General features: G+C 44.9%; 2 protein-coding genes across 3 annotated transcripts; both read left to right on the forward strand.

Moving 5' to 3' along the window:
* The first annotated feature begins 14252 nt into the window (after nucleotides 1-14252).
* On the forward strand, nucleotides 14253-99608 carry TSPAN7 (tetraspanin 7). The gene is made up of 8 exons (XM_056482546.1): nucleotides 14253-14727; nucleotides 81697-81885; nucleotides 84591-84665; nucleotides 86002-86097; nucleotides 87833-87988; nucleotides 92684-92767; nucleotides 98115-98187; nucleotides 98491-99608. The coding sequence occupies exons 1-7, from the start codon at nucleotides 14647-14649 to the stop codon at nucleotides 98181-98183; spliced, it is 750 nt and encodes a 249-aa protein (XP_056338521.1). The 5' UTR covers nucleotides 14253-14646; the 3' UTR covers nucleotides 98184-98187; nucleotides 98491-99608.
* A 29590-nt stretch (nucleotides 99609-129198) lies between these two features.
* On the forward strand, nucleotides 129199-133034 carry MID1IP1 (MID1 interacting protein 1). Of its 2 annotated transcripts, none has more exons than XR_008839677.1 (2): nucleotides 129199-131457; nucleotides 131817-131944. XR_008839677.1 is itself a non-coding variant. In XM_056482563.1 (2 exons), exon 2 carries the CDS (start codon nucleotides 131946-131948, stop codon nucleotides 132438-132440), a length of 495 nt encoding a protein of 164 aa, XP_056338538.1. In that variant the 5' UTR covers nucleotides 131164-131457; nucleotides 131820-131945; the 3' UTR covers nucleotides 132441-133034. The 2 variants fall into 2 exon arrangements, 1 of the variants encoding a protein (XP_056338538.1); XM_056482563.1 differs by having other exon boundaries at nucleotides 131164-131457; nucleotides 131820-133034.
* Nucleotides 133035-143321: the final 10287 nt, after the last annotated feature.

Genomic DNA, 143321 nt, shown 5'->3' on the forward strand with positions numbered 1-143321 from the left:
ACTCCCCTATTCATAAAGCACAGCTGGCTCCTCCAAATGCACCACAGTTCTATTTTCTGATGTGTGAGCCAGATTTTTGCAGCTGCATTAACCAACCTTTGCCAATGCCCCTCTAAGCCAGTACCAGCCTGAAAACACACTTCAGTGTTTCTAGATGGAGTTCTTCTCCCATTCACCCACAGGAACTGCTCATATATATGCACATACAGCCCTATAAATTAGGGCAACCTGAATTCATAAAATCAGGCAAGCTGGTGGTGTTTTGGGCTGTTTTTAGCACCACTGCTCAGCTGAAGCAGGAAAAATAGATGCAGGCTAGGCATTTAACTTGCTGCTCTCCAAACACAAAGCACTTTTCACCATTGCCAAGGTGTTCACTTCCAATCTCAGATTCTAGGAGAATCTGACACCTGTTGTACAGCAATACCTTTTGTGATAAATTTGCTTTTTATGGGTCTCAAAAGAGGAGATGCCATGAAAGCTATAGTGTTGAGTGCTGCTTCATAAACTGCCCTAAATTTAGGTTTTGTTATTTACAGCTAGAGCAGCAATGTATTTCAAAGCACTGGTTGGATTGTAGCTAGGAAATTGAAGATGAGACATCTGACCTTTAAAAATGTGACCTCTTTGTCTAATGAAAGTATAGCCACCTATTCCTCCCTCCTGTGAAGGCCAACCTTCACCCTCTGGGCTTTCCAACATCATTATCCTCAGTGTGGCCTGGGAGAATGAAATAAACTTCCCTCTTGAGAATATCAGTGTTTGCTGATCATGAACACTGACAGTGAGTCATCAATTAGATAATCAGTTAAGTATAAAGCTGGAAATTAGCTGGGAAAATGATGGAGAAAGATCCCATCAAATATTTGTGCCCAAGCAGACAGAGATCCTGCTCAGCCAGGCTTAAATCCATTTGTGTTTATGCAAACATTTGAATGGCCACTGCTTGTTCACAGGGGAATGTGGAAGGAGCCATTCATCAGGGCTTGTACATGGACAAATCCATGCTGCAGGAATTGGTACCAACATGGTTTAACCCTCACTGTGGGCAGGAGAGATCAGGGAACAAAGCAGGCAACACTGTTAGTCCAGACCCATGTGCCAGATGCCTGGTGGTGGTGAGGAAGAGCAGGAATCCTTGAGAAGTGGTGGAGTCCTTGACCAGAATCAAAGTTCTGGTGGTGCTGAGCAGGGGCACAGGATGAGAGGCCTGAGCAGGAGCAGAAGGCTGCAGCTAAGAAAAACCACTGCCCCAGTCTAGCTTTGACATTAAAGATCACTGAGATGGACTTGTTTGCTTGGGAGAGGGAGACACTGATAACTATTTAGTATATGGTTCAAAACCTGACTCCTGTCTGGATGGAAAGGACAGCTACCAGCCCTGCTGTCCTGAGATAAGTGTGGAAAGAGAACTGGGTGTCTTGGCAAGATTTCTGCTGGAGCTGAATTCAAACTGCAAACTAATACATCACTTGCAACTCTTCAATCCCTATTACCCTCTTTGTTATCTTGAATCAAAGTCCTCTGTCTTCTGGAGTTCAGTGCTTATTTGAACTGAGACATTTTTCCTGAAGAGCAACTCTCCAATTTAGGGGCAGGTAATAAATTAATAAAAAGATAGGTATAAATCATCACTGGTGACTTGGAATAGCTCTGCAATTATTCAGGTCTATAAGGCTTAGCTAATGTTTCTAATGTAATACTCTGCCATGAGATTTAATTTGCCTCATACCAGTCATTTAGTAACCTGAGCATAGATGTAGAACTGACAAATATCTATTAAACCACTATGTCCAGATACAATGAGGAGGATTTGTCCATCACTAGGTATTATGGCAACACTGAGCAGATGATTTTGGATAGATAGCCTCAGCTGTAAACTCTATTTAATTATGTGTTTGTTATTCTCTTATTGTTATCAGTCTTCCATGGAGCCATGTGCATCAAGAGCTCTCTCACATGAGATTTCTGGGCACAAACAACTAATTTACATTAAGTGGTTTTCTTAGTCATCTGCCTGTTATGTTCCCATCTGGATATAATGCCACACCACGGACTGGGCTCACAACTGAGGTACCATTGAGGTCACAAAAACCACAGAAAGTTATAGCAACAATTACCACACCTCCACTTACTTTAATTGAATTGTCCATGACATTCCCAACACACCTCCATGTGCTGTTGTTTGCATGTACTAGAAATGATACTGCACTTTTCATAAGCTAATAGCAGAACTGTGGTTGGTGGTTATTTCAGGCAGCATTGTCTCTGATGTTAGACCTCAGTTTTCTTCTCAGCAGTTGTCATGGTGGACCTGAACATGATATTCTTCTTGGTCACAAGGTCCTTGGCTATGAAACTGGTTAAAGCTGGCTTCAGTCCAAAGTAACTTGTCATAAAAAAAGCTCTTTTAAGCAAAATCAATGGGAAAGCACATACAGGTTAAAGAGAAAAATGTAAACTGAATTGAAAAGCAAAAGCTAAGAGGAGAGGGTATTCAGTCAAGACCTGACACACTCTGTGCCTGATCTGTGCTTTTCTTCACCACCTTTCTCTGCATAGGAAAAAGTGATGCACTTCTTGCTGTACCACCTGCACGTTACCCAGGGAGATAAAATTCCTCAATAAAAAATAAAATGCAAGGCTGTACACTTTCAGAGCTAAGCCTCATTTTTAAAATTTAAACTCCTCACATCTTCAGGCAAAATAGCATGCAGCATTTAATCTACAGACTTCTTATTCCCGTGTTTTGAATTAATATACCATGAACAATTTGACTGGAAGAAAAGACTGAACACCAGTGTTGCAGAATACACTCCTGGATGTGTACAGGTTTCTGAAGAGACTATCAGCATTTCCTTTTCTTGTTTTATTGTGCCTAACTAGAGGAAACCCCCCAAAATCAGATAAGCCTGGCACCATACAGCCCTAAACTTCCCTTGTCACCTACCTTCCAGATTTAATTTCTCTCTGCCCTCTTTCTACTGTCCTTTGGAACAAAACAGGGCTTTAATAAGTGTTGATTACAAAATGCCCTGATCCCATCCTGCTTAGATTGCATGAATGGCCTATTGCTAGACTGTTCCAAACTTGACCCTCATTCTGCATCCAAATTCAGTGATACAGTCATTCATCAGCTTGATTTTGGCAGTGTTATACATGCCCTCTGAAACATTATTTTTGGCAGGCTCTCAAAGCATGAGTGACTTTCAGCATACAAATCTCATTTGCTGCATCGTCTCCTTCATGATCCTTGATCAGCAGGAGCTCAGGACCTCGGCTGACTAGCACAAAGCCAAAAATAGGGTGTTTGTCAGTGCAAGTCTGAATAGCCATGAGTATGTCACCTCAGTGACAACAGTTGGTGTGTGCATCTGTGCTGCTGGTTGTTGGTATGTGCTCTGTGGTGCTTTTCTCCACCTGTGTTCATGTGAGCTGGTCAGCAGGAGGAAGGTGCCCTAAAAGCACTTGCATCTGGTCCCTAAATTAAGCAAATGTTGCAGTAAGTTGATTTGTTCCATCAAGGATTGTCTGGAGATGGTAACTACAATCAGGCCCCTAAATTAAGGCCTTTTCTTTTTTTTTTTTTTTTTTTTTTTTGGTTAGTAGTAATGACTCTGTGTATTTTTTTTAAGCTTTGGAAAATTTTAGGAGCATTTCTATTGTTTTTGATGGCCTGGAGTTGAATGTTAGTTACCCCTGTGCTAGCTACAGGAAAAAGGCAGCACAAAACAACAAAACAAGCCTGGGGATCTCCTTGCCACTCAGGTTTTCTTCTTGCAGGGCCAGTTCTCAGGCTTTTTCTAAGATTGCTGGATCTCACCTCTTTAAGTTCTTAAAGCCTCCAGCAAAAAGCACAAGGTGCCCTGGGTTCAATGTGTGGAAGGTGTGAGTGTCCCTGCAGCAGCTCTTTGGGAAAGCAGTAGGAAGTATTTGATTGCTGCAGTGCCTTATATAACCCAGCAATACTCACACACAAAGGCACCTGATCCTCCTTAAGTGAAGAAATGGGGGGATCTGCTCAAGTCCACTGAGGCACAAGAGACACCACTGCACCCAAACACCCCTCTTCAGACCCTCCTGCAGGGAAAAACCTGGAGGAGCTGCCTGGACACTGGCACTGTCCTTCACTCCCCCAGAGGGAAACCTCAGGACAAGAAGTGATTCAGCAGAAGAGGATGCAGTGCAGGAGAGATTTGCTTGGCAGAGACCCCACTGCAGGTCTGAAGCTGCTGTTCTACAGCACCTCTTCCACTGAAAATGAGCAAAACCAAAACTTCTGCCTCTCACAGAAGGCAGATACCAAACACAAAGCCACACAGCATTGCTTGCTCTTAGATAATATCCCAGCCTAGCAAGCAGGAGTCAGATTTCACAGCAGTAGTCACAGCTTTGCTCTTTCAGCCAGGCTCACTGGAGTCCTGGTGCTCCTCAGTGCTCTGAGAGCTGAACCCAGCCTTGCCAGAGCAGGTCTTTGTGCCCTTTTAATGACAGAAAAAAGAAGCACTCAGACTGCAAGTGTGATTCTTCATGCCAGTAAATAACTGTAGTAAAATCTATGTTCTAAGCCAGTAAAATCTATTTTGTGATGATGAGGGATGATGCTCAGTAAAACGTATCCAGAAATTAAACAAGTAAAACAGAGCAAACAGCTCTGCCCTATCAAGTAATTTATATCCTGTTAACCACAAGAAAAAAAAAAAAAAAAAAAAAACAACCAACATGCACAAGAGACATCTGGAAATGAAAATTAACTAAAACCAGACTAACGACATAAACAAGAGAGAAATACAGCCTCCAGATCTGTGTAGCTGAGCCTGATGTATATCAAAACCTAGATTGCTTGGGGTTTCTGTTTTTACAAGAACACAACAAATCAGAGAGGAAATTTTCCATTTAAAGCCATAACTTCTCAATTCAGACATTTGTGAGGGCATAAAAGACAGAAGCACAGAGGAAAAAAATCATCTGCCAAGAGCTCTACAAGCATGTTGGTCCCAGAACTAATTGAATAACAATAACCATTATTTGAGAATCATTTTGGTTGCCAAAATTCACAAATAATATTATTTACAATCTGGTATATTATGTATGTAAACCTGCAGATTTAACTGAATTTTAAAAATACATACTAGCACATACACACATAAATTTGGAATAATAGTTTTAATTTCAATTTTAATTTAAAAAATGACAGTTAAGCAAGCACAATGTTTCTCTGTTGCAATATTGTCTTACACTAAGGGCATTTGCCCCTCATTGTGAAAAAATTTCTGGGTTTGGTGCATTTCCTCTAAATGTGTGAGAAGGCTGTACATGCTCCTAGCTGAAGAAAATCTGGGCATGGTTTTCACCTCAACACTGACCTTGACTATTCTCTTGCCTATCTAGCTATGAAATCTTCATCCAAGCTGCAGTGGGATCTGCCATCTGTTTGATTCCCCTGCAGATCTGGGCAGAGCAGTTTTATGATCTGTTTCCATGCCTATGATAGAATTTTTTATAAAGATGGCAAATGCTACTGGTTAAAAATCTAGGGGGATGTTGGCTTATTTTTTTTATTTTCAGCATTGGAACAAACATCATTATGGAACTTTCATTTGCTCAAATTACCCCCAAGATCCCACCAAAACCAAACATTTGCTAAAATAATGGTAAACTCAGCAAAGCAGAAAGGTTCAGGTTTTGAATTATATACCATTACATCTTAAACAATGCTGCCTGCCAACTCCAGAGTCCACATCATTTTCAAGCATACAAGTAATTTTCAAATACCAGGCTAGTTTTGCAGTGCTGACAGACTAAAATGATCTGCTTTACTTAGAAGTTGACCCAGTTTGACTGAAAAATCTTCAGGAGAAAGCAAATGTAAAATTTTGTATTTTATTTGATACTACTTTACCGACTACAGAAAAGCTCTGAAGGTCAGTAATGATATCCAGGCACTAAATAGCAATTCCTACATCAAAACACATCCCAGAAAGGTGTGCCTGGTTCTTTTATTCCTGCCTGGAAATGGTGAAGTCTTTCCTTATGGTACCCCATCCATGGTGCACCCACCTCATGTCTTTATTGTTGTGCTCCTGCACAGAAATAAAACCATGTCAACAATTCATAAGGATTATAGGGGCCCTTGCTGTGCTTGTGAAGCACCAGAACCCAGAAAAAGGCAGTTTACAACCCAGTTTGGCTTTGTGTGACTTGTGCAGACCTCACGGCTCCTTTACTTATGTACATGATGGAACTGCCACATGAAACCTTCCCAAAGGTGCTCTGCAGGATAAAAGATCCTGTGCAGGTCTGCAGGCTGGGCTGGGGCTTGGAGAGCACTGTAAAATGCAAGGTGGAAGGAAAACACTGAAATGGAAAAAGAGGAGAGTCAGAGAGACATCATTTTCTAAAGTCTGTAAGTTCTGAGGCACCACAGTGATGAGTGAGAGACTTGCTGAGCTCTTCTTCCCCACAGGGGACATTCCAAGTGTCACTGGGATGTCTGCAGTGACCCCCAGGGACTGAGGGCACCCTTTGTATCCCTCATCCATGAGGCCACCATGACAGCAAGAAGATATGGGATGTTCTGGTACTGACTGGTGATTCTTGGGTCAGAAGCTCCAGGAAGAGCTGGAAAACATAAGAAGTTCTTCAGAGATTGTTCCCACAGTGTCTTGTTGTGGTGAGGTTTATGCAGCCCTGTTTTTATGTTCCCTTTTGCTACATGAAATTGAGTATTGAATACAAGTGACATAATTAAAAATATTTCAAATGAGTCAATAAGCTACTTATCTCAGTTCCTAATACAGGTATATTTCTGGGGGTTGTCCAGAAAAAGAAGAAATTTTAACAAATACATACAATTCAGGACAAATGTGGACACCACACATTTGAAAGGCAAAAAACTAATAAAAATTTTATCAGCCTGCATGCTTAAAAAGGAAAGCCCTAGTTGATTCCCTGTTAATTAAAAACCTGTGTATGCCCAGTCTGAGCCTGGATGCAGCAGGGCCATTGACAGGCCAGCAATGCAGGCACCCTTTGTGCCTTTCTGTCAGTGACAGTGGCACCAGGGTTTGCCAGCCCTGCTCGGAGAGGAGAGGAGAGGAGAGGAGAGGAGAGGAGAGGAGAGGAGAGGAGAGGAGAGGAGAGGAGAGGAGAGGAGAGGAGAGGAGAGGAGAGGAGAGGAGAGGAGAGGAGAGGAGCGGAATCACTGAATTATCCACTGGTGCCCATAAGGAGGGGGGCAGCATGAAGAAGTTGTCCTGGAGATTTCCCTGTGCACCTCCCTTGCCCTTCTGCTCTCAGCTCCCCGTGCCTTGGGCTCGTCCTTTTGCTCCGGCTGCTCGAGCATATGTGCTGAGCTCCCAGTGCCAGGGAGGCTTTGTGAACAAGCTGTGTGTGTTCTTGCATTCCCTGACCTGAGTCCATCTCGGTTAGGTGACCAGCCTGGAGCACAGCATGGCTGCAATGTGGCTGCAGCACTACAGGGAGAGTGCCCAGCCCTAACAGCACCTCCAGAGACAAGGGCAGCCCTTCCACCTCCACCAAGGCTTCTCACAGTGTTTCCCAAACGCCTGATTCAAGATGTGACACCAGCATCCCTCACCAAAGCTGGCCCTGAGCCCCAGCAGCCAAGACCCCAGGAGGAGCAGAGATGCTGAGGGTCAGACAGGTGGTGCTTGGCAGGCTGACACAAACTGAGACTCTTTGCTGCTCTGTAATGGGGCAGTGTTTTGCACCACTTAATGAGAGGTTTGTCTGATGTTTTTTCTGCCTTCACTCAGAGCTAGGATTAAAAAACACGAAGGAGACAAATTTTCCTGTCTTCGGGCTTGGTTGTTTATTAAATTTTGTCTAAAGTACAGAGAGTTCAGCAACACTGCTCACTACCAGCTAGAAGTGAGCAAAATGGAGAGCCCAGCTGCTACAAGGTCTCTTAAAGCTAAACAGTCCAATAGAGAAATAACACCTATATTATTTATACTTTTGACCCAATAACCAAACTCCTGTAACCCCCAGTGCAGCACTAACTGTCCAACCAGAAACTACCACCTGAAAGCATGAAGAAGAAAGAAGCAGAGCACTGAAAGGAGACAGCACCAAAGTCCTCCACCTTGTCCCATACCTATTACTATATTATAAATACCTCAAATTAAAAACCCTTCACCATGTGAAAGCACACACTTCTGTTTAACTACACACCCATTATTTTAACTCCACCAAATTTGGAAGCCTTCTCCAAGGCCTCAGGTCAAAAGCAGTGCTCTCCAGGGGTCAGTGCCAGAAAGCACAGAAAGCTCAAAAAACCCCAGGTTTCTGGGATCCAACCCTGCTCCTCTGCTTCCAGGAACAGAGCTCCTCACCCAATGGCTTAGGGACCTGCTGGATGGCTGTGGAGGAAAGAGGCTGCTCACTGAGGGACCCTGACAGGGACAAGCAGTGGGTGTCTCCAGGGATCAGACTGCTCCTCCAGAGGGAAGGGATGTGGGCACAAAGCAAGAAAATCCTCCACAGGGGAGGAAGAGCTGCTCTCGTCCACCTTCCAGCTCATCTGAGAAAAAAGCAGGATCTGAGTGAGCAGTTCATGTCTGCTGCATTCCCAGCACCACAGGGAAGGAGTCTGCTCCACAATGAGTAGCTGGCCTCTAAGCTGAAGCCAGAGCTTTTGTGTGTTCATGTAAGAGATACCTGTATGCAACATGCAACAGGCTGTTCTTGAAAAACAAGGACTTTGCCTACACTGGCAAAAGTGGGCACAAGATGTGCTCTAAGCATCAGTCTTGTTTCTTTGTTTTTTAAGATTTGTTGTCATACACTTTACCTGTAAGGAATTGTTTTTTAAAATGTTATTGCTTTATATGTTGTAATTCTATTTGCTAAAACATGCTAATATTTTGTTGTCATTTTTTCTCTTTTCATCACTAGCATATTGTTGTAAGATACATGGCAGCTTTAAAAATCAGTTATCTTGTCTTCTGATGACAAAAAGAGGAGCCATTGTTTAGAGGAGGAGAAGGAAAACTACTCACCATATAAAGAGAAAACACATTGGATCAAAATCCATGCAATGTACCTCAAATTCTTTCCATTATGATCTAATTTTACCTTGAGCATGTGTTACCTTTAGCATCTTTTACTAAAGAGCTCTTGGTGTTCCCATAGCCTGTGTGGTGCTCTTCACACTGTCCCTTGGAATACCACATTCCACACCTTAACCTCCCTCAGCAGCATCCATGGTCCATCACACCTGAGCTTTCCCCATCCTGCTGTCCACAAGCTGAGGACATCCAGATTTCCCTTTCTGCTCAAACAGCTGCACAAGACTTAGGTTATGGTTATCTCTCCTCTGGAACTAGACCTGAGAGGCATACAAGGAAAAGCAAGGCTCGGGGAAAAATGCCGTTTTCTCAAACCTGTTCGCAAACTGTATCTGGAGTGGTCTCTGCTGGAAAAATGTGAACACTCTTGCTGCAGGGCTCTCATGGCTGACACAAAAAATCCAGAGTCTGCAGCTGGGGCAACAAGAGCAGGAGCACCCCAGGCAAGAGTGAGGGTCCCCTCCATGCACGTGTGATTGCTGTCAGAGCCAAGGGCCAGGGCCTGGCAGGTCCTGGCAGGTGGCCAGGCTGACCAGTGTCTTACCCAGCCCAGAAAATACAATATGCAGGCAGACACTGCCATGTCAGCCAGGAGCCTGATCTGTCACACTGGGGATTGCTGCAGAACAGAAAAGCTGGGATTTGCTCTCCTGCCCCTATTCCTTACACAAACACTCACAGACAGCAGTTACAATGGGAAACTTCTGCCAGCACTGGAGAGGAGGCTGAGATCCCCAGTTCTGCCTGCATTTGCTTCAGAAGGGCACAAAAACAGAAATCTAGTGGAAACAAATCATGGCACAGAAAGAAAGGAAAAGGAGGAAAATGCAAACAGGACTGAACGCTTCGGTGTTCTCAGTTTAAGGTGCAGCCCAACCACACTTTTTGACAGAAGTTAAATAACAGAAAACCATGGAGGAGGAGAACCTCATAGATGTTTCTTGGTCTCCCACATTGACCTTTCCAGAAGAAGAAATTATCTAATTCCTCCAAGATTATTGATAATTAACTACTGACCTAAAGAAGTACAGGTATTCCATGGACACACAGGACAGAATCTGGTGTTGTTATTAATAATTGCAAGGAGAAAATACAGTGTGGCAAACCAATTTGAGTGACTTGGCAAATGTGCAGGGTTAATTGTCACTTTATTGCTAAAGATGGAGATAATAAAATCGTATGGCTCCATTCTTCTTGCGGTGTGTAAAAACTCTCATCATTTGGAGACGTAATAATGCTTCTCCTGAAATAATACAGACCTGCTCTTTGTATATTTATATGTCCTTCATGTATTTTTCTGCTTTCTGACCTCTTATCTTTTCGAAGTCTCCACCCTCCCTTTGTAAATGCTGGTGGTCTTAATTTATCCTGTTGTGGTAGTTATGCTTAGTCACAAATGTATCTCTGTTCCATTCCCTTCAAGAGGGCACTTTACAAAGCTTTAAAGTAATCAGGAAAGTCATCACAGGCCATGAGAAGTACCTGCCTACAAAACAGCTATAAACTTATTTTTGAAACCACGGCATTTCCTGAGAAATACAAAGGGTAATGAAAAGCGTAATTGTATCAAAGTTACTGACAAGAGCTAGATATTACATGCCTGCTCTGAAGGGAAATGGGATAAAGGACATCTCTTTTTGGCCTAACATAAGAGCATAAACTGAGCATAATTCATCAAGCATGAGGTACTTCCTATAAAGCATCATAAAGACCTTCCTAAAAGGTTTAAGAAAGTTTCCTAGCATTGCTTCTTCTTTCTCTGCAAACATGTACTGCTGCCCATCAGGGTAAGCACTATGACCTCAGTGCTGCAGAGCCATCCCAAGAGCCCTTTATGCTGAATCTGTGCTGAATATGAATTTCATCCTAACTCATACCTGCTGCCAATTACCGAAGCTGATGTTTGTATTTATTCCCTTATGCCTGTGCTGCAGGAGACTGGGCCTTTATTTCCAAGTTGTGGTAAATGGAAATACCTCAGTTGACTTTGTCAACACTATCTTCTTGCAGGATCTTTTCTGGCAAATTGTTCTCTGGCACTGGTTTTGTAAGCTCATGTCTCTTCCTGGGGACCTATAAAGCCTGGGGCATCTTTAGAAGATACATTTGGGGTCTGGGCCTGGCAGCTTGGTCCCCACTGATGCATCTGCCAAAAGCATGCAGCCACCAGCCTTGTGACAAACTGGCTGCTGTGCAAGAGCTCTGCTTTTTAAAAGCTGAATTATGATCAGAGGTGTCAGTGGGACGTGCACGGAGTTACCTGTGACCTGTGAGTGCAGCAAAATTATCAGACACTTGTTTTTCTTCCTCTTTCCTGCATTTCTCCACAAAGCTTGTGGTTACTCTGCAACAGAGTGATGCAGGCTGTGGGCTTTGCCATCTGAGTACAGTGCTGGCAAAATCAGGAAATCCAGGAAAGGCCAGAATGGGCATTAAGAGAACAAAGCACCAGATTTCCCATCTGCTATAACAGCAGAAGGTGTGAGACCTTCATATTTTTCCACCAGAAAGTTGCTATTTAACTATCAAATAGCCAAGATCAGCTTCAGGTAAGGATGGAACTCCTCATTTTTACTTTCCATGGTACAATGCTCTGCCATGGGATGAAGGAGCTCCTTCTAGACTGATGCTTTGCAAACAGCCTTACAAAGACAGAGGATATTCCCTGTGCATTATGAAAAAAATTGGAGCTTACAGATGAAGAAGAATCCCCTGCAAACTGCCAGTGTTTTAAAGAAATATTTTTCAAATGACACATTTAGGCAAAAATGTCCTGTTTTGAATAGCTACAAGAATGTTCTCTCTGTGGGGAGATGTGAAGAGCAATTATGTTCCCAACTTTGCAAACAAGGATTACAGAACTGAAAATGTGTTTTGCTTTAGAAAGGCTCGCTTTGATTTTGTTCAAGTAATACTTGAGGAACTGCCCTCCCAAATCTGCAAAACTATGATAAAAATATTTTTAAAAGGTAGATGTGTTTCAAAGCCACACATAAAGGCTAGCAATTGTTCAGTAATTCCACTTAAGCCTAAAATGTTTGATGGCTCGGTGCTCATGTCATATTTTAATGGTATTTGCAGTAATCAGGCAGATTTTTTGTTCAGCTCTGCTCAGACATTCTCATCTTTAATCCAAAATTTGCATCTACATCAAATAAAGTATATGCTCGACTATATGCTAAAAAGCAACTCAGAGTTCCTCCAAAGACAGCCTCATGAGGAGACTGTAGGTTCAGGTGGAGATATCATGGAGCCCCTGTTTCCCAGTTCTCAGGACACCATTCCCTCCAGGGCCTGACAACTGTGAAGAAAGGAGCTGTATTTCCTGATGTTGACTTTTCTTCTTGCACCTCTGTTTTCTCTCTGGTTCCCTGGTGCTAAATCCTATGAGTTTTACCAGAACTGCCAAGGGAGGCTTTGTGGGCACTCATGCAGTTTAGATCCCCAACACATCCTTCTGAGAAGACTCAGGGGATGCATCTCAAATTAGGCACTATGGGACAGAGTGACCTAAAATCACATGCTATAGGCAGAAAATGTGAGTCTTGTCAAAATTGGCATCTACCAAAATATCCATTCTGATTGATATTATAGTTTGTTTCATGCTTTCTTAAAAACACCTGAAGGGGAGGGGAAGTATAACCATAGCTACTGAAATAAATGGCTGCTGTTCCCTGGGCTGTGACAGCAGCATTTATCTTTTCTACAGCCTGTGTGTGAGGGGAAGGAAGAGAATTCTCCAGCTCGTAGCTATTTTCTGTCAAAAATCTTAGTGTAATTTTTGTACAGTGAATATTTATAACTGTTGTTAGTGTCAATACAATTTTTTGCAGTTAGTGCACTTATTTACATTTTAATGGCCAAGCCAATAAAGATTTATGCACCTGTCATCTGAATTTTCCACAAAAGTGGTGATTGCTTAAAAAAACCCCAACATCTCCTGCAGAATACTCCCTCTCCAAGCATCTTTTATATGCCTTCATTGTTTTGGGAAACAGTAGGCTAACAGCTCTAAAAGTCATAAGTTAAACCCAGCAAAATCCTGCAGCAGTTTTCATGGCAAAACTTCCGCATATTACAAAAGCATTTGCTCAGGAACCATTTTTTCCTCGCTGTTTTTCAAACACTGTCTCTTGAATGACAAAGGCTGTTTCATCACTTTGATGTATCTCAACTGCACAAACTACATTATTTTTGTAGCTTGAGGAGATTCGCTCTTTAGTGTTGACCTTGTTTTGATTTTAATGCAGTTAAAGCCATAGTTCAGATCCCTGCTTCGTGGGGCATGAGGCACACCACTCAGCAGGGACATGCAGTACTCCAGCATCCATCCCCTGCACACAAAACCTCCTCCAAAATGTGAACTACGGAAAAAACCCTGAAGGCTTCCCCCCTGTGCCTGCCCCCAGCAGCTTGGGCTGCCAAGGCACATGTGTGCCCTCATTCTGTTCTCCTGCAGGCAGCCAGCCCACAACACCATTTATTCCCACTCAGAATGCCGGTGAGACCCACAGCAGTGCCTTGCTGCCAGCTCTGCAGGATCCATCCCTGTCCATGCCCAGACTGGCAGGATATTCCCCTGCTGTCCATCCCTTGCTGCATTTCCCACTGCCTGCGGTGACGAGGAGGAGAAGCAGGTTCTGTCTGGAGCTGTGCTGTCACTCCAGGCAGAGCCGAGCCAGGTCTGAAGCTGAGGGTCTCAAAGACAGAAGTATGAGTTCTGATCAGTTTGGTTGGCGTTCAATGTGCAGTTTTAGCAGAGCTCAGATTCGAGGCTGACCCGAAGCCAAGGCCAGAGGCCAGGCCTCAGCAGCACCTCAGCTCCATGACCCGCTCTGGCAAGGCAGCGTTCACAGGTCACAGCTCTGACTCCACAGCCGCCTGCACCAGGGCTGCAGAAGGGGCACGGAGAGCTGCAGGAGCCAAAAGAGGTACGGAGAGCTGAGGGAGCCAAAAGAGGCACGGAGAGCTGCAGGAGCCCCGGTCCCCCAGGAGGTTTCGGTGCAGAGCTCTTGCCCTCAGTACAGCCCGGCTCGGCCGCACTGCGTGTGTACCCACAGCACCGCCAAACCTGTGCTGCTCGCCCTTGCTGTGGTCTCTACACCTTTGCAGCTTGAGCCGGGACACACATTCTAATCGTGACACTGAAAGGTATTTTCTGCCGTACGGGCAATTCCCTCTGCAGCTCCGACCATGCAGCGCCTCCATGCCCGCGACCCTGAGCAGCCCAAGCAACGCCTCCGAGCACCTTCCCGAGAAAAGGGAGCGTGTCTTTCACCCCATCTTTCACAACCTCAAGCTCCCCCTTTCCCGGAGACAGTCCAGTAAATGTGAGCCCGGCCGGTGATGCTGGAGCCCCTGTGCCCGGCCCTGGGCTGGGGTCCCCGGGAGGCAGCGGCAGCAGCAGCAGCAGCATTGGCAGCAGGAGGCGCGGCGAGCCCGGCCGGGCGCTGAGCTCACCTCCCTCCGCCCCCCCGCTCCCTTCTCCCTCCCCCTGCCCTCCCTCCTCCTCCGCCTCCTCCCGCGCCCAGCCTGCAGCCGGGATCTCAGTATTATGGCATCGAGGAGAATGGAGACCAAACCCGTGATAACGTGTCTGAAAACCCTCCTCATCATCTACTCCTTCGTGTTCTGGGTGAGTGCGGCGCGGCGCGGCGCGGGCACACGGGGACCGCTGGGCACCCCCGGTACCCCCGGTACCCCCCGGTACCCCCGGTACCCCCCGGAAACCCCCGGCTGGCACCGCCGGGCGAGCGGCACGGGCACATCCGCCGGCATATGGATCTGCACGCATGCACACATCTATATGAGCTCACATATATATACACACACGTATAAAAAAGGATGGGTTTTGCCTCCTCTCGCGGCGAGCACATCTCCCCGAGCCCCCTCGGGGGAAAGTTGCGGGGGTGTCCCCCAGAGCCTGTCCCCTCCCCGCCCTGGCCGGCCGGCCCGTGTCCCCGCTGCCCGTCCCTCCGCCGAGCCCGCTACCTGCGGGCTGCGCTCGCCCCGCCGCGCTACCCGCGTTTCGTAACCGCGCTCGGGCTCCCGCAAACCATCCTCCTGACCCAGATGCATTAATTGAGCTGCCGCGATTGCCTGCCGGGCTGCCCGGCCGTGTTTTTCGGGCGAGCCCGGGGGCTGGAGGTTTTGGCGGCGCCCCGGCCTGTTGGTCAGCAGATCCCCGCAGGAGGCGCGGATCGCGGCGGCGATGGCAGGTTACGGACCCTTCGGTGGCACACGGTGACAGCGCACGGTGACAGCGCGGCGATGGCCCCGCCGTGTGCCGCGGAGACCTGCTCGCACATCATGGATACAGCGCTCCGGTACAGCGCGTTTGGCGCTTCCCAGCCGGCGGAGCTGGTTGTGCTCCCTCGGTTTGGTGGCTTTGTGCTGGGGAAAGTGTCGGTGAAACACAGTGACTCGAATCTTCATCCCTCTGCTTAAAAAGGCATTCTGAACAAAGAATTGCTTATTCATGGCAATAACGTTTGACATCCTTACAACTGTTTCAACTTCATAGGCTTTCTTTATTTTTTTGTTTAAAAGCATAACCAAAACACATTTTGCTTATCCATACTTATGTCAGTACCTCGGTGTTGTTGGCCCCCCATATTTAACATATCCCCCCCCCCCTTATTTTTAAATGATTTTGACGGCAGCAGATGTGTCTGATGACTGAAACAGATAGAAAGCCGGAATCATCTGTTGGGCTTTTTGTTGGCAAGTAGATCCTTCACATTAGTCTCAAGGAGGTAGGTGGCTAAGTTTATATACTTAACACAGTTTCAAGATTCATCCTTTCCAGTCCTCATTTCTCAGTGGATCTGTAAGAAACCCCTCTTCATCCTGTGATGAGTGAGCAACTGCAGGAGCTCAGGCGAATTCATGGTATCTTTTAAAATTGCTTTTTTTTTTTTCTTTTTAAAGTGATTATTGTATGTGCCGTAGCCCGAATAAACAGAGGACTTAGATCAGCATGCCCGTTGAGCAAGCACATTTCACCAACGCTAATCTCATTTAAAAAGAGAGAATTGTGCACGGAGCCAAGCAGCTGGCTGAGGGCTTTTGTGCCGTAGGCTGTCACGATGCCAGGCCAGGTTGACAGCTGGGACCTTGCAGAGTAAATAAATAAATAACACAGCTGAGCTCTGCTTTGGGCTCCAGCAGCACGGCTGTGCTGGTGGGATGCTCTGCTGCAGATTCTTTTCCTCTGAACTGTGGGTCAGGCTCCTGTGTGTCCTGATCTTCTCCAAGGGCATGGCCCACTCTTCCAGTTATTTAACATTTGATGGTCGCCAGAGTCTGTTTGTCCTGTTCCTTGAGCCTGGAAAAGGAGGAGATCAATGGCTGGGCACAGAATCCTGCAGTCATGATCAAAGGAGAATGAACAATCATGCCTGCTGTTGCATCTGGGTTCTCAGGGAACCAGCCTAGGGACACCTAGGCAGGTCCCAGTGGGAGAAGACAGCAAAGGATTTGCTAAAGGTCCAGAGCATTTGACAGCAGATCCTAAATCTTTATAATTTCTTCTATGCTAAGAGGAAGAACAAAAACTAATTCATATTTTTGTCACCTTTCTGGGTTCTGAATCAATTTAGGATAAATTGGAGCAGGATTCAGCTATTTCCATGAGGAGAGCAAAAACATGGTGTGCTCTGGCTATATGTTCATTTTCTTCTTTCAGGCAAGTTTGAGAGCTGCAGGGTGCATGGACTTGCCTCAAACACCTTTCCCCCCCATTATTTTCTGGGGTGATTTTTGTACTTTTAGAGGCTGCTGGCTCCAGAGTCCATTTAACTCAACTCGAGATCTTGTGAATCTCAGAGCTGAGAATATGGGAAGGATTCTATTGGAGGAACTATTTTAAAAATTTGTTTCTTGGACCGATCTAAATACCAGAAGGAAACCATGCCAGCGCCACAAATGGCTGGTTTGTAAATTTTTATTCTGACGGCTTTCCCACATTTTTTGGAGAGGTTGTAAGCTGATTTCTGAAGGAGAAAGCTCTGTGTTGCTTAGCTGCAGTTTGTATGGGGTTTTTTTCTAGCTGTGGGAATGGAGCTGCAGTACAACACAGGGCAGAAACCCGTCCTGTGGCAGGGTGGTATGTGGTGGCAACCCTTTGCCTGTTGGGTCAGGTGTTTACAGGTATGAGGGAGTGGGGAGAAGATGCTTCTTTGCATCCAGTGAGCTGCTCTGAACCATCATGAAGGACTTCTGTGTGTCTCACATTGTTTATAAAATAAGAAAATCTGTGTACGCAGCTTGTTCCCCCAACAAGTGATTTTTTGTCATGGTTAAATATGAATTGCATTTGTATCTGGGACAGCTGTGTATAGGTGAAGGCTTTTAGCACAAGCATTAAATGAGGCTGCACGGGTTTCATGGGAGCTGTAGGACTGTAATGAGACACAGTTCATTCAATTTTCATATTGCATAGCTTATTCCTTTCCAAATAGGTTTTGTTTAATGTAACTTGTTATTTTGATAGCTTCCTCTCCTCCCCCTCATCATACTTCCCAACTTCTTTCCGTAAATGTATCAACATGGTAAAAAAAAATCCATAAACAGAGATAACAAGCTTTTTGTGTGCTCATATGTATTGTTATTCATAGAACACATTAAATGCCTAAGGTTACCGCTTTTGGTCCTTAAGGGACGTAGTAATAAAAATTCAACAGCCATTTTTTTCCTAATCAGAATTCTGTACTGAATGCATCTGGCTTGGAACTAGTAGATTAAAAAAGGTGATAAAAGCTCTGCTTGGCTGTTAGCTATTTTTATTTTTTCCTTTTGGGTATCATAAATTGCTTGCATAGAAATCCGAGATACAGCCTGTCCTGTTTTTAAGAGAAGAATAATTTTGGATTTGAATTCTAAGTGAATTTTTTATAGGAGAGAGAAACCTTGAAGCACCCCTCACCACCTTGTATTTCTCTAGTACTTAAGCAACCTTTGGTCTTAAAACATGTGTATAATTAATATTTCACTATAGCTTTCTGAATATATTTTGTTTCTAAATTAACTGCCTGCCTCAATATGTTTTTGGAGGGAGCTGTAAGGCTGCATGCACTTGTCCTTAAAGTCGTGTGCCTGAGGAAAATGGGTTTTGCCTTCCATGCAAAGCTTGCTGTTGCCCCAAATAGGCACCGTAGCAAAGTGATTACTTTCTGATCCTGGGCCCTGTGAGACACTTGGCACTCAAATGAGTGCTTTATGTGTGCTGTCCTGCTGGAACTGGGTTTTCTTGCTGTCAGTTAATGTAATGAAAGCGTGTAAGTAGAGTTTCCATTTAGATAATGTTTCGAGGTGGGTCACTGATCTGAAGAGCATCTTCTGAAATTTTTGTGACTACATTAGGTTCTTAGAACTTGGTGTGTCTTTGGCTGTGTGAAAAATCAGAACTAAGGTAGCTACTCATAGTTAGTAGTAGTTTGGTTTTATGAGTTTTTATTGCTTTGAAAATAGACCTGTGCATCCTGGTGTGACCCCTTGGAAGTCAGCAGGTGGCAGGAGAGTGGTGGGGCAGGTAAGTGCTGCTGGGCTGTGAGGCCACACCAGGGCTGTGATTTTAAAAAAAGGTTGAAATTGTGTGTTTTCATATGGTTCCTCTTCTTTTAGCCAGCTCCTCTGGCAGTGTGGTGTCACTGGTGTGGAGGTCAGGGGGTCTGGAGATGGCCCCATGAAGGGTGGTGGTCTCAGTGCCCCTCTGGCATGGGAGGTGTGGACTCCTGGTGAGTGCTTTGAAGTGCCTCCCCCCATTTCCATCTTCTCAGAATTCCCCCAAAAGGAGGTCACCTGTGGTGCTGGGAGTGGCTCTGCTGTTGGGACAGGCAGCTCCTGCTGTGGCAGGGGGATGGAGGGAGAATTCCCCACCATTCTGGGGGCTCACAAAGCTGTTTTCCAGGAAATGATCGAGACAAAGAGCAAGTGTGGCAGCCTGCTCTGGAACACAGATTTATGGCTCAACTCCTGACCCATCCTCAAATGCAGCCATCTGAGCTGTGCATTATAATGTGGGATTAAATTTTTGTGTCCCTTTGAGTTACTAGTGGCATTAGTCATCTCCCCTGTAAGTGTCCAGCTGGGTTGCTGAAATAACTGGTTTTATCCCAAATATTCTTCCCAGTGCTTCTGCATATTTCTGGTCTTTTTAATACCTCTTACCATGGCTCTATTTCTTTTCTTTTAATTCTTTTAAAATACATGTTAGCAGATGGTTTTAAAGGAAATATTTTGAGAAATTTTTAGCTTTCCCATGTGGCTTAGATTGCTCAATCTCTTGGTGGTTCCATTTGATTGCAAAGTCAACATTGCTATACTTTTAGAAAGAAGTGTTATTAGTCTTATGTAGTTACTTGAAATCCAAAAAAACCGACAAAAAACAAGCTCTGAAAAATGCACAGTAACCTCCCCATTACAACAGATTTTAAGTGCTCCATTGTTCAGGCACAAACCTCATGCAGTTGCCTCCTTAAGTCAGTTGTTTCCTGTTCTGTTCTCATAATGTTATACATGAAAGATTAAAGATAATGGTGTTTTATGGTAAGCATAGCCCAAGGTGAATTCTGTTGGCTAAATAAATAGCTGGATATAAGGGGGAAAAAAAAGAAAAAAAAAAAAGGCTAGATGGTGTGTACCCAGCTTGGCTTAGTTTGGTGGGGTTTTCATTGGGATTTTCACATTCTGGAAGTTGTGTGGTTTTGGTACAAATTAGCATTTTACACCTCATTCAGTGGAATAATTGACTTTGCTGTTGGCTAAATGTTCCTTGTTTTCTGTTTGTGGAGCTGTGCTTGCATCTCGGCAAGTGCAGCCCCTTGACCTTGGAGTTTGTATCAGGACAGTTCTGGAGTTTGAGGATGGTGACATTTTCACATTAATGGGTCAGGCCTGGTGAAGGGGGACAGGGATGACTTGGAAGTTGTTTCAGTTGTGTTTGGGATGGCATGGGATGCATTCATACCAAGCAGTGGCAGGAGCCCTTGTTTGTCACAGGGAGGGGGTGAGGCTGTGGGGGAGTGCCACTGTATGTGTAGTAAACACTTGGCTGTTCAGCATTCCCTCCTGCTCTCAGCAACTTGTTGTGTGGCCTAAACAGGGGAAATATAAATTCTAGGGAAAGGTGCTGGGGAGTCTTGTTAGCACTTTTCCATGAAAACAACAGTAGAGTCCTTGGATGCTGGTTCATTCCAGCCTTGCTTGTCAAGGAAATGGAGGCAATTATCATAGGTAAACCAAGGGAATTTAAAATGGATCCAATAATCTGATTTTATCTCTAATTCTGTGACTATTTATCAATTCCCTATGCTGTCAGGGAGAGAAATTAGGTTACCTGGTACCGTTAGTTGTCTCCATCTCTGGATTTTTATCATCATTTCTCCTGTTGTTGCAACTGTTCTACAAATTTACGTGCCAGTGAGTTAATAGATGAATATCTAGAAAGGCTCTTTGTGCATGTGAGCTTGCAGAAACATCTCCTTCAATCTTTCACATGCTGTTTAAGCTCAGTGATGCTTGTTCCAGAGAAGCTGGCTTTGCTGTAGTGCTGAGTCCCTTCTGCAGCCACCAAATTTGCACTTTGCAGCCCTGCTGATCTCAGTGCCTTGCAAACCTCGGTGGATCTTTAGAATAAAATGCAGGATTCCAGAAGTGACTGTGGGGAGCACATGGCCATTTTTATTTGCATAATGTTCTTCTTTGAGCTAATTTCTATTAATTAGCATTTAATAATGTCTCAGGGAAGAGGTTCTTCACACGAGCAGAGCAGGCTTTTTCCATCTTAGCTCTCTCTCACAGGGGTGGGCAGAGGTTGAAATGTTCTGTCTCTATTACAGTTCTGGGTTAGGAGAGGGAAGTGTTTGAATTTCCCTTGCACTGAAGGGACTCCAAAGCATGGCACACTTGTGTCTTACTGGATTATTGTTACTTCATAGCTGAGCTGGTTCTTAGAGCTCTGGGAGGAGGACACAGGTTTTTTAGGAGCTGTAATAAAAGAGGGGAAGTTAATGTTGTTAATACTAATTTTGCTGTGATTTCCACATGGTGTTTTACAAGATGTTTTCCAGATGTGCTTTTTTCATCTCTGTGTTTCTGGGGACTGTATTAAAATCTTTAAAAGAAGCAAGCAGCCCCCCTTCCCTCTCTGTTTCTTGCTTTTCCCATCTTCCTGAATTGCTGTGCTGAGTTCAGTTGGTGGCTAGTCACTGTGTGATGCTGGCAGAGATCCTCTCCCAAAAACCAGGCAGGATTCACCACATTCACCAACAGCCTGGGCTGAGCAGAAGGTTGAAATTTTGTCATGCCATCATTTATTACTGGGAGATATTTGCTGAGAGCTTTGAGGAAAGGTTGGATTTGGTTTGGGCTGAATGTGGATTTGGATGGATCAAAATGAAATGTTATTTTTTTTGTTTTATATTCAAAAAGGGTCTTTTTTAAAAGTTTAATTGCTTGGAGAATGTGATGGGGGGAATAATGATGTGATGGATTTAATCTGCAGAAGCCTTGGATTTTGGGAGCAAAACTAAGGAAAAGGCTGGCATGCTTAAAAGGTGCTGCAGTGAATTCAGAGATGAGAAAAGAGAGTGGAGCCCTCTAAATATCATAGAAAGAGAAGCACTTACATTTCCTTAAAACTGGGAAGAGAAGGAGGCCCCTGGTATCTGACCCACATAACCATTCAGTGCCTTAATGCCTCTGAGCAGAAATATCAGCTCAGACCTGCTGCTGCCACAGGACTGAAGCTACCAGTGAAGCTGACAAATTCCTCAGCAAATTGCACTGAATGCCACCAGCAAAGCATGTCTGCAACTCAGCACACGGGAAACTTGCTGTAAGGACCTGAGTACATCTCCTGCAACTGAAAATTCAGCTGGCCCATGCTGACTTAGTCATTTGATAAGTTTTAAAAACATCATTTGGATGGAGTTTCTCATGGGTTAGCCTCCATCTGGAAGTGACTTTTAAGTGTTTGGAGAACTCCTTTTAGCTTTTTTTGGCAATAGAATATGAAAAACTGCTCATTTTGTATGTCTCTGAAAGTAAATGGGAGCTATATCAAAACCTGACATTTTTGATGGAGGTAGTTTTCTCAATGATAAAAACTTAGTGATTTGGGAAATTCTTAAAAAAAAATGAATTTTTCAAAGAAATTAGAATTTCCTGAATATGCCAGGTAGCACTGAAATTCTTTTTTTTTGTTTTTGTATCTGGACTTGAAACTGAGGCCAGTTTATGGCATTGTAGGTTGTGCCATGGCATGTGTTGTGTCAGTCCAGTTGGGCAGTACCAAGGCTTCCAGGTTGTGTCTGGGGCTTGAATCCCAGCCACAGGTGAGAGTCTGTGGCAGGGATGGGGACCTGGGGTCTGCAGACCCATGCAGCCTGCAGGGATGTGCACTGGACTGGGATTTTTGTCCATGCTTGAAGATAATACAGAGGTGCAGGGCAGTGTGCAGCTTGCTTGGACTGTACAGATACTCTGCTGTGACCTCTACCAAATAAAAGGTGGAGGATATTGTAAACAGATTATGGAAACATGTCCAAGTCAATTCCAAAAGCTATTTGAGATGGAGGATTGCTGCAGATTTCCTGCCATGGAGAACCCATGATTTTTCTGTCTTCCCTAATAGTCTCCTACTCAAAACATTTTTATTATAACTTGTTTTGCTCACCACTGAATCAAAAGACAGTCAACACACCAGAAATGTGTCACACAAGTTATGCCTTTCATTCTTGGGAGAACAAGTTAAGATAGGAGAGAAGACACTTTCCAGGTATGCATTAACAGAAGAACGGATAGAAACTCAATCCTGTTTCACTTCAATAGTACTTAGCATCTAACTGGCTCTAATTAGGCTTGGAATGGGAACATAATTAAGTGCATGTCTGTTTCCCTTTGAAAACAAAGGAAGGAAACAAATACAGATGGGTTACCCTCAGTACCTTGATGCTCTCCCTGATGGCTGTATCTTATGGCTGGGTTCATTTTCACTGGTGCAGCTGCCCTGTGCTGGATGCAGCATTTATTGTTCTGTGGTGTGCACTGATTGCAGACAGAGCATGATTAAATTTACCTGCAAAGTAATGTCTTAGAGGAAACCAGCAGCTGATATTATTGTATGTTTTTGAGATTTTTTTTTTTTTCAAATTTCCTCTGTTTTCAGGTCATTGATGCTATGCTAGAGCTCCTTTTTTGTACAGCTGAATCTTTCAGTCAGTTAAAGCTGATTCACTGTGCAGTTGCTTGTAAATGTTGTGTGTTACCTGGAGTTGAGTTCCTCTTTCCAGTATACTTCAGGAAAACTGCTAAGTTAAATTGTGTGGGTCAAATAATCTAGAGGCTTAAATTGATCTCTCCTGTCCCAGGATAACCTATAAGCCATCTGTGCATCACCTACAGTCTTCAGGGCTTTGGTTTTATTCTATGCAAGTGTGATCTAAAACTGCCTGAAGACAGAACCAGGACCTCAAGATGCTGGAGAGCCAACTTTCAGGAATGTTTCCCTATTATTTCCAGGAACATACAAGCCAACCCTCAGTATATTCCTTGCTTCCTGTTCTCACAAAACAGGAGCTGATGCAAAGGGATTGAATCTGGATTTTCCAACAGAAGGTCGCACCATTTTAAAAGAAAAAAAATGTAGTTCATGGAGATGACCTTATAGGTTTATTTCTGTCATGGCAGGTGGGACTGGGACACATAAGAGCCTTTCTAGGAGGCAGCATGACCTTGCTGCATTTTCTGAATATGTGCAGGATGTCTGTGCAGCTTTCAGAGCACTCGTGCAAACTCTCACTGCAGGATGGGGCAGCTGCTGGTTTTGCCTATGGCCTTGTAGATAAATAGTTCCTTATGAAAAAAACACTCCTTTTTAAACCTTTCCCTGTTGGTCTGCAACTTCCAAGTGATGCTTTCACTGCATCCTCCCAGCATGGAAAGGGCAGCTCAGTGCCCTCTGTGCTCTGCTCAGCACTGGATTCACCCACCCTCAGCTGTGTTTATGGCATTCTCACCAGAGAGACAAGTGGTCACAAGTGGTTATCTCCAGGATAAGGTGGTTGCCTTACTTTTACCCTGCTGCAGACATGAAGAGACAGAGGAAGGTTTTGCTCGTGTGCAGGACAGGGCCATTGGTCCTTGTCCCATCCAAGGAGGTCCCTGCCACAGCCAGGGGACAGCCAGCAGCCTCCTGGCCAGCAGGAGAGCCCTGCCAGGCAGGTGTGGGGTGGGCTCTCCCTCTGTGCTCACCAGCCAGTGAAATTGCAAACTGCAGGAGATGTGCTGGACCAGCCAGTGTGGTAATAAACAGCATTTCATCCAGCACTTGTGTAATTTTCAACCGAAACCAGCAACAAAAATAAAACCTCCCACTCCCAGGACTTTTGTGTTTTGTAAGCAGCAGCTAGTTGCTTTGTGACAAGGTGGTTGTACTCAAAATAGGTATGTCTGTGGTAGAGAGAATTTTCATCTCATGGAATTGATCAGAATGATATGGAAAAGTTGCCTCAGCTTCTGTGAGCTGGCATGGTATGCATGTAATACTCTTTAACACAAAACAAACCTGGTTCCTGTTGTGCAGAAACCTGAGCATGCTGCACCATAGCTGTTTTTTAACAGAAGTATCAGATTTAATGTGTTCATTTCCCTCCTGCTCACTGACCTCAGATTGCTGGGGGACCAGACAGGATTAATCCCTGTGCCATGAAGAATATCCAGTATTAAAGCAAGGAGCTTGGTTGTTTCCTAGAGCAATGCAATCCCCAAATGATAAAGAATACAAGTGAATCACAACCACTTAGTTGATTTCTTCTCTCAATTTCACTTAATTTCCAGTGTCATACCAGGTGTTAGACCAAAATTAATTTCTATTTTTTCCAGCATTATTGAATATGAAAAATATTTGAGATTGCAAACCTCTAAATCTGAAGGATATAGAGAAGAATTTCGTGCTAAATCTTAGCTCTTAGGCAGTCAATCAAGTTATTAATGATATAAGAGCCACCTCATCAGTGAGGAGCAGACAATTACCCAGTTTTTCTTCTAGTACCATTAACCACTTTATCAGTTGTGCCCCAAGCCCAAGTCTGTATGGCACAAAAATTCCCATTTTGAAAACATATTTGCTCTACATCATATGTTGTGCGATACTGGTAAACAAAAGAACATGAAATAAAAAGACTTTTGAAGAAGAATCACATCAGCTCTGGTTGATGGGCACATGTGGGTGGACTCAGCTTGTTCCGTATGAAAGGTATAAAATGTCTTTCAATATAATCTTGCTCTCCTTAAATTCAGTGGGAAACAAACATGACCAAATTGTCTTATGCAGTCAGGCAATGGTTTTTGAAACTCACCTGTGCTTAATATTCATATTGAGTGAAACAGAAAGTTTCTCTAGCTTGGATTCCACAAAATTCTCATGGAGTGTGGTTGGGAATGTTTATCATTCACTCATGTGCTGGATATCTCAGCAGGATAAACTTTCTTCCCCTTCCTCTGTCAAGTTAAATTCTGCCTCTGGTCTCTAGACTTGCTTTGGTTACCCCATGATTTTGCAGCACAACATCATTTTACAAGAAGATTTGTGATCCTCCGGTGTGGTGGTCCCACTGAAGCTTAGATGGACCCTAAAAGAGGTAAAATTGTGTTTGAAATTTTGCAGCTTCTGTGGAAACAAAGCCTAAACTAAAAGAATACAAGAGCAAGAGATTTATCTCTGTGTTGATGAGATGGTGTAGTGTGAGACCACATGAGTCAGCTGGTGGAAGAATAAATGTTGACTATTATGGCTGGCATTAGAGGACAAGGCAGAGTGCATGTTGTTTGGATTAAATTCATAAAAAAACAGACCCTGAATGCACCCTGTATGTTGATAAAATGGGATTTTTTTTCAACATTGATAGCTGTATGTTGTATTTTCTCTGTTTTTAAGAACCATTGTGTATTTACTTATGGCAACACTAAAGCTTTGGATTTATTTACCAGTGGTAGTCCTTAAAAAATAATAGTTGGCATGTCCATTTGATAAAGACACTTGCACTGATGCAAGTCAGGCAATATGTATAAGATGTGGCACAGTTGTGAGTTAGTTATTTTAAGTCCCTAACTGTAATAATTATTATGTTGTAGCATTCACTTTGACATCTTACTTCAATTGCAGGAGTAGCAAGCTGAAATAAAAATTAGGGTTACCTGAGGTTGCTTGTAGAGTATGGGAATGCTTCTGAGAAGTTTAATGAATACTGCTGTGGAGACAGATTAAGATGGAGCAGCTGGCTGTATCTGAGCTATGAAATTGAGACACTGTGATGCTTCTTTATTCTGAAGCTGCATAGACAATACTCTGAAAAAACATTTCAGGCTGCCCAATGTCCTGGGAGAGGGAGTGGAGCTGCTGGTGCATGAGAGCAAGCCTCAAGGTGAATGGGCTGGGAATGATCCACACAACTTCCCTGGCTTCACACATCAGGCAAGCCCTTTTGTGGTGGGGTGAAAAATCCTGTCATACAGGGCATAAGTGGGATAGTTTTTCTTCAGGGAAAGAGCTGCACATTCCTGTAGATGGATATCCACCTTTATTTTGGAAGATGATTGACTGGGGCACAAGCATGTTGCTACACTTCCCCACAGAGAGGAGACTTGGTGTACCTGCTTAGGAATGTCCTCATCCACTTTGTGCTGAGTGCCAGTGATCTGTTATCTCCATGGTATGTTCAAGTGTGGCAAGCAGGATCAGGTTTAAGTGGTGACCTCCAGAAAAAAGGTGGTTGTCTTACTTTTACCCTGCTGCAGACATGAAGAGACAGAGGAAGGTTTTGCTCATTTCTAGATCTTGTTAAAGACCAGTATGCAGAATTTTGTCATTTGTGGGTTCTACCAGGTTTTATGAGTAGGATTGTCAAGTGCTTCTAGGAACTGGACTGAGTTCTTAGCTCAAGAAGGTTTTCTCTCTAGTTTACCCATGCAGTGGATATTATGACATCTGCAAAGAGTTATTGGCAGTTTTGTTTGATAAATTGTAATCAGGCAGCTGAACAGCACTCTGTGTGGGGATGCAGCTCTCAGGACTCTTTTAGCACAGGAAGAGAGCACTAGCACCTGCTGGGGCAGAGGCTGTGCTGTGAAGGACTGTGGGGCTGCCCAAGCTGTCATTTAAGGCTAGAACATGTTATAAGGAAAAGGATATCAGGTAACTTGCTGCTCGGAGGAAACTTTTAATTTGGGGATTTCTTCAAGTAGAAAGGAGTTTGTTCATGCTGAGAGCCTATTTTGTAGCTTGTGCTTTCTCCCACACCTCAGTGAGACCCTTCTGGAAGAAATGAATGCTGGCTGCTCTTGGTTTTGTGTCAGAGTTAAATTAAGGCTTTCCACTAGCCTGGATTAAGGTGTATTTTGGTGTTTGGTGGGTGTAGGCGGTGACAGCTCATGGAAAGATGTGATCATTCATCCTAGCATGCATTTTGGATCTGAGTGGGTGAATGACAGGCTGGGTGTCTTCTGATGGCCCTGTGCAGTTCTGTCTGAAATCCCTTGTAATGGCTATTGCCCAGCTGGTCAGGCTGAGAGCAGAGCAGAATGGCTTAGAGCAGTCACTGCTTTGTTCTTATCCTCTCTATGGCTTGGTGAACAAGAGGGCAAAGGGCTCAGCAGGGACTCAGCAGAAGGTAATTAATTTCTCTGGCATTCCTGGACCATGCTGCTTTTAGGCGGAGAGAATTTTCAGGTTAGCCACAGCATGATTTCTGTTTCCCACTTCTCCTTCCCCCTGAGTGGGTATCATGTAGGGACAGAGATTGCTCTGTGGCTTGGTTCATGCTTTGTTTTCTTTTATCACCTTATGTGGTGCAGTTTAAATTACACTTTTCAAATGGTAAATTGCTTAGGAAAGACTTCTTAATGCCATTTTTCCTGGCAGTTTATTTCATACTTTTCATGCAAGTCGTACCAATCAAGTGTCTGGTGGGGCTGCCTGCTAAGCAGTAACAGATGGCCCGTGCTAGTGAGGACAGGAAGGATCACAGGGTAGGAGCCAGTGTTATCTACATATGTGTTTTGGATTGCATCATGAATGCTTCCCAGGAGGAAGCACAGCTGGCACTGGAATTGCAGAGATCTGATTTTTGATACTCTGTATTCCAAGCATTGGCATATGTGAAAATCATGGGTTTTTTTTTGTTTTTTTTTTTTTGGCTTATCCTGTAATCAAAATACTGTGTGAGAAAATACACAGAAGAGAGCAGCCAGGTCCATGATATAATCTTACTTCCATGTGTGCTCTACCACAGGATGGCCTGAAAATGGAGTAACTAGTGTGAAACTGAAGGAAGAAAACCAGAATTAATCATAGATGGTTTGACCAGTATTTCCCCCTCGAGGTTGCTCTGGCACTGAAATATTTGGGTACCATGATAGGCAAAAGGCCAAAAAGGAGAGGGGATGTGTCAGAAAGTGGCTGCCTTGCAGAGCTCATCTTCTGGGAAAGTCTCTTCCTCCTGGGCTGGCAGCATCCCCTGTGCTTCAACCTGCTTTTCATCTGTAGCAGTGGGCACATCTCCAGGGGGGCAGGGAAAAAGCATGAATGAAGAAAGCTGTGATCTTAAACACAGCCTGTGGAGGCCAAACTCTGATTCTGCTAAGGTGGCCAGGGCTTAGCCACAGCCATCTTGGCTTTGTGTACTGTATTATATTAGATGTTTGTCCAGGTGCCAGCAGGAAAGGGCCAAGAGATCCTAGACATAAGATTTGGCACATAAGGCCTTTCAGAGGAATCTTAGAATCTATATTGGTACCTGTCTTCTCTTCACACTAAAACACAACATGAATAAAAATGTGAGAAACTTCTTACAGAAAAATTCATTGTCAGACAGTCATGGGAAATTCATTATTTTGTGGTTTGTTTTTTTTTTTGCTTTTTGTTGTTTCTGTCCTAGAAGCTTTCAGTTTAGAAGATAATATTTCATTTAGTTCTGACATTTAAATCATTTCCCTTCCCTTGCATGGACAGAGGCTAAGCAGTCCTTGCTTTGTGTAAGGCAGCTAGAGCTTGTGTCAGTCCTGGGATCATGCAGTCATGGAATCACAGAATGGTTTGGATTGGAAGGAGCCTGAAAGATCCTCTGGTTCCAATCCCCTACCAAGGGCAGGGATATCACCTGCTAACCAGGTTGCTCAAAACTCTGCCCAGCCTGGCCTTGAACTCTTCCAGGACTGGGGCAGCCACATTTTCTCCATTTTCTGTGGGCAAACTCTTCCAGTGCCTCACCTCCCTAAGACTTCTTTTCTACAATAACCTGTAGTAGGTAAAACAAATTACAACTGCCCAGAGAATGATGTGGAAGATGTTAGGAAGATAACCTAATGCAATTCTGTCAGGATATGATCTTATCCTTGGGCAGCTGGGCAAGGGGGATATCCAAGGGGAAGATCCTTCTTGTCAGCCTGGCCTGGAAGGATTTGTCTCACAAATCTCTTTGTCTCTTGCTTTATGAATTTTGCACTTTCCTAGTGCTACATCAGTGTTGACCATGGTTCCTGCTGTCTTGATGTGTGTCTTTGGAGCATAACCAGAAAATGTTGGAAATGGGTTGGGAAAAAATCCATGAGAACTGCCTCTAAAATGCTTTGGGAGAGAGGAGAAAACCAAGTAAGGGGGTGAAAATTCCTCCTCTCCCCCTGGCCCATGTACACAAACTTGCTTGGGTCTAGAGTAAATCCAGATTCTGGATTCACTTAAAAGCTGTTCCACCAACAACCCTGTGTGTGGAGGCAGGACTAGAAGCACATTGCTGGTCATTCAAGGGAAGGAAAGATAATTTTATCCCCACTTTCTCCAGGAGATATGGAATACATGGCTGTGCAGAATGGTCAAATAAGTGCATTCATTTACCCTTGATGGAGGTGGCAGCTGGGTATTCCCTGATTCTCCTGTTCCCTGTTAGCTCTGCAGTGGAGTCCCATGGCATTCCTTGTGGAGGACAGCAAAGGAGGGAGCACCTGCTTTTGTACATAAGCTGTTGAAGGGATCAGAATACTTAATGATAACTCTCCCTTGCACTTCCCTCCCTTAAGCTCTGTTCTTGAGAAATAGCTCATTAATTTGTTAGTGGCTTGATGAGAAAGGAGGGGGTGGAAAGCCAGTAACAAAGGCTTTGGTCTAGGTCAGGTCTCTCTTTAGCAGGAGGAACCTGCTCTTTCCCCCCTGGTTCCAGGGGGGAGATCAGGAGCTGGATGGTGATTCCATTATTATTCCATAGACTAGTTTGGCTGCTGCTCATACACAGACTGCTATATATAAAATTTCTTCTTGATGGATATGACAGGTTACCTAAGAAATGATGTAAGGGCTGTAGAACTTCCACAGATTCCAAAGTTAACTGGCACCTTCCTCCCAAAACTTCACACCAGACTTCAAATGTGGAACCTTTCTATCCTTTTCAAAGATCTGTGTGTATGTCACAAGTCAACAGGCAAAAAGATGCTTATTATAATACTTTGGCCTCATAAATCAGTCTTGCAGACAGGTAGAAATTGGCAGGTTCCTTTTGTATGGGATTGGCAGGCTCTGCTAGAGGAAAAGGCAGTTCATTACCTCCTCAGGAAGGAGAATATCCTTGTCATAACACTATCCATTGCTGGCCGTGTCTCTGGCTCACTGTTACAATGAACCATGAATTTTTTACCTGACTTTGAAATTGGCAAGAAAACCACAGAATGACTGTGAAATGTAAATGTTTGTACTTGGTTCCTCTTGTAGGAAGATGTGGATTTTCACATCACATATTTCAGAATGGTCAGAGGTGAGGAGGCCTGTAGAGACAGAAGATTTGACTGTGCTTTCTGTTACAGCAAACAATATGTGAAAGATGATTCATATAGAAAAGTTGGAAGAATTTAGGTAACTTAATCTGATGATGTCAGTATTTGAATGAAGAAAAACTCTAGCATTGTTTGTTTTGAAACTCTCTTTAAGAAGGGACATAGTTGCTCACAAGTATCACACTTCTGAAATTTTATGTCTTTATATGTCAGGCTCCTGACAGACCTGCCAGTGTTTCTACACCACACCTGGGTTGCAGGCTCCCAGCTTTAGGAGTAGAAGAACAAATGGTGAACAGTGTCTTGAAACACTTAATGATAAAATGTATTTGTGTATATATCTAACCCAAATACTAACAACAGGAACAATATTTAACATCCTGGATGTAATCCCAAAGTTCAGAGTTCACTCTGCTTCTGATGCTTCTAGCAGAAACAGTTATCCCATTTTTAATACTTCTCTTTGGCTAACCAGCAGGTTCCCTCTGATTTTATGACCTGCTCCACAGGGAATGCCTCATCCTAAACACTGTGTGCTCTTGCACTTCCCCTTTTCCTTTTTTTTAAAAACTGATGAAATAATCTCTCTCTCTTGTTATTATTCCTCCCCTCCACCCCCCAGTTTAAAGGTTTACCACATGTTTTTGGTTTAGAAAAACTTGTCTTCCCCTTTGAGGTCTCTATTTGAAACCTGCCTATCTTGTCAGAAGTCCAGATGCTGGGACTTTCAGGCTGTGGTACAGTCTGGGGATCCAAGCCCTCACTTGCAGGCTGTTTTCCATTTGCTTTTGTCCTTGTTCAGCGTTCTGGGAGGGATCTGCCTCTTGGGAACTGCTAAAACAAGAGAGGGGGCAGCTGCACTGCAGTGGCAGGGGATTCAGCTTCAGGGCATGGAGGGTTTATACCAGTGCTGAGTAGCACAACCACACTAAATCCATCCTGTGCCAGCTGTATCTGGGATTTTTAATGCTCTCCCAACGAGGCTGCAGTTATTTACTGTGTGCTCAGTGTGGCTGACTGCCCTGCCCTCATCAGCACCTGTGCCCTGAGCAGCACTGCACAACCTGCACACCCTGAGCACCCTCCTGCTCTGCCCTTCAGGGGTGTTGGTTTGATGTTTTGCCTACATTCAGCAGTGTGCAGGGAAAAGAAGGGAAAAAAAAGAAAGGAAGAAAAGGCTGCATTGCACTTGAAAAAAAGGAGGGGAAGGAGTGAGGAGAAGTGAAAAAATGGAGAATAAAAGTGTGAAGTGAGGTGCAAAAGCATACACCTTGGTGCAGTGTGTGCTTACACAGGGGGGAATGGCATCAGGTGAGGCACCAGCACGCACAGAGATGTCAGGAGTGCAAATTGGGCTGCACTCCTGACATGTCTGCATGCTGGTGCCTCTCCTGACATCTCATTCACAGCTAATCCCCCGACAGCACAGTCTCCTGTGCATAATTGAGCTCTCACTCACTGTGTGGTTATTGGCAGCAGCACCCAGGTATTCCCCAGAGGTGCTGGGCAGGCTGCCTGTGGCTCACACCCTGGTGTTTTTTGGCATCCAAGCATCTCCCCCTGTGCCCAAGCAAGGCAAAGCTCATTTTGAAAACAAACAAGTGGAGGCCAGGGCTGCCTCGTGTGCTCCTGTGTTATCCCCCAGCAGGCAGGGGATAGGGAATGCTGCTGGTCTCTCTGCCAGGTGGCTCTGGTGGGGCACCAGCCCTTTGCTTACCCCAGTGCAGGGTGGGAGCCAGGCTGCATCAGGGATCCCTGCCCCTCAACCCCTAATGCCATTTTCAGAGTTTCCATAAGGCCATAATAGCATGTGATGCCTTTGGGGTAGGAATTCCTCCTGTCTTTCCTTTGGGCTTTTCTTCCTTCAGGCAGCTTCTCCTGCCATGAGTGTGGGTGTTGGTGCTGATGGCTGCCTGTCTCTAGCTGTGTGAAATGTGGACTCCAACAAGTGACTAAATTTGGTTGTGCAGGCAAAGATGCCACAGAAGAAAGGGTGTGCTAACAGAAAGAGAGAAGGGGGATGTATGGAGAAGGAAGGCAGAAGTTAATGGAGTAGGGCAAAGGGAAACAGGTAATTGAGGCAACCGACCAGTCAATTGTTGGCCAGTAAAGTAAGTGGCTAGGCAGAATAAATCAGGAAGGTGAAAGAGGAGATAAGGCTGGCAGGGCCTTCTGTTTTTTGGCCCTGTTCACTTTGCTTTCTGGGACATTTCACTTCTATATCATGGGGTTTGGTGCTTCGCTGGGGGCCCTATTCATGCCTCTCTCTGCTCCCCCTGTGCCTCAGGGTGAGGAGCTGCTGCCCCACTGACCCCGCTCTTTGGTGGAGGGAGGAGAAGGGGGAAATGGTGTGGGAGCAGGATAGTTTGTGAGACTGGTACATCTCAGGGGTTGTGTTGGGAGAGAAAAGCCCTGGGAAATGGGTAGGGGAAGACATTCCTGTGCTTCTTTCCAGCTTGCCCTCATGGCATAAAACTCCTTTATGAGGGTTAGTCTGTGCAGCAGAACCAGAGGGGCTGGTGGGAGGGGAGGCAGCATGGCACTGAGGGCAGGGAGGGAAATTCCCAGTTGTGTGGATGCAAAACTCTATCAGTCCCTCTCCCAAACAGCTTCCTAATATTGTCCCACTTGGTGGCATCGAGATTCACAGTGTTTTCACCAACAAATCAATGGTGCCAATGCCACTGGCCATGAACATTGTCACTACAAGGGCACCTGTGCCTTGAATCCAGCCCCACACCTTTGGATATGCTTGTGTGGCTGGATTTTAAAGCTTTTTGTGCAGGAAAAAGGAATTCGTATCAGGGAGACTTAGGAAACATCTCTGGCTGGAAGAACTTAGGTCACCTTCTGGGGGACTCGTCACAAAGCCAGCTACAGCAACATCTTTGTCCATCAGTCACTTTGCTGTTAATGAGTGTGAACACTGAACCCCCCAACGAGCCAAGCACTGCACTGACTGCACCCCATGTGTCTGTTCCATGTGCTGAAGGTGTTTGTGCAGTGGGACTGGGGCCTGCAGTGCAATCCTAAAGCCAAGGGGTTCCACATGTCCAGGCAGCTCTGCAGGAGAGCAAGCTTCAAGGGTCTTACTTTCCATTCCTATCAAAATTCAATTTTCTCCCACTTCCTTTTCTTCTACTGAATTAAAAAGCCAGTATCACTAATAATTCTGTTTTTAAATACAATTTTCAGAAATTCATGGGCTGCCTGGGTGGGACAGAGCATCTCTTTTGTTTACAGGTGCAAATCATTAGATCTTTGCTGGACGATGCCTGATGTGGAGTACCTTAAAAAGACTTTTCTGGTGATATTGAGGCACAGAATATGTTGAGACACCCTACAATAGTGGAGTTGAGCTTATGGTGAGCAAGTCTGTGCTCAGAGAAGAGGACTGCTTCAGAGCATTTGTACTAATGAACTTTCTTTGTGCTCTGCTTGTTTGTCTGCTTTGTTCTCTTAAATGATGGTGCATTACTGGATAATTTCCTCTGCTGGTGAGCTACCCCCATCAAGTTGAAAGTTGTCTATTTTTAAAATGCCAGCTGCCTCTTGGATAAAAAAGCCAGTGCTGATGTACCGTTGCTTGCAATGCATTATTCAAAGTCCTTTTTAGACTCTCTCAAATAAAGAGCTTCATTAATATTTCAGTGGTCGCTGTGATTCTCTCCAAGGGGGCTCCATTCCTTTCTCTCACTTGACACCCCTCTATTTCTCTGTGTAGTGAAGATGATTGGATTTCGAGTTACTTTGGTAGAGCAAACTCATCGTTTTCTGTGAGAAGTGGATCTTAAAAGGAGATTTGACCTTGAGACTGGTGCTAAGCAGATACCTGGCACAGCCAGAATCTTCTCAGAGCCCTCAGGAATTGGAGTGGTTAGGGAATGGAGGGGCTATTTTGTGCACTAAACACCAACTGTTGTGCACCATCATTCTGATAATTCTAGCTGGCTTTGCTAGCTTAGAGGGGAGATAGGGAGGGGGATTGGAAAAGGAGAATCACAACAGGTTGGATGTCTAGGCAAAGATTTACTTAATGAGGTTTTCTTACTTAAATATTAACTGCATTTGCACTGATTTCAAAACCACACTAAGAGTTATTTTCTTTTTTTTCTCCCTGTTAGGTTCAGAACCTGTGATAAAGCTTTTGAGCAAGAACAGAGTGATTTCCTCACTGGAGGTAGTGATGGAAAATTGGTAGCAGGCAGGTCTGGAAAAAGTGGGTTTAGCTCGAAAGAAGAAAGGCTGAGACAGAAAGTACCAACCATTCCAAACTCACTGCAATATGAGCAGTTTTCTTAATTTACAGGGCTCTTACTTCTTTCCTCGTGATGCCACAAATAAAGATTCCTTTGGCTTGATTGTGCATGACGGGTTTTGATCCTGGGAGATGGGGATGTAGTGATACAGAGCTGTGTAATAATTTTAAGAGGTAGTTTCTCAATACATCAAGCAATTAAGTGTCTGAAGGGAAGACAAGCATTCAGAGCTGCTGCTCACATGTGGAACAAGAGCAGGAGAGAGAGCATGGGTGCTGAAAATCAGCACTGCATCCCCTGAGTGCATGGGAGCTGCAGGCTGGGGTCTCCCCAGTGAGTGGAGGCAGGGGAGGAAGGGATGATGAAGAGGTTAATCTAAGTGGGGTGGGGACCATCAGTTATCAAAGAAATAAAGCAACCACAAGCATAGAGGGGATTCACACTGTGGATACCTGGACTCTGTGTTGGCTGCCTGCAGCATGCCTGGCTTGCATGTCAGGAGCTCTTGCACTGTCAGAGCTCTTGTCAGGACGCTGTGCAAGGGGAATCCTGTGGCTTTGCTTGCAAAATACTAAAAATGCTGCAAGCTGCAGTTGCTGAGCACCCAGAAACTTAAATTCTGCTTTGCTGTTGAAGAAAATGACTGTGACCAGGCTGGTTAAGAATAGCTTGATGTTTCTGCCCTGAGTCAGCAGTAAAGTGATATTCTGGACAAGAAATAAGTCTTCAGTTTGGGGGGTTTTGTGTTTGAGTTTTTTTCTGTGGGTGCTGCTGTGCTTTGAAATACAGTCTGTGTTTAGCCACCTTATTCAGCATAAAATTCAATTTCCTTTAGTTTCATGAGGTGAACGACTGTATCTAAAAGTCGAGATTCTGCTTTCCCAAAATGTGCAGAAGGGTTGCTTGTTCCTTTAGGATGCAAATAACAGCTGCTGTTATCAGAAAATAAAGGTTGCCTCACTCCCCCCAAGACACACTTCAGTGGGATCATTCATGACTTTTTTGTGGTGTAATTTGTTTAAGATTTTAAAAAGGATCTTGAAAAGGACCTTGGTTTACAAGTTGTTCAGAAGGTACAGGAGGTACATATTACAGAGTGCCAGGTAGCACTGGTATATTTTGAAATATTGTCTTGCTGGGAAAGAGCTGAGGATGGGGGCTATGAGCAGTGACATAATCTGAAGGTTGTGAGTTCGATCCTCACACAGGGCACCACTGTATTTTGTTGTTGTTTGTTTTTTGTGGTTTTTTTGTTTGTTTTGTTTTTTTTGTTTTGGTTTTTTTGGGGCTTTTTTGCCAGGGTCGGGATTTTAATTAAATGTTTGAAATGGGATTTCTTGTTCAGGCTCAGATGTTTATTAATTCTTATTTCTATTACAGTGAGTTTTATAGCACTTCAAGCTAACGAGCTAAAAATGGAGATGTATCTTTTTCTCTACAAGGCCTTTTAAGGACCAACTGTCCAACTAAGAAAAGCTACTTAAATTATTTTTAACTTAATAAATAATCACCTGTGGCTTGCAATGCAGATTTTTTTTTTATTCAATTAAACAAGATCATTTAGACTTAGAATAAGGAGGTGAAGAAGAAAGGAACGTTTGCCCTAAAATTTAATTTTGCTTTACATATATATTAGTATATTCTAAAACCTTAAATTTTAGGTTTTCTTCTTTGTGATATTACTAACTTGTATATAAACTAAACACCTGTGATTCCAGTTTTAACATTTAATTTTGGAAGCCTTCTCCACAATCTCAGGTCAAATGCAGTGTTTTCTAGGGGGTCAGTGCCTGTCAGCACAGAAATTTTCAGTTTCCAGGGTTTCAACAATCCAGCACCCCATGGAGGTCACACTGGGCAGGATTTGTGCCGTGTCCCTGTCACAGTGTGGTGATGCTGTGGTGCTGTGCAGGATTTGTGCCATGTCCCTGTCACAGTGTGGTGATGCTGTGGTGCAGGACAGGATTTGTGCCGTGTCCCTGGCACAGTGCAGAGATGCTGTGGTGCTGTGCAGGATTTGTGCTGTGTCCCTGGCACAGTGTGGTGATGCTGTGGTACAGGGCAGGATTTGTGCTGTGTCCCTGTCCCAGTGTGGTGATGCTGTGGTGCTGTGCAGGATTTGTGCCGTGTCCCTGTCACAGTGTGGTGATGCTGTGGTACAGGACAGGATTTGTGCCGTGTCCCTGTCACAGTGTGGTGATGCTGTGGTGCTGTGCAGGATTTGTGCCGTGTCCCTGTCACAGTGTGGTGATGCTGTGGTACAGGACAGGATTTGTGCCGTGTCCCTGTCACAGTGTGGTGATGCTGTGGTACAGGACAGGATTTGTGCCGTGTCCCTGTCACAGTGTGGTGATGCTGTGGTGCTGTGCAGGATTTGTGCTGTGTCCCTGTCACAGTGTGGTGATGCTGTGGTACAGGACAGGATTTGTGCCGTGTCCCTGTCACAGTGTGGTGATGCTGTGGTACAGGACAGGATTTGTGCCGTGTCCCTGTCACAGTGTGGTGATGCTGTGGTGCTGTGCAGGATTTGTGCTGTGTCCCAGTCACAGTGTGGTGATGCTGTGGTGCTGTGCAGGATTTGTGCCGTGTCCCTGTGCAGATTATCCTGTCACATGCTCTCAGGTTGACCTTAATCTGCCTAATCCGGGCTCGCTGTCCCTGGGAGGGGCAGTAACCATCCCCCGTGTCCCTGCTGCTGCTGATGCCATAACCAAGCCCGTAGCTCCGGGGAGGAAGCGCTGGCAGAGCGCTGAGACAGAGAGGATGGAAATAATGCCCTGGGGAAAATGGAGGAGAGGTGGGACTGCTTCCTAATTTCCCTCCTGTGTGTCCATCAGGGCTTTTGGAATTAGCACTGGCTGCTGGGAAGTTACTCCTTGTAAGGCTGCTTTTCCTGGGTGAGACTCCCTTTCCTCCCCGAGGTACTTCAGCTGGCTGCTGTTTGCTCTTTTCAATCTCTGGAGATCTCTGCTTCTTGTTCCCTGTCCCAGGAAGGAGGGAGAGCATCTCTTCCCTTTGTGTCCTGGCCCTGCTGCTGCTGCCTTTCCCTCACAAACTGTTAATTACAATTAAATGCCTGTTACCAGTCCCTGTGTAATAATAGGTGATTTACTTCTGCAAGGGCTGCAGAAGGGTCCCAGCCCAAGGGATCTGTCTGAATGGTGTTTGGAGCTGATGCTCCCATCTGGTTGTTAAACATTGGCACTCATTATTTTACCTAAATGGTGGCTGCTGGAGAAATTTGGGCTGGTTTGTTCGAGGACTGGCTGATGGAGGACCAGATGCTCAAAGAGAGAAATGGGTGCTTGGGCCTGCTTCACCTTGCAAATGGCTTATCTTGGGAAACAGGAGCCAAATCTCTTCCAAAAACCCTTAACATTTGCTAATAGTGAATCTTTTTTCCAGCATGGGAAGCAAGCATTGAGTGGGGAAAGGACAGTGACCAGAAAGCAGAGCAGGAGTCCAAATTGTCTGGGCAGATTATTGATCTGCCATTTTTTTTGATCCAGTATCTTAGGGGATCAGGTTAGCACATAAAAATGCCTTTTTGTAGATTTAGCCACTTCTTTTAGTTGTGAGTTTTCTGGAAATGTGCTACAACATTCAATATCAGCTCTGATTAATCAGCTCTGATTAACTCCACATACCACCCAAATTTGGAAGGTTGAGATTTGCATAGAGGAACAAAGGTTTTAAGACTCTTATGGTGACATACATAGTTCTATCTTTTTCCTGTCCATTTTCCTTTCCTTCTTCCAAGCCTGTGCAGAAAAAGGTCTTCAGGATTGTTTTGGGGTTTTTTTGTTGAACCCCCCTCCCAGTAGGAAGAAGACTTTCTGCAAGCCTCCTGACTCCTATTTGCTCAGAGAGAGACCAGGAGATTTAGTCAGAAAAGCTGGTGTGGTTGGAGGGCAGCCAAGCAAACAGACACTCACACAAATCAGTGCTGCTGATAGAGTGAGGCTCTGCTAGAAGTGACTCAGAGGAATTGGCTAATATGTCCTGCAGCTACAAAGAAGTGCTCAGAGCAGAATGTTGTTGTCAGCAGAACGTCTGATGATGCAGTAGGTAAACTTGTTTTTAATGGAAACTGGGAAGTAAGGCTTGGAAAAATGTCAGGGGCAGCCTTGTAGGTAGAAATTGAATGCTGTATTCTTGGATGTTTGCAAGACTGTAATGATTCTTTAAGAGAGTAGAAAGTTAATTTGTTAATTAAATGTTCTGTTATCTTGCTCCTCAGTGCCAGCTTGTCTGAGTCACCACTTATCAGTCCAGCCTTCCTTCCTACAAGTGTCAGAAGCTTCATTTTTTACCACAGCTTGATCTTCATGTACTAGAAACTGCACACTGCTCGTTTAAACAAATATTAATGTTGCCTGTACCATACCCAGTGTGGTTAAAATTACCTCTTTCGTGGGAGACATGTCAAAATTGCCTTGGATTTTCTTCTGGGAAGAACTGCTGATGGCACTGCAGAAACACTGTTGGGTTGTACCAATGGACAAGTAAAAAGGAAAGTGCTGGCAGGGTTTGCTGGGTCTTTGGGAGCACCAGAGAGCCCAACTGCTGCAGTGTGAAGCAGAGAAATGGCACATCACAAGTGCCTGTAGTGCAGTGTCTGCATTTCCTTCTGGTTTTTGCATCCTTGCCCTGGAGCTGGGGGCTTTGCCAGGCATCAGTGCAGCCCCACGCAGCTGCAGCCTCTTCACAGCCAAGTTTTCAGTGGAGATCCCAGCAGGGAAAGCTTATGGGAGGCTCAAACATGTAACTCAGAGCACTGAGAAAATCCATGAAGCATCTGTCATGCAGCCTCTTGCCTGGACAAATGTCTGGTTTTAAATCTCTTTGGGAGGATGTCTGTTTGGAGTGAGCTCTCCCACTCTGGGGTTCTTTTGGGAGGATCTCTGGCTCAAAGTTGCTCCTTGCTTGTGCAGCAGACCAGAAGGGAGAGTTTTTGCTTCTGGAGCTGCATAAGCCAAGAGGCTTTTGCAGAAGGATGCTGAGGAGAGCCTGTCCTTCCACTGGCCATCACAGTGGGAGCTGGGCACCTTGCTGCCCTCCAAAGATGCCATCACCACTGTCAGAATGCTCTTGCTTTGCTGCTCTCAGCAGCTCATGGCCTCTTGCAAAAGCAAAATCCTGCTTGTTTGCCTCTCTGGCATTAGGTGAGGTGTTGGTTAAGTGTGTGCTCTGCTGATTTGCAGCCCCTGCAAGAGCTTCAGTAAATGAGGGCACATAATTTTGCTAAGTTTGTGCATAGCTACCTCAGTCAAAGGCTCACAGGCTGGAAGTTTCTTCCAGACAACAAAGTGAGCCTCCTGTCCTGCAGGCTTTCAGTAATGCCTCCAAGGGCACATTTCATTGGGACAAAATTGCTCTTTGTGATAAGTACAGTGACAGTGCTATTACTGCACAGTAAATTAGTCTTGGGTCTGAAATTAAGCTGTTTGGCCTTCTTAACATTATTAATAGGAGAGATTCAAAGGGCTTTTTCCCTCTTTTCTTTTTCTGCTATTTTCCCCCCTTACTTTCCCATCTTTGCTTTTACATCTGAAATGATTTAAAATTGCCACAGATGGACTTTCTGGGCAAAATTATCCAGATCTGGGCAGCATAAAGAATGACTCCTTGTTCTTGTGCCCATTAATATAATGAGAGTGAGGAGTGAAACTCTTTGCCAGGCTTTGCAAATGTACCTCTGTGCTTGTTTATTATGTGTCCTGTGGAGTCTTTGCCTTCCATGGGTGTCTTCTGCTTATGCAGGGACAGCTCTCTGGCCAGCTGAGGCCTTGTGTGTCCAGACCTGGACTGAGGAAGCTACTCTGCCTTGCAGGGTCACTAAACCAAGTGTTCAGCTCTGAAGGAGCTGTGTTGCAATTTCTTCTCTGCCCACAGTGCCCAGAGTGAGCCAGCTGGGATGCTGGGCAGGGGAAGGCTGGTTTTCTGTGGATGAATCAGAGGCTGGGTTTTATGGTCATTTCTTTGCTCCCACCCTCCTCTGGATGCGTGACTGCTGCTGATTCCCAGTGTGCACAGGCCATTCTCCAGAGCTTTAGCACCCTCTCTTTATGGAAATGCTTGTTGAAATGTGGATCTTGATGAGATTTGCTTAAGTACTAGTACCCCAGCACTAAAATATTGAATTATTTTTAAAATAATTATTGAGTCATTAAAATAAAATCAGAAAAAAATTTCTCTGTAAGATCTATAGGGTAAACAGGTGAGAAATCCAATAGTACAGCTAAAGAGAAGGAAAACATTTAGTTGTTCTGGTTTTCATTGTTCTGTAAGAAATTGCTTCATTTTGCAAAAGATGAATTGCTTCCTAGCAATCCCTGTTGACCTAGAGAACCTCAGACAGTGACTGTGCAACTGCTGATGTGACTGTGTTTTGCTGGTTTTCAGGAGAACCCCTGAATGCAGCAGGTGATTGTCTCAAGGCATTGAAGCCCATCTGTGGAGAGGACACAGCAGTGCCCCTGCATGGGCTCAGCATTAAGTGTTGTTTGGAAAACCTAGCTCCTTGATTGTGGGGAGAGAAGGACTGACTGCCTTAGGAAGCTGCACAAATGTCTAGCTGCAAAGTACAATTTACCATCAGTGCACTTCTCTGCAAAACCATAGTCCAAGGCATAATTTGTCCTTAAATGACTAGTGCCATTAACTTTAATGGTTTGCATAATCAAGCTCTCACATTATCCTACCCCACACTGTATTTTAGTTTAGTTCTCGTTCTCCTGCAAGCCCATGAAGAATGGTACGTGCTGGATGATACAGGTATAAGTGCACAGGCTCCACTTCTCTTTGCCATTTGGACAGCAAAGAAGCAAGGATGATAGGTTTATTAATTTATCCTAGACAACCTCTGGAAGCATGTTTTACACTGGAAGTAATGTCAGGGTTCATATTTCTGTTCTCAGGCACTGTCAGCATCAGTAAGAAACAAGGGTTGAGACCAGTAAAGGATTTGTGTGATGTGCACCCAGCACTGGGGAATAATGGGAGCATTGGCCTTAGTCCAGGAGAAATGTGACCCAGTAAACTTCTTAAAAGACCATTCAATCACTCTCTTTATTATGCTGGAGCATACAGGCTGTGCACAGGATGAATGGCATTTTCATAACTGCTGCCAAAGGAAACATTTTCTGTGCTGTGTATAGTAATTTTCTCTACTTTGGAGTCTGGGCTGGCAGCAAAAGAGGGCTGCTCCTCAGCTCCTCACAGGGTGAGTGGTAATGGTGCACCTTGAACTGAACCAGCCAGTGATTTAATTCCATAAAGCCTAGGCACAGCTTCACTGCTCTGTGTCTTTGCAGAGGAGTCCACTGCCTTTCTGTAGTCATATAGATTAGGAGAGAAATAATAGAGGGAAAAAAGGTTCAATTTGAAGAAAAGCAGTACAGACCATGGATATCTGGTTGGGAGCAGCAGTGGGGTTGCTTGGCTGGAGGTGCAGTGAGGGACCTGAGAACTGTGGGCTGCTCTTGTAGGAGGGCTGGAGCTCATACAGCTCCTGCAGGCTCCTTCCCAAAAAACTCCTCAATAACATCAGAAATAGCACAGCGTCTCCAGGTGGGTTTTTTATGCCTCTAGCCTTTTTTCTAGCCTTTGCCCTTCCCTGTGGTTTATTGCTTTCCCAAAATAGGTTTCCTGGGAAAAAAATTTTCCACTAGATTCACTCTGAAGCCAGAGCGACAAGCTGTTTATTTATTTAATTGGTTTTATGTTCCTACCAATAAATTAATCTCCTCTCTGTTTGATTTTGGAGCAAGCAAAGCTAAAAGAAGGGGGAGTGCATACCAGAGATGTGGGGTTCTCTTTTTCATGTTTTGTCAGCTCTTTCTTTAAATAAAAAGCTTAATTAAGCCAGTGTTTCTCATTACAGTCTGTGTAAATGTGGCACCTAGAGAACGTGAACTGGGCTTTAGGACAGTTTGCTATTCCTGTGCAGCCCATCATTTTTTTTTTTTATGAGAACAGTTCCTGCCTGTAATAATTCTGTTATCCCAGTGTATTTATCTTTTACATCTTCATACATAACTCTTGGAGGTTTTCTTGGCATTGTGACAGCCTGAGATTACCCAGCACTCAGACTGTATATTTCTCACAAGCTTCTGAAACTGCATTAGATTTGATTTTTTTTTCTTACTTTTTACTTATTACATTTGTTTTTTATGCATCATAAGCCACAGTGCTCACAGTTGTGTGTACAATCCATCTGCACACAAAACAAGAATGAAATATGCAGGGTTCATTAGTCAGATGTGGTGAATGGCTTGAAATGTTTAATTAAAGAAAAAACACAAAAGGCCCAGTGAATCAGATGTTCGCAGAGCAATAGAGGTGGGGAAAAAAACTTCATGAATAATTGCTATTTAAATGTAGGCTCTCTTATATGCCCACAGTTAGTTCCCACCCATTTTTTTACAAGGAAATTCAGTCAGTAAAAATATATGACATCAACTTTTTATTTCTTATGGTAATTCTGCGATACTAATTATTTTGCCATGATGTTAGATCTTTTGTCCTTAATCTATTTTAAAGCTAAGCATTGCTGGATTCTACAATGTACCTTTGTTTAAGAATGTAATGCCCATATATTTCCTAGCAATGGCATGGTTGTTTTGTCTTAGAACTGAAGCTTTGGAAAACTCTCTTCCCACTTAGGATGAGTCTTTTCCCACTCAGATCTTATGAACTAGCTTGCAAAACCAAACTGGTGACATCCTTGCTAATCAGCCCTTGCAAGATGTAAAGAAAAAAAAAAAAGCACAAAGAAAAAGCAAGAGCTTTATGTCTCTTGTCATTGCTGTTAAATTTGGGTGTATTTTTAAACCTTTCCTGACGATTCATGCTTTTTGTGAGCTTCATCAGTGGCAAAGCTGAACAGAATAGAGGTTATTTCAGCTAATTACAGGGTGACGTTATAGCTTGAAATGGAGGATGAGGAATGAACAAGCACTCTGAGAGCTCTGCCCATATTCCATTCTGTGCAGGCATGTTAATAGCCCTATCTGTTAGTATATTTTTAAGGCTGTGTTCAGTCTCAATAGGGTGATGTTTGTCTGTGGGCCCCCCTCTCAGTCTGTTTGTGCCCAGTGTATTTGTGACAATGCCTGCACTGTCTGTGTGCCCTGAGCCGAATGGGTGCCTTGTGAAGGGGACTGGGATGTTGGACTGGGCTGTCAGTGATGCTCTTCATTTGTATTCTGCTCAGGGGGCCAAGCCACCGAGGAGGAGACGTGCCAGAGTGCTTTCCTCACAAGAGCCCCTGCCCTCTTTAATTTTCCTTTGCACTTCCTTACCCCAGCAAACCTTTCTCTTTCAAGGTGTGACTGTTTCTGCAGCACGGAGCTTGGCTGTAGGTGATGGAACAGATAGATGTGCAGTACCTACAAACCAGTGAGTTGTTTGGGGCTGGTTTATTTTTGGCTGTGAAATGTTGCATTAGGAAACAGAGAGCTGCATTGAGAGCATCTGGTGCCTGCCCTCTTCCAGCCTGCGAGGAGGGTTTCATGTGGGCAGAGAAATGTGAAGTACATTGTGGGACTATGGCCTGTGCAGGGCTGCCTCTGAAGCAATAGCCAGCTCATCTTTTTAGGGAATGGCACATGGTCTTGAAAACCCATGAATGAGAAGCTCCCAAAGTGCTATTGTTTTAATCCAAAAATTCTGTGTTTGCTCTAAATATAAAAGTCTGCTCATTTAAGACCTGACATGCTAATGCAGTGTTCTTCTCCTAAATGGTGCAGTGATGCATCCTCAGTGCTGGGGAGATTTGCAGAGATTGTAGTGTCCTCACCTGCTCTGCTGCTGAGAAGTGCCAGCCTTTGGGGAGAAGGAAGGATGTTTTAACAATATGAGGTAATTCTGCTACTGAATTCATGAGTACCTTCCTGTTCAAGATCCTCTGAGTTTACTCTGTGGTTTTCTGGGAAGATAAGGGTGCTGCTTTTACATTCTGTCATTTTACATCCTTCCTTGCTTTAATGCAGCAGTTTCCAAGTCTGTTGTGCCATGGTCCTGTTTTTGGGACTGCTGATGCAGCACATCCCCATGGCAGCAGAAACCAGCAGCACCCTTGAGCGATTCCTTATGCTGCACACTGACAGAGCCAGGCTACTCCAGTTCCTCTCCTGGCAGCCAGTGATTAATGCAAAGTTCAACTGCACCAACTTTCCTCTTTGCCACGTGAGCTGTCCCCACCAGCGAGAGAAAGGTCTGACTGTTCTGCTGTGGGCTGCAGTCTGTGTTGCTGTCCACATGCTGGTGTGACTTTTCTCTCCTCTGTCCTTCCTTTTGCCCTCTGCCCTTGGAGACTCCTGTATAAAGGTGAGATCAAACAGTCACCCTGAAGGGAAAAGGCAGAACAGAGAAAAGGCAGTTTTGGTGAGGATTGCAGGTCATATGTCAGGTTAAATCAATCCCTGATGGAGACAGCAAAGAAAATGTAACATTGCAAGAGCAAGTGTGGTTTTGCTGAGGAAAAGGTTCGTGGCTGGTTTTCATTGCTTCAGGGTCATCTGCATGGCTGCCTACAAACCCTCTCTGCATTTAAACTCATGTGGTGCCAAACTCTTTCAAGTGAGGAAAATGAAGATCAGGAGGAGGTTGCTGGACACTGGCCAGGGCGAGTGCCTGACCATTTGTGTGAGCCAAGTTGGGAACAGGATGAAGCAGCTCCTGCCTTGGCATCCCAGGGAGTGCCATGACATGAATGAAGTGCATTTCTTGTACTGTACTATTATTTTCCTCTGAGCCTCCCATTGTCTGCCCACTTGTCCTGAAGACAAAGATCTAATTCTAGATTTAAACATTCACAGGTTGAATCACAGCCAGTTGCCAACTCCTGGGTATATTCCTAAAGAAAACTGCTTTCTCCTTCTCACTTCTCTGGGCTTTTTTGCTTGTTTCTTGAGTTTCACCAGCTTTTGATTTGGTGGGCATTGCAGGAGGCTGGCTATGTTGCTGCCAGTATTAGGAGAAGAAGAAATTCTTCTACTTGAAGAGTATTTTGGATGAAGTTCTGGTAACCAAAAGAAAGTTCAAATAAATTCAGCAAATACTATATCCTGAAACAATGCTAAACCAACACACATGATGGCAGAGCTAGCACTTATCTCCCTGGCCTATGAATGACTAAAAGTGACTCCTAATTTCAAAACAAAGAGAAAACTAACAGAAAACCAGTTATTTGTTGTATTCAAGTGGGAATGTGGATCCTGTACACAGAGCTAGAACATTCACACAGTAAATCCTGTTACCTCATTTCCTTCATCACTGATGGATGCAGGGAAGCAAAATGAAAGGAAGCCACATCACAGCAAGTGAAGCAAGGCAGAAATAGCAGCTGGACCTGTTTGGTGCCTCATGTATTTGGAGCTGAGTATCAGAAGGAGAGGTCCCAGCATCCTGTGAACAGAGTGGGGTGATCTGCTGAAGTCCCAAAGCACTGTTGTTCCCCTGCAGTACACATTTGTTCTTGTTGCAGCAATCACCATGTCAGTAGAATTTCCTTACATAATTAGGAGGAATGTGGTCACCTTCAACCCTTAGAGCAAATGAGCTTCTGCAGCAGCAATTCCCATTCATGTGTGCACTGCATACCAAGGGGAAGAGGAATACAATGGATTTTATGTGTTTAAGCAGAACACAGTCTGCAACTGGAAATGCCACTTCTTGTGAAGCAGTTTTATGTGCTGATGACTGAACATTTTTCATTTGAAATTAAATTCCTCTTGGCCCTGCTGCATATTGGGGTTTGGATTGATGAGTAATTTCTCACAAATCTGTGCATCATCTCTGTTTTGCATCTCCCCTTTCTGCTGCTCCCAACACTGCAAATTGATGGCAAGAAGAGAGGATGACTCAAATTGTTATTTGTTAAGCCTTCTGGTTTTCTCTCATACAGGAATTTTGCTATTTGAAAGTTAATCTTTGAACCATAACTAGACCTGTGCAAAATTGATAAGCAGGAATCAACCTGTCCCAGCAACAGGCCAGAAAATATAGTCTGTGGTACTGCCTGAGCAAAGCCTGTGAATTAATTACATTTTAATCAAGCGAAGTGGGTAGCTTGGGTTTGCTCTGGGACAAGTGTTTGAGTAAGGGATCAGCTTTCTGTTTCCCAGTATTTTCAGCAAGCTTAGGAAGACATTCTGGAATTAAACAGGCAACCTTCCCCAAAATGCTGTCCTGACTGCAAGCTGTCTAGATCCTTAAGCATGATCTCACTGCCTCTTTCTCATACTTCTGCTTCTGACTAGACTGAGCCTCTGATGCAGATGTCAGCATGTTCCCCATTATTTTGGCAATGTCCTTGAATGGAGCCATCTCCAGTCAGAAAAATATGTAGAGTTGAATATAGCAAAGTGCTATTTCAATTCAAGTTTGGCTTTCTTCCAGCTGACATAGCATTTGTTCCCAAAGTCAATTCCAGGACAATTTTTTTCCCTTTTTATCTTTTCTTTCCTTTCTCTGTTCCTTCCCTCCAAAGCCATTTCAGGGAAGAGAAGTCACATAAGTTGTATTGACATCTGAAAGACGCAGCTGAATATGAATTTGTGGTTATTTTTCAGTTGATTTCTGTGCCATTTTTATCAGAAATCTTTTTCACAGACTCATCCATGAGAGGAGGGGGGATATCTGAATGCAATTCATTTGGAATTTTCATATTTAGAAGTTTTCCCTTCTTCCCCCTTAGAGATAGCTGAGTTGTCTGGCTGGCTGTAATGTATCTGTTGGCATAACTGCACTGAAAAACAGAAAAATGTCTCTGTTCTTGCCTGATAATGGCTCTTTTGCTATGAAGAATTTTTGCCAGAATCAACCCATCTCATATTGCCGTGTGAAGTTTCCAGAATAATAATGGATGCTGACTTCCAAATATTTAGAGTTCTCTAATTAGAAGAAATTATCTCTGTGCTCCACAGTAGGGGAATTGTGTATGCCTTCCTCTCCCTCCCAGCCCCAAGGGGGCTGGAATGAATGCTGGGGTGTAAGAAAGCAACTCCTGCTCCCTGCAAAAGGCCCATGAGCTGTGGGACAGCACTGCCCTGGCTTTGTCATGGTTTCCACCAGGAGAAAGGCCAGTGCAAATGGGCAGACCCCAAACCTGAAATGTAATCTGAAGGGTTCTGCTTTGCTTACTTGCAGGAAGCTAAGCCTGATGTTCCAGTGAGGATGTCACATGAGCTGTTCTGTCTGGTAGCTTCCCAGGTTGTATCTTGGAAAAAAAAAAAATAATAAAAAGGCTCTGGATCCAGGACTAATGGTACATCTTTCAAAGAAATGTTTCTCTAAAAATATGCTGACATCCCATATGGAATAACATCAGTAAGAATCCTGAAGCATGTTGGGATGTTCTGTTTCCTTGTGTAGTAAAGGTTATTGACAAAATCTTTCTAGAAGAGAAATGTAAAATCCATCTGAGACCTCACATGCCAGTGCTGTGCAGCACCTTCTCTGGCTGCACTGATCAGGAAGTTTCTGGAGGTGTCAGCACGGGTTTCTGACTGAGGGGCTGGGTGCACAGGGACTGTTTCAGTGCACACAGACAAATCATCCTGTAATGCCTGTACGTGAAATCTCCCAGTTCCAGCCAAGCCCTGAGGGTGCCTGCCCAGCCAGCACAGAGCACACCCCTGACACAGCCTTTATCCCAAAGCAGGTGTTGACCATGGGTACTTCTCTCTGTTTTCTCTGCCAGGGGCTGAGAGGGATATGTGCTGAAATTTCTCTTCTTCTGCTAATCCTCTGTCAGCTGAATCATGCCCTTAGTAAAAGGCACTTCCCTGCCATCACATTGACCAGACAGCTCTTATGGTTATAATATTGTTGTAGCTCTTAGTTGTGCAGCTTGAGACCTGTGGAAAAATGGGAAAAAATGGGGTGGAGGGAGAATGCCACGAGGTTGCCAGGATACTCTTCCTGCTCCTGGGTATGATGAACAGTGCTTCAGTGTTGCCCCACTGCTGTTAATTTACCCTGTGTTTGGAGAACTCTGAATAAAATCTATTCCTGTGCTTTTTTATCATATGTAGTTTTTATAATGTTTGATCTGAGTCATTCTTGTTCTAATTTCAGCCCATTACTCCTTATCTGCCATGGTTATGGAGAACAGATCGTTCTATTGACTTTTGTAGCATGTTTCTATGTACACAGCAGTCCTTTATTACCCTGCTCATAGCATTCTCCTCACTAGATAAAAACAATGCCATTTTCTGTAACACCTCCTGACAAGTCATATTTTCTAGATGTCTTTCCTGGTTTTTGTATTCTCTTCCTTTAGTCTCTCTTTATTTACTTAAAGTACTCAATGTGGGAGATAATACTTCATCCAAGGACTTGGAAAGCTGAGCAGAGCAGAAGAGTGACTTACATTGTGAGTGATGTGGGCTCCTGTATTTATTAATCAGATTTCATAATAGTATGACTTCACCAGGGCATGTTCTCCTTGGAGTCTGCTGCACTCCAAATCTTCCTCTGAAGAGCTGTTGTCTGAACAGACTGAACAGTTTTCCCCAACCTCTCTTTGTTGGTTGCTCCTGAGTGCCTGTATTAACTGTACTTCTGGCCGTGTTGAATTTCAAAGCATGTCTTCAAATGATGAAATAATCTCATATAATCTTGTCCTCTGGTGTAATTGTGTTCCCTCCAGACCTATGTGCTGCAAATTTCAATAAGCATGTCCTCTACTTCCTCCTCTCCTTCACTAATGTTAGTGGAGAATAGAACCAAGAGCAAGAAGGAAAAAAAGGAGGAAACCTACTTGACATCTCTTTTTGCTTTTACAGTGTCCCATTAATGACACCCATGTGAGTCCTCCAATTGTTGCTGGTTTCATCAGGACTCTGCTTCCTTGGTTGCTTATTGGAACATCTGTGAATGCAGCATCCAAGGAAGTGTGGCTATACATGAAGTAAAAACTATATAAATATTTTTGTACAGAGCTATCTGGAGCTCTCCTGCAAAAGTGAAAACTCATGGGCTGCTAATATACCTCTCTTCCTCTTCAGTTTGGTTGTAGTCAAGTTGCAACAGCGAGTGATTGTCCAAAACAATGGGGATGTAAGTGCAGGTTCCTCACATGAGAATCTTCATACGAGATAAAAATCATGCAGAGAAGTGTGAATCAGTCATAAACATAAGGTTTATAGTAGCAGACACTGGATTGGCCATACTCCTGGTTTTAAATGTTCAAAAACAGTAACTAGGTGCTGGCATTCAGGAAGACTGGCATTGAAAGCTCCCGTGTTAATAGGCCTCAGACTTGAAAGCTAAATTATTCCACAGACTGAAGGCAAGTGTAGGTTCAAGTGCTATGTAGGTCCCCAAATTCCTTGCCAGTGTGTGGGTTTTGCAGTGGGTTTTTTTCATAGTACTTTTGCACTTCTCCATTTGTGACAGCTGGGGAAAAAATGGAGATGGGGTGTGTGGCACTGACAAGTGCTCAAACTGAAATAATCCTGAGAAGAGAATCTTTGTGCCACTTTCTCTCTGGGTTTCTGATGAGCACAGCAGATGTCTGCAGGGATGGGAGATGCAGGCTCCTGCTGTGAAAGACTGTAATAATGAGCAGCATTTGATGAGCTGTGTTTCATTCTTCCTGATGAGTTGATACTTTAAGTATACAAATTATTACAGCAACTTCGATCAGATTTAGTTTAGGTGCAACTACAATTGCTTCCAAGAGAGGCAGCTTGCGTGGATAGAAAAGTAACTAAGATGTGCTATCTTGCTGGCTTTATTTTTCATTCCTTCCTCATCCCTGTTTCCCCATCTACTTAGCACTGATTTTATGTTAAGTATCTCTTTAGAATTATCTTGTTCTGCACTCTTTAATGTTTAAGGTTGTGTGGCATCTTTTTGGTTGCCTGGTTATCACAAGTATAGGGAAAACAGACTTCTTGTTAAATGTGAGTTTTACAGAGGTACTCTGGCAGAGTCAAGTTGCAAATCCATGTATGCCTTTTTGCCTGGCTCTGTATGGAAAGGATCTTGAGAGAGCTGTGCAGGGTGAGAAATGCAGAGGCTGGGGCAGTGCTGCCCTTCAGAGCAGTCATTGGGGCTGGTGGACTGGAACACTTCCAGGAAAAGGGTACTGATACCAAAGTATCTTCACACATCGCTGCTAATACTAGGAAGGAAAGTGCCTGAGGGAAGGACAAAACTCTGTAAACAACTCTGAGATGGAAATATGTGCAGCTGCCCTTTTGATTGCTTTGACCAAGGGCAGGCCAGCAGGAAGTCTGTAGCAAGCTGTTGCTTTCTCTAGGTCAAGGAAAACATTTGAGGAATAACCTCCCTGTTTTATTTTTCTTCTCATTCTTGGGAAACAGTGGGGGTTGGAGAATAAATGTGCAGCAGGGCTGGTTTGGTGGGCAGTGCCCAGGGAGGTGGGTGCAGCCAGGTAGCTGTGCTGGTCACCTGCCTTCCTGGGGGAGCTGCTGCAGGCAGCTCCTGCCCTGCCAGCTCTGGCTCCACTTCCTCTGAAAGACTCCCCAGGGCTGGACTGACTGGGAATATATATCCCTTTCCCCATGCCATAAGGTCTTGCCCTGAGCTTTCTTACATCAAGGAGGGCCAGGTGCTCCCTGTCAGTGTAGCACAGCTGTGAGGACATGGGGCTGGAGGAGCTGCCATGGGCCAGCACTCCCAGTGATGCTGATGCCATGGCCCAGCACTCTCAGTGCTGCTGATGCCCCAGCCCAGCACTCCCAGTGATGCTGATGCCCTGGCCCAGTACTCCCAGTGATGCTGATGCCCTAGCCCAGCACTCTCAGCTGCTGATGCCCCAGCCCAGCACTCCCAGTGATGGTGGTGCCACGGCCCAGCACTCTCAGTGATGGTGATGCCCTGGCCCAGCACTCTCAGCTGCTGATGCCATGGCCCAGCACTCCCAGTGATGGTGATGCCCTGGCCCAGCACTCTCAGCTGCTGATGCCCCAGCCCAGCACTCACAGTGATGGTGGTGCCACGGCCCAGCACTCTCAGTGATGGTGATGCCCTGGCCCAGCACTCTCAGTGATGGTGATGCCCTGGCCCAGCACTCTCAGTGCTGCTGATGCCCTGGCCCAGCACTCTCACACTGCTGGTGGCTCCTGCGCCGCTCCCAGCGCAGCTGGAATTAAAGGGTGGCTGTGAGGAGGGGGTGGGACCAGGTCATTTTTGGAGAGCTGCTGGTGAATGTGTCACGGCGCTGCTGCCTGCACACCGCCCCAGCAGCCAGCCCTGCCTGAGCCCATGCTATAATTAGCTGGTGGCAATCATGAGCTGCTTGCTGCTGTCACAGGGATTCAGACTGACTGGAGCGGCAAACGCGCAGAGCTGCGGCGCTGCTGCATTTTCCTGGTGCCAAGGCCAGCTGACTCTTCAGCCTGGATTTTGGACTGATTCGTGGCTTTATTTTTGTAATTCAGGAGTGGATTGGTCTTTGCTTTCCCCAAGTAAATTCTAGGAGATATGCTGAAGCATTAATAGGCCTTACTGACATTTCTGTGCCGCCCTTTGAATTTACAGGAAGCTTTCATCAATTAAAAGACCTCACTGATTGGAATATGTGCAGATCCGTTTCTGGAGACAGCCTCAGTAGATTCCTTTAACCCATGTCCTTACCACAGTAGTCACTCTGCTTGAACCACTTGGGAAGGAGCCCTTCTGGGGTTTGAAGTTCTGTTTTCTAAAGGCATTTCTTTATGTCAGAAGATCCTGTGTCTCTTAGCTAAGATTGCTCTCAGCACTGCTCAATTGGCAAAATTATGGATCCCTCTGACCTTCTGACTTGCATAATCTACCTGAGAAGGAGGATGGAGAAGAGATTGTGACAGTGCACACCACCAAATGTTTCTGTGGGAGCCAAAGCTAGGAAAGGAGGATACTGCATTCTGTTCATTCTATTTTTATTTACAACATGATAAGCCAGTACATCAAGATTGTACTGGCTTTTAATAGATTTTGGGAGTGCAGTGCAGTGCAATTGTTCTCAGTTAAAGTACCTGCCTTCTCTGGCACACTATGCATTTCCATTATTTTGTTCTGTGGTGGTAGGAAATGTTCTTCACCTCTCTGAAAATGATCTCTGTACCTAAGGTTTGGGGTTTTTTGCTGGTAAGTCAATCTACAGCATAAGCACTTCTCAGGCAGTTTTTAAGAGCTTGACTGTGGGAAGGGAGAATGAGGTCTCACATCTTGGTAAGCAGGGTAGGATCCAGAAATCTGCATTACGTCAGACTGAGCAAGACTGATTTTGACCTGATTCTATCAAACTCAAGTGCTGGCAGTAGGAGCTGGAAACATGAACTCCTTTTGGTGCCTGCAGTTGCAGGGTACAATCAGCCTACCCTGTATTTGGCTAGAGAGCTGGAAAACTGTCTGGAAATAAACTGGGCACTAACAAATTTGTGGGCTTCTGTTTTAAAGGTGGAGTTTTTTCCTCAAGCTATCAAATAATTTCAAGTTTGCTTATTGAAGGATTTGTAATGTGCCCTGACAACCCTCCTTTGCAGCTGGATCAGCCTTTGGAGCACAGCTCTCCAGGCTTCACCTTTAATTCAAATTACTGGTTAGCATGGAGTCTCCTCTAATGCCTTCATGCAGCCTCCTGCTCTCCTACACAGGGATAAAACCATTTATGTGAAAAAGCCCACAGCAAACTCAGCAGGTCTGTGCCTGGATCTCTGTGGTGAGGCTCTGAACCACTAATCTCTCCTGTGGTTGCTGATGTGCATTTGGAAGAGTGAAATGACATCATAAGGCTTTCAGACGACTGTGCAGTCTTATCTTTCAAAGTCAAAAGTTTTTTCTTCAAATACATACACGTTAGAACCCTGGGCACCTTGTTTGTACCCATCTCTTCCCTTTTTCTGCCCTCTTCCCTGAATTACTCACTGATTTATAAATAAATAAGGATGCATGTACGTTTTGGGAGATTTTTCAAATGTATTTTTAGAATAAATTTGTTTGGTACAAAAGATAGCTCTGAAAAGCATTTGGCATCACATAACAAGACTGCAATCCTAAGGACCTGCTTCACACCCAAGCTGCTGTAACCTGAAGGAATTTTTAGGAGGCAGTACTGCTTGCAGTGTGTGATACTAGAAGTGTCTGCTCCTGACTGTACTATGGAGCTAAGGCACAGCCTCAGTGGCTGTATTTATAGATGCAACAGCCAGATCCACCACAGCAAGCAGAACTGCTCTTCAGTGTCCTGGGATTTCCTCAGTGTTCTGGCCTAGCAGAAAGATGGGGACATCTCCTTGCTGAGACATGTGGAACTCAGCCCTCTGAAGCAGTTTTCATTAGGCTGTGCCCTGTGCTGAATGCACCGAGTGGTTTTTGCTGAGGCTGGCACAAACCAATTTGTTGATGCACTTTTTTCCTCGTACTCCATGCTGTGCTCCAGAGAGGGAAGGAGAGCATTGTGTGTGCTGCTCTCATCACCTGGGAGCGGGGTTGTGAGGGGAAGCAGAGCACCCAGTGCAGCTGGAGCTGTTGCCCATCCATCTCTCTGCTGCTCTCATAATCCCGTGTTCAGCACCGGAGCAGAGCTGCCCACGCCGCTCCCCGCTGGCACCATCGCTCCTGTTCCCATCTGCTCACAGGTTTGCAGGGCATCAGCTCTGTTCCCAGCTGCTGGCCTCTTCATCTACCAGCCAGCTCCTGGGAGATGCCCACTAATCCAGGCCCTAAGGGCTGGCAGATTACCCCTTCAAAACACAGCTCCTTCCATTTTTTTGTACATGGATGTTGATGTGTATATTCATTGAATGCAATGTATAAAATCATACATACAGAACTCCTACAAAAAATTACTAATTTGCCATATGCTATTGGCTGCTTTGCCAGGCTTCCCTTTCTCCTGATCACTCTCAGCCGTGTTTCAGCCTTGAGTGTTGTAAAGCCTCATATGAGTTTTTCAGTCACTCAGTCTGCCATAGAAATGTTTTTCTCCTCTGGACCTCCAAGTTTCTCTGCCTGAAGTGAGTCAAAGGTGTAATTTAAACAGCTCTATCTTTGAGTGTGTTCTTGGACTGCTCCTCAACAAGATGTGCACTGCAAGAGAAGTCGGAGTTTTCCCCTTCCCTTGGGACTTGTAGCACTTCCATCTTACTTTGGAAAGGACCCAAGATACCAAGTTTTAAAATTCTTACTCTCTTTACAGGAAAATGTAAGTGTTCTACATCATGTAACAGATTTCAGCATGCTCCAAGCCTTCTATCCATCATATTGAAGGGGTACAAAAAAAAGCTGTGGTAGGATTTGAAAAGCTGTCTGATGCATTTCTGGAAAGGTGACATATGGATGACACAGGGTACCTCTTTTTTAACATTTCTATCTTGCCATCCAAGCCCAGTTGTGGCTTCACCACCTGTGAGCAATCCAAACTCTGCAGTCACCTTGTATGCCCTTCCTCCCCATCACAGATTCCAATTCCTGCTCTCAGACTCTGCTACAGAGTGATTTGAAGGGAACTCTTCAATTTTGGCAGGAACAGTGTGGCTGCTATAGAGCCTCTAATGCATCCTTCTGCATTTTATTCATCACTGAAATAGGATTTGGAGAGGGTGGGGATTCTGGATAAAGTGTGTAAAATTTTGCTGCCAACAGCATGATAATTAAAGGGAGAAGATAGCAGTACATGTAAAAATATTGCTACATGTGCTCAAAGCAGGGCTGATCTCAGTGTTGGAAGCTGAGTATTTCTGAGCCATGTGCCTTTAAGACCTACATAATGCTGTTACATTACCTGAGGGTTTTTCTTTTGAATTTCCAGCTTCAGAAAACCAAGCTTAATTTTCCTTTTTTCCTTCCATCCCCTGACAATGCTCTCAAAACCTGGGGGTGTTTATTTGAAAGAAGACTCCCTGCATGTAAGATATTACTGTGTGATAAGGCACATTGCAGTAAATAGGGGTGGGATCATGTGGACATCCCGTCAGAGCTGGGTGATGTTACCTCCCCTTTCCAATGCCAGCTCTGTGATTTAGGGCAGCCAACACTAATTTTTCTCTATTGCTCCCTGACATCTCGTGGCAGCACCAGGTAATGCAGTTAATTGCTTAAAATTTTGCCAAGAGAGTAGCTCCAGCATGAGATTTTGAAGCTTCAGTGGCTTTGCTGGAAAAGAAACCAGCTGAGCTGTTGGTATTGTGTTTTGGAGTGACTTTTGCCCCCCCTGGGGAAGAGCATTTCTCTAAGGAAAGATTTTGAACAGGCCAGAACTTCCAATAAATTGTGGGGATATATATATATATATATATATATATATATATATATGTATATATATGTATAGTGTTAGACATTAAATTAAAAACTTGCACTAACATAGTATATTCTCTTTTAAAATGTTGCTAGTGAAGTTTCACTAAGAGCTGCTTTGATGCTTGGAGAGGAAGAGGGTGGTGCTAGCAAATGCTGCAGAAGAGCTGAATGCCTTTGGCTGGCTCTTTGATATTTTCTTGCTCTAAAGCTTAATTCCCCAAAAGAGTTAGAGTTTGCTGCTTAGCTTGGAGAAATTGCCAAGACTGGGAACAAAATTATGCTACATTCTGAGCTAGAAAGAAACATAATTTTGCTAGAAATAACTGAATCTTTTCTATTTCTTTCCTTTCCTTACTTTCTTAAGTGCTGAGTAAAGACAAAGATGAGGATAAAACAAGCAGAATGGGCAGTAAATGCACTTTTGTGTGGCAGGTGCAACAAAAGAGTAAGACTTGATGATCCTTCTGGGTCCCTTCCATCTCAGACTATTCTGTGATGATTTCAATATATGAGCTCACTGCAGCTCCAGCTTAGGGATTTGGGGTTTGTGTGTGGCTGCAATGAAGGTGTCAGTGAACCTCCCCCTGGTACTCAAGCTCTGTGTCACTTAGAAATAGCAAGGTTTCTCAGTAGCAGGAATGGATGGATAAAGCATTGCTAATAGGAAGAGTGGTTTGCTCTGTAATGGTTTGTTTTCTGTTCACAGGTTTCCCTTGTAATACCAGGTTTTGCCTCCTCTCTGGGTAGGAGCAGTGAGACTTGGTGGGGATGTAAACTGATAGTGACTAATCTTGTGTGGCACACTGCAGATTGGATTCCTGTTCTGATTTTGGGTAGAGTGCCTGAAAATCCAGGTTTCGTTTTCTTCTCCAATCTGCAGTCCCAAGGTAATAAACCAGCCAGCTGACACTGAGAAGTGCAATCCCCACAGCTTCTTACCTGTGCAGTGAGTAGTGCTGTGTTCCAGAAGGGGCTTTCCCACCACCTCTCTGGTTTTGCAGTTGGCAGTTCTTTTATATGGATGGCATGGAATTATCACCAGCTTGTCCCATCCTTCTCAGGCAATTTAATGAGGTAACAGCTACAAGTGTCTTCTTTTTATTCTCTTCCTTGTTTTTGGAGGTTTATTCCAAAGCTCCTCCATCCTGGATTTTGCCTAAGAGGTTTCCCACCTTCCCCTCTCAGGCACAGCTGCCATTTGTTTATCTCCATGACTCCATGGCCACACATCCCAGATTTCAATTTGAAGGGAGGGCAGAACAGGAGCAGCAGCTGCTGGCTGCCCCCAAAAATCCTGAGGCAAGTGCCAAGGTTTATGTCCACTGGCATTGCAGGGCTGAATTCTGTACAGAAGAGACTTCAGGAAACACTGGCTTTGTTCAGCATGTGGGACAGTTCTGTGGCAGCCTGAATTTCACCAGAGACCCCGTGTCTCTGAAATGTGTCCCATTGAAAAGTCCCATTCTATGTCCCACTGAAATACCTGTGAAGTCCCAGCCTTCCAGCATCACAGAGGATATTCTGGAAAGCAGAAATTCTCCAGGAGAGTAGGAGATATGGTGCCTCTGAACCAAGCATCTTGTCTTGAAGGGCAGCCCTTGGAGGGCTCTGGCTGATGGAGCCAGGCTGTGACCAAAAGGAGTGAGAGCTCCAGGGAAAGGTGTCAGGGCAAAAAAAGAGAGCAACATGAGGATACCTTAAGCTTACTATCATCCTTTGCTTTGTAAAGTTTCAACAAAAATCATGCCACAGGGAAGTGCCCAAATTAGTGGTTCCTTCCCCCTTTGTCCTGTCATTGGTCAGACCATGAGTTTAGTCCATTATTTTAGAATTATTTTCCACAGGGACTTTGATGATAATATCAGAACCTTGTTCTAGCTAGACTGTTACAGAGTAATTTCATCCTTGTTCATGGTGTCAGTGTGCCATCCCATGTAGAAAACAAACCTAAAAATAAAAACCTGCGCTTCACAAGGATGTTTGTAGTCTGAATTATACTCAAGTCCATTATAGTTTATCAGGTAAAATATTTACTATAGGTGTTTTCCCACTGGGAATGACAGCTAGACTTGATTAGGTGCTTAAATGCTCAGATGTTTTGAGTGAGGAATCAAGGGGAGGCTCTTGGTTGGTGGCAGAGGCAGCATTAGGGGACAATATCAGCCTGTGAACTCCTACAGCATCTCCCAAACAATTGTGTTCAGGATGACTGAATCTTAACCTACATAGCAATAGTTTCCTGCTCACCAGTGGATGAGTGATCACATGAAAGTGCTCCATCCTTTTGTGGGGAAGGAGTGAGTGCAAAGATCTTGGGTTTGCAGTGAGCCCAGAGGACTCTGCCTCCTCCCTGGGAGAATGGTGTCCCCTCTTATCAAATACTGTCCTCTGTGTGGCAGTGAGTAGTTTCTCCTCTCCTTCCTGACAGCTGGCTTTTGTGTGAAAGTGAAATAAACTCCTTGTGCTGAAGGTTTCATGCAGTTCAAGGCTCCAAATCCTGCAGTGCAGCCCTTGCCTCAGCAGAGGAGTTGTTTCGTGGCACTTCAGTATTGTGCAGCACCCCTGGGGTAGTTACAGCAGGCACTTCTGCACAAAAGTACTAATTTTGTGTATTTTAGCTGCATTTGCTGCAATTTAGCAATTGGTTCTAAATAGCAGCAGGACAGCTCTGAGCTTGGTGTCACACAGGAGGTATGCCTTGGGAGCCAGCAGCTCAGCTTGTTGGTGCAAACATCCCAGCACTGCTGCCTGCCAGCATCACTCTGAGCTCTGGACCTTGCCACCACCGAGCCAGGAGGAGTTTACTGCTTCCTTCTGTACAGAAAATGCCTCTGCAGTGGATAGATGATTTTGATTTAAAACCTTCATTTAACATTTGAGAGAGATTTTTTTCCTGCCTGGTTATAATTGTTAAAGTAGGTCAAGGTTGAGATCCAGATCATCATAAATCACTCCCCTTTAAAGGCAAATGTTTTGCTTTGTGACCCAAGGGACTGAAATCAAGTCTGACAAGGCTCACAGACCTGCATTTTATTCTTGGGTTTTCTGTGCTGCCTCTGTTATTTTTTTCCCATCTGGAAAGTGGTGCTTACCTTGCTCTGCTGTTGTGGGGATTAATTAATCCCTATATTTGCAAAGCACTTTGAACATGCCCAAACGAAGTGCTGTTCTTTTAATTGCCTCTGTGCAGCCTCCTGTGACAGCAGAAGCTCAGGGATGAATGGATGGGCAGAGAGAGGCCCCTGGGCCACCCCATGTGCTGATTTCTGAGCCCTGCCTGCCACCTCCCAGGCAGCCCAGATGTGGGGACACCAGGAGTGACAGAGCTGGGCAGAGGCTTGTGCAGATTCCTGGACTGTTTTCTGTGCCCCATGGCTGGACCAGCTGCTGAGGAGTCTTTAGCAAGACTGGCTGGCAGGTTACAGGTTGCTGTAATCTAGCACTGACTGATAAGAATTTAATATAAATTTAAGAGCCAAGTGGCTATCTTCAGTTACCTGTTGGTGTTTGGAACCCATGAGGGGATTTGACCTCTGCTTGGAAGATGTCAAACCACCACAGGATGACAGTGTAAGCAACATGTGCAAAGTGTCTAAGGGTGAATTGGTCACTGCTGTTGTAAATGTACATTAACAGTTGTATGTGTAATCTACAAGGCATTTAAAGCCATAAAGCAGATTACTGTTTTTAGAGACTACTTCTTTTGTGTATGTTTTTGGCAGAGGGCTCTTTGATACACTTGTGATCTCACCTCCTAGAATTTTCTTTTTTTTACTGGTTCACAGTAAAACAGGGGCAGGTTAAAGGTGTAACAAGGGTATTGCCCAGCTGTAGTTACAGCAGGAAGCATTTGCATACTAGAGATTGATTTTTCCTAGCATCTCCGTCTACTAAAGAGAAGCACCAGTAAAGCATGTAGGACTTCACAGATGGGCTGTAAAAGAACAATAGGAACATTGTAGCCGTGTTTGCTGTGTCATTTCCTTCCATCTTTTCATTTGCTGTCTTACTCCATCACTCTTCTTTTTTTTCCTTTTTTTTTTTTTTCTGTCTTGTCAGTCCCTATTTACTTTGCTCCTTGCTGGCAGAGTTATTTCGAGTGGAAGTGGATGGTTCACATCACATGCTGATGCTCATGCTGTAGTGCCCTCACCAGCCCAGCCAGCCTGGCTGTTTGAGAGCTGCAGAAAATGCAGTCCACAACAAGAGATGGGAACCCAGAATTTACTCTGCTGCCATCATGACAGTGGATCCTTTTCCAGTGATGCATTCAGGACACTTGGATGCCAGTGGGTGGAAACAGAATAAAGGAAAACACAGAGGGAAAGGCCTCCAGAAAAACATTTGAGTTACTAATGATGTGCCAGGAAACAAATTTGGGATGACAATGCTGCATGGACAGGTTGTCTCTGTCAGCCCATGGTGACCTGCTGGAGCAGTGCTGTGGCTTTTCCCTGCAAGGAAGAGGGGTATGGAAAGGACACTTTCCTTAAGGACGCTCTTCTTAAGTTTCCTAAGCAGAAGAGATGCTGCATAGGTGTAGCTTTCAAAAAATTCATTTCAGGCATGAAAGAGGAGCTTATGGAGAAAGCTTGAATTACTCCACTTGATCATAGCTACAAAAATCCATCCAAGAAGACCACATTGTGTTACCATGTTTCTGTGACAAAATGCAAATGCTGTTCTGGCCATGAACATGCTTACTGCGTGTCTGAAAATATGCATTTTGATCCAGTAACAACTGGATTATGCTGCATTATGCATTCCTGCTAACTGGAAGTTTTGGTGGCCATGGGAGCTATGGCATGAGACCTGGATGTTTGCTGGGAAAGCAGAGCTTGGAGCTGACAGACTCAGCCCATGCCTCACTTTGGAGTGATTACCAGTGTGTTGTGAGGCATGGATTGCTGTAATTTCCATCTTTCTCCATGTGCTTTGCCACAATTTACAGGACTTAATGATGATACTTGATATAAAACAGCACCTGTAAGAGGGATAATTGATCATCAGCACAGATGATTGTCCATGTATGTGTCACTGCAACATGTACTGACCTGCCTTCTTCATTTAAAGCCCTGTTCCCTCTGCTTGCTTCCTGCTATGGGCTACATTCCACAGAATAACCCAAAGCCTTCTTGAGGGCACTCTCTTAGTCATCAGTTTCCTATTGGCCATCCCTGGAGCTGCTTTATTCCTTCTTGCCAGCATCCCTCATGCTAGCTGGTCTGATGTAAGCTCCTCTTCCCCCCAAAAAAAAAAAAATTAACCCAGTTGCCTTGGGTAATATTCATTCTGCTAATGCACATTGCTACGATAAGAGGAATGACTGTCACTTGAGATAGCTGGAAAAGGAAATGAGGAATTCAGCAGAGTGCAAATGGTATTTCTCTTCCAGGGAGCCAGCAGGTGCCAGTGCTTGGTGTGAGGTGGAGAGTGGCTTGGTGTTGGTGTTGGTCCTCACCCTACACACGCTGTGCTTCATCATTCATTGCTTGCTTCTGTCTCCTTCTTTCCCCAAAAGTGAAAGGATAGAGGCCACTGTCTTTTAATCTCTGGCTGATGGAAAAGCAGCCTTTACTCTCTTCCTATGCATTGTGTCCTTGCTGTTAAAACCTCCTATGCTGCCCTTCCTGCTCAGCCCAGCAGGGACCCAGGGCTCCTTTCATCCCAGCCTGGGCTGCACCGTGTCCTCAGCACACCTGACCTTGTGCTCTGGGTGTGGGAGGCTGAGCCTGCACTTGGGTTCTGCCACCTCCATCTGGGGGAAACCAGTATCCTGTGCAGCTGGGGCCCCTGGAGTGGGGAGGCAAGGTTTACATCTTGGCTTTCAGCAGAGCACTTCCACACAGCTTTGGCTGCTGGCTCAGTTCTCTGGGTTTGGTTTGGTTTGGGTTGGGTTGGGTTGGTTTGGGTTGGGTTGGTTTGGTTTGGTTTGGTTTGGGTTGGTTTGGGTTGGTTTGGTTTGGTTTGGTTTGGTTTGGGTTGGGTTGGTTTGGGTTGGTTTGGTTTGGGTTGGTTTGGGTTGGTTTGGTTTGGGTTGGGTTGGTTTGGGTTGGTTTGGGTTGGTTTGGGTTGGTTTGGGTTGGGTTGGGTTGATTTGGTTTGGGTTGGTTTGGGCTGATTTGGGTTGGTTTGGTTTGGTTTGGTTTGGTTTGGTTTGGGTTGGTTTGGGTTGGTTTGGTTTGGAGGGAGGAGGTTGCAAGCAGTAATCCCTGTGCCCTTGCATTACCCTTCCTCTGGCTTTACTTTTCCACGTGATGATTTTCCTTGGCTTCCTCAGCCTCAGCTGCTGGTGTGGGAGCTGTGCTTGGACTGGAGCTGTCACTGCAGCCTTGCCAGGTTCAGCAGTTCCATCTGGGACTCCAGCAGGGCTGCACCATCAGTTTCTTACCTTCAGCCACCCCGTGCAGGTCCACACCTGCCAGGTCCATCCTGTGCTCACTCAACCCACCAAAGGCTGGTTTTAGTCTCCACTTGGCAGGATGAGTGGCCTTGGTCAGATGTGTTTGGACCATGCATAACCTGAAGAAGGCAATTCCTTCCAGCAGGGACAGCCCTGCAGGCTCTGGCTTGGTGTCCCAGGTTGTTCTGGCCCTCACCTGGGTCTCATCTCTGCTGCCCTGGGCTGTGAAATGAGAAACACCCTCTTGTTTTTCAGACTGAGGTCCAGAACCAAGGCAGGACCTTAAGCCTTGACTATACTGATGTGAGGTTTTGTAGGAGAAAACCATTTGAACAAAGCACACTAGGTTTAGTTGTGAGTTTTTATGGGGTGAAAGGAATGGCTTCATGTTTAGTTTTGATAAAAATATTTTTAGAAGCAGGTCAGTTACACAGAGCATTCCCAAGCTTTCATTTCCCTGTCAGTCATTAGAAATGTTGCATTTTTGTTGTCTTTCACCTCTAAATTGAAATAAAGGACTTAAATTTTATTAGAGTGCATTTCCCATGCTCTCTGTCTACCTCTTACGTGCTTAAAGTTGATTCAGAACCGAGTATTAATAATTGCATTGTATTCATTTATTTTAAACTTGACTCTAAGCCTGAAAGCAACCAAGCAGAAAAAGTATTTAATAACCAACAAACTTAGAGGAGCAGAACACATAGCCCAGTGCTGTTAACATCCTTCAGCAAAAAAGATTAAGTACTGCTGTCGTCATTTAAGCTTTGGGGGGTGGGAGGGAGCGGGGGAAGGGAGAGAGGACATGTCTGATCCACTTAATGCAAAGCATAAATTGATGTCATTTTAATTTTCTTCTTATAAGATTTACCACTTTACATGTAAATACCAGGCAGCACTGTGGCTATACTAGATTTCTGATTCATAGGGAGAATGTGTTCATCTGCTGGAACTTAACTGATCACACTGAGTTAAGGGGAGGATAATAAAAATCTATGGAGTGAATAATGGAAGGATTTAAAAATGAGGCATGGGGGGCAGAAGATAGGATACAGAGTAATTTTGGAGGTAAAACAACAGTTGAGATTAACAATATATTTCTGGACATCTGGCTGATCTAAAGTCTGTCTGATGATTGTCTTGTAATTGTTAAAGCTGCTACCTTTATGTGTGGGATTAGGCCTGCTTAAATATGCATGCAAAAAGGCAGAATAGTTATTGATTCGCTGCAGCATAATTTGTGTGAATCTTGGTTTGGAGTCAAATGGAGTTTATTTCTACTTTAGCTCACACATACTCGGTTCTTGTTTAGCTTTTTTCTCAAATGCTATGTCAAAATGAGCATATGTGAGAAGCTTAATAATAGGGAAAGAGTTTAAAATAAAAGTTACCATATTTAGAGGGACTGATTTAAAAAAGGAAAAATGAGCATCTTATTAGTTACTAAAAGTGTATCTTCTGAACAATTGTATGGAAGTTAGCATCTAATAATCCTGCATCTGTATTTAATCCCTTTCACTGTCACAGATCTTTAATTAAAGATTCTTCTATCTTTATGCCAATTAGTTTGAGATCCTAACCTTTGTGCTTAACAGAACTGGTTGCAGCTCTGCTGACATCCTCAGTGCTGTTTGTAAAGAGAGAAAACTCCAGGACAAACCCATCAATATCAGCCCCCATGGAAACACCCAAGCATTTCATTAGCAGTTGTGAGCTTGAGCAACAATAAGCTGGAGGGAAGGCTTTATTAGGCCAGGGGTGGTAAAGGGAAAATTGGCAGCAGAAAATCCAAGTTTGGTCATGAACAGCCCCTCACAACAGCAGACAGCACCTCAGTGTTCGTGTGTTTGCATTTCCATCATGCCCTGTTCACAACTGTGTCAGGCCACGTAATAAATAAATAAATAAATAAATAACCCAACCTTCACTAGCAGGGAAAAAACAATGTGATGGCTCAGAGCCAGCAGAAGCTGCTCTGCAGCCATCTGCTCAGCATCAGCCCAGCACCAGGCTGCATGCTGTGAGCAGGGAGCACAGATCATTCCCCAGGGCCTCATGGTCAAAATGTCACTGATTTTATGTTCTTTGCTGAGTATATTTAATGTGATCTTTTCCTTACAGCAACCATCTCTGCTGGTGTTCTAGTTACATGTCTATATTAGAAATCCACTGTAAATATGTTCTGTCTGTATTGACAGGCTGAGGGTAGGGAGCGCTGGAATACTGAATACTTGGATTTGCTGTTCTAGGATGGTTTAAATGGAAAAAATGAACAGAAGTCAAAGGGATCTAAGAGAATGGACAGAGAGTGGCCAGAAAAGATGATGTTTATGTAGAGTCACGTTTCCATTTAGGTACCTAAAAGTGCTGATAGGTCCTGGGGTTTTCAGGCTGCTCTGTGCAATTGGACAGCATTGTCTCTTCTGAGTATCTTGGTGCTTTTGAAATGTCCTTATTTACAAGCTAGGCTTTTTAATCTCTGCCAATCTGGTTTAAGTAGTTTTGGAAGCAGCAGCCTCTATTTTATCCTCTGCCTCATGATGCCCATTCTTGGGTGCAGTGTTCATGCTTTAGTAGTGTTGACAACCAAAGTCAACACTGGGGTTTTGGACAAGAGATGGAAGAAGGAAATAGAGGACATGGGAGCTCACAACTCTCGTTTAGGGTTTAGATACCTAAAATCTGTTAAAATCTGTTATCTACAAAGTGTTTTTGTAGATGGAGAATTCTAAGCCTTTATTTCAGTGTTTCTGCTCAGTTCAGGCAGTATTTTGTGGGTGTGGGTGCTCTTTGTCCTTTGGGGAGCTAAATGCTCTTAGGTGTTAAAAAAGTAAAAGTGACACCTGAGAACTTTGTTCAAGTAATTCTGGGTAGATTTAGAGAGAGCCATGTGCTTGATGCTTCAGAGATGGAGATTGAAAGCGTAGCAAAAATTGTCAAGTGTAGCAGGAATTGTCAAGTTGGAACATAAAAGCTGTAAATGAGACTGAGGTCTATCTTTATTTTTTTTCCCCAGCCAGCTCTAATTTAAGCTGGCTGTGTAACCAATTTTACTCTGTGATCCACAGAGTCACGTAGGCCATGTGAGCTTGCAAAAAGAAAAGAGTTAAGAGCATGACTGAAACCTGCCAATAAAACTCCTCAGACCTTGCTCTTGCACTGTCATGAGCATGACTGGTGCTGCTGCTGAAGGAAGACAAGGAACCCCCTGAGCAGCCTAGAAAACTGTGATTTCTGCAGCAGCCATGGTGTGTTCTATACTCACTGTGTACTAATCTGAACGTGGACAGCTCGAATCATACTCTGCTCCAGAGAAAATTTAATCAGGGTTTTGTTCTGTAATTCCCATTTTTCCATCTGCTGGAAGTACATAGTTTGCACAAGCATCTTTCCCACCTGCTTTGCCCTAGCAGCTGATACTCACCTTCTGAGCAGCTGGTGCAGGTCTTTAATCTGTAATTCCTGAGCACTGAGACCAGGACATTGCACAGTCATTCCAGTTCCTTCTGTTTTGGTGTGAAATGCCTCCATTTCCTCCAGTGTCCTCTGTGTGACAGTGCTGACATTTTCATCCTCAGTAAACTTTCCTTAGGATGTCCCTCATTTTTTGAGACACTCATAAAGGCAAGTCAGTCCAATGCTTGCAGAATTTCTCTAATAACTCCTGCTGGCATGGGTGGCTGCAGTTTCCCCTGAGTTGCCAGCTCCTTTGTCATCAGGCTGTTTCAGTACAGCTTCTTTTGTGTTTTCCACGTGCTGCTCTGTCAGCAGGTTTCCTGCAGGGAGCTCAGATGGTTCCAGCAGTATTTCTGTTGTATAAAAAGTGAGTCAGCTTTTCAGAAAGAGTTATTTAAGTTAATTTCCAATAACCAAGCTTCAGTGAGCCTTGCTTTCTGCATGGTTTTATCCCATTTCCTGCTTACCTCTCTGCCTTCATTTACTAAAGCAATAAGACAAGCTAGAAAAAAATGTTTTATGTTAATTTTTTGTGGTCAAAATAGGACACCTGTTTCAATTAATAAAGCATTGTGTTTTTTATTCCTTTACCTGCAGTAATTCAGGCAATGCTGTTAAAGATGTTCACTGACCATCTGGATATGAAATGGAATGCTGGGTCGAGTTTTGAAAAGAATATTTTCATAATATTGTTGCATTTTGATGGAACATTGAGAGTTTAAGAAATAACAGTGAAGATAATACCTTGCTGATGGCTTGGTTCAGGTGCCACCCATTCCAAGAAGTGGAGGCAGTGGCTCATACCCAGTGTTATGGCCATGCCTGATGGTAGATGTTGCCAAGAGTATTTTATTTTCAATAGGTAGGCCCTAGTTTCTCATTTATATTGACATTTTATCAGCTTGTACAATGAAAACTATATTTACATTTACTTAACTTTTTCCTAGTATTTCTATTATAATATTTTACTTTCTTCTTGTATTTGAATTCTTAAACAGTGCAGTTGCTGTAATGATGCATCAGGGGTGTATTTACTTGTGCTGACATTAAAATTGCCATCTGAATGAGAAAATATTTTCCTCAACAGAAGTGCAAATGTGTTTTAGAAGCCCTTACATTTCTGCATTGATCAGCAAATTTGACATTACTTTGTCATGTTGGCATAAAGCATTTGGCTCTGTTTGAGCAATTCTGTCGAGGAAGAGGGAAAAGTATGTAAAAAGAATATTTTTTCATTATGGTTTAAGCATTGCTTTGCTTGGGGGCATCTCTTGGGGTGCACTTGCCTAAGCTTTGTTTTTTGAAGCAGCTTGCTCTCACAGAGGCATAATTTATCCCATGTGGAGTATTCCTGGGATGTGTTCCTATCTGGACACCCATTTATGCACTTGTGCCTTAGCATCCAGCCATAGTTTTTTTGCCTCTATGAGTGACATGAATCTATATCTTTAAGTCCAGGTTGCTCTGCTAATCAAAGTGTTCAGCCCTGAGCCAGAGAGACCATCCAGACCTCCCAGTCATCCCTGTCCTGCCTCTGGCAACACCACTCTGCTCTTGGAAGAGATGCACCAAGTCCTTTTCCCTGTCTAGGACATGGATGTGGTTGGTTGGATGTTTCTTCTGTAATTTCTCTAGAAAGATGCAATGTGGGAAGCTGGAAGATGGTTAATAAAAACGTGGTGGCCTGAGAAACAAAGATTTTTGCCTGATCCATTTAAATGGTGGAATGGTAGAAGGGATTGGTTCTAAGCAATTTGCATTTTGCTAGGAACTTTGTAAGTCTGATTATTTGTCTTTGTTGCTATATTACAGAGTGGTATTTTTTCTTTAATTAACAAGGCATTCATCTGGTGTTTAATTCATGGTGTTTGGGTTACTTACAGTTCAGTGACTTTCAGCTCTTTGTGCTTAATTCACAGTGTATCTGGAATATCTTTTGAAAATTCACCCCTGTTGGCACAAACAGAAGAAGATTAATTTTTGTTAATTTTAGATATTCACATTTCTTTATGTGGTATATTTTGGGGTGCTTTCTACTGATCTTGATTCTGGGTTTCTACAGCAAAATGCACTGCAAAATTCATCAAGACTTTGCAGTGTGGAAACTTGGAAATGAAGTACCAAGATCAATGTAAGTGAAGTGTGAATGGAAATATCCATGCGGGAAGCTGCCATAAGAAACAGCAGAATAAGGGTTAAAGGAACAGTGTGTTTTGGTGTAGAGCATCCTTTGTGTGAAATTCAGTCAAGGAACCAAACAGCAAGAAAATAAAGAATGATATTAGACTCCCAGAGAAGTTCCTGTTGCTTGTTGGGTTGTGTCTTCTCCAGACACTGATTTTGCAGCATCCCCTGTCAGTAACACTTGGATGGGAATAGGATGTTTTGGTTTTGAAGAAGCAGAACTTGCTGGGACTGTTTGACTGGGCTGTCACAGCTGGAAGCAGCCTTTGTTTTCTCCATGTGAATCATAGGAAATGCACAATTCCCAAGCTATGACCTCTGCAACATTCAGGCAGGAGAGCTCCCCAGCAGCCTGGCATGTTGGAAGCTGTAGGGTTTCCCTTATAATACAATCCATATCAAAATGCAGGTATTTATAATTTTGCATGTTAATTAAGTAGGAGGATGTGGTCCTTTTGTGTATGCCTGGAATTCGGAAGAGAGCACTACTGTGTGTTAACACTGTGCTTGGTGTGTCTGGTCTTTTCCCATATTACTTGGTGCCAAGGTTTTTAATTTTTTCTTTAATTATTATTGTTATATATGGATGAGTGTAGTAATTTTATTTTTGTTTCCTTCCTTGCTGGTACTGCTGCTCTGTCATTCCTCCCAGGCTCTGATATCCTAAGCTTAGAGAGCTTGTTTGGTAAACCACCCTGGTGCTGGTGTGTCATCCTGGATTAACAGTGTGCATCAGCTACAGCCAGCTAAGAGGGCAAATTTGGGAGCTGCATCCCTGCCTGGAGCCACTCACAGCACTGTCCTAGTGACAGCTGCTGGCAGGGTGTAGTAAGAGCTTGTGAAGTAAAAGAGGAAAGCTTGGTAGAGTAATCAGCTAGGAATTTTTATGGCTCATGCTCAGCCTTTTACAATTTTCTATTTTCTGTCGTTAGTAGGTGGTTCCCCAAATTGGAACCTATAAAGAGCATAGATGAGGCTTGAATAAGATCAACTGGCAACAGTGCAAACATGAATTTTACAACAACCAGTCAAATGAAATAAAACAGAATGATGTGTATAATGATCATAACATTAGCTTGCTTGCCTTACTGCTCATATGAATGCTAGTAAGATAAATATTGAATATCTGTAAATAAACTGGCATTATACCAGCATGAAACCCCCAGTCAAACTGTAATTCTTCTCGAGAAAGATGCAGTGGTTTTCTTTAATCTTTTCAACAGGGGCTCTACTGTGAATCATTTCCTTTAATTGCTGTTCTGAAACACATAACAGGGTTTTTTTTATGCCTACTTTTTATATTTGTCTTTTTTCTTTCCGTTAATTGCAGTACTTCCATTCAAGCTTGAAAATGAAATTGCTTCCTCAACATATTTCTTCTCTGCTTTATGTAAACATAGGGGGGTTTATTAGCCCAATTTCCAGGGGGGATGGAAGTGCACTAACCCAACCACACAGAGGTTTTTGCCAATTTTGTAGTTACTTACAGGCACTTTAAAGGAAACTCAGAGGAGCTGCCAGGCAGAACAAACCTCCTCTCCTTCTCTCACTCTGTGGAGTTTGTCTTGTGCCTGGGGACTGCAGAGCAGCACCAAAATCCAGTGGGATGTCTGCTCACCTCCCCTTCCCAGTGCCTGCTTTGACAGGCTCAGAAAAGCTTTGCAGGCTGCACTCTGGAACTGTGTGCACCAAAGTCAAGCACAAGACAAAGTCCTTCTTTTCCTTTCATTTAAACATCCCACTTACTTAATTCATTTGCATTGATTGCAGATTGGTTAGCAAGAATGTTAACTGTATATCAAAACCTGGTTAAAGCTGATGAGATTAACAGGAATAAAGAAGTCTGAAAGTATTTAAAAATGAATAATCTTCCATAGCAGTAAGATATGCAAAATACCATACAGTTTGGCCCATCTGTCATTTAGGACACCATAGCAGCTGTTTCAGGAAGAGAAAACTTGAAGGATTAAGCAGAAAGGTACTATATGTAGAAATCTAATAGTTTGATTTAAAACCCAGGAGTAATCCATCCCTTCTGCAAATCTTACACTGCACCTCAAATAGCAGGAGCATTCCTGCTCAGCTTTGGGGTATTTTGGTGGTTTTGACAGCATTTTTGGTTTTGACACAAAGGAGTTTGTAGATGGAAGCAGAACCCAGGGCTCTTCTGCAGGGTCTGGCAGAGCTCAGCCACAAATGACACTGACACTTGTCCCTGTGCTCCCACTGGGGCTTTGGCAAAGCTTCAGGGTGGGGTGAGGGAACCCTGCATGATGATCCCACAGCTTCTGGAGCCACGCCAAAGAGTGAGTTTAACCATGGGAGACCTGTGGCTAAAAGGCTTTCCTAGTTTCATCACTGTCCTGGTGGGGAAGAGAGGTGCAGAGAGACTTGTGTCTCAAAAGGGCATTAAAGTACCAGCAGTATAGTTACATGGATGTTAGCAGCAATATGGTAGTGTCACTTTGGTATTGTAATTATCTGGTATTTTTACTGATTTTGCTGTTGTGGTGGTGGTGGGTGTTGGGGTTTTGTTGTTGTCATTTTCGTTGCTCGGGTTCTTTTGAGTTGCTTTGGTTTGGTTTGATTTTTTTGGTTGCTTTGCTTTTGCTTGGGTTTTTTGTTTTGTTTTGTTTTTTCTTGTAGTGTTGTTTTGCTTTTTTTAATAATCAAATGTCTGGGTTGAAATTTTTAAAGTTTTGTTTCTGCTCTGGCTGACATTTTTTGATTTTCTTTCAGCTGGAATTTAGCAGTTTGAGTGGAGGCTACATAGAAACTTTTTTTCCCCATGCAAGCACATACAGTCATACACACTCAAAGGTGTCAGTATTTCAATCAGGTAACTCTGACATGTAGCGAAACCCAACTAATATATGAGGAATATGCCTGTATTTTCAGACACATACTTAAGTGAATACCCACAAACAGGAACTCCAGTATCTCAACCATTTAAGCACCAGTATATGTGTATGTATAGGAATATAAAACACAATTCAGTCATTTATTTTCATTCCATCAAGTGAGTTTTGGTGAATGGTTACAGGTCCTAAACTATTTTGAAATCATGTATATAAGACATGGTGTGGAATTCTGATTTTGCAATCCTGTTGGGATTTGGGGCAGAAAGTTCCTTCCTCTCTCTAAAAAAGCAACTTCTGGCTTCGACTTTGGCTCCTATAGCAGGAGCAGCACATGAAAACCAGAGCTGTACACAAATGAACAGAGCAGTAGGAAAGCTGTTGTATAGATGCAGAACAGGGTGCTGGACCTTGGCTGGGCAAAACTGGGTTGTTTTGGAGTAGAACAAACTTAATTTTTGCCATCCTTAGCCTTGTTCCTTTTTCACTTCCTTGTCTGTGTTGCTGCTTGTGTTTGGGAGGATGGGCAGTAGCCAAGGTGGGGCAAATGCAGATGGTTGTGGAGAACATGGTTGGTTTTGAAGGACTGTTTTGGGTACCCTGAACTGAGAACATTTTATTTCTCATGTGAGCTGTACAACAGCATAGTGGGGATCCATCCTGTGTGCACTGCCTCCAAAAGCAGAGCACCAGAAAACACCAGAGCATGGTGATTGAAGAGCTTGAGAGGAAAACATGGCTCACATGAAAGGAGAAAGGAAAAGAACCAGAAGTCTTAATGATGAAAGAAGTGTGTCCTTTCTGGGAAAAAAAAATAAAACAGCCCCACAGTAGGAATGGCAGTTCTCAGCTCATTCTGAGTATGATTAGGAGAATGTAAATAACCAGTGATTTTCCCTAAAATGGGATCAGAACATGAGGGGCTTGGTTGCAATGATAAAATCCTTTTTAAACTTTAAACCTTATCATTACATGTGTCCCCAAGCTGATTTTTGGATGGACTGAACTGAAATTAATGCTGCAGCTGACGACCTTGTTTGCCAGAGGCAGCCTGGCTCTGCATGGATGGAGGGAGGATGGAGGCTGAGACCCTGCTGTCCCCCTTCCTCTTCACAGGCTCCAGCCTTTGGGGCATTCAGTGGGACCCTCCAGCTCTCCATTTGTGCAGCCCCCATCCCAGGGATGGAAGCTGCCCAGCTGTCACCCTCTGCAGGCTTCACCTCCTTCCCTGTCCCAAGGAGGAGGCTGCTCCCACCCTCAGTACCCTGATCTGCCCCCTCAGTGCATTCCCTGCTCTCTTTGCTCCCAGCTGGGCTGTCCTGTGCTTAACCAGCTCTGTCTTGTCCTTGGAGGGTAATCCCCTTACAGGCAGGTTTTATCCCCTCACCCCTGCTCATCCCAGTTTGAAGCCACGTGTCAGCTCCTGCTCAGGGACTCTGCAGTGCCTCCTCATCCCAGGAGTCCTGCCATGGACCTGCTCAGCATCACCTCAGCTTCCTGGAAATTCCTTGCCTTTGGAGATGCACCACTGTGCCTTCTTCTGTATGTGTGTGCCATGAGTGGTTCCTCATAAACACTGTGCTCAGCTGCCGTTCAGAAACCCTTTTCCTCCACTATTGTTTGCAAATTTAGGGGCTTGAAACTGCTGGAATTGGTCCCAGCACCATGACCTTGCATTTGGTACTGTTGAATTTATCATCTCACACCTCAGTGCCATATTCTGCTTTTTCTGAAGGTTATTAGGACTGTAGTTGCTTGAATAAAAAATGGTTCTGAAGTTTCACGCCACTGCTGTTGTGTGCAGTGACTAATGAGCTTGTGCATCTCTTTTTAATTCTTTTCAAGTGTTCTCATTGCTAAATCCAAACTTTGTGAGGCTGTTACATGTGCTGGGAGGAATTTATGTGCTGATTGATCCACTGAAATTACCAAAACTCCTTGACTGGGGTCTCTCTCAAAGTCTTCTCTGCCCTGGTCAGTCCTGAGGAACAAAGGAGTCTTTCCACTGAAGTCTGACTCAGCCTGGGCATGGATAGCACTAGAGGCATTTTTCAGAGTGTTTAATTTTATTTCTTTACTTTGTTCACATAGGGATTATAGAAATTTAGATTTTGCCTTGATTTATTAGGAGGCAAGCAAACAACAAGAGCATTTAAGAAACAATAAAGTATTTAAGTAGGGGATAGTCGTGTTTCAGTACATTTTATTGTCTTGCATTTTTTATCATTTGAAGTCTTATATCTCAGTAAAATAGGTGAACTGTTTCAAAATTTGAGGCCAAGCTATGTCATGCTGTTCAAACAACGTTTCTGTCACCCCTGTGTATTGCTGTGTATTGCTACTGAAGGGATTTGAAAGTGTGAGTATGAGGGACAGCTGCTGCATTTAAGCTTCCAAAAACTTTCAGGCCCACAGATAAATATTTCCTGGCTGTATCACTTTGCTGATGATCAGTCAGTTCCTTCTGTTCTGTGTACTACCAGACCTTCAAAACAGCCACAGTTCCTCTGGCTAGGAGTGTGCCTCAGCCTTGCAGAGTGGGATGCTGCTTTTGAAGTCTCCACTCTCTAAGTTCTTTTCCCTGAGATATTCAGTCATGCATATTTAAAGCTACATTTCAAGAAATTAGGTCTGAAAATTCCCAGCAGAAATGTATTTTTGCGTTTTATTTTTATCCAGAGATGACCACATTTTTGTCTGCAAACTGGCTTAAAAGACACATCAATTAACAGAGCCACTGGTGACTAATCTGTAAAGCAGAATATCTCCTCTCATTTAATGAAGAGTCTTACATAAAAATAATTTTCATTATAAAGAACTTAATTTTACTGAGATTTCCAACTTTTTTTTCTGAAAGTTCAAGGTGTCATAAAGCTACATCTTCAGCATAAGAATAAGGCTGTTTATTATAACTATTTATCACAGGCTTGATATTAGTATAGAGATGAAGTCCCAAATGTCCTTATTCTTCCTGACTCTTCCTACAAGTGGCATATAATCAATTGTTTCCTTATAGAAAAATTCTCTAAGAAAAGGTATTTGCACTGTATTAGCAAGAAATCCTTAGTTTTGAGCAATGCTTCAAGGTTGTTTTCAAGTTCTTGTCTCCCCACTGCAGTCCTTGTAAGTGCTCCCAGGACTTTTTGGGCCATGTCCAATTTTTTATCCTGCAGCAAACAAAATTACTGTGATGTTTTCTTCCCTGCTGTTCATTAAATGATCATTGGCCTCTTCTGGTTGCAAGAGGTTGCACTCACCTCTATGTGAATTTTAATCTGTTTTCCATACAGAGTAAGTGATTCACTCCTGGTTGTCATTTCTGCCCCAGCCTGCAAGGAAAGCACTATTAGACCTTATTGTGTATGGATGGGTGGGGCTGCTGGGAAACACCTGGGCTGCTTATAAAATATTCACTTCCTTTCAGAGGTCACTTAACTCTGTAGTTGGTAGAGGCACTGTTAAAATTAGGGATTAGAACAGTCTGTTGTCTGCAGAGTTGGTGGTGAGTAGCCAGATCAGCTCCATGATAATTTAGCATTCACTTTGGCATCTGTGTGAGAATCAATATTTGAATTTATTTTCCTTTTTATTTTTTTTTTACCAGCATTATGGTTTGACCTCAGAGGACCTTAATTGGATGTCAGCTCACCTGGGACAACTATTCATGTACTTGTAATAGTGTCCCAGCTAGAACAAACACTGAAAATTAAAGATATTTCTGAAAAGGCAATGGGATAGTAGTCCACTTACAGGAAGGAGCTGTGCAAGATCAGGTTGTTAAGCTTGCTATCAATGTGTCTAATAGAAATCTCCTCTGCTGTATTTCAGGGCAGACTCAGTGGTTGTCCCCTGACTTGGGTGCTCTGGGCACTCAGCTCTGACCCAGTGGTGACATGAGGGCAGAGGCAGCATCCCCATTGCTGTGGTTTGCATGTGCTGCAATCCCTGGTGATGGTTTCCACAGGGAGGATGTGGACCAGGAGTTTAAATACACAGGAATCTCAGTTTTGCACAGAAACAGAAAGGGCTGTGGTGGATAACCAGTTTTGTGACAGCAGCTAGTTTTGGATGGATGCTGAGCAGCAGGGATCATAACTCAAACAGGTTCCTGAGGTGAAGGGATGAAGCAATATTCATTGTGCTGGACATTCCACACATGCAACAGGGAGAGGAAACCCCGAGCCCAAAGTGTGGCAGCCTGCCCAGGTGGGACAGGCAGGGGATCTCAGGGAGGAATGAGAATTAATCTTAGGACATTTTCCCTTTAAATCCCTTTGGCTGTGTCTTTTTAAGAAGGAATTATTTACATGGAAAACTGTAAGGAACAAAGAAGTAGAGGGACAGGCCTGAGTTAGAAGAGCAAAGGGACAAAATAATCTTGTTAAGTACTGGGGGAATGGGTTAAGAAATGGTGAATTTGGGAACTAGAAGACACTAGAACAGTTACGTACCAGAATGGCCACTGCAGGTGTTCCATGCTAACACAGTGACCTTTACAGGCTGTCTCTCAGTTTGCAAAGGGGCCAGAAATGGTTATTTATTGGATTGCAACTTGTTGCCTTCCTCTGACGATGCAGCTCATGGCATCTTCATTTCCTGTGCAGTGCAGCAGAGATCAGTCCTGTGCAGACCCAAGCTGGGTTTGCAGGTGTAGTCGAGATCAGCAGATGTGAGGACAGAGAATGCAGGTGTGTTGCTGGCTTACAGACATTTCCATGTTCTGTTGTATCTTAGTGCTTTGCTCCTGCCTGTGAAGAGCTGGCATCGAAGCTCAAAACAAGATTTATATTGGTTTTAGTCGCCTGCCTGCCTGATGAGAGCCCAGGGGCTGAGGCAGGAGAAGACTCAAAGCCAGCCACTCCCAGTGCCTGACAGGCTGTAGAGCAAGAACATTTTGAATGTGATCCATTGCCTATTTTGGGAAAGTTATAAAATTTTCAGAGGTAGGCCAGTTATTTTTAAGTCTCTCTGGACACGCTTTTAACGCAGGATTTGTTCTGGATGTTGTCAAGGTCGGACGTTTTCATCGTGAAAAAGTTCCCCTCCTTTGGGGAAATGTCTGGAAGAGCTAATTAGCTGTGTGCCTTGGTCCTCTCTCATTTCCTCACAGCCTGCTAAACCTATTGCTAGCCCTTTCAGCTTCAGCCAAGATGGATTGAGACAGCTCTTGTCTGCCTTCCCCTGGCTTCATCCATTTTCTGCACAGCCTTTCTCTACCCTGTTTGAGGAGGAGAGCTGTGCAGAGACAGCATGCCCCTACCACAATGCAGGGAGCCTGGTGTTTGGAAAAGGAAGTATTTGGGAACTGAGAAACTGGAAATACCAACAACGTGGTTCCTTTCCTTGTATCTGATTCTTTGCTGCTGCTTTGAATTTCTTTTGAGTTGCCCACATTTTACATGCATTTAGCAGTGTTGAAAATATGAAGTAGAAGAGTTATACCTACAGTGAGATCCTCATTAATGAAGTTGCCCTCCTGCAGCTCTGTTCTGCAGATAAAGAACTGGTCCAGAGAAATGCTGAGCTCTTCCTGCTGCTTTTGGGAGTAGGAGGGATTGCTGTGTGCTCTGCAGCTATCAGCACTGGCTTCCAAGTTTGATTTTGACAGAGCTTGGGAATCAAAATAGCTCACATCAGTAATGAACAGGAGGACATGAATTTTGTGGACCAATAAACTAGCAATTCCTGCTGCACATTTCTCTTCACCTCTGTAATTGACAAACTTTAAATACTCCATGTGAGTATAAATAAGGGTTTGAATTAGGATCTTGAATCTCTGTGGATGCAAGGTATAGAACCTTCCATGCCTCCTGTATCAGCAGCAGCAGCCTTCACATCAAGCCACCAATACTCTGTGGGTTTTGGGGTATGAAGACAACAGACTCTTTTAGGAGTGATGTGCATCCAGTTGAAAGGAGCACATAGTGTTTTCCTGCCTAATTCTGACAGAATTAAAGACAGTGCACTTTCTGAAGTTATTTTCTGAATACTCCTTTGCATGCTTTGCTGCTATTACCTAGAAGAAGGGGGTTGATAGTTTAATCTTTGTTTTGGCACTATTAAAAGAAGTGATTCTCAGACATTTTTCTGTTGCCTTTTATTGAGAAACTGCATGTGTTTAGTATTAGTTCTGATTTCAGCAATGCCCAGCATTACCAGGACATCTCTCTCCCTGTGTCCTGTAAAGCTGTGGCACATACCCTTGTGTCAGTGCTGTTGGCCATATTTTGTGTGTGTCTCTAAAAAGCAATTTTTTTTTTTTCTGGACAAGTGAAGTTCAAGCTGACAGTTCTGTTTTATTTCTGCCTGCCTGTGGCATGGTAACTTTTCCAGCACATCCAGAACTGGGAGCAGTACTGCAGTAACATTGGGAGCATCTGTGTTGATGCTGAAGGAAGGTAAAAGGACTGGGAAGTCTGCCTTGGACTGAAATCAGGGGCTGGTGGGATGTGCCTGTGATACCATGTTCAAAGGGAGGCAAGAGGTAGACTTGGGGGGGTTGGCTCAGAGATTTTTTTTTTTTTTTAAGTCAGAACAATCCAGTCTATATTAAAACATTCTGTGGGATCATCTTGATCTCAGTGGAGTTTTTCTTAGAAAATGTTCAGGTGGCCCACCTGCTTCATTTCCTGCCATCTCATCAGCCAAGGGCTTCTGGGGTGTGTTTGCTGAGCCTGAGCTCTGAGGCACTGAAATGTGAGACCTGCTGGGGCTAAACAATGCATTTCTACTTGTGTGTAGCCTTTACAATCCTTGCCCAACCTGGATATCTCCTGTGGTTTTTTTTTGTTTTTTTTTTCTTTTAACCTTTAAAATTTTGACCTAAATGAAGGGCAGAACTAATAATGTTTTATGGAATGCCACATCTCAGGTTTCCTGGCTGAGGAAACATGAGTCCAGGGGCTTCCACTGCAGTGAACTTTTGTAAGGAGGATATCATCTACCTTTGATGAAATCCAGGATGAAATGGCTTTCTAATAATGTTGCAAACTAGAGAAAGAACACAGAAAAGAAACAGAAGGGGCAGGAAAAGTCCATCAAAACAGCGTGGGGGGCAGGACAGGGTGCCAGCATGGAAAAGAGACAACCAAAACCAGCACAAAAACATCACAAACCACTTGCAAGCCCACTTGTGGACACAAAACCTGGGGCTTGTTATGGTCTTAGGAACTGGGTCTAAGCAAGGATAAATCAGGCCAGCCCTGGCTGCTGGCAGGAATCTTTCTGCTGATGTTGTCTGGTTGATATATCTGGATATAAACGTTGCCTGTGTTATCCAGGGTGGGCTATTACTGCTTACAATATAAGCCCAAGCTCGTGTAAAGTCCAAGGAAAACACAGAAGTTTTTTTTCTGAATCAAAAGCATCCAGTAAGTTTGTGAAACTTGGTGTTTGGGGTAGTTTTTCTCTTTTGCTGTCCCTTAAAAACACCAAGGACATGATCCCACATGTCTTTGCATTTAGGTAGGATGTCTCTGGCAGTTAGCTGCTTTTTAGAAGCAAACTTCTTTTTTTTTCCCTTTGCAAGCACTTGTGTTTCTGTGCCACTCCAGATGTCTCATTTGGGGCATTGTGGGCTGTGCAGCTGCCAGTTCATTTCTTCTGTGTCTGCTGAGGATCTGGAGTGGGGTTGTGACACTCTTTCTTCATAGGCTGTAGCTTTCAAGGCATTAACAGGACAAATCTTAAAATTCTTCCTGGGCCATATGAAGACCAGGTTTTGCTGTAGAAGTCCACTGGTGGAATTTTACTGCTGCTCTTGTGTGCTCCATGTGTGCTGGCTCTTCCAGGTGTTTGTAAATAAAGTTCCTTTGGATGCTGAATGCTCAGAGAGGCTCTCAAGGTCCAAGGGCTGTAATCACTGTCCTCTGACTGCCTGTATATCTGAAATATTTTGTACATCTCCTGTATGATTATTATCTAAATTGAAACTTCACAGTGAAAAGGGAGTAGGGAGGGCTGGGGTGGGATTGTGCATTGGAGAGGGTTCTCTGAGTTTCATTTTAGACCTTTCAGGTGTAAATGGACCCACAGCACCCTGCTTTTGCAGTTATTGAGCCTGACCTTCAGGTCACAGAAAGAGGCTGGTGGAGAGATTTTGGGTTAAAGGAAGGAGACAGGTAAAGGGAAGATGTGTGTACTGATGGTGAGTGTCAGGATCAGTGTCTATTCCTGCTGCCTTGTTCTCAGGCCAGCACTGGCCTGGTCTTCTCTCTGCCAAATCTCTCCTGCTTTTAAAGAAACATCTGAAAACCAAACCAGAAACCAGCACATTCATTGTTCCCTAGACCGTGTGATGGCACAGAGAGATAGTGATGAAAAGTGTGTCTTGGAAATGAGGAAATGAGGCTTGCCTTGGGGTGGAGGTAGGCATTAGTCATATCACTGCTTGTGCTCTGCTAAATAAAGGTCAGGAAAAGGTTTGTAGGGAAGTCTTGTGGTGTTTCATCTTCAAAAGCAAAATTCCAGCCAGCAGTGCTGCAACCCCAGGTGCATCTTCTGCAAGTCTTTGTGGAAACATCCCATCCCTCTGCCAGGCTTGCTAGGGCTTAGACCTCCCAACAAACTCAGGGATTCCCTTAAATCCCTGTAAATCAGAGCTCTGTTAGGAAACAGAAGGAGAATAAACCACCAAGAGGCTTTCCTCCTTTTTTCCAAAGTCTGTGTGTGCCATAAATTGAATAGGCCCCCCCTGAGACCTGGGGAAAGCAAACTCTTAAAACGCATAGTAAAGAGTTAGTAATTGTTTCAAACAGCCAACTAAAAATGCTTTTTATTACCAGGCTTGAGCTCTCTTTCATATGTGAAACTGCTTGTTCATTTTGGCAGTGAAGGCTGCTTTTATGCCTCCCAGGGGACAGTGGTAAAACTTTCAGCAGCTTAGGCACAGAAACCAGCCCTTTGTGGAACTGGAGGCGAGAAACCAGAAGTTGTTCTGCAGATTTCCCAGTCCCCTGCAGCTTGCTTTCAGATTTTGCTGATTAATCCACTTTTGTTCAGGACAAGGAGAGGTGGAGATGGTGCTGTGCAGGGATGGGACCTGACCTGGCAAGGGCATTTGATGTCTGTGGGTTGGTAGGCTTCTCCATGATTTTTTCTGACATTCAACTGTTGGGTGCAATAGCTCAGAATCACACTTTTCACACAGTTGTGCTGAAAGATGGACAAGAGCTGGATTTATTCTTATTGCCACTGTGAGCAGGAGAGCAGAAATCTCTGGTAATCCTGTCCCAAAGTGATTAGCAGAAATGCCAATGCCTGCTCAGGCTGATCAAGGGGAGCAGGGGACACTCAGACAGAGGGACATGTGGAGTTTCATGTCTCAGGTGGCTGTTCCTGCAGGTGCTCACTGCATCCTCCCTTGGCAGTGATTAGTCTTAAATGTTTGTCCTTTAGTGGCAGCGTTAATGGAACATCTCCATCTGCTGGAGTTTAATTTTGTCTGTCCGTCCCTCTGGAGCTCGTAGAACTTGATTCTTCCTCCTGCCAGCAGCACAGCACCAGTGCATCCCTTCAGGATCGTGTGTGCTGGTTTTGGGGGCTCCCCCAGTGGCTCCTGACACGTTTCTGCCCTTTGGAGACTCCCCCAGTGGCTCCTTGTGAGGTTAATAGCCTCTGGTGCTCTAGGCACCAACTTCATCAAATTATCTTAAATGAGCAAAGCAGCTGATAGTTGCTAAAAGGTTATTTATTACAAATAAATCAGTCTCAAAAGGGAAGCAGAAAAGCAATGGCAAAAAGCAGATGGCAAATGGCAAGAGCACCAACTCTTCCCAATACAAACTCTTATATTGGATTTTCCCAACAAGCTAAGACACAAACTCAGACCACCACTCCTTAATCTATCAGAATTCTAGTTTTTTAACATGCCAGGTTACGTATAGACTATGCATACAGCCTATCTTGTTCTATCTAAAAAATGTAAGCAATATTCTTACTATAGCTCTATTATGTCTAAGTGCTGTCTACAGCTGTGGTCCTGGAGCCTCTGCTTAAACCATTAGCATGTTTTTCAACCTTCATTAGAACTTGCATTTCTACTTTGGTATCTAAACCTTTTACTTACTGAAAGCATTAGAACTCATACTAAAACTTAATGACTTACATACTTATCCTAAAACTTAAACTTACACCTCTGCCTTATGTGTGAGTGGCTTAATATACTTCAACCCATCCAAAGGCTTTAATTCAATCCCTGCACTCTAATTTCTTTCTGAAGAATTCAGAAACCCTCGACTCACTGATTCCAACAGCTCCTGACACATTTCTGCCTTTTGGGGGCTCCCCCAGTGGTTCTGACACATTTCTTACTTGTTTTGGGGGCTCCCCCAGTGGCTCTGACACGTTTCTCCCTTGCTCTGCAGATCACTGGCGTTATCCTTCTGGCAGTGGGCGTGTGGGGCAAGCTGACCCTTGGCACCTACATCTCTCTGATTGCTGAGAACTCCACCAATGCCCCGTACGTGCTCATCGGGACGGGCACCACCATCATCGTCTTCGGGCTCTTCGGCTGCTTTGCCACTTGTCGTGGCAGCCCATGGATGCTGAAGCTGGTGAGCAGATACTAGTGGCACCACCTTGTTAGTGGCTAGCTGCTTTTTTATTCTGCCTTTACTCAGAGTTTGGATTGAAAGCACAAGAGATGGATTTTCTTGTTCCGACTTAGTTTTTTATTAAATCTTATTTATAGTATAGAGAGTTTTGTAACACTTCTACCTAACAAGCTAAAAACGAGAAAATGTTGGTGTATTTTGTTAGTTACAAGGTCTTTTAAAGCCCAACTATCCAATTAAAAGCTAACATCAGTATTATTTATACTTTTGACTCAATAACTAAACACCACACTGCAGTACTTTCTAACCAACTAAAAACTACTTCCTGAAATCACAAAGAAAGAACAAGAAGGAAGAAGAGCTACCACCTAAGAGCCTTAATCTTGTTCTATATCTATTACTATATTATAAAACCCCAAATTCCAAACCCTTTACCATGTTATATTACACACTTTATTCAAATTACACACCAATGATTTTAACTCCATCACTCACATCACTTCTCCAAGGCCTCAAGTCTAAAGTGGTGTTCTTTTGAGGGTCAGTGCTAGAAAGCACAGAAAGTTCAAAACTCCCAGACTTCAGGGTTCCAGCAAGCAAACCCAAGTGCCTTAGGAGGGGAAGAGGGTTTTTGATCAGTTGGGATTCCCCTCACCCCTTGACAGATGTTGTTTTTAGGCACATGAGCTAGATTTTATTAATCTTTATGTTCAACATGTGTGCCTTTAGGACAAAGGGGAAAAAAAACCCTTCACCAAAACCAGTTTTTTGATTGACTATGACTGAATTTTGCTACACATGGTACATAGGCCCAAATGTTTGGAGCAGAGGGGAATGCTGCTGGATGGCTCTGTGAGTCATTCTGCAATCATTCTGGTTTTCTGTGAGCCAGACAGATAAATACATTTACAATCTTAAAGATGCCCAAAGCATTGTAAATGTGAAATTCTTTCAAACTGTATTTTAGGGGGGTCAGTTTAATACCCTGATGTGAAATTATGGAATGAATGGTTGGTACCTCATGAAAGCACACCAGCCCTTCTTTCTCTCCTAACATTCACCAGGATAGAGCTCAACCCAAAAAGCAGAGCACTGTATAGTACCTCAAAAGCAGCAGGGGCCTGAGGTGCACTGGGCAGAGGGGAAGCTGTTATCCCTCAGTCCACTTCAACCTCTGTCTAGAGGAGTTTGTCTGAGTTTTCCAGCCTACCTTAAAATTCAAAATAACTACAGGTTAAACAAACTTACATAATAAACTGTGTTTCTAGGCACATTTAGGAGCAGAACCCTGCATGTGCAGTGAGTTGAAGGGTGGAAATAACACTTGTGAAGCAGTGAACTAGTGAGAGAGGGCTTGACAGTACAAAGCATCTCCTGCTACAGTATTTTGGGACTGGTTTTCTGAGATGGGATGATTTTTCTCCAGTTCAAACTGCATTTTAAAAAAGAAAGGGCATGTTAAAGGGACTTAATTTCCTCAAATGATGGCAGGGATTGGAAGGGGAAAGGTAGCAGCTGCAATGCCATCAGCTGGTGCCCAGCTGGCAAGTACCTCTCTGCTGTCTCTTGCTGTCAGGACATGTCCAGAGGCTTGCTGGAGCCACTGCAGTCCAGATGGGAGAGGAATAAAGGTGAATTATGATATAAATCCATAGGAAATCAGGCTCTGCTAGCTGCTCCATAACTCATATAACTTTCTTAAAGCTCTGCCACTAACAGTAGCATTGTGCTGTTCCAAGCACGTGGGTTTATTTTCATTGTACCTATAAGAAATGTTCCTAAACTTCTTTTCTCTCCTGAACAGAGCAGTAATTTGACAGCTGCATTAATTGGACACTTTTTTTTTCCTAGTTCTGCCTTCACTTTTGTGCTCCTTTCCCCAATAACCTTCCATTAAAGCTAAGTTTTCCTTTCTCCACTAAATCCTGCTAGGTCTGAATTTAATTTAAAGTGTTTCCTTTCTTAATTAACTGTTACTTAGCAGGTGGAGTAAAAATGTAATTTTTCCTCTGGAAGGTTATGCCCCAACTTCAAATTTTACTATCCCAGTTCACTTTTTTTTTTTATCTTCTTTATTTCTGTTTAAATCTATTTTTAGTACTTGGTGAGTGCCTACATTGAAAGCTGTGTTTTCAAGGTTTATTCAGCTCCTAATCCAAATGCTGCACCTAAAGCCAAATATGGACTTTGGCTCAGCAAAGTGTTTGGAGCATATGTGTAATGTTACTGTGAGAATATTTCCAGTGAAGGCAATATTTCAGTTCATTCATTGGAGAAACTTCAGGAATCAGGCAGCAAATCCCAATCTGGCAGTGAGATAGACAAACACAAACAAAAACACCTGGGGAAGCCTGCTGACCTTAGCAGAGCACCATGCAAACAGGAAGGGTCTGTTTGTGTTCCTTATTGCAAGATCAGAACCTGAGTGACTCGGATTCACCTCTGGCATGTGAGTGTGTTTTAATTTATATAAGAATGCTAATAAACATGGGAACAGAAGTGTCAGAAAAGCCAGTAATTAAGCAATATATATATCAGTTGTGAGTTGCATAAACACATGTATCACATTCAGGTCATAACCTGTGTATCTCCTCCAGAACACCTTTGGTTTCTTAACATCTTTGAAGGGTGCCTAGAGGGGAAAGTGACATTTTGTGTGGTAATATCTGTCATGCTCTGACTTCTCTTGCCTCCTGCCTTTCCAGTATGCCATGTTCTTGTCCCTGGTGTTCCTGGCTGAGCTGGTGGCTGGCATTTCAGGGTTTGTCTTTCGCCACGAGGTAGGTGGAAATGTGCTGAGTTTGCAGCTGGCAGTGCCTCCCTGGGCACTTCAGGAGCTGCTTAGAAGTTCCTGTGCTCCAGGGCTGTGTTGATGTGCTACAAAACTTGTACAGCTCTTAAAAACCAACGTGATGCCAAATGAAGGGATTTAGCCAAAGCTCTTGCCCTCAGCTGCCTGATGATTTACTCTCGAGTATCAGGTTTTGTGTGTCCACCATGTGAGATCTTCTTTAATCTTTTACATATGCTGAGGGCTGCAATATAGATTAAATGCTTTTCTTAAACACAGCTTCTTCAGCCAGGCAAATGCTGGTTTATGTAAGGCAGAGACAATTTCTGCATCACACCAGACTTGCTGTTTTGTAAATATTTTCCTTTTTTTGTGGGGGGGAGAGAGGGGGTGGGGAGGGAGTGGGATGGGATTTCATTTCTATCTTGGGTATAAGGAGAGATTAGAAGGAGAGTGAGGAAACTGGGACAGGAAGAAGCTTTAAACAAGCCTGATGGTTTAGATTTGTAGTAACACTTCTGCTTTATCCACTGTAATCAGGTCTCTCTGCCTGTAAGTCCATGGACCTACATGCTACTGGTGCTGAGCCAGAACAGCCCCAGAGACCCTCCTTGTCTCTTCTCTTTATATTAGCTGGTTTTCCAGTCTCCTTTTTTGACATGGCATTTCCATTGCTATAGAGTTCCTGCTGTTCACCCAGTGTCAGCCTGCTCCTTTTGAGAGAGGCAGTCTCTTGTGAGGGCCACAGCCACCATCTGCTTCCCAGCCCCTTTCCCACCCACCCAAAGTGCCATTCCTGATGATGTGCCTGACATTTTCCAGCTGAGGGACCTCTTACCAAATCCCTTTGGTGCTGGGGGTGCCTGGTCAGGAGATTCATGTCTCCCTTTGGTGCCACTGGCTCGTGCCCCCAGGGTGTTTGCACAAGCTTTGGCTCCCACCTGGCATCCATGAGCAGGGGGAAGCATGCAGTCTCCTTCAGACTTAGTGCTAGAACAAAGTGTTAGGGGGAATAAGCATGAAACCATGCCTTTTTGATAGGTTAAATCATTTTACAGTGTTTTTTAACATACCAGTTTGCTGGCATAGTTGTGTTTCTGTGTCTGATATCCCACTGTAAAAATAGCATTAATTATTCCTGACAGTTAAAAGGGAGCTCTACCAGCTCTAAAAACACCTTTAAAAACAACTGGAAAGGGCTAGTTTGGGTATCTTGTTAGGAAATTTGGAAATGCATTTGCTTCCTCCAAAAAATGCTTCAGATGTTGTGCTTCTTGTTGCTCACATGGACTGATTTTTGGTTTTTTATTCCCTCCCCCTCACAGATCAAGGACACTTTCCTTAGGACATACACTGAAGCAATCCAGAATTACAACAAGAACGATGAGCGGAGCCATGCAGTGGACAACGTACAGGAGAGTGTAAGTCTAACACTGGATACCAAAAATTGTCAATAGACAAAGCATGGATTTGATCCCAGAACATGAAGTTTTGATGGCTCCATCTGCAAGCTGCAATTTGCAAGCAAAATTAGAGGCTGGCAAAACTGATCTAAAGGAAAAGTATTTCAGCTAAAATGCTGCCCAGGATGCCTAAATTTTAGTGAAAAAGCTGTCTGATAAAGGCAAGGCCTGTCCCACTGGCTTGTTGTTGGTCCCAGATCTTGAATTAGGTTTAGGGGGCAGTTCTATTGCTAAAGAACAACCTTGTTCCTAAGGGAATTTGCCAGTAAAATTATAAAATGTTTTAAATTTGAGCTGGATGAGACAGGCTTTTATAATCTTGTGTCCTGCATCACTGATAAACTGCAGCAGTTCTCTTCACTAGCACAGTGAGAGGCTTGCAAAGGAGACCCACTGAGTTAAAGAGAAAAACTGGGTATATTTTCCCCAGAGGAAAATGGAGGGGAGAACTGCTGAGGTTGTCAGTGAAAGCTGTTCTGGAGGGATGGGGTAGGAGATGGTGGAGAGGAGCCTTTCTGACCCTCAGGGCAGTGGGGGCTGCCTTGCCTTCCAGCAGGGCACAGGGCAGGGGCAAATGGCACAGCACAGCCAAACCAGCTGGGGATGCCACCCACAAGAGACCAGGGCCACCAGCTACAGCACAGAGTGATAAAATTCACATTAAATTCCCACTGGAAACTCTACCATAGCAAGAAGATATTCCTTCAGTTTGCAGTACATTCTGTGAGCCAATTTCCATTCCATATGATTCCAACTTGATGGATGACTGAAATGTCAGTGTCATTGTATCAATGACTTCTAGACCTTTAGAAATTACAGCTGTTATGTTGGACCCTTCAGCACAGCTGAAACTGTGCTCTAGCCTGGCTTCTCCTGGTTAGCAGATGACTGCAGTGCTCCCAACTGAGTATTTTCTGTTGTCAGATTGCCCATTTGCATAATGTTAGCCTGTATTTTAAATTTTTGATTCCTTGGAGCTGACCAAACAAAGTAGTTCTGAGTAGTTTTAAAGTGTTTCTGTTGTAGCAAAATGTCAATTTCATTCATAGTTCTCTTTTTACAGGAACTGCATTTATAAGCTCTTTCCATGCAGAAAATTCAGCACATACTCCATACTTTTGAGTCTCTGTCTTCTAGCTTAGGATCTAAATCAGAACATCCTTCCCAATTTAGCGTTTTCTAGCTGGCTTCCTAGACACACCCTGTGAACATATGGTCTCTTTCTATTCACAACTCAGTGAATTGTCCTAGAAATTATTTTGGTGAGTTAGAAAGGATTCACCTTATTGATTTGTGTTAGTTTGAACCCGTATGTGTTACATGTAATTCTGTGTAATGCTTTGAGATCTTGAATTTACAGGGTCATCTTTAATCAAATAAAAAAGTAAAGAAAACAAACAAAAAACTCAATAGACTGTCAACTAAAAAAATGGATTTATGGCTGGACCTTTGTCAAATGTTACAAATAATAGTTCTGCTCATAAAATACCTTCTTTTTAGTAGGTCATCTGCTCCCATGTTCTGTAGTTACATCCCTGGTACTTTTGTAATTAATGGGGCAGGGGTGGTATCTGCTTTTCAAAACCAGAGCTGCCCTGTCTTTATTTTGATTATGAGCTTATGAAGTGGGCTCACGAGATGATTCTGCTCTGGTTTTAATTCTGTGTTTTAAACCTGCCTCTTCTCCCCCTAGCTGAGCTGCTGTGGCATTCAGAGCTACACCAACTGGAGCACCAGCCCTTACTTCTTCAAGCACGGCATCCCCACGAGCTGTTGCATGAACTCCAGTGACTGTAACACTCAGGATCTGCGCAACATGACCGTGGCTGCCACCAAAGTCAACCAGAAGGTACCAGCTAGTGTAGTGCCAGAGGCAGCTGTGACACCACCCTGCACCCCACTGGAGTGTGTGGCTGCTTGCAGCTGCATGTCATTTCAAATGGCTGGTTGGTAATGGGCAAAGGAGGCTGGAGTGGTGGTAAGGATGGGCTTGGTCCTGCACTTGCTTCGTATTCTTTGAGCTGGCCTTTCTCAAATCCAATCCCAGATGCAGCAGTTCTGAGGAAACACAGGTGGTTGGCAGTAAATGCTGTGGTTGGTGGGTGCCTTTATTGTGAGTTAAAATCTTTGAAGATGTAGGGCTGCAAGCACAGTACAGCCAAGTAACCCTTTCCCTGGGTCACCTGAAGGAGCAGGCTGGTGTAAATGGGTTAGCTGCACCACCTAATTAGTGGCTTGTCTTCATTTTCTTCTGTCTTCACTCAGAGTCAAGATTAAAAACACAAAGGACATGAATTTTCTCGTGTTCAGACTTGGTTGTTTACTAAATCTTATCTAAAGTACAGAGTTCTTCAACACTTCTTGCTACCAGCTAGAAGCGAGCAAAATGGAGACAAATCTAGTTAGTTACAAGGACTTTTAAAGTTAAACAGCCCAATAAAGAATTAACACCTATATTATTTATACTTTTGACCCAATAACCAAACTCCTGTGACCTGCTGTGCAGCACTAACTGTCCAACCAAAAACTATTACCTGAAATCATGAAGAAGAAGGAAGAAGACAGAAAGAGACAACACCCAAAAACCTCCATCTTGTCCCATACCTATCAATATATTCTAAAAATCCCAAATTCAAAACCCTTCACCATGTGAAATCACACACTTCTAACTACACATCAGTGATTTTAACTCCATCTCTCAAATTTGGAAGCCTTCTCCAAGGCTCAAGTCAAAAGCAGAGTTCTCCTGGGGGTCAGTGCCAAAAAGCACAGAAAGTTCAAAACTCCCAGGCTTCTGGGTTCCAGCAGGTTGGGAAGACAAAAATAGGGTTTAGAAGGCAAGTTGGGAGAACGGGAGGAAAATGGATAATTAGAGAACAAAAATACAGAAAACACTAAAAAAGGGAAGAATAAAGAGAAAATAATGCACCATCTATACATTAGATGGTGCAACTGTGCTGAAGAAGTGCAACTCAAAGTATTGCTTCAAGTGCTAGTGTGTCATCAGTTCTTTCTCACTTAAGATTTGCAAGAGAGGGAACAGTTTGTTGATAAGAGGAATGATATTGTGGCTAAATCACCATTCTAAGTTGTAACACAGCTTAGTCAGACTTAAGGATTATTTTCTTTTCTGTTTTTATTTTCAGGGATCTATTTAAAAAGAAATAGAAGTCCTGAGTAGACAACAGGGGAAATGTGGAAATGCCTCTGTCTCTTCTGTTTCTGTCTTTTCACCTCAGTCACTTGTGACTCAGAAGGTTGGACTGGTGGCTGAGCACAGCCTGAAACATCTTTGAAAATCAGTCAAGTAGACAACATTTTCTGGCATGTATTGTAAAAGGGATCCTAGAGGATTATTTTCCACTAAGCCTTTCTGGTGTTTTGCAGTGGTTTAATGAGAGCCACTTGTTGCAGATGTGTGGAATGTTGGTGGTGTCCATTGGCTGAGTAACTCACAGCCACCACCAGCAGAGTAATCTTGCATGAGTGTAGAGGGTGAGCCACTCTGTTCAGTCACTCTTTGTGAGTCTGTGCTAACTGGATGTTTTAGTAGAAGTGGGAGGAAGGTGGGAGGCAGGGCAGGGTGGATCTAGGGCATGTGCAGCACCCACAGCAGGCATGATGCCCCTGGGCAGCCCACCCTGAGCCCCTGCTCCTCTGCCCAGCAGGAAAGCTTTCTGTGTGACTTTGTGTGTGACTGCTGCTCCACCAGCTTTGCACTTCAGGACAGCCCTGCACTCTGAGCCTTTCCTGGTTCTGCTGTTCCCCCAAGTGCCAGGCTTGTTCTGCAGGGAAATAAATCCCTGTCCACTTCTGGGTTCCTCATGGACAGGATGCCTGCTGAACCTAGGAAGTGGCTGAGGGATCAGTGTGTGCTAGTCCAGGTTAGTAACACATTTCAGCCATTCTTGCTCCTTCTCTCCTGTCAAATGCACAAGTCACCTGACAGAAAAGGACTGCTGATTCCTCAGGAAATAGTTGAAGTAATTACTTGATTTAATTACTGAGAGGAAATTTGGATGTTTGGAAGTTCATGTGGTTTTGCCTCATTTTCTGACATAGCCATTGAAAACCAAAAGCTGCAGATTTCTGTTCAGCAGTTGTGAGATCTTGGAGCTGTCACAGACATTTGAGCAAAGTGGGATGCTTCTGATGGGAATAAAAAGCAAGAAGGAGAAAATGTTGTTTGGCCCTATACTTTCACTTCAGATAGGCAGCAAACATCATTGCCTCTGACCCAAGCCCCTTGCTCATCCTGGAAACAGGCACTTTGCTCTCTGTGTGTTGGAGAAAAAGGAAAATAAATTTATTGCCTGTGTTGTGGAAGACCCTTCTCACCATGCCTGTGGACAAGTATATTTGGATTACATCTTTTGGTGGATCTTGCAAAACTATCAGTAAGACGAGTTCTCTATGAGCTAATCAAATTACTAGCAGTTTCTGAGGACTAATAATGAATTAACCAAAGAGGATTAAACTAATAATATAATTACAGGACTAAAAGACAGAATTCCTGGATTTTCTTTGCCAATCTGACCCTAACTTGCTTAGTGACCTTGGGTTAATTATTTAGGCTCTCTGTTTCTTCATCTCAGACAGCACTAATACCTAACTTTAAGAGCTGTCATTAGGATTAGCTAATTAATGCTCATCTAGTGCTTTTAATCACAGTTCTTTACCAAGAAACTTCAAAAACTATTCCTCTCTAAAATCTTAAGAAAGGAGCAGATGCATGGGGTCAAGGGAGATCAGATGCTTTGTAAACTGTCCCTTGTGTGCTCTGGATCTCTGGATCAGCACCCAGAGGTGCTCACACAGTGCTCCACACACTTCTGTCCTGTGGGGGCTGCTTGCACTCTCAGTCCATAGCAAATAAGCCATATGAAACCAATGCACTTCAGTAAACAGATTATTGTGGCTTGGGAAAGCAGAGTTTTCAAGTGAGGAGGGTGATCAAAACTCTGCCATTGCATGTTTTGTTGACAAGATCTTCTGTCTCCCTCAAATTACCACTGTGCTTCAGTGTTGCATCTCTTGAAGGCTCTTCAGCAGAATAGATTTCAGAAGAGCTGAGAGAGCATTAAGCCATGTCAGGCAGAATGAAAACACTGCTTGAGAAATCTAATCTCATTGCAGAACATGAAAGCATGCAAACTATAGGTGCTTGATGGGTAAAATAAGCAAGCTTGAATCAGAATTACTGTGCACTGTGGTAAAACATAGTTAATGTGCACACATAAACATTTCAGAAATTAATCAGGACCAGCTGTGCTGGTCCTCAGCTACCATTAGGTTCAGCACTTCATTACTCTCAGGATTAAATGTCTTGTGATGTTATAAAAGAAGTTAAAGGAATGGTACAATTTATTTAATGAATGGTCTGTCTCTAATAAAGGACATTGTTTGTCCTTCTCACTGTTATTTTTTACTTGCACCTGATGCTCTGAGGTCACAGAGAGTTCCTACAGTGCTTGCAGAATGAGGGGTGTGTGGGTGTAGGTGAAATATGGAGACACCTCTCTCTTATGGGAAAGGAGTCCAAACTGGGAAAGGCAATTGACTGTTATTTCTGTTTTCCAGTTTCTGAAAAAGTGGATAAAGTTATGATCTGTAAAACTCCTCAGGACTGGCCTTAAGCCAGAGTGTTGCTCATTTGAGGAAGGTGGCAAAAGGGGCTGAGCAGTGACTTGGGATTGTGGGACAGATGGGTTAAAAATGAAAGAAAAAAAGGATGCTATATTTCTTATTCCCTTCACGGATCAAGTCACTTGTTTAGATTCATTTAGGCACCACAAACTAGGAGATAATTTGAAATGCTTTTTTGGGGGGTCAAATAGGTGAGGGGAGAAACTTGGCAAAGATTATTGTACTGAGGGGGAACATCTGAAAAAAGTCTATCCAAGAGAAGGGCAGATATTGTACCTGAATCCTCTGGCACCAGCCTGAGCTGTGAATTGAGGCCTGAGAAAGCAAGACAGAGAGAAAATTCAGTTTGGGGAGCAGGACAGGGAATTTTATGTCCAAGGGCAAATGAACCAAGAAAACTCATACAAAACCCTTGATAATTTTGTTACATGGTTTAAAGTTACATGTTGTTCAGTGCTTTGCCTTGTGTTCTTTGATGGGAAAGGCAAGCAGAATGCCTCAAGGGACATTTTATTAAATATCTAGAGTATTAGGAAATCAGCATCATTTATTCATTTTTGACATGTGTATTGTATTATAACATCAGTGTATGGTTACTGGTTTGGTTTCAGGTCAAAGCTATATTGTTTTTTAACTGACTTTCTTTAAAAAGACCCATAAAAATGAGTGCAACATCATATTTAGATTTTGAAAGTATTGAAATGCATTTGTTTCTAGAAGGAGCTGTTTTTGCCACAACCCCACATCATTCACTCAGTATTGCTATTTTAAAGGTGACAGTGTTGGAAATTACAGCAGAAATATTGTGCAGCCAGAGTTTGTTCTAAATGAGAAATTTGTATGTATGCATTCATGGCAGGGAAGGTCAGTACAAGGAATGATGATGTTTGTTTTCCAGGGCTGTTATGACTTGGTGACCAGTTTTATGGAGACAAATATGGGAATCATAGCTGGAGTGGCTTTTGGGATTGCATTCTCACAGGTAAGTGCATAAGCACTCCCCTTCCCCCCTTTTCTTTTCCCTTCTTTTTCTTTACCTGGACTTCAAGGAAGGAAGGATTATGGAAAGGGACTGAACTCAGCATGCTCATTAGTCCTGAGGTCATCTGTTCATTGATTTTGTTTTTTTCAACTTAAATGAAGTTTCTCCTTGGGAATATCAGTTACGGTTGAGCTAATGACTAGCTCAAGGAAAACAACTTGTCCCTCCACTGGGTCAAATAGAGGTTAACCCAATAAAACATTGGCTTAAATGGAGCATAAACAGCTAAGAAGACAAATAGCTTATCCATTGTTTGGGTAGGCTTCTATCTTCTAAGTACTCTTATTTGTTCTTAAAGTACTCAAGAATTCAAACAGTGCACCCTCAGGCCTCCCCATCCTGGACTGGAGCCTGGAGGGGACACTTTTTGACCAATTTTATTTATTTTGCCTTTAACACTGAACACTGAGAAATGTTAACTCTACTAAAATCAGATTGTTAAACCAGCTCCTTGTCTGCAGCAAAAGGAGTGTGCCACAAGAGTGACAAGAGGAGAGCTAAGAAGGGATTTTCTGCTCCAGGATATTCAAACTGCATTTATATAGACAGGACCTGGGGAAAGTATTGGTCTGGTCAGATTGTTCTGATCAAGAAGGGGCAGGAAAACAGCTGCATCTTTAAACATCTTTAAACAAGGGAGCCCTGAAATTGTCTGGGCTCAGGCTGGCTGACTGCCCTGCCTTGGGCATACCTGGAAGCCTGATGCCCTGTAGCCAAGGTGCTGGATGTGAGAAGCCCGTGGTTTGGTATGGGTGGAAATTTGGTTCATCACAACAGCATGTACCTGCATGTCAGGTTTTTGGGACCCAGAAAAGGTGAACAATCTGGAGCTGTTTGTGCATAGATAAGGGGAGGTCAGGTTTTCTTTAATAAGCTATTATAGTTCTTGTTGAATGGTGACAGCATTGAAACTCTTCTCCAGCCTTAATTATGGCCTGATTACTGCTATAGGACTCCAAGCTCAGCTTTCAGTTTGGGTTCTAGATAGCCAGAAGGCTGTAAAGCATCTTTTTAAGTGCCTTGTGTAAAGCTATCCAAAAGAAAAATGAGTAGAATTGTAAAATATGCTGCTGGGGGTGAAAGCCAGGACCAGTACTGCCTGTAAGCCTTTAATGGGTGTTTCATGGCAGGCTGCAGGCAGCACTTTGTCCCTGTGACTGAGGGGAGAAAGGAGCTGTGTTCTGATGTGGTGTTGGCATCCAGTGCTGCTGGTGGCACCATGAGCCCTGCTGCCAGGTGGGGATGTCACTCCCCAGGCAGGCACTGGGCTCTGGCACTGTGAGGACATACCCAGCTGCTTGGGGTGTTAGTAAATGTGTAAAAAGGGGAAGAGAGAGGCTGCAGAGCAGAAAAATGCAGCTCTCCCAGGCTGTGAAGAATAGAAGGTGGCCAGCTGTAATTTACTGCCTAATGTGTTTTGCTGGGGCCAATCAGGGGCAGTGTTCACAAATTGATTTCAGGTTAACATGGGTGGCAGTAATGCCAGGCAGGGCTCCAGCTGTAGGTGAGGTTTTCCTGTTCTTATTGAGAACAGGTTTAAACTAAATAAAGACAGATTCAATCATGTTGCTCTTCTGCAGTAAAGCATGCTCAAGGGCCTTTCCTTCATGTGATTTGTTAGGTATTGACTAGCATGGGGAATGTGCTGATACCCAGAAATAGGGAAAGTTGATGTAATGGCATTGCAAATCTTACAGGCCTGGCACAGAACTCCCCATCAGAGTCAAGAGTTTTTATAAAAACACTGTGCTGCTGACCTTGTCTGCTCTGCTCCTCAGGTTTGAAATAATAACAATGAAATAAAATTTGATTGTTTTTGGACTTGGATGCCAGTGTTGACTTCCAGCTTTAGCAGGTGCTCTTCAGAGCAGAAAAATTATTGCTGTGTTGTGCCCAACAGAGATTAAAATTATGTGAACTGCAGAGATGGTGGAGAGCTGTGCCTAGATAAAACTACAGTGCAGGCATTGGCTTAAGGAATGCAAGAAACACTGTCTGGAGGGGTTTATAGATTGTGAGCAGGGGAGACTCACTGCAATGTTCAGGCCACATTATTCCCCTTGTGCTGAAGGACTGAAAATTAGGTGCTCTCTACATGCTCCAAACCAGTTGTTGGACACATACAGATGGTCCCATCATTCTAAGATAAATTCACATGCACCCATGGAAATTCAAATTCCAATTCAGTTTCTTTCTCTTCAGTATAATATGTAATAAATATGTCAAGCAGAACAGCTTCCAGTCAGTGATAACTCCTACAGAATAAATGTATTAAAAAGCCAGTTATTATGTGTACAGAAGGGGTAAAACTACTACAAAATATGCTGTGGATGATTTTCAGTGGCCAGAACTAAGATGTGCATGAGATTGTTCCTAGAAACCATGAGAAATTCACTGTGTTCTGCTTGCTGGAATGACCTGTGACCAACAGGATGTTAGTACAGAAGACACACCTGAGGGGTGTGGGTTTCCCAGTTGTCTAAACCAAAGAATTTGTCACATTTTCAAGTTTCCTGTGGTAAGACCAGGGTGTGGAAAACTCTCTGTTTTCTATATAGTAGCTCACAAGACCAAGACAATCTTAGGAAGAAAGGAAAAAAGTAAGAGAGAAGACAAATGCAGAACCAAGTCTGACATCTTAGCTCTCCAAAATCAAGACAGTAAAATCAAATAAATGAGTAAGTGGATAAAAGTTGAGATGGGGCATTTGAGAGGCAGTGGGAGTGCAGGGAAATGAATGCAGCTCCCAGCAGCAGTTTCTTTGTGGGAATCCTTTAACACCAATTCTTCTGGTTTTTCAAAGGAGCTGCAGGGACCTGGTGCACAATAGGATGAGGAGCTTCCTCCTGCCTGAAGAGCAGAGGAGGCAAGTGGGGGAACAGATGCAGAGACAAGGCAGGGTGGAGAGTGCTGATTTGTGCTGCACAGTCTGGGAGCCTGTAGCCTGACTTAAATGCAGAGAACTGTAGTTGTGCCTGTAATGAAAGAGCACCATGAAGAAAATTCAGCAGCCCAGTACAACATTGCTTCTTTTTGGCTACAATAGGAACAGTGCTCTAGTGGTTAAATGTGGAAGTCAACACATTGAAAAACATGTTTTTATATGCATTCAAAGTATTTTTAGAATATTTATTATAGCTCTGCTAGGTCCTGGTAATGCTTAGAAATCCTGAATAAAATGTGTGTGCAATGGCTTGATATGCATGCCATTATTTTTGAAATACAGAGTTAAACATGATGTCACTGTAATCACTTAAATACCAGCCTAAGGTCAGAGCCAGCAATCAATAAGTGGGCCAGAGATCATGAAGATACATTCATGAGTAACCTGCCATTTGTATTTGTCATGGGAGTGAGCTGAGTAAAACAAAACACCAGTACATGCCTGCAGATGCTGCAAAGTTTAGACAGACTGATTATTAGAATTACAGCCTGCACAGAGCAGAAGAATCCCTAATTAAGAGTTACCTGGGGAAGTCTGCTCCAGCTGAAGGGGGAAGGAAAGGCCTGTGGGTCCCTGTTTGTGGAGGCTACAGCATCTTTCCACTTGTAAACCTGATACAAGCAGCAGATTGTGGATGAGAACAGTGGCTGAAATCTGGGGGCTTGTGATGGGGAAAATAAACAACTTCAATGTACATGCATTCTTGGCCATTGTAGAGAGGAACTGATTAGGGTCTAGGCAGGAATTTGCTCAGGGAAAATAATTTGGATTAAATTCACTGTGAAGTTCATCTTTCTGAAAAATGCAGTAAGGCAGAGAAGTAACTTCTGAGTCCAGCCAAGGAAGGTGAAGACTAAAAATCACCACAAACACAGAAAAGCAGCAGTGAAGGAGGTGGGACAGGGCCACCCAGGAGCACTCACTCTGTTCAGCCTGTCAGAGCATGGAGAAATACATAGCACTGTCCAAAACAGAAATCTGATTCTCCAAAATTGAACTGAGCTAAAGAAACAGTGCATGAGTCAGCTGCAGGAGTGTCATGGAACCAACCTGTAGAGTGTGGTTGGTTTTCAGCAACACCTTCAGCAATCGATTAAATCACCCTCCAGTGATGAGTAGGAAAGGCAACAAAATGGCCAAAATGTCTTCTTGGTATGGAGTGAGAATTTCAGAGCTGAGGAGGATTTTCACCACGCACATACCATTTTGGAAACTAAAACCACAGCCCCTGGACCCTGCTAGCTTTGGGTTTTGTTGGAGGTTGGTCAGGAAGTGGTACCAGTGCCCCACACCTAGTTATAACCAAGGCAGTGCCATCCTTGGTGCCAAAATCAGGGTGCATGTGGGGAACAGGAGGGTTCAGCCTGCTTTTAAATGTGACTCTGTGCCTTGGAATTCCCAGAACAGCTCTGGTGGCCACTGAAACAGGAAACTGAGGGAATTTCTGGCAAAAGAAGTGTGACCTGACAAGGACTGTGACATCTTAGAGATTGTAAACAGTTTATCCAGATTGGAGTTACCCTGCTTGGCCTTGCTCTGGGCTGGTGCCAGCCCAAATCAAACAGTTGCCTGGTACAGAGGATGTGTTTTGATGATGATTGTGTTAACAAGGAGCACTGCCTGCTCTAGGGGAAGGGACTCACAATCCCGAGGAGTGAAATAGGAGGAGCCAGTTTGGATGAGCAGCCAGCCAGTCATACCCAAGCAGGCTCTTGATATGCTCAAGAGTTAATTAATTGACCAACCCCAATGAGAAAAGCAAGGTTGAATTATTTACAACATATTAACACTGTTGGCAGGGAGCACTAAGAAACTGCAGTAGACAAAACATTGAAAAGACTGAGTGCTTATTGATGACTGGAAGCCTGGGACCTGCTTTAAATAATCTGAGTGACAGCCAAGGCAATAGTGAATGACTTTTTAAAAAGTTATTTCCAGATTTACAGCACTCTTTTCTACAGTGCTGCACACTTTTAAAGGAAGCATAACTACTCTGGGACATCAGGAAGGTTTTCCCTGGCACAGTGATAAAGAAGTTAAAGGCACAGCTGATAGCTCCAGCAGTTTATTCATCCACATCTGGCATGGCCAGACATTGACAAGAGATTGAAAAATACCAGAATACCATGCTGCATGTCAAATAAATGATAAAAATCAAGAGGAAGATCTGACAAAGAAAGATGACAGATTTCAATGCTGATTTTCTAATTAGAGCAGTCTTTAAAATAAGGCATAAATACGTTGTGCATAATAACTCCAAAACGTGAAATACATGTTTACCCATGCTCTGCATTGATGTAATTTAACTTAAATTGTGTTCTGTGTCTGTCTTGTGTGGAACAGTTGATTGGGATGCTGCTGGCATGCTGTCTGTCCCGGTTTATTACTGCTAACCAGTATGAGATGGTGTAACAAGGTGAGCTTCTCCCGTTTTCCACGTGGTAAAACTACAGAAGCCTTGCTGTGTCGTGGCTGTGCTGCTCCTCCTGAAGGCAGCGAGCAAGTTTTACATTCTGAGCATGTTCATTGAGAATTAAGCCTTCCCATGGGCTTCTCTGCTTTGGGATTCTCATCCCAATTTTGTGTGGATAAAAAAAGGGGGGGGAAAGGGGGAAATGCAGTGTTCTTGGAAAGAGAGAACAAAACACCTGCTGCGAATAGTTAGCAACCCACTTGTTGGTTTGTTGTTTGTTTTCTTTTCATCCTTCTCGCTCTCCAGTCTTTCAAGAAGTGTGGAGTCCAGAGCCTGTGTGAGCACCAGGAGCTGCAGAGCTGGAGAAGGACTGACATGAATGTTGTAGCACACACTGTCTCTCGCACGCACGCACACCCCACGAGCGACCCCGTGCGCGCGCACACCGCACCCACTCCCCGTGTCCCATGCGTAGTGTCCCATCCTGTGACGTCCACGGTGCCCCGAGAGCCCAGGAGGTGCCCTCGGCCTGCAGAGCCAGCCCCCAGCCCCGGCCCAGCCCAGGCACCTCTGGATGTTCTTGGTCACACACTAGTTGCATCGTAAGTTAACAAAGGTAACTCATTAACAGCATTGATCGGGCTGTGCATGTAGTGACTGGAGGGCATAATTAGCCTTTCACCATGGTTAATAAGTGTTGCACACATTCATATAAACCGGTATATGAAATATATATTCTTTTGGTTTTATCTTAATTTCTTGTTCTGTTTCTTGCTTTACTAAGGTTTCCATCCTTTCCCCCCTCCCCCTTGCGCCCGTCCCCCTTTCCCCAAAAACAAAAGGAATCGGTAAACATAACATAAAGATACTTGAAAATGATGTTAAAATGTTGTGCTTGAAGGGAACTGTTATTCCTGATGTTCTTCTACATCTTTGATTCTTACTCAGTGTTGTATGCCTAGTGCGTATCCCGGTAGGCTTTGTCTAGTGCATTTTGCCTCGGAACCTGATCCTGTGTAATACTGTTATTAAGCTGTGTTGTTGCTTACTGTGAAGGCAGAAATTTTTGCTCCCTATATTTTTATTACGTAGCTATGAACTAATTGAACTGTGCTGTACTGCGGCCTTCATACTTTTTTCCTGTTCTTTCTTTTTTTTCTTTCTTTTTGCATTGAGGTTGCAGCCACCAAATACATTGTTGAATCAAAGCGAAATAAAAACACACACACACAGACAAAAAAAAAAAAAAAATCACAAAAAAAAAATCCAGTCATATGAAATATTTTTGGGGGAAAGCAAAAGTTTAAAACCTTTTTAAAAAAATAGGACTTTTTTAATAATGCCTCTGTCTAGCATGCCAACGAGAATGCATTGATATTGTGAGTATTTGTGATATGCGTATTAATAAATGGAACCATTACAGATTTCTAGCTGCTTCCTTCTCATTCTTTAGTTATAAGAAAACTCTTTTTTTGAGAGTGGGGAAAGTGAACATGAAACACCAGGACCCAGCTTGAAGTGATACATCTTTGTGGTTTTTAACAACTAATTTGCTTATAAAATAAAAATGTTGCTACACTGGGAAAAAAAAAGAGAGCTGGAATTGTTTCAAAACTCCTTCTACAGCTGGTTTCACCACGTGACAAATACATACCCTCTGCTTTGCAATTTTTCTTGTTGTAATTGCTAAAAATCTGCAGTGTTTAATTATCCCATCCTTAGTGCTGTGAGTGATTTTGACATTAAACATTTCTCTCTTGATTTTGGTGAGAAAGGAGAGCGGAGAGCTTTAGGCTGGCTTGTGGAAAGGCAGACAGTTGTCTCTTTCTCACTTGAATAAGTGAAATGTCACAGATCTGACAGAAAACCCATGGAAGTTTAAACCTGGGAATTTTGGGCCAAGCCCTTAGGTTGGTCAGTTTGGGCACAGAGGGAGACCTGAGAAGTCCTGGAGCCTTCTGTTTGTGGGAGCTGTGCAGCTGCTGTCCAGTCCTTCCTCTGTCTGTCTGTCTGTCCATCCATTAGTGCCTGGGGGCTGCCCTGCCTGGTGCCTCCAGTGTCACATCCTGGTGATCCTTGAGTGATGCTGGTGGTCAGGGCACTCCCACCCACAGCTCTAAAAGGTTCACAGCCACACAGGCAGATCTTCAAAATCCCAGAAGCATCCTCTTCAGCTTTATTCAGAGAGCACTTCCAGAGCAGGAAAAGGAGCTTTGCAAATGGAAGAGGAATCTGGTCCCCGAATTTAAATCTGCTCTTAATAAAATATCTCCCATGAGGGAGCAAGACATTTTTGCAGGTGGAGATGCCAGTACAGGTCCTGTATCTGTGCTGGGCAGCCAGGCAGGATGGTGCTGGGACAAAGGCACTGGGCAGCTCCAGCACTCCCATTTGCCATCTCCTCGGGGTTTCAGAGCAGTCACAGCCGCTCGCTCGGGGCTGTGCCATGCTGGAGCGATGCCCTTCTGTAGGCACAGGGTGTTCACAGAGCCATGGTTTCCATAGCAGGAGGAACTGGCCCAGCAGCTGCCCCAGTTTCCCTCTGCTATTCTCTCCCAGCCCCACCGAGGGGAGGTGAGGCTGCCACTGCCTCCTCCAGGAGCCGCCAGTGACCTTCCGGACTACAAAAGCACCAGCCTCTCCTTGGTTTTCTTTCCCCCTTTCTTTTTTTTCCTTTTCATTTTCCTGGAAGAAAGAGCTGTTTGTGCCAAGAGCTGTTCCTTTTGAAGATGCTGATGTTGGGTGACAGGTCAGCAGGCCCCCAAACGTGCCTGTCCCCATTCAGGAAAGCTGAATTGAGTCCATTCAGCAAAGCCCTTCAGAGTGTGGTCGATTGTTCCCCTCAGTCAGCACCACTCCTGCTTCTATGGGGTAGGTGTGTTAATTGGGCTCCTGGCAGCTTCCCTGGAGAGGACCTGGCTGGTGGAGGAGCTGCCAGGGGCTTCCCTGGCGAAATCCCCCTGGCTCGGGCTGGGACCACACAGGCTGTGCTGGCTGGCATCCCCTGCCCCAGTGGAGCACCCCTGCTCTCCCTCCCCTTCCTCCCTCCTGCCAGTGGGGTAGTGTGTGTAGGAAACAGCTGGTCAGTGCCAGCCAGGCACAAAATCACAGATTTTCCTTGCAGAGGTGAAGCTGCCACAGGTACCAGAGGTCTTTGCCCCAGGGACTGCAGTCCCTCTGCTATGAACTGATGGAGCAGCAGAGGAATCAGGCTCCTGCTGGCTCTGGCTGCCTCATCCCTCCCTGAGCAAACTGTGCAATCAGTGAAGCAGCTGGGCCACAGAAGGGTGGGCAGGTGTGGCAGTGAAAGTAGAGGATGGGGCAGCCAGGAGGGGTGGGAGGGATGGGGCATGGCAGGGGTCAAGGAGAGTGGGGCATCATAGAATCATCTAGGATGGAAAACACCTCTAAGATCAGTCCCAGCACTGCCAAATCCACCACAAAACCATGACTACAGAGGAAGCAGGACTCTGGGAAGAGGAAGAAGGGGCTTGCTTTGCTGCCAGGGGCTGCCAGCTTGGTTTGGCTGTCAGGTGGACCAGCAGCCTCAGCTGGTGTGTGCTGTCCTGAGCTGCCTCCCAGGGCTTGTTTCTGCAGAGGAGGACAGCCCTGAGCCTGCTGAGAGGACAGACAGTGTGCTGCTGTGAAGGTGATGTTTCACAGGGGCAGCTCTTGGAGGCATTGCTGCCATCCTTGGTGAGCATCCCTGCAGAAGGGACTGGCTTTGCTCACAGCATTTCAGGCTGCTGCTTCTTGGAGGACCCAATGCAGCCCCTAAGATGATTATTTTCTTCTGTGATTCTTCCCCTTGACTTTAATGGCTCATTACTGTTGAAGATAATTTTAAAGCTAGGAAACTAATTTGCTGCCAGCCTTGCAGAAAATACCTGGCATCCCACTGGAGGGGAAGGATTGATCAGAATGTCAAGACTTCTACCAGGGCTGCATGAGCCTCCTTCACTAGGAACCTGTGTCACAAAAATAAAAATCCTCATGATTTGGCATAGCAATGACACTTCTCTATTTTGTAAGTGTTTTTCTCTCCAAACATGTAAAGTATGGTCAGCTTTCTGCAAGCTGTTTCTACCAGCTTGGCTTGATTTTGAAGTAAAAAGCTGTTGCTTTTGCCTTTTTCTTGTCATTGCACCTGTTCCTGATGCATTTTATTCCAAAGTCGTTTCAGTTTTGTCCAGTGTGACTGGAGATATTGGTAAGTGCAGGCTCATTAAAAGCTGTGCTGAGGCAGCAAGTCCTCAAGCTGTGGAGTCTGTTCTGCTCCTGGTAGCTGCAGTGTGGTTATTTTTGGTGTCTGGAGCTGTCTGTAGGTGGCACCGAGGACTTACTTTAGATTGTGGTCCTCCTGTGTGATCAATAACTGGTGTTATTAATAATAATTGTATATTACAGACACAAAATATCCAGGCCAGGTTGGATGGGGCACCCTCATCCAAAGGGGGATGGAACAAGATGATCTTTAAGGTCCTTTCTAATCCAAATCATTCTGTAATTCTGTGATTCTGGTGCACTATACAACAGTGTGACTCCAAACATTCCCAAAGCAGCTACTGAATCACCTGAATGCTATTTTTTATTCACCAAACTTGGCCAAGACTTGCAGAAGCAGTAGATTCCAGGCAACCCCTGGAGGTATTTCCAGAATGTTTTCAGAAGGTGCCAAATTACCAACTTAATCCAGCCCTCTCAAAACCTCCCAGGGCACTGAGAAAAGTCATTTCTGAAAGCCCTATCTGTTCAAGTTAAAAAGCATTGATACTTTTAAAACTCTGATTTCCAAGGGGAAAGACAGCTTTCTGTCTTGCATATGGAGGGCATGGTTTGTGTGCTTTATCTTCCTGAGTAAAGATCCAGAAAATATGATCTGAGAGAAGACTGAAGCCCTGAAGAACTGCTAGGGTGGGACAGGAGAAGAAAAAAGAAGGAAAATTTTCTCCAGTCAGAAGGGTTGGAAATGGGAAGCATTTCAATCTGATAGTGTGTCTGACAGTAGCTCCAAGGTAAGTAGGCTCAGCAGCTCAGGTCTGAGGTCTGGAGGGGACTCTTTCCTGCCAGGACACCTCTTACATCCCCTGGCTGGTGAGAGCAGCCTTTTGTGGGAGTCTAACTGCTAAAAACTACTGCAGTGCACATCCAGTGAAAAGCCCATGGCACCTCCTGAGGCTTTGCAGGAGCCTTTGGATCCTGGCAGTTCCTACTCTGCCTCCCACAGGCTGACTGCACTTCTGTGGGATTTGCTTTTAATGTAGTCTTTGTAAGTTGTTGCTTCCTCAGTAGAACTAAAAGGACTTGTTCAGTGCTTATGTTGATTTTTTGGTACCTTCAGCCCTGTAGTTATTTGTAAATAAAAGCGAACAAATGATTATCTGGAATTTTCTTCATCTTGGAGTGCAGTGTGACCCAAAGATAGGTGAATGAGTCTTCCTCCCAAGTGCAGGAACAGGCACACTGACCCCATGGGTTACTGCTGTGTGCTATTCCTTTTGCCCTCATGCAGTCCTGGTGCTTGCAGGGCCAGGAATTGCCTTGTTCCTGCAGGCCAGGTGGAATTCAGGCCTGCCAGAATCAGTGCTGTGCCTTGGGGGAGCACAGAAAACAGGTCTCCACTGCTTGGTGGAACAGGAAGGTAAAAGACAAAGAGAATCCTGGCCAGCAGCACAGCAGGCTGGAGCACAGAGCTGAGCAGAGACTGGCATGGTCCAGGTCTTTGTAATGCTGGGGGCTCCTCCCCATGCTCATCTGGATAACCTGGCTGTTCCCAGCTTCTCTGGACTGTGCATTAAGCATTACAATGTGAGAGGGAAATCAAAACCCAATCAAAATTATCTCTATGAGACCCATTCAATAAAATAGTTATTGGCAATTAGCACAGATTTTTTATAAAGAAGTAATTAGCCCTCCTGCCCTGAGCATTAATGAATGCTTTTCATTACACCCCAAGGGGTAGTCAACCCAATAATAATCCACTTCAACACAAATGTTGCTATAAAACAACGTTGTTTGACAACAGAGGCAGCAGGACAGCCACAAACAGGAGGCGAGCCTGCTCTTGTGAGCACTGAGCTGGTTGCATAAAAATGAAAGATCATTAATAATTTGCTTGGATTGGTGCTGTAGACTTGTCTTCTTACTCATAAAGGAGATGAAGCAATGGATACAAAAATCCAGGGTCTCATTTCTGTGGGTGAAAGCTGAGAAAGCCAATGGAGATGCAGCAGTGCTGGCCCCAGCCTTGTATTGGTGCTGTAGATCCTGGCAGGATGGAGCAGGACTTGTCTGCATGCAGGTGGTGATTTTATTGTCTGGAGCTGCTCAGCTATTAGTGGCTCCACTTATTAATGGCTAGCTTGTTTTTTCTTCTGCCTTCACTCAGTCAGGATTGAAGCATGAGAGATGGTTTTTGTGTTCTCACTCAGTTGTTTCTCAATTCTTATCCATAGTACAGAGAGTTCTGCAGCACTTCTAGCTAACAAGCTGAAAGCAAGAAAATGGAGCTGTATCTTGCTCATTACAAGGTCTTTTAAAGGCAAACAGTCCAATTAAAAGCTAACACCTATATTATTTATACTTTTGACCCAATGATCACCTGTGACCCACACTGTGGATTTTCTATCCAACCAAAAACTACTAGCTAAAACCAAGAAGAAGGAACAAGAGGGAAGAAAAAGACAATGCCCAAGAATGTCCATCTTGTCCCATACTATACTATATTCTATACTATACTATACTGTACTATACTATACTATACTATACTATACTATACTATACTATACTATACTATATTCCATATTACTATATTCTAAAACCCCAAATTCAAACCTTCACCATGTGATATTACACACTTCTATTCAAATTCCACCCCAGTGATTCTAACTCTCACCCAAATTTGGAAGCCTTCTCCAAGGCCTCAGGTGAAAAGCAGTGCTCTTCTGAGGGTCAGTGCCAGAAAGCACAGGGAGTTCAAAACTCCCAGGCTTCAGGGTTCCAACATGCAGCAGCCAAATGTCAGAGGGCTGTGTGTCCCTCTCCACTGCCTCTTTGGCAGGGAATGAGCACCTGGTGACAGCACCCTTCCCACGCTCCTGTTTGATTGTTGGCATTTTCTAATGAGGTCTGTGTTAGTGCAGATGCAAAAATCACATTGACTTCTCAGTTCAGTGGCTTTCCTGCTCTGACAACCCATCACAGCCTCCTGGTTCTGCTCAGGGTGGTGAGCATGGGCAGGGCTCTCTGTCAGGAGAAAGCCCTCACAGACTAAGCAGATGAACCAATTCCCCTTCCCCTGCTCTGGGAATGTCCTTGCTGCTCCTCTCTGGCCCCTCTGCAGCCCTTGCACAGCCCAGCTCTGGGGGGAAGCCCAGCTGCCACTGCTGGCACAGCCAGGCTGTAAAAGCATCCCTGTGCCACTCACCTGGGGACTCAGGTGAACAGCTGGATCCTCCTTCCAAGCTGGGCTGTCAGATTAGGAAGAAGTGGTCCAGGATGATGCTGGGGAGCTTGGCCCCAGGGCTTTTCCCTGTGGAAAGACAGTGGGTAATGGGAGGTGTAATCAAGGAGGCAAACAGCACTTTTGCATGTGCTGCAGGAAAAACCTTCCTTGCCCACACCTCCCTCTGCTATTTCACACTTATTTTCTGGGGAGCCCATTCTCACTCTGGAGCAAAAAGATGCCTCCAGCCTCTCCTTTCCAGCTGTCCCCGTGGATATCTGGACCATGGGGAGCAGTGACAGTCCCCTCCACGTGGGGATGAGAGCTGCTCAGAGATGGGGCCACAGCCCCTGGGACAGCCTGTGGCACTGAGCCAGCCCAGGCTGCAGCAGGCAGCTTTGCAAGCCCTCTGTGGTGGGCACAGCTTGGCTGCTGCTCCACGCTGAGTGCAGAGAGAGGACGAGCAGGAATTGTGGTTTTTGCTCACCTTGCAGTGAGGAGCTGCCTGCAGCCACGGGGCAGCATCACAGCACGATCTCCCTGCATTTGTTAGGGGAATCCAGCCATGGCAAGGAGCTCAGGCTGTAGGTGTGAGGGTGGGAACAAACAAGGGCAGAGAAGTCCTTGTGGGTCCCTTCCAGCTTGGAATATTCCATGAAAAAGAAAAAAAAGAAAAAAGAAAATTATTAGGCAGTGTGGAGGCTGTTGGGATCAGGGCAATGAGCACAGAGCTGCCTTAGACTTGCTTTAAGCAATCTTGATTTTGGCATTTGGCAGATTATGGATGCCTAATTTCACAGCTGTAAGCTTCTTTGAGCACACATTTGTTTTGATGTAATCACTTCAAAAACAAAGTACGTGGAGGAAAATATTTTTTTTCATGTGGAACCATCCCCACCCTCTGAGGTACCCTTAGCAGGGATGCAATCCCTGCCTCAGCCCTCCAGTGCCTGTCCCACCTGCCCTTCATGGGATGGGAGGTGGGATTGTTCAGCTCCTGGCCCAGAGGAAAAGCTGCCAGGGCTGTGGAGCTGTGGGGATGAAGGGAATGCTCCCACAGAGCAGGGGCTCCTGCTTCCATCCTGTGTCATGGTTTTAGTATAAAGAGACAAAAAGGTCCCTCTGTTTAATACTCACTAGAGTTTTATTCTCTGTTATTGCTGGAAGGGTTGGCAGACCCCTAGGGAAAGTTTTACAAGGGGGAAAAACTGATTTTTTCCAATGCAGGAGTTTCCAGAACTTCAACAATCTGTAATTAGCTTTGAAATATGAACTAGGAATCACTTAACTACTACATTTAAAGCATCTGGGGTCAAGGGTTACATTTTTTGGTAATATGATGATATTTTCAATTAATGCAGCTGTATTTGCAGTTTCCACTTTTTAGAATTTTTTTGGGTTGTATGCTTTGTTTTTCTTGGGTTTTCTCTCTCTCTGCCTTTCCTTTTAATTAAAATTATTATTAATATTATTATTGTTTTTATTGATTTTTTTTTAAATTTTGCTTTGTTTTGACTATTAATCCATTTTGACCCACAGTTAAATTTTACTTTTCTTTCCCAATTGTCCTCTCCATCCCCCTGGAGTGGGTGAGGAGTGAATGAGTGAGTGAGTGATTGTTTGGCACTCAATTGCCAGCTGTGTAAAACCATCACACTGTCCCAGGAGGGTTTCAAATGCTGGACACCCTGCACAGTGGCAACAGTCAGGAAGCAAATTCTACCTGGGGGACAAATGAGCTGTTGTGTTGTGTTGTGACTTATTTCCAAACTGGAAAATCTATGGCTGTGACTGTTCCTCAGCCTTCCTAATTCTCTTCTCTTGTATTTGAGAAAAGCTGGACTCTCTTTTTTAATAAGCAGGGTACATTTTTCAAGGCCATGTGAGTCCTCTGCTTGTGGTCAAACAAGCCATGCTGTCTTCACAGGTGCCCAAAAAATCACAGCAAACTCTGTCATCTCTCTGGGAAAAAAATAAGCTGCTTTTAAGACATGGATTGCAACAAGGCACTACATGAGGTGGGGCTCTGAGCAACCTCATCAAGTTGGAGATGGCCCTGCTCATTGCAGGGGGATTGAACTAGATGATCTTTATGGTCCCTTCCAATCCAAGCCATTCTGTGACAGTGGTTCTAGAATTCCATGATTCCTGCTGCCTGAGGAAGGGCAGGTTTAGGAGGTGAAGCAGGAGGGCTTTGCATCCCTAGAGCCTCTTTTATCTGGTGCTGGGGCTGCATCCCTCCAAAGGGTGGCTGTGCAAGGGCAGGTGCAATATCCACAATTCACTCCAGCCTGGGATGCTCACCCTGCAGAGTGCTGAGAAATGGCCAGGGGGGCTCACATCTCCCCTCTCACAGGAGTTTTGATCCCTTCCCTGGCTGCTGGAAAGCACAGTTTCACCTGGTGGTGTTATGGGGTCCCAGCACACAAAAGACATTGAAAATTCATCCCTTCTGCACATCCACCAAGATGCTGTGGGTGCAAGTAGGAGCTGACCTGGCTTTTCTGCCAGGCTGCAGTCAGTCCAGTCCACCTGCTTAAACCTGAGTCATGCTGTGGAGGACACAACCAGCTGCCAAGGTCTGCAAGAACTGCATTCCCCAGCTCTAGAAGTCCAGTCCCATGTTGGTACTGACAGTGCAATTTTCAGTACTGCATTCCAGGGCCAAGATTTTTGTAATTTCTCCACCAATGAATGTTTTCAACATTTTGATTTCTTGAGAAAGGTGTGTGCTTGTGCCACTTGGGGAAGGTACTAGTGAGGGTGCACCTCTCTTCATCTAAGGCACAGTCTCAGGACAGCTCAACAACCCATGGCTGATTGATTTAAATAATAATCTGAATGCATTAGTGGCAGCCTAATGAACTGGCCTGTACCATCTTGAAAGTGGAAGATGGGCATGATACCCCAGCCCTTCATGTGAACCATACCTTCTTTATTTTATGCAAGTTATTGAGCAGAAGATCCCATGGAAAACACTATAAACACTTTCAAATTTATCAGTGTTCATTATTTTTACCAATTACCCTTCACAGTAAAAATATGATCAGATAAACTATGCTTAGGTGATAGTTCATATACTGAGTATTTTCTATAATGTGAGCACGTGGTGGCACTCACATCTGTGTGAAAGAGACAGCTATTATGCCATTTATCATCATCATCATTATCATCATCATCATTGTATAATATACCTGTATAACTTACACTCTGATTGAAATTGAATACATTTTTTACCTTGTGGGAAGGACAAGTTACAAGTGTCTGGGTGCTGTTCCAGCTGATCTCTGAGACACAGCTCTCCAGGGCAGCAGAGATTTGGTAGCCCACCACAGTGGTCCCAAGCACTTTGTTTGAGGTATTGCCACTCAGAACAGTCCTGTGCTTGTTCTGGACTGTAAAACAGGCCAGTGCTGAGTTTCACAAGCTCAGGGCTGTTGCATCCTTGGATGTCACCAGCAGGCAGAGGAGCCCTGGGTGCAATGTGACATGGCACCCACGCAGGAGATGGGGAGGTCACATTTCAGTCTGCAAGCTGTGACAGGGTCCCTTTCAGCACTATTGCAGTGACACCTGTTACACCACCTCTCTTCATCCCCACTTAGTGTCCTGTGGTGGTGTGGCAATGAGAGCTGACAGATCCCCTGCCTTGCAGATCAGCTCCTGTCCCTTGCTAATCGGATAATGCTCTTGTTTTGGTGGCACTCGTGTTTGTCTCTGCTAAATCACAAGCAGGAGCTCCTGCTCTGCTCCCTGGCACTTCCCTTTCAAGTTCACAGCTGTAGTTGCCATTTCACCTGGTGTCTGAATCAAAGTTGAGGCAGCAGCAGAAGGATGCTGGGGGGCATCCCTGGGATCACCTGGAGCCTGCAGCCCTGCCAGCCTTCACCAAGCTTGGGACATGGCAAACAAAGTCACCTGAAACCCATCCCCATTTGGTTTCTGCTGATTGATCCGGAGAAAACAGGTTATGCTGGATGATTATTGTGGGTGCACTCCCTTCTTGGCAGGAGTGCTTTGAATCAAGGTCCAGGGAGATAAATGAAGGAAGAGAGGACCCCTGCCTCTCCAGCAGTGGCTGTTCCTGTAAATCAGCTGTTACTGATGAGTCCAGGTGTAAATGAGGTACTGCTGAAATGCACAATTAGACACACTGATCATTGGGAACTTGATACAAAGATTTCCACACCAAACCCACAAGGTTAAAAAAGATTTCTCTGTATATAGTTAGGGTCACGGGTGAAAAACTGAGGATTTAGATATTCTCCTGTTAAACAAGTTGGCTCACCAGCACCTGAAGGCCAGAAGAGCTCCAGCCTCTCCCAGGCAGGGCTCAGCCCCTCACACCCTGTGGCCAGGGCTGGTTCAGGGCTCTGGTGGCAGAGCCTGAGCTCCCATCCAGCTCAGGGCTTGGGAGAAGAGTGTCCAATCAAGGAAAGGTGCAATTAATAGATTGTCTTTGTGCATGGGATCAGAATATTGGAACTTGATGATAGAATTCCCCACCTTGGCACAGACAGCAGACATCTCACTTAGTGCAGGTTGAAGAGCCCCTGTAGGGCAAGGCTCAGTCTCTGCCCAGAGCAGAAGATCCCAGGTTATCTCCAGGGAAGTGCTAAGCCCAGCAGCAATTCTGAGCCACTGTGTCTCCTCCTGGGGCACCAAGTTTCCAGTGACTTTGGTAGGGCTTTGGACACAGAGCTGGGAAGCAGCTCCAAAATGCACCCAGACTAGAGCACAGTGGTCTTGGAGGGCTGTGTGAATTTACTTTGTTTACCTTAGAAATATTACTACAGATCAGCCCCCGAGTGTAAAAGATTAAATATTGGGAAGATGGAAACATGCCATGAAAAACAAATCAGATAAAGGCCTGCCTCTTGGTAGGAAAATGGGAAAGAGCATAGTCAGTGTCACTTTTTGTTGGTTTTAGTGGTGGGAGTTGAGAGCTGAGGGTGAGGGTAAGAAGGGAAGAACATTACTTCAGAAATTATACATTTTACATAAATGATCTACCAAAGATCAATGTTCTGCATACAAAGTGAGAGATTAAAAAAAAAAAAAATCCTACATATTTAAAACAGACTTAAAAGAAATAATTAGCCTTGTTAGTCTGGCACATTAAAGAAACCCCATAACTTCAAACTGATCAGCTCTTGACACATCTTTTAGCATCCTACAGGCATGCAGAATGTCTCCTGTTGGGCTATAGAAAATAAAGATACATAAAAAATAAAGATACAGGGCAGCCTCTGTGTGGCTGCAGAGATCACTGTGCAAAGCAGAACTGAACAAACACATCTGTAATGTGGTGCCTAGAAAGCATCAAAAAGCATGTGCTGGAAACCTCAGAGTAAAGCAGACAGAGGAAAAATGCACAAAAAACCTGGGGGAAAGGGGGAATCCTTTCCTACATGGACTGATAACAAGACAGATTGGATGAATACTTTGAAGAGCTTCCAACCAGAAAGAATCACAAGAAGCTCAAAATGGGAAAAGCTGGAGGTGAAGGTTAAGTGTGGATGGTCTTTACAGGAAAGATAGGAGCAACTTCAAACATAGTGAGAAGACCATCTGTCAACTTTTAAGGCTCTCACTTGTGAAAGCCTCTAGTGACAGTCAGTGCTGGCCATGGCCAGGCAAGCAAGCATGGGACCCCAAAATTCAGGAAATTTAGTATAAAGATCAAAACTGGCCATGCCAAACTTTGCAATGAGTGACATCTCTAGATTGGGTACCTGTCATTTAATCCAGTGAAGTCAATGAACTTGACAAAGAAAAGCTGTAGGCTGTGAGACTGCATTTATCTGAGCTGTTAGGCCTGAGACCAAAAGCTACAACAATAAAAAGCAAAAATTCTTCCCAGAAGCAAAGGGCCAACTGCCTCCATAGGAAGGGCACAGGGCTGTTCACCAGAAACACAAGAGTATGTCATGGAAAAGATGAGCCCTGCTCTTGTCACCACCTGCAATGTTTCACAAACCCAAAATTAAGGGATTAAAGGAAGCATTGCAGATGCAGAGTGTAGATAGCACAGCTTGTAACACACAAAATGAGAGAGAGCTCCACAACAGTGCTGGTTTGGCTGGGGTAGGGTTAAATTTCTTCACAGTGGCTGGTGTGGGGCTGTGTTTTGGATTTGCTGAAACTGTGTTGATAATACAGAGGTGTTTCTGCCATTGCTGAGCAGCACTTGCACAGCATCAAGGCCTTTTCTGCTTCCCACCCATGCAGGTGAGGGGCTGCAGGTGCATGTGGCACTGGGAGGAGACACAGCAGGGACAGCTCAGTGACCAGAGGGATGTCCTGTACACATGGCATCATGATCACAAGTAGAGCTGGGGAAGAAGGAGGGGCAGATGTTACAAGTGATGTTGTTTGTCTCCCCAGGACACCATTACCCGTGATGGAGCCCTGCTGTCCTGAGGATGGCTGAACACCTGCCCAGCCATGGGAAGGGGTGCACGAATTCCTCGGTTTGCTTTGCTGGCACACAAGGCTTTTGTTACTAAACTGTCTGTATCTCAGTCCATGAGTTCTCTAACTTTTACTCTTCTGGTTCTCTCCCCCAGCTCACTGCTGGTGAGTGAGTGAGTGAGTGAGTGAGTGAGTGAGTGAGTGAGTGAGTGAGTGAGTGAGCAGCTGCCTGGGGCTCAGCTGTCAGTCTGGGTTAAGCCATCAGAGACAGCAGAGGAAAGGAGGGGCACAGGAAGGGAACCAGGTCTTGCTTTGACCCTTTGGCAAGATCACAGACAGCAGGAAGAAATCAAATTCTTCCATTAATCAGTTTTTTGTCAGAATTCTATCAGCCAATGAAGGACCAAGGGACATTCCAAACGAGACCTCTGGCTGGGTGTGAAGGTGAAGAAACCAGCCTGGAGAGCTCACTGCCCTCCTGCAGAGGGATGGGGACCCTTAGAAATTCCTCTAGCTCAGAGCAGCCCTGCTGGAGGCTCCAGCATGCTCAACAGCTGAGGCTGTCTTGAAATAACCTTCCGGAGTGCTCTGGGGGCCAGAGACACTTCACTGGGTTATTGCAGCACCAGGAGCCTCAGGAATGAAAGCACCCATTGATGATGTGCCATGCCCGGGCAGGCAGTGATCAGAATCCCAAATCAGGGAGCACATTGAGGCAAGAAGACACAACCCAAACCTCAGCAGAGCCAGATGTCAATCGCAGACAGTTTAATTGTGTCTGGAGAAACCAACCAGAAAGGCAGTAAAGCCTGCTGGTTATAAGCAACAGTGAACAAGCTGACAATGAAAGGGGTAAACAGGGAAATTTAGAAATTGCAAAGGAGGCTGAAGTAGGTCAGTCTGTTCACACCCAGCCTTGCAACTCAAGCCACTTGCTAAAGTGCATTGCTCAGGTACAGAGTAATTATCAGAGCTGGAGCAGTGGACATGGTCCCTTCCAGCCTTACCCATTGTGTGATTCTGAGGCACAGGGACCCAAAGCATTTACAAGCAGCATCAGTATTCCTCCTCCTTCACCCTCCTACCACTGCAATCAGGCTCAGGCTGCAGGGCAAAATGCAGCTGTAAATAAATAACAGGACTTTGCCAAGCTGTGTCAATGACTGCAAAATGTTCCATGGTCTGCAGTTCCCACCTTCACAAGTGTCTCTTTCATTAGGATGGCCATATTTTCCCTCTTAAACTATAATCCATCAAGCAGTGTGACATCTGTTGATGTGCAGCACAGGCTTAACGTGCTTGGTGAAGCTGAGAGGATGATCAAGTGTCTCTGCCTTTGGAAAGCTGCTAATCTGAAAAAAAATGAAAAAGAACAGGATGTCCACAGGGAGAAGTGAAGAGAGGAGAGGTGGTTTGTCACCCAAAAAAAACAGGCTCCAGTATCTGTAGCCTGCAGTGGACTTGACATGAGGCACAGCAAGGATGGGACAAGTTTGGGAAGATGTGCCAGGCCATGTAGGTCTCTGTACATTCTTTTGATGGCCATCCCCTCACTCTGGGGCACCCTAATATAAATTGCACCTAAACCACTACATTAGAGAAAAGGAAAAGAGTGGGAGTAGCACCTTGGCAGGTATAGCAGGTAGATAATCTGGATGAAAAAGTGTGTCAATTCAACAGAGCAGCCAGCATTCCACATGGTAATTGCCAGGGTGTTCAGCCTGTTGAGACACTAATGGTTTGGAGAAAGCAGAAGCCCCCCATGTGAATATGATAAGGCCTAATGTGCTGTGTTTCCAGAAAAAAGTGGAAATAAATGCAGGCAAAGAGGAAATGCTGTAACAGCAACAAACCCTCAAAGTGCAGGATGGTGAAACTGATCCCCCCACACGAACATTCAGTCATTTAGAGAATATTCATGAAAAGTGTGGGCACTGTATTTCCCACGATGCTGGAAGGGAGGGAGTGGAAGGGGGAGTGTGGGAAAGCACTTTGCAGTGACTCTGCTCAGTGACATTGAACTGGAGAGAAAATAGCCTGGGAGTTGCAGGGTGGACAGGCAGAAGGACTTTGGTGTGCCCTGAAAGGCAGCCAGGTGTGTTTCACAGGCTGTGAATCCCTCCTGGTGCTGCTCCTCACCAATCCCGAGTGTTCCAGCACTCATCCTGCCCAAACAGCCCAGCAGTGCTCCAAGAAATAATTCAGAGCTGAGGCACAGCAGATCTGTGGAGCTACACAAACAGTTTACAGACTTCATGTCAGGCTGTGAGCACACATTACCCACAGCTTTCTAAAGTCCAATCTGCTGGGATTTTAGCACAGCCAGAGTATCACTGTCCTTTCCAACTACCAAAATCTGACTTCTGAAAAGGCCTCCATCTGTCTTCCATCTTACTTTAATTTACTAAGTTGTGCCATATCCCCATCTGGCTATTGGCTGGAATTTTGTTTTGTTTTTGTCCCCTTGAGTTATTCAAGGAAACACAGAGCTGGCTGAGTACATTAGATCATTATATGTCTCTTAAAGTAGTTGTTGGATTTATTTGAATAGGGATTAGCAAGATTAAGAATGTTTTCTTTAAATTACTATAGTAGCCTACAATTTTCAAATGGTAATTTTGTCCATTATATTGATTTGTATTTAAAGGACTTTGATGTTTTTCACTACAGTACAAAGGGGACAGTTAAGCAATGCTCCTGTGAAAACCAACAGTTTTAGAATTTTGTTCAAGACTGAAATAACACATGCACAAATACCATTAAAATTCTATGGAAATTGACCTCACACCTCTGTAAGTTGCTTGAAAAGCTCATTTATAAAATTTCCAGAAGTAGTTTTACACACAATTGGTGTTTCCTACCAAACATTCTTCATACAACTTCACATATTGTTATTTTGGAGAGAAAAATAAAGAGCATTACTGACATGGAAAAGTAGTTCAGCCCTTCTGAAAAGTGCTTCAGTCCTTTCCTTATTTTTGTCTCTCTGAAGTGCTGGACCTCAGTTTTGCTATCTGTGCTGATTTCATCAACAAGGTACAGAAGGAAGCCTCAGTATAGTTTATCCTTCTATCATCTCAATTCCACCTCCAGCCACATCCATTGTTTCATTAAAAAACAAGCAAGCAAAAAAACCAAACCAAAACCAAAACCAAACAAACTCAGCCCCCTCTACCCTCACTGGCACACAGGGAAGGCCTAAGCTGAGCTGTCAGGAAAGAATGTTTAATTATTTGCTGCTTGTCTCCTGCCCAAAGCTCTGTGTGAAAACCATGGGATTTTATTCTCCTTTCTGGAGGGAACAAGATGGAGGGAAATGAAGTGCTTAGAAACCCTTTTCTTTCCCAATCATGCTTTGTCTGCCCAAATTATTTAGTCATTCTCTGTGCACACTCACTGGGAGAAAAATAACAACAATAATAACAACAATAATAACAATAATAGTAATACCTTAATTAAATACTGTAAAGATAAACTAATTAGTAAGTGTTATAGTAACCTTTCTGCATGTTTTGCAGACAGTCATTTTCTCTGCGCTGATAGAAGGCAAGTTCAGCCTCCCCTCAATGTGTAACTACCATCAATTTTTGAATCTCTAAAGTAAAAAGTATTCAGTAATTTTTCCTCTCTGTCTCTTTGTATGCATATCCCAGTACATGCAGAGACTCCACAGCTCACATTTTTGTAAGAATACAAGCAAATATCCTGCCCCAAAAGTTAAAGTGAGCCACAGCTCAGCAGCAATCCTTTCAAAAGCTTTTCAATGGCCTGTTCTCTGCCTTTGAACACATCTTTGGCATTCAAGTCCTCAGAAGAGAGGCATTTACTAGTTTGGATCTGAGGCATTATCTGGTGTGTGCTCGGGATGTTTTAGGATCTGTGTGATTGCACATCACTGCACATCTCACAAAATCAACATTTCTGTGCTTCTGTACTCACAGTGCCCCTCTGATCCAAGCCCAGCTCCTTGTACTGACAGCACATTGGCTTTGGGGTGTCTCACCTACAATGATGCTCACAGTTTGCCCAGTCTAGCAAAAAAAAACCACTGAATAAGATATCTACTATCTATCTTCCTTGCTTTAATATGAAAGAAACCCTGACATTTTATGATAAAGCAGGAATCTATCTGAATTGTCTCTGCCTAAAATTTCCTCTCCCTCCATTCATGTGCAGTGTGCTGCAATCCATGTGATTGCCTTTGTCCTATCCAAAAAGGGATTGGGCTATAGCAACACTGAAAAAATGCAGTGAATTTCGAGAGAATTACTCTGAAAGTGGAGAAAAGAAGCTGAAAAGCACTTTGAGATGTAAGCTATTACGTAAAAGCTCAGCTGTTATTTTTATAACTTTATTAGTCATTATTGTTGATAATGATGGAAATGCTTGGCAGGCTTAGAAAAGGTCATCCTTTCTGCTGCAATAGAATCCTTTCTTCAAGGCTGAAGTCTTTATCCCTCCAACTCTGTGTTGAATAACTTGAGTTTGCTGAGGAAAACAGACTAATTCAAGCCATTTGTTGATTTTTAGTCCAGGTAACCTCAACAGTTTTCAAACTTACCACCCAATTTAACTACATGAGGGCCAAAGATGTCTAAGTCAGACATTTCCTGTGGGCTGCATGAAAGCAGAAGGTGGATAGAAAAGACCTTATTAATATTCCCAGCTGAGGGAAAGGGAACAGTGTGGGCATAAGTGCTATTCCACAGTACAAATTCCTCCTAGGAGCTCAGCCTCAAGCCATGAATCTGCAGAAAACCAGGTCTCACTGGATCTTGTCTTCAAACATCTCTTTGTTATTCCCTCTTGATAGCAAACCAAATAACCTCCTAAGTAAAGATTTGAATTGTAGATGACAATCTAGCCTGTTCTAGCATGTAAAATGAAACTTTGGTATTATTCATAGCTCACCAAGCCTACAGGGTGTGGCATGGCTTTACCTGAAACCTGCCAAGTTTTCTTTGTGGTGCCACATCTGTTGCCCTGTTTTCCAGTGCAGCAGGAGAGGCATTTTGAAAACATTAGTTTATTATTATTAACTTTACCCCTTCTGACTGTCTCAGTCTCCAACTTAATTCACTCTCCTTTTGCTTTGCCTCATCATATCTACCTTTTAAGCTGCTTGGCACACAGTTGATGTGCTTGTCCTTTGCCCAAGCCAGCTCCTCCCTATGACAATTTCTTAGGCCTGTAAAGATGTTTGTGTGGATCTAACTGCTGAAGGAAGTTTTACATAACAAAACCAGAAGTTATTTCTAAGTTCCTCTGGAAACTGGTTGCCAGCAAAAAGATTGGTTTTTTCTTCTTTAAGGAAATGGTATTCAAAGTCCAAACCTGTCCCTGTTAAATTCAGTTCATGAAGCATGAGACCTTTTAGTTTTACATGCTGGGAACTGATTGTGAGGCAGCCAAACTCACTTATCCATGCCCTCTCTATTTCAGAGGTGACTAGAATTTGTTGAAATTAAACCTAAAATGAAAAGGTTCAGCAAATATTAATTTGTGCTTTATGGGAAATTAGGTTGGATTTGCATCTCAGGCATTTTGTCATACTTAGTTATAGTCTTAAAAATGTCACAGCCCCAAAGTTTGTAGACACAGCACTCTCTAAATGAACAGGGGAGAATTATTTCAGAGAGCAAATCAGAAATTCATAAATATGAGTAAGACCTGTGTGTCTGGACCAAAAGGCTTAGCACAGTGTTTCCAGTCAGCCAGCTATAATTCCTGTGACTCCAGGGCTCCCCAAAAAACTGCCTGCACATCCTTTAGGGATGTTTCCTCACTGAAACTTTTGACCCAGAAATTTAGAAGAATGAGTTGATGTGAGAAAATCGTGACCTACTGGTGGACAATTTCCAGGTGGGAGGGAGGGTCCACAAAGCCGTGGGATCCATTGCTCAGAGTCAGTGGAATGGATTCACCTGGCTCTGCTCCCAAGCCTTCCCTGTACATCGTGTCCCTCATTTGCCAGCTTCCTCACAGTTTCACCCTAAATCAGGAGATCCCAATGACACTAAATATCCACTTTTAGGGACTGTAAATCAGCGAGGGGAGGGTTTCCCAGCGAGCTGAGGCAGCTCGTGTGACCACCAGTGATTTATTCCCTTCCCACTGCCTTGGACCGCACGAGAAGAGCCTGTGCAGCCACTGCGGAAAATATCCATGCGAATTAATGCTGAAAAACCCCAAACCAGCCCAGGGTGAAGCTCCGGTACTAGTCTGGGCCATAAAGCTGTTTTTCCGTGCGGTGCCGGCCCTTGCAATCCGGACGAGAGGCACTAGATGGCAAAGCAGCGCCAGGTTTGGCAGCGCAGCCTCCCCGGCCCGGCAGGTCCGGTCCCACGGGCACGGCACCGAGGAGGGCTGAGCATCCCTGTCCTGTCCCTCTGCATCCCTCCCAATGGGCAGGGCACCGAGGAGAGCTGAGCATCCCTGTGCTGCCTCCCGTCCCCACGGGCACGGCACCGAGGAGGGCTGAGCATCCCTGTGCTGCCTCCCGTCCCCATGGGCAGGGCACCGAGGAGAGCTGAGCATCCCTGTGCTGCCCTTCTGCATCCCTCCCTATGGACACTGCACCGAGGAGGGCTGAGCATCCCTGTGCTGCCTCCCGTCCCCATGGGCACGGCACCGAGGAGAGCTGAGCATCCCTGTGCTGTCCCTCTGCATCCCTTCCCATGGGCAGGGCCCCGAGGAGGGCTGAGCATCCCTGTGCTGCCCTTCTGCATCCCTCCCATGGGCACGGCCCCGAGGAGGGCTGAGCATCCCTGTGCTGCCTCCCGTCCCCATGGGCACGGCACCGAGGAGGGCTGAGCATCCCTGTGCTGCCTCCCGTCCCCATGGGCACGGCACCGAGGAGGGCTGAGCATCCCTGTGCTGCCTCCCGTCCCCATGGGCAGGGCCCCGAGGAGGGGCTGAACATCCCTGTGCTGCCTCCTGTCCCCATGGGCACGGCACCGAGGAGGGCTGAGCATCCCTGTCCTGTCCCTCTGCATCCCTCCCATGGGCACGGCCCCGAGGAGGGCTGAGCATCCCTGTGCTGCCTCCTGTCCCCATGGACACGGCCCCGAGGAGGGCTGAGCATCCCTGTGCTGCCTCCTGTCCCCATGGGCAGTGCCCCGAGGAGGGCTGAGCATCCCTGTGCTGCCTCCTGTCCCCATGGGCAGGGCCCCGAGGAGGGCTGAGCATCCCTGTGCTGCCCTTCTGCATCCCTCCCTATGGACACTGCACCGAGGAGGGCTGAGCATCCCTGTCCTGTCCCTCTGCATCCCTCCCAATGGGCAGGGCACCGAGGAGGGCTGAGCATGCCTGCGCTGTCCCTCTGCATCCCTCCCCATGAACACTGCACCGATGAGGGCTGAGCATCCCTGTGCTGCCTCCTGTCCCCATGGGCACGGCCCCGAGGAGGGCTGAGCATCCCTGTCCTGTCCCTCTGCATCCCTCCCATGGGCACGGCCCTGAGGAGGGCTGAGCATCCCTGCCCTGTCCCTCTGCATCCCTCCCCATGAACACTGCACCGATGAGGGCTGAGCATCCCTGTCCTGCCCTGCCCTGCCATGCCCTGCCTCCCTCCCTCTCTCCTACAGTGAACCGCAGGGATCACACCCTAACGATCGGGTGCAGCCCATAAACACCGGAGGTGAGGGGACTGTAAGGATGCAGACGTGGCTGGTTTGCTTACTGCTGGTTTTCTTTGCTCTTGCTGGCATTAGTAGCTTGTGTTTCAGTTGCCCTCAGGAGCTCAAGATCCCGTGCAGGACAAGCAGTGCTTGCTCCAAAATAGATTACAAAGCAACTGAGTGGCAAAACTTGTCTCATCCCCTTATTGAACAAAAAGAGATTTGCATGTAGTAGTCCCAAGTGGAAACACCTCTCCTTTCAATCTCATGTCAGTTTATGCTTTGGGTGTTCTACTGTGTAAAACAGGGAAGCTACCACCTATGCACTTAAGGTGTGAAGTATTTTTATTAGGAGTCTATTCTTCCCTTTCCCTTGTGTGCAGATAATACCTGTTTATGCTAAAAGGAGTTACAGAGGGAAAGGTGGAATCCTCAGGATCCAGTTTTGGATCAAATAAAAAAAACCTTTTATGTCTAAGTAAAAAAAAAAATCTCTGGGCAGGCCTCTAAAGCCCTCTCTATTTTTTGTAAGGGAGTATCATGGTTTAATCACTCTCTTAATAGGGAGTTAAGGTCATGTCAATAAACTTATCCTCACAAACTGCAACACTACAAATGATACATTTCAGGGTTACCTCTGCTCTCCCAGCATATCTACCTGTTAGACTCCAAGGATCAACTTAAGTTGGAGATTGCAACGTTTACAGTTTCATCAGAAGGGGATATCCAAACTTCTCTGCCTTTTCAATGCTTGTGAACACAGGATTGAGGGCAGGAGTGTTCCTCCTCTCCCCAACAGCTGCAAGAGAGTGTTTAAGGCTCTGGATGCTAATGGCCATGATGTCACCATGATGTTGGGGTGCCTTATGCATGGTTCCCTTCTTGGGAGCAGCTCAGCCCATGTTGCTGAAACATGATGTTCAAAACAGCTTTCACTCAAAGTCTTGCAGAAGCTTTGAGCTTTGTCCCTCCCTTTAATTTTTCTCTCCATCCTTGCAATATTCAGTCCTTCCCCCTCTCCCTTGCCTTCTATGAGCTGCTGGTGACATCCCCAAAACAAGCTAGGAACCTCAGAGAACTCTTCTTTAAATGACAGTGCTCTACCAAGTCCCAAACATTGCACTTGGGGATAAAGGGGCAGCAGTGAGCCTAAGTGTGCACACACACTGACAGGAGGGCATTTGTTCTTCAGGGTTGAAAGAAGTCAAGATACTTGCCAAATCTAGAATATTTCTACCTTCAGGACAGAACAAGACTGACATGAAAAAAAATCCTGCTTTCTGCTGGTGTGGGCTTTTAGTAAGATGTATCATGCTTGTCCTTGGCTATTTAAATAACAGTGTCTCACTCTGTATCAAACAACTTACAATATGAACAAAAAAAAAAGCTATGGATCGTGAAGCAAGTGGGAATGGATAATCAATTTTTATCACTAATATTGTGTGTATGACCAATAACTCTGGATGAGTTATGGAAGCCTTTGCCCTGAGCTGATGTGTCTCCTTTCAAAACAGTCTCTTCCAGGCACAGCCTTAAGAACAGAAAAGTGCTGAAAACTAAACAAACATGTGTTTTCATTGTCCAATATATTTTTTCTTAAAATGTAGGAATATGAAATTCTCAGAGGTGGGCTGGCTGTGGGAGGCACAACAACACTGGTTTAAAAAGCTTTCAGCTTTACAAACATGGGTTCAAATCAAGCTTAAGTAAGTGACAGGCAAAATGGGGCTATTGATTTCCTTCTAGTCCCATTTGGCTAGAGCAAAAACTGGGCACTACAGTGTCTTAACACTTAAAGGGATGGCATCAGCCAAAAGATAAAGCTTCTGCAGGACAACATTTGCAGTGTTATTTATAGCAATTGAGATTACTGGACCACTTGAGATTACTAGAGCTGAGAGACATCAGAGAGTAAATACATCCCCCCATTCTGGGAGGTGTGCTTGCTTTCTGGGTTTGGCTGTGCTTTCTGGCACCCCTGTGCCCAAATTTCCCTTCCAGTTACCTGGTAGAACAGTCATGATCCATGTGGGAAATGTGTTTTCCTTGCAACAAACCTGTCAAAGAGAAAGATTCCCATTGAGTCAAAAATCCTCTGCTGGCCAGGAACCAGCCTGCCAGGCAAGTGATAAGTCTGCTGATTTTCCTTCCTGCCCATGAGCTCTTGCTAAGAGAAGTCCCAACAGGTCCTTGAAGCAAATGCAGTGGCTGAGGCTGTGTGTCCTTGCAGGTGACAACATCAGGAGCCTTGACTGAGAGGTATCACGAGTGGAGCTGTAACTGGGGTGATCACAGCTCCATCAGGAGCTTGTAAGATCAGACCTTAGGGATCCTTCAAAATCTCCCAGCAGGCACCACCAGGACGTGGTCTTTAAACACCTCGATGCTTTTGGGTGTGTGAGTCAGGTCCAAGGGCTCAGCAAGGAGCACAGGAAGCTCTGTGCAAAGCCTGGCCTGCACTCTGGGATTAACACCCCAATGCCTGGCCCAAGGTGACTGGCTCAGGACCTCTGAAAGAGCCAGGGCTAAAATGCAGGAGTTTCTTGCACCTGCTCTTCTACCTTTCTGAATTAGGTGCACCTCTCCTGCTGCTGTTTAAGGACACAGCAGGGCTCAGTGGAAGGTTGTGTGGCTGCCCTCTCCATTTCCTTACATCAGGGGATTTGTGTCAGAAGTTCAGCATTGCCAAATGTCATTTTGAATGATTTTGTAGTTCTAGGTCAATAAACTGCTTACCATCATAGGGGAACTGAACCATGAATTACTCCAATTCCTACAGTGCATCTTTGTTTTTAGCCATGTACACAGTGTGCAGTTCAGGATGATTTTCAATAGCCCTACATTTTCTGATTCACATTTTTAATGAAATAAAATTTTCTTTCTTTTGTTTCTAAATGGGCATGCTGTGTTGTTATATCTTAAGGTCCACCAAGACGAGAATATCTCAAGACTTCATGGCTGCAAAGCTCCACTCTTTTTGCAGAGAATAAAATATCAGAGAATAGTGAAATAGAAGGGCAGAGAGCAAGAATGTTCTCTGTGTGCTTTTTTTTTTTTTTTTTTTTTGTTAAATTAAAGGGATAAGCATCATATTAATTCAAAATCTCTTTGTAGTGACCTCTCTTCAATATTATCTGAAGATTATGTTCATTTCTTATTTAGTGAGGCTTTACTTCAGAGCAGGAATGGAGTGAAAACCTCTCCCAGCCTGGGGAGAACCAGGATGAGAATAAGATATTTGCTGGTGGTACTGTCTGCAGTGTAGTAGGGAGCAGTAGTATGTGGCATGTACCTTCCCACACATGTAAGAAGGGTGGATTCACAATCTTCTGAAAATTATCTAAACCACATGCAACATTATGTTTTACACTCATCCATCATTTCCTTGATGCTGTGGAAGACAAATACCCAGCGATGGCAAAGATCCCTTTTGGAGCCTTAGGCTGCTGAACGCTCCATGCTTCTCCTCTCAACCCACCACTTCCTCCAGTTTGAGGCAAGGAGCACATTTCATAATTTTTCACCGACTTTCCTAGGTGTGAGCCAGGCACAATGGCTGTGATTTACTCCAGTGGTGTCCTTTCCCTTGGAAGCTGAGGAGCTGCCAGCTTTCATTGTGAACCCCACAGTAGGGATGGGAAGTGTGGCTGCTCCTCTGCCCACTCCCATTCCTTCCTGCAGGCACCACGTTATATATCCCTCACAAGCCTGACCACAGCTCTCAGAAACATCCAATAAATCAACAGTTAAAAGGGAAGAGTAGACATGGGGAGCAGGTGCTTATTATGTGTGCATCTCTGGAGAAGAATAACCCACAGTGTATTTCCATGCCCATTTGAAATGGAATACGACCATGACCCTGCAAGTGGCTCTGCTTGAATTGTTCCTGGCATGATGTTTTATTCCTAATATTTTCATTGTCTGCCTCCATCAGTTTTACCTCCCACTGTAGCATTAATTTTGTATGTGAATATGGAGGCTGTGCTTTAAATAATACAGCATATGCTTTTTATTTGCCATGTAGAATAATATTTTTTTGGCTGATTTATGTTCCACCTGGACAAAATTATTTTTTATGATGGGTTTATTTCATTTATTCCTGCATCCCCAAATGGGGGTGGGGGGGGGGGGGGGGGAGAGAGAAATCTTGTAAACCACAGATAATGATGGACACAAAAATCTGCTTTGAAATACAAATTTACTGCAAAAACAGATTCTCTCTAGCCATGTAAATGAAAAAATGCTGTTGTAATAATTTTCAGGCTGCAAATGCATGTTACTACTGGAGAGAGTAATCTTCAGGCTCTTGTGTCATCCCTTACACAATGCTGGGAGTATGGAGAAATTCACTGACAGCTATAAGCTATTCCAGTAGAACAAAATTGCACATATGGCTACAGCATGGATTTAATTTAGCTCTTTTCAGAACTTCATCAAAGCCAGGACAAAACCCTGTGGTCTTTTGGTTTAGAGATTTGCCCCAGAACTTCATAGGCTAAGCTGCCAAATCTACCTTATTTCCAGTTTTCACAAGGATTGTGGAAAAATATGTTATTTGCCATTGAAATAAATTCATTTCAAACAGATAATCTGAATTACAATTAAAAAAATAATATATGATGTACCTTGTGTTATACAACCCTAAAAAAGTGGCAGTATTTTTATGTTAATCTATCAGCTACAGAAATATGAACTATGAATAGATATATTAAAAAAAAAAAAAAAAAGTTGTATGCAGTCCTTAGCACAACTTTGTTCTGATTTTAACTTCCAGCTCTGGGTGCTTTTTGTAGAGCAACTAAATATTAATCCTACAAATTCATAATAGTTATAGCATTCGGGAAGCTCTGGTACTATTTTTGGTTGTAATAGTCATCTTTAACCACACAGCATCCTCCAGCCAAAACCACACTATAATAGGAGTGCTTATAATAAGGACACGTAACGCCTCCATGTCAGCTCTGAACTACAGAGCCAGGAAAAGTAGGATATTCTTTCAGAGCAGCTTCTCTCATAATGCTGAATGTGAAATGAAGAGATAGGAGTTTCACAGAAAAATTCTGCTGCTTCTAGTCCAAATTTTGCTGCTTCTAGTCCAAATTCTGTTGCTTCTAGTCCAAATTCTGCTGCTTCTAGTCCAAATTCTGTTGCTTCTAGCCCAAATTCTGCTGCTTCTAGTGCCACCCTCTGGGTCCCCATCAGTCGGCAGAAATCCAAGCTGGTATCTTCCCCTTGGCATCTTCTGGCACAAGCAGATTCGCTCCTGGGCAGGTCCCTCCTCCCGTCACAGAGCTCTCCTCCAGCCCCTCGTCCTGCCGTGTCCCCAGAGCTTCAGTGCCCATCTTTGTTCTGCTCCTTCTCCTTCTGAGCGCCGGGAAGTGAAATGTCATCCAGCCAGGCGCTGAAAATCGGTGACTGGTTTACAACGAGGAATTACAATTTGTAGGACTGTATGAAGGCGTGTTGCATTTGTTTCACCATCTGGACAGCTCTGGGCCTTTCAAACGAAACCGGAGCTCCCGTTTTTCCGCCAGCTCGTTGCGATGAAGGGGCGGCAGTCCCAGAAAAGCGCAGTAGATGGAGCCGGAGGGATGCGGCAGAGCCCGCGCGTCACCTGAGGATACCTGCGAGATCTCCCCCTCCGCTAAAGCGGGTTGGAAAACGTGCAATTTAGATTTATCAGTTCAGGAGGGAGATTCAGATAAAAACAGTTGAGCTGGTGAGATTATTAAATGCAGAGCCCCATGCCGAGACGACGGTAAAGGGGAAATAGTGGCATCGCCACCCAGTCACACGGGGACAAGGGGATGGGAGGAGAGGGGAAACAGCGGACAGAGCCCTTCCTCCACCCGCGAACGCCTTCAGATGGCACCTGTGGGATGGCGACGGCAGAAGCAGCAGGAATGCTGCGGGTTTGGGTCGGGGGGAAGCACAGATGGGTATTTCCTGCCCGGTAATGTCACAGAAAGGTGCTCTCGTGTGTTTGATTTTATCGGGAGGAAGACGCTGCGCTCAGTTCAGCGCTCCCGTGCAGATTTACTCGGCGCTTTAGCATGCGTGCTGCCTCGCTGACAGAGATTAAAGGCTCTCTCAGAGCCCCAGGTATTACGCTCAAACGTATAAATCAGGGCTTAATATATAATATTTGTCCATAAAAATATATCACAGTGGCATTCGTTTGACTATCTGCATATTAAATACCATTATAGAAAAGTCCTGAGCTTTTTGAGGATTACATTGCTTCACCAGCAAAGTCTCCTGCCATCCTAAACAGGTTTCTTTCCTTCCAGAGCGTGGCTGAGAGGCAAAGAGGAAGGGGCAGGTTTTGCTGACACTGTTTGTGACCCCAGCCATGCAGAGCCGTGCCAGGAACACGCTCCAGGCAGGCCCTGCTCTCTGGATCGTGGCACTGGCCAGGCAGGGCAGGGATCATGGTGCAGATGACACCGCAAGCCTCTAAAGGAGAAAATTGCATGATGCATCACCACTCACCAGCACCCGCCAGAGAGCTGTTTAGAGTGAGATTACAGTCTCAGAGGAGACTCTCATGCCTCTTGGTCACAGGGTTACTAAGATGATGCAGTTGTAACTTGCATGCAGGAGGTAGGAGGGATTTAAGCGATGGCCAGAATGAAAAGCTGGATCAAACCTCCACAGATTAACCCAGATTCCTGAGTCTCCAGCTTTGAGGGACTTGAAATCAGCCAAATTGCTTCTTTTCCCTTGAACAGAAGACAAAAATATGTGAGGGAGATGATAAAGTTTATACTTGGGCCACAAGTTTATGAGCAGCATTTTAGAATGAGCAGAAACAAAGCTCCCCAAAATAAGAGTTGTGCAGTACAGAGGTCTCGGTCCTGCTCATGCCAATTCCATATTAGCACAGCTATAAGGATTTCTCTGCATTTGCTGCTGACTTGCAAGGCAGAAAAAAATCAGGCCCAGTTGCAATCTTTTCCCTTCATCCTCTTCATATTCAAGCTCTTTTTTTTTTTTTTTTTTCCTTCTAAGTTCCTATTATTAACACAGGAGAAAAAAAAAAAAAAAAAAAGAATCCCTGGGATCCCTGGTGCATCCTTGGAGTGGCTGCAGCCTCATCATGGATGACTAGACAACCGCCACTGTGCCACATAATGAGGAGCACACATGCTGCACCGGGAGATACTAATGAGGGAGCTACAGCCCCCTTAGCCCTCTCCAGTAAATCCGTGTCTGCAAGCCATGTTTTATTTATCAGGCTTATTATGGCAGCACTAAGGAGCCATTTGAAAAGGGCTGCTGCTGTCCTGGGCACTGCACGCTGCAGTGCCTGCTCAGACCAGATTCCAGGGAAGATGGATGAGGCTGGCAAGAGATAGAGGAGAGGGATGCTACGCACACGCCATGCAAACAATCTGTGGCATGATTTATCCCACCAGCTCCTTTAGGGAGGAAGAGGATTCAGCCTGTTTTGACCTCACAGCACTGGCTAGATGATCCCAGGCCCTGAAAGTGCACAGTAACTGGCAAACAGATTGAAACTGTGCATGTAATGATTTCCAGGAAAGCTGTGGAAGCAAGGACTTGACAGACCTGGAGAGACCTGGGTGCAAACTGCAGCCAGGCATCTCAGAGGGGCTTTGCAGGAACTCAGCTGCTTGAGACAGCTGCCAGTCTGCCCAGCACTGCTCCCTGATCCCACTGCCAGCAGAGCTCCCGCTGATCCCACACCTTTCACCATGCACTGCTGCTCTGTGCCAGGATGTGAGGATGCAGAGCTCTTGTGCTGCTCCTGGCAGTGTGCAGTTTCGTGCAGATCTGTGCATGTGCCAGAGGGAAAGGGGATTTACCATCACTGCTGCCTTCTCCAGACATCCTCCTGACCCCTCTGCACATCCTCACAGAGCTTCTGTGCACTTCAGAGAACCACTCCACTTGCAGAGGATCAACAGAAAGAGAAGTAAAAGGCACCTAAGTGAAAGGTAGGAGAGAGATGAGTAAATCTTTGCAAAACTTACACTGCAGGTCTCAGCAGGGCTCAGACAAATTGGTCTGCATTCCTTTAATATATTAGATTTCTACTTACCCTGTTCATTAGCATGTTAAGCTACAAGGGCTGATTATATGAACCTCATGGAGAGGCATCAATTAAGATGATAAATTTACATACATTCCTTCTGGATGAGAAATGATGGGTTTCCCCAGTTCACTGTTTTGTACAACTGGACTCGCTTTCAAAAAGAGAAAGAAGTGTTAAATGCGTGCATCTGTACTGCTTCCCAAAATGATGGGAGCAGTTCACAAGTCTGAGCAAAAATGTATGTCAAATAGGAATAGAAGGAAACAACTTGCAGTTTCCAAGGCTGAACTCTAATCTGCCATGTCACATTGACAACAGATTATGAGAGGAAGTGAAATTCCCAGGAGATGCTGCCCTTACAAGGCTGGCCCAAATGGCGCTCCCAGCCTGGAGAATGCAACGCTAAATATTTGCACATATTTATCACTTCTTGCCCGCACAAGATATCGTCTTATTTTGCAAACACTGTGCAGCAGAACAACTTCATAGCCACCAAAGTGTAGCCATTTCTGGTCTGCAGTGTGCCAGTGGCACCTCTTTCATGCCAGCACGTGTCTTGGGAAAACTGCGAACAAAGACGGTTTGTTATCCTGTTGCCACTGAACAGAGAAATTAGATAGGCCTCACAAATGGTATGAAAACCCACGCAAGTTGACAGAATCATCAGTCTTTACTTGGAAAACACTGCACAGCTGCTAATGTTGCCAGAGGAGACAGGCCAGTAGCAGCTCTGTTCCTACAGCTAACCTTTGTAGCACTAACCTCAGTGTTCCTGGGGCTGAAGACTGGTTTGCAGCTAAGCCAAACAGTTAATGCCATTAATAGCTCAGTAACAGGAACAGCTAAATAATAACAGCTATAGCTCATCCCTGTTCTTCTTCAGGAAGAAGCAAGCAGGCTCTTGTCCAGAAAGGGCTGAACACCAACAGACCTCATTCATTTCAGAGAAAATTAAAGGTTTTTTAGCTAATATAGTAACTTTTATGTGACTCCTGCTTTCCTGAATAGCAGAGCCAAGTTTGTTTGAGCAGAAAGGTGTTTTCACCTCACACTTCTAGGCTTGTAAAACAGGAGTGCTCCATCCAGCTGAGGTGCTGGATAAAGATTACTGTTGCATGTTGTCATGCTGGTCTCCTTATCCAGGACCATGCTGGGCAAAGGTACATTTACACTTTCTTGGACTGCCAGATAACAAACGTGCAAACTTCCTCATTGCTCAGGGCACGATAAGGGGTTTCCATCTGATTCCCCTGCCAGGGCCTGCACGGCCACGATAACCAGATCATTCTGAAGAGGACACATTTCAAACAAATCCCACTTGCATATAAAAGTTCTTGCCTTAAATGGAATGATCTTTTCCTCAAGAGGAGTGAAGAAAGTGCCATTTCTTTTTCTCTCATGTGCACAGCCATGTCAATTACATACCACTAGAGTAAGCAATATGTGCTCCTTTATTTTGTTTGAACCTAAGGGCAATCAAATCTACCCAGGCTTGTGTTCATGATGCACATCATATGTACCAGGGACATTTATGTCACATATCAAAATCAATCAGGACAAAAGGAAGGTAAAAAAATAATATTTAAAAAAATAAACCAATTCCCTTATGCTGCTAAGTTTGACTTTAATACAATCTGTCTCAGCCAAACGGGTGAGGCACACACCTCACTAAAATAAGGAAATATTTACAACCAGGATGGAAGCATGTGTGGCTATACCTTTTGGGAAACAAAGGAGATAGGTGTGGGTAAAAATTATTTCATGCTCAGGCCCTAATTCATATAATACCACCACACTGAAGACTCAGGTACTTCTCCTTTGCAGCTCCAAGCTGGGTTGTATCTGCCAACTCTTCCTCTTCCCCAGCCAATATGTTGTAACCTCAGGTAAAGACTTCAGTTTTAATTTGTTCAAATGTTTAATTGTTTTAATTCGGAAAGTTGGACAATAAACCAATTCCCCTTGTTTCTAAAGATTTATTGCTTTTTCCAATTTATTGAACGTTCAGCGCAGGCTGTATTTCAATTAAAGGCAGCAAAACTGTTAATGGTCTATTAACGACACATTGCATCTATATAAAGACGCAAATATAAGTCGCGGCCAATTTTCTGGCCCGGTGAGATAATTTCTTCTTTTCCCCGTTGCGAATTATCTGCGAACAACTCATCATTTTATACCAGCCCATACATCTGGCTACCGCTTAAACGCAAGTATCTGCAGCGCACGAACTGCCCGCGGTGCCATCCCTCGCACAGACGGTTTGTCACCCAGCAAAGCGGCTTCCAGCCTTCGGGCCGGGGCTGGGCGGCGGCCGGGAGCGCGGAGGCTGTGGGAGCAGGGTGGAGGGCGCTGGGCAGTGCTGGGCAGGGTGCTCGGCAGTGCTGGTCCCTCTCAGGCCAGTGCTGGGCAGGCTCTGGGCAGTGCTGCTCCCTCTCAGGCCGGTGCTGGGCAGCGCCGGTCCCTCTCAGGCCGGTGCTGGGCACCGCTGGTCCCTCTCAGGCCGGTGCTGGGCAGGCTCTGGGCAGTGCTGCTCCCTCTCAGGCCGGTGCTGGGCACCGCTGGTCCCTCTCAGGCCGGTTCTGGGCAGCGCTGGTCCCTCTCAGGCCGGTGCTGGGCAGGCTCTGGGCAGCGCTGGTCCCTCTCAGGCCGGTGCTGGGCAGTGCTGCTCCCTCTCAGGCCGGTTCTGGGCAGCGCTGGTCCCTCTCAGGCCGGTGCTGGGCAGCGCTGGTCCCTCTCAGGCCGGTGCTGGGCAGGCTCTGGGCACCGCTGGTCCCTCTCAGGCCGGCGCTCGTTCGCGGCATCCCCGAGTGATGCTCCAGCCGTTGCCACGGTAACCGCCCCCCTCATCCCGCGCAGCTCGGTCCCACGTGACCCGCGGCGGCGCTCGCGGCCAGCCCGCCTGTTACCAGGGCGGGGGCGCGCGGGGGGGCGCTCTTGTTTGCCATTGGCTGCTGCCGCCGCTCGCTGATTGGCGGGGGGCGGACGGGCCCGCGCCGATTGGCGGGGCGCGGAGGTGAGGCTGTGGGGTGATGCCGGCCGCCCCGCGCAGCGCCGGCACACAGACAAAGGCTGCCCGGAGGCTGCCCGAGCTCCCCCCGTGCTTCCCCGGGGCTGGCGCGGCGCGGGAGGCCCCGGGTGAGCCGCGGCTCTTGGGAGGTGGCAACGTGAGTCTGGCCGGGCCCCCGCAGCCCCGCGGCCTCCCCGCGCGGCCGCTCCAACTGGCGCTGGGGCACGCGGCGCGCGGGGAGGGGCGGAGCCGCTGTCACGCTCGCCGCGCGCCCGGCAGCCAATGGGCGCGCCGGGAGAACGCGGACTGCACGCGGGGCCCGCGTGTCCCCGCGGCGCGGGCTGTCAATCACCGCCAGGCACTCGCCCCGCCCACCCGGCGCTGCTGCCTCACGGCGGCCCCCGCCCGGGGCGGCCCCGCGCTGCGAGCGCTCTGCGCCCGCCGCTGCCCCGTCCCCGCGTTGAAGGGCTCCCCGGGGCTCAGCCCCGCAGTCCGCAAGCCGCGCGGCCCGGCCCCCGCGGGATGCCCGCGGTGCGGGCTCCGCTCCCCGCGCCCTCCCCCGGCGGGGCCCGATAGGCGGAGCCGCCGTGGCCGCCGCCCGCCGCCTTTATCTGGCGTGGCGGCGCGGGGGGTGGCACTGGGGAACACCTTGGTGTAAGATACGCCGTATAAATTCGGCGCCGGGGATGGGAGCGCGGCCACGGGCGGCGGGGAGCAGCTGCGGAGCACGGTGGGTGCCTTCCCCGCGGCACGGCGGCTGGGGACCGCTGGAATTTTAATTCACCGGCGCGGTGCGGGGCTGCCATCCATCCCCTCGGCCACCCCCAGACCTGGTTCCCGGGACGAGTTGCGGGGGGAGTTCTGCGTTTTGCCTCCCTTCGTACGGAGGGGAGGCGGCAGCACCGAGCCCCGGCGGCTGCAGCGGGGCAGGCGGAGGAGCGGAGGGTGAGAGAACGGACGGGGAGGGGAAGGCTGGAGGAAGGACGCGGGGCTGGGGATAAAGGCGGCGGGGGAGGAGGAGAAGGCGGGCTGGGGGAGGGAGGAGGGAGAGCAGCTTCTAACCCCGGCTCCTCCGCCGCCGCCTCCCAGCAGGACTCTGGTCGCCAGCAGCCGCTGAGCCCAGCCCGCGGAGGAGGGCGGCCGGTGCCGCTAGCGCCGAGGAGCGGGAAGGGAAGAGGAGCCCCGCGCGCCGCTGAGCACGCCTGCCCGGCCGCCAGCATGATGCAGATCTGCGACTCGTACAGCCAGAAGTACTCCCTCTTCAACGCCATGAACCGCTTCATCGGCGCCGTCAACAACATGGACCAGACGGTGATGGTGCCGAGCCTGCTGCGCGACGTGCCGCTGCTGCTGGAGGAGCTGGACGCGGCGGGCGCCGTGTGCCCGCCCGGGGATGCTGCCCTGCCGCCCGGCGACCCCGGCGCCTACTTCTCCCGCAGGGACATGTACAGCCACTACATGCTGCTCAAGTCCATCCGCAACGACATCGAGTGGGGCGTGGTGCAGCCGCCGGCGGGCGAGGAGGCCGCCCGCAAGAAGGACAAGCTGGGCGGCGGGCCCGCCGAGGAGGGCGAGGGGGAGGAGGACCTGGAGCAGCAGTTCCACTACCACCTCAGCGGACTGCACTCGGTGCTCTCCAAGCTCACCCGCAAGGCCAACGTCCTCACCAACAGATACAAGCAGGAGATCGGCGTCAGCAGCTGGGGGCAGTGAGCGCCGGGGGGAGCGGGGAAGGGGCTCGGAGCCGGCGGGAGCGGCGCGTCCCCGCCCGGCGCTGCCGCTGCTGCGGTGCCCGAGGGCAGCGCCCCGGGCCGGGGCTTCCCTGCGCGCTCCCAGGACTGCAGCAGGTTTTCTACCAACGCACAAGCGAGAGAAAGAGATGTAAATTAATCAATACTAGTTTATTAATTATTTTGACCCCCTCCGTGGTTTTTTTTTTTTTTTGGTTGTACGGTCCGGGGCGAGCAGTCGCTGTGCCCGCCCCGCCGGGGAGGCTGAACCCGTACGTGTACGAGGGGTGGCATTGCTGGCTGATAAGGAGGCTCCACTCAAGCCGATGAACATAACGAAACTGGCACAGAATTGCTTCTGTCACCCCGGAGGGAACCCAGTGAGCTAAGGAGCATCCCTCTGTTCTGGGAGAGATGGCGGGTCCCATGGCTGTACATGTACTGGAGTTTATTTAAACTTTTTTACTCAGATGTAGAGTATATTCTAAAATAAATGCAAATGTATTAACTAAGAGTGACCTAAACTTTTGGTATGATTTATCTTTCTTTAATTAAATGATATTTTTAACATCTGGAATTCTTCTGTTTTTCTTCTATGTTACATTCCAAGTTGCCTTAGTAGATACAGCAGTCTGTGTGTACAAGAGAGGGTTTTGTGGCTTTGGCTTTTTTTCCATCAAGGCAATTAGGCAGTGATGACAACTTGGCATATCTAAAATGTTTGAATGACCATATGAAACTTAACCATACATGGCCTGAGTTTTGGTAAGCTGTTCCCAGCTGCACAGTGCAGTTGCTCTGTGAGTGTTGGCTTGAAGGTCAGTGCCTCTTTAACAAAATCTGAGAAGATCGAGTCATGGTTACTCTGCAGGCAGCGATTCATGGAAGTTGGAGCAAAGCCTAGGAATGACTCTTGCTTTTTTTGGGAAGTATCTTAATGTACTATGGGGAGCTCTTTTCTCTCCCTCTGAATAGGTCTGGCAGACTTGCCTCCCCAATCTCTTGCATTTCTTTCCTCTAGTCCTTGGATACCAAGAATTAATCGGTTTTATGTTATCCAGATTGTATTTATTTCTTTCTCTCTACATTTTTTTAATTTCATGAAGTAAAGTACCAAAGAATTGGGTGTCTATATTGTGTTCTAGTATTAAAGTGCACTTGTGGCTGTAATACAATATACAACAGAGGATAAATGTTTAATAAGTATGTAAATCCTTACATTATGTAAGTGTTCTTCTCAGGCACTGAAATGCCAAGTTTGTAGACCTCATATGCTGAGATTTCACTTTGTATTACTGTCATCAATTTAGAGCTTGTTTGGTGGTGTTGGTTTGGGGTTTTTTCCTTCTAAAAATAGAAGAATTTTTCTCTCAACTTCAAGGATATTTTTGTTTAAATTCAGATATTCCTTAGCACTTTCTTTTTTCAGCCCAACTGTTAGGACATTGTAGTAAAGCATGAGCACTCCAGACATGGTGCTAGTTGGCAGACGTTTGTGTAAGTTAAAACACCCAGCCTAAATCTGTGTTTAAAAATATGTATTTTGAAAGGTTTTTCCCTTCTGGGGTAAAGAAGAGCTTTGTAATGCTGGGTAGTTTTTAGTTTGGCCATGCTTGTTCTTTTTGTAATGTTTTTAACTCCTCTTCCCCTCCTCTCTTGGGAAGATGCCAGGAAAAAGTCAGGAACTAGGAGAGGGATTACCCTGGTTTCCTAACATGTCAGCTTGCCAGTCTTTCCGCGGTCAAACTGATGCAATGCAATAGAAGCAGCGCCCTGTGCTGGATGGTGAAGTTCTGTTCTGAAGTGAGGTGAGAGGGAGAACCTGTTCTGCTGTGTGGCTCCTTCTGGGCCTGCACTCCATCAGCTGGAAACCACATTACAGCCTCTGCTGGGGAGCGCCGCCGAAACCTCAGACAAAAGCAGCTCATGCAGTTTCACCCCTGAGCCTTTTGATCTCCTGGTAACTTCTCCCGGAATGGGTTTAGACAATTCTGTTTAAATGTTGCACAAGAGACAATGTGATGCTGATTTAGGCTATGAGTAATGTCAGAAAAATAGTGTTACATTAGTGCAGCACAGCCATGAGGATGGCATCAATTCTCTTTGCATTCTAAAAAAAAAAAAGGCACAAGAGGAAAGTTTTGGTGGGAAAGCAGCTGAAGTGTAGCGCCATGGGACAGCAAAGGTGGCATTTCCTTATGGGTAAATCTGGGTGACAGGAGGAGGAGGATTCTGTGACTCAGGGGTTTGCCTTGCTGGTCTGTGACTAAGCTGGGGTTGCTGGCTCCCATGTGGGGGCCCTTCTCTGGGCTGACAGCAGCCTGATAATCCCAACTCAGCCATGCAAAACCTGCTGGGAGTCACAGCAGCTGAAGAGACTCCTGCCACCTCCCCCTTGGGAGCTGCTGTAGAATTTCCCCTTCTCAAGGTCATGGGAGAGGATTGAGGCTCTTGGGATCAAGAAAGTGATCTCTTAATGCAGGGGGAAGACAACAACAGAGAAAACCAGGGCTGTATTTCTCATGCAAAGGACAAGGGATGGGACTGTGCTGCTGGCTGTTGTGCAAAACAACTTGGCCTAAAAGGTGGGGTGGTCAGGCAATTATGTAAATGCTGACTTCTGGCATTGCAGTAAGCAAAGATGAGATTGCAGATTTTGTTTGTTAGATGCTGAATTGGGAAAAAATTCCATCAGCAGATGGAAATACAAATATTTATAAATATTAATATTTATTTATATTTTATAATATATTTATGTATTTATAATAAGTTTAATAGATTAAGTTTATTATTAAGGAGTTATGTTTCCTTTTGAGGGACTGGATCATTTTAAGTCTCCCAGTTGTATACAGAGTTTAGCAAACCTTTAGGCTTCTCTGGTAAAGTGATTCTGGTACTTGTGTTAGTGACAAATTACATCAGTCTAATGTAAAAAGTATCTTTATGAACTCAAATACTTTGGGAAGTGACTTAATTTCTTAGTCACACACACAGGCAAAATGACAACTTGCCAAACTACCTCAGCCATACCTAAAATGGGATATGCAGAGTGTGAAGCAGTTGTCATTTTTAGCTCACTTAAGTGCAATAGACTCCATATAGAGTAAGGCAGACATCAGAAGAGCAGTAAATAATGAGATTCAGAGCTGTTTGCACTAACAAATTGATTACAGGAGAAGGAGCCTCAAGGACATTGCTCATGGTATGCATCAATTAATATATAAAAGTGCACAGTGTCTATCATTATAGTTCATGAGTCAACTCTTGTTTTTGTATATACAAAAGGAGGAGAAATGAGGGGAAACCCATGCTCTTCTCTATCTATTTTTGTGTCTATAAAAACAGAGGTATTGGGGATGGGTGTGAGTTCCATGGAAAGAACAGGAATCATGGGCTGCTCAATGCTTGGTGGAAGCAGATTAGGCTGAGTCAGGCTAAGCTGTCACCTTCCTACTTTCCCTCTGAAAGCCCTTCCTTGCAGAGGTTCTAACTAGACCAAGATATGCATGTTTTGTGGTTTGTGTCCTTCCCCCCTGCACAGGCTCTTGCACCAAGACAACATGAGTCATCAGTAGATTGGCTTTGCTGAAAGATGCACTGATGTTTGTGGTCAGAGGGAAGGTTGTGTTAGGATCTTACTATCATATACTCAAGCACTGCACCCTGTTTTACTGGGGGAAAAAAAAGAAATAGAAAGTGTCTCCTTTCTATGCCTTTGGATTTGAACTAATCTCTTTGCAGAAAAGTCTGCAGCAATTTTCCCTCACTGACTTACTTCAGTGAAGTCTTGAGTGTGGGAGGGGATTGAGTGGAAGTATTGGTTTTTATTGTTCATACCTATAAACTTTTTAAGGTTTTTATTATTTGTGTCTAGGTAACAGCATGCTAGGTACCATATTCCAAAGAGTTCAAAGATTATAAAACCAGAATTGGATAGAAAGAGGTGTAGTTTTAACCCCCTTGCCATGGGCAGAGACACCTGCTCAGTTTGCTCAATGCCCATCCACTCTGGCCCTGAACATTTCCAGGGATGGGTCATCCACAGCTTCTCTGGGCAACCTGTTCCAGTGCCTTGCAATGGTCACAGTAAAAAAATTTCTTCCTAATATCTAATATAAACCTATTTTCTTTCATTTTGAACCCATTTCCCCCATCCTATCTGACCATGCCTGTGTCAAAAGTCCCTCTCTCCAGCTTTCTTGTAGCCCTCTTTAGGTTCCAGAAGGCTGCTATAGAGTCTCCCTGGAGCCTTCCCTTCTGCAGGCTGAACAATCCCAACCCTCTCAGCCTGTCTTTTTAGGAGAGGTGCTCCAGCTCCTCTGATCATCTTTGTGGTCTCCTCTGCACTCACTCCAGCAGGTCTGTGTCCTTCCTGTGTTGGGGCCAGCACTGCAGGTGGTGTCTCCCAGAGCAGAGTAGAGGGCAGAATCACCTCCCATGACCTATATCTTGGGATGCAGCCCAGGACACATTTGGCTTTCTGGGCTGTGAGCACAAATTGCTGGATCATGTCAAGCTTTTCATCAAAGAGCATCCTCGTCTGTTTTCCTTGGGGCTGCTCTCAACCCATTCTCCACCCATCCTCTGTCTGTGCTTGGGATTTCTCTGACCCACATGCAGGACCTTGTGCTTGACCTTGTTGAAATTCACAGGGTTCACACAGGCCTGCCTCTCAACCTGTCCTGGCCCCTCTGCATGGCATCTCTTCCCTCCAGTGTGTGGACCACACCCACAGCTCAGTGTCACACCCACAGCCATTGTCCATATGCTTTTTATTTGCCATGTAGAATAATTTTTTTTTTTTGCTGATTTATGTTCCACGTGTACAAAATTATTTTTTATGATGGGTTTATTTCATTTATTCCCGCATGCCCAAATGTTTGGGTGGGATGGGTGAAGAGAAATCTTGTAAACCACTGATAATGATGGGCACAAAACTGAGGGTGTCTCAGTCCCACTGTCCCCGTCACCAGATGTGACAAAGATGTTGAACAGTGCCAGTCCCAATTCTGCCCCTCAGTGACCTTTGGTAACTGCTCTGCACTTGGACATCAAACCATTGACCACAACTCTAAGAGTGCAACCAACCAGACAATTCCTTATCAATGGAGCTGCCCACCCATCAAATCCATGTCTTTCCAGTTTAGAGACAAGGATGTTGTGTGGGACAGTGTCAAATGCTTTGCACAATTTCATGCACGTGACATCAGTTGCTTCCAAAGATCTTAAGTGATAGCACACACAGGGAAAAAAGCACAGCACCATGGGTTATAACCTGCCACAAAATCTGAGGGAAGTGCAATCAAGGTGAGCATTGCAAAAGCATCTCCAGCTTTGCATGCATTTTTCTGTTATTTGTAATTGTCACCTCTAAACATTCAGAAATACCTGAATGTGTTAGTTCTAATGTTGAAATTTTTCTTCCAGGCCACAGACTTGCATGACAAGTTTGGGTCAAAATTAGTTTTAAGGAATGAAGCTCTAAATGCCTTTCCAAAAGGAAATTTGCAAATAGGAGTGCAGTAATTGTATATCTTTTTGTCAGTAAGAGTGCCAGAATGGGCACTCTTTGTAAAAAGTAATATTCCTTCCCTGTTCAAACATCCTTATTTGACCCAGAGTGATAGAATGAGGAAAACACCTTCCAGTTCTTGTGCTTTTGAATTTTGTTCTGGAAGGAATGGCACAGTAGAAGCTTAGAGAACTTACAGAGAAAGCAGGTGCCTGTGTGTTAAATCACAAAACAGTGAATGAGCTTGCCCTGTATTTGGAAGGCCTGTCATAGCATCAGTTGTATCTTTTTATCACTTATATCTACATACATCTGATTCTAAAACAATTCTGCCTTTTTTGTTCTGGCCTGTTTTATCTTAACAACTTTGGGGTACAAACAGCAGGGTCAATATCCCACAGGCCCAGATGCACCACTTTAACTGAGTCTTTTTTAAGTACATCTCACTTTCCCATCTGTATTTGAACTGAGAAGATGGGCAGGATGCCTAAAGCCATGATTCAGAGTACAGCAGAGGAGCATGGCAGCCCCCTTGCTTTGGGATTGCTTTTTGGTCATTGGATTATGTGCTGGAGCAGGGAGACAGATGCAAGGTGAAGCATTCCTTCAGGGATTTACTACAGGTTGTACAATGTTTGGAAGGCAGAATGGCAATGGTGAGATTTCCCACATTGTAACCAAAACCTGTGCTTCCTAATTTCTTTCCCCTTTCTCTGAGAATTTTCCTCTCTTAAATTCCAAGATTGTTTTGTCACCAGACAGCTCTCAGTTTTGAACTGAACTACAATTACTAATAACAGGAGTATTAAGTGATTTCATTATATTTTTTTGTCTGAATTGTATAATTAAACCTGGCTTCTTTTATTAACATGCTGTTTTTCATGTGGCGGCACTTTTCTTTCTAAAATGTTACAGTGGTGATGGCTGATCACCAATCCATACTTTGAGAAATATCAGTGTCTAAGTAGCTGTTTTGGAGGCAGAGCCAACAATACAAAAAGCTGGTTTCAGTTGTTAATGTGTGCAGTGCTCATCTTTTGACGTGCCCTAATAATTTGCATTTGAATTAACTGTAGCATCACATGCTGAGAGAAAAACACACCCTGTAGTGAGCCCAAACAGAGACAAGGAAAAGTGTGGGAGCTGGCAGACCATGGCCTTGGCATTTCTGATATGGGCTTTTGTGTTCAAGTTCAGTGTAATGCAAAAGAAAAAATGCTTTACTTAAAGAAGATGAGAAGTCTGGTGATAATGAAACAGCCAGTAGGTTTCTTTTAGCTTTCACTGGTATTGGTACATGGTATTTTGCAAAGACTGAAATAATTCCTCATCCAGGTGAATACAGTCATGAAAGCCTTAATTTCAACAACCAAACACAGTCACTATTTTTGAAGGTCTTTTTATTTTAAGACCCAACAGTGACTATTTCTTGGTTTAAGCTTAGGCAGTGCCAAGAAGGCTGGTCCTGTTCTGTCCCCTGACTCCCATCCCAGCCCCGTGGACTCTCCAGTTCTGTTGTGCTGGCACCAGCACTGATGCAGCAGTGGAGTTACCAGACTTAGGGAGCTGATCCAGATCAAAATTAGTAGAGGAAAAAAGCTTTCAGCTGTACTAACTCCCTCATTCAGCAGAAGGTGTAGCTGCATTAGCTGCAGGCTGGTGTTGGAGCAAGGGCTGGGAACACGCTGCCAGAAGGCAGAGTCGGACCTCCCCTCTTGGCAGCCACTTTCAAGTGGATTAAGCCTGTTGTGAAAGTGTCACCTGAGTCCCATCTTCCACAGAGGCTTGTATGCCGATGAGTTTCAGTATCACTGAAACTGTTGGCTGCCCGGGGCTGAGATCCTGAGCAGGACAAGCACTGATGTGCCACCTCTGCCAGGCAGAGGCTCCTTGTGCCACAGCCTGCAGTCCCTAGGGAGGCAGTGCCAGCTCCCCACGCCACCCTCCTGGCAGCCAGGACACTCAGCAGGGCAGCAGGAACCCCTGGGGACAAGCACTGAGCAGGCTGAGGTCACACCTCATCCCCCTGGCTCTTGGCTGCCTCAGTCCCCTCGTGGTGGCCATGGCAGGGAAGAGATGCTCCCACATGGAGTTAAACAGCCATGGCCAAGAAGAGATGCTCCCACATGGAGTTTAGGAGCCATGGCCAAGAGGAGATGCTCCCACATGGAGTTTAGGAGCCATGGCCAAGAGGAGATGCTCCCACAGGGAGTTTAGGAGCCATGGCCAAGAGGAGATGCTCCCACAGGGAGTTTAGGAGCCATGGCCAAGAGGAGATGCTCCCACAGGGAGTTTAGGCTCCTCCAGAGCACAGCCAGCAGCACTGCTGCCATCCTGCCTCTGCTGGTGTCCCAGCTTCCCAGAGAAATCCTACGAGATTCCATGTGACAATGATGCTGAGTGCACCATGGCAGCAGTTTTGCTTGATATGAAAGGGTTTAATACTTTAAAGAGGGAGAGAGAAAGGGACAACAGGAGCCCTGGTGCATCTTGTATGCAGGCACTGACACGTGCCAGGCCCTGGGCAGGGATGGGACCCAGGACCTGCCCTCCCTGGGAGTGCCCTGAGCACAAGGTCTCTCTTGCTCTCTAATTAAAGGATGCCATGCAAAATAAGGCTGTGACCAGGAGACTGAGAGCCAGGAGAGCAGGTTGCTCCTGAAGTGATAAACCACTCTTAAAGAAACCTCGTGAGGTGAACTTGAAGCTGCTTGGAGGGTTGAAAATAAGGTCTCTGCTACCACTCAAAGGTGCCAGTGGGTAAAAAGGCAGAGTATTTTTTGGAGAGTCCTTCTCAGCAGATGTACTGTGAGACCACTACCAAGCCTAAAACCATTTCTCGTGGGAGCTGTGGTTTAGTGGATCACAGATTTTGGCACAGTTCTCTCCTCTGGCTCACCTTGCCTTCTGCAGGAGGTAGGATCTGACTGTGGTACAGGAGCAACCAGACTTATCTTGCCTCCACATCACTGTGCAAGGTAAAATTTTCCATTGCTGTTGCTTCAGCCATCATGGATGAAGAGCAAAGGAAGGCAGCAAGAATTTTGCCTAATCCTCTCTGTTGGGTAGGTAGCTTTGCATGGCAATGACTTTCCCAGCCAGGCTCCCTCTCAATCCCTCCCTGTGGCACTGGAGCCTTGCCATGCCCTACTCTGACTCTCAGCTTCTGTTCCCTTCCTACTCTTAGAGCAGCCACCTGGAAATCACAGGAGATTGCCTGTGCCCCCAGGAAAGAGTAGGAGGGATTTTGCCAGAAGATGCTGCCTTCACGAGAAGGAGGAGCAGAAATGAATCCACTTTAGTGTGAACAAGAGTGCTAACCCACAGTGTTCCTCCAACCATCCTGCCCAGCTTCCTTCATCCAGAAAGCAGAAGGTAGGGGAGAATGTTGTTCACCATGCCCCATCTGACCTTGAGTCACCACGTAGGATGAGGAAGATGCCTTGATGTCCACGGTGCCCTTTTGGTCTGCATGTGTGTAATGACTTACTCAGACAATTCTGGAGAAGAGTTTCCATCAGAACATGGCTGAGGGCCCTGCCCCATGGCCTGAATCACACAGTCACACAGCTGAGGATGATGATTACGTTGGGGGCAGTGGGAGCTGCCCTCTGCATCAAGGGTTGGGCTTTAGGGGCTGCCACACCAACTCCCTCCTCCTCCTCCCCTGACTCAGTGCTCAGGGGACATCTCCAGGTGCAGTGGCTTTTTCCATGAAAGTCAGGCTCAGGAGAGAGACTGGCTGTCAGACTCTGAAGCACTTGCTGCTTTTGACTGTGTGTTTTGGACAGAATCCCCTTCCATCTGCATCGATGCAGCTATTGTTTATATACATGATTTTAAGAAGGGATTTCCCTTCCTTCCTTTCTTCTCCTTTTAATATCAAGTAGCAGCTAGAAGCAAGGAAAAGAGACTGGCACATATGACCAACCAGCTGTCTGTGGACTGTCAGAGCATATTGAGGGGAACACAGTGTGACTACCTTGGGTGCTTGATCATGCAGTCTCTGTTGGCTAAGCTATACACTATCTTCCTCCCACTCAGTTACCCTGAATGTCACTGGGTCAGTGCATGAATTTAAAAAAAAAAAGTCATCTTTGTCCATGTCCAGTGCATGGTAAGAGCCCCTTTCTAGGAAAGCAACATGACTCATGCTGCAGAGCATCTACTGCCAAGTCATCCTTTCTGTTGCACTGTGATGTCTTCACTTTCCCAAATTGCTTTTAAAGGCAGGAGAGTGGGTCACCTTTGCTCCAGCTTCAAGGTAGCAAAAATAAGTGTTTAGGAACGAGAATGCCAAAGGATGTGAAGCAAAGTTAAGTATAGATGCCTCACATTGACTAATGTTGGAGAGATAGTGAGCTGTTTTGACCTCAGTCCTTTCAGTTTTCTCTGCAGAGGAAACACAAATGCATTTTAAAGATCTCTTCCATTATTTGTGAGTTTCATGGATGTATGAAGACATGTAAGTATCCTTCAGTTTCCACTAGAAAATCAAGATGCTTTTACAGAGGGAAAGGAGAGCACCCTGAGGTGCACAGACAACAAAAGGCATGATCTGTCACTGGTGCAGTGGAGCAGAGAAAGGCAGTTTTGGGCACCAAGGAAAAGATAATCTCTGCCACTTGAGGAATTTATCAGGTAAAGGCTTTTCTGAGGATGCCTCCTAAACTGTGCTCTCCAACACAGCAGTCTCCAGAGCCATTAGGCACAAGTTCTGCAGGTTGAAGTTTGATGTGGGGGGATTCCCCAAGAAATTGACCCAAAGAGAGGAGATGTTCCTTAAGGAAAGAAAAAAAAGAGTTTTTTCCTTATCAATTGGATGGAGTGACTAATTTCTAACCCCAGTTTCTCTGAATTGGTAGATTTGAGTTCCCTCAATATACAGATGACAGTATTATACTCTGCACACTTTGCCAGCAGACATACTGCCTTATTTACTCAGGAACATGTCCTGTTTTACTTGACAAGTGGTAAAAACATGGTCTGCTTCACTTCTCTTTAACATTCTAATTTTTAGGCTACCGAGGCTTCTGTGCCTTCACCTATTCAAGGATAGCTTCTCATAAAAACTGTATGATGATTATTATTGATTATGAACAATTATATATTATATTTGTCTGTCCCTTCTTCCTTTCCTCTTGCATTATTTATACTGCAATCCTTTTCCTTCTAGTGACAATCAACATCATTACCTCACAACCTACACACTGATGTTTCCCAAGTCTACAGACTTTTGCAAGCAAGTTTCCACTTATTCTTCTGGGGTTGTAATTCATCTGAATGGACATGGAATTATTGCATTTTCCTTCCTGCAGATATTTCCCTGCAGTCATGGAAGTCTATGGAAAG

Source organism: Oenanthe melanoleuca, chromosome 1, assembly GCF_029582105.1.
Source record: "Oenanthe melanoleuca isolate GR-GAL-2019-014 chromosome 1, OMel1.0, whole genome shotgun sequence".
Lineage (NCBI taxonomy): Eukaryota > Metazoa > Chordata > Aves > Passeriformes > Muscicapidae > Oenanthe > Oenanthe melanoleuca.

Excerpts from the sequence above, each read along its gene's own strand:
- MID1IP1 (XM_056482563.1), top strand. The coding sequence starts at position 131,946 with ATGATGCAGATCTGCGACTCGTACAGCCAGAAGTACTCCCTCTTCAAC.
- TSPAN7 (XM_056482546.1), top strand. The coding sequence starts at position 14,647 with ATGGCATCGAGGAGAATGGAGACCAAACCCGTGATAACGTGTCTGAAA. Across the intron at positions 14,728-81,696 it reads TCTACTCCTTCGTGTTCTGG|ATCACTGGCGTTATCCTTCT; the intron begins GTGAGTGCGGCG and ends CTTGCTCTGCAG. Across the intron at positions 92,768-98,114 it reads TTGGGATTGCATTCTCACAG|TTGATTGGGATGCTGCTGGC; the intron begins GTAAGTGCATAA and ends TGTGTGGAACAG.